Consider the following 144,179-nt stretch of genomic DNA (forward strand, 5'->3'; position numbering starts at 1 on the left):
CAGATACCATACAATACTGGTAAATAAGAACTGGTGAGATAGGTGGCTCATAAATTTAGAGAAATTTTTAGAAGTTGAAAAGTAGGAGGAAATTGATTAACAAAATTATGCACTACACTGTGTATTGAAAAAATCCTAAGAAAATAAGAACAGAAAAAAATACCAAAATAAAATTTAAAATAAGATAATGGAAAAGATTCTCCAGGGCATTTACCAGGGTAATTAATTAAAGACTTGCATTCTGGGTGGATTAAGAGTGAAACCTTCCTGTTCCATCTTATAGTACAGTTCAGTTGATATTCTGAACTTTGTTTCTCCTTAGAAATACTAAGATAGTTGTAAAAAGTACTGATGCCCGGCCCCTCTCCTAGAGACTCTGATTTAGTTGTTCTGGATTGAAGTCTGGGCATTGGGATTTTCTTACAGTTCCCTGGGTGATTCTTATGTGTGTCCAAAGTTGAGATCCACTGCAGTAAAGGGAGTAAATCACTTTTCTGGGTAAGACTCTTATTCATGTAGAATTTGAGAGAAAAAAATAGAGCAAAGCATGAATCAGAATCTCCAAAACATATGCAGAGGAGGAGTGAATGGAAAGTCAGGTCGTCTCGGGAGGTAAATGCACAGAACACTTCATGCGTCAGAGAGTAGGATGCTCCTTCTTTTAGCACATGAGTTCCTTACCAGTTTCCTACCAGAACCTTTGTCTGACGGTTGACACTTTCTGCCTTTGCACACAAGGCTTGAAGTTATCCCTGCAGGTGAGGAAGCAGACCTATGTAGCTGCAAAGAAACCTGTATTGTTGTCTTTTATCACCAACATCATCTTTAATTAATAAAAATTAATTGAAAATCAAGAATCACAGGATATGGAGCAAATCCAACAGCATTCAAAAGAAAGATCTTGAAAAAAAATTTTTGAAAAGACCTTAACTCTGAAACAGAGAATTTAGAATTAGAATTCTAAACTACTTATTAGTACTCTGAGAGTGATTTCGAGATATTAAAAATATACAGAAACAAAGTGCAGTAAAATGAACATAAATAAAAAAGATTCTCAAAAAAATATATATGAGTAGGTACATGATAATAAGATCGAAAATACAATCAATAGATTGGACACAGCTGAAAGAAGAGTTAGGCATATGAAGGTAAAAAGAAACAAACAAAAAAACCACTTGAACAAATAGGAAGAGGCATAAAAATAAGAAAAAAATCCCAAAAAGTAAATAGACAGAGTATCAGCCTTGGACTTTCAGAATACATCTAAAAGAAATTCCAGAAGGCAAAAACTGACAGAATGAGAAAGAACTCATAGCCAAATGAATGGAAGATACTGTAACATTAAAAAAATTAGTTCCTTCTATTACATCATTGAGGCATGCGAAAATTCAGAACAATCATTTTATTTTCTGAGAAAATATAAATCACTCAAATTAGGCTAAAATGATACAAAACCTGACTATATAAGCTACCAGGCAATAAATGGAAAAAAGTTGGTAAAATGTCTTCCCTATATAGACATTAAACACAGGCAGTGTTTAAAGATCAGTCATACTAATCCTTTAATGAAGTTAATATATAATTTTTTTTCAGAGCATAGGAAAAAAGTGATTGATATTTTTCACACTCATCCTTTGAGGCTTGCCCATAACTAAGACAACAATTTGATAAGGACAAATCACACACAACACACACATAAACACAAACACACACACACAATCAGACCTATTCATAAGTCAAACAATGACAATTAAGCAGAAAGTTGTAAATTAAATTCTAACACACTGAATCCTCTCTGAATTAAGATAAAAAAAGTTTTATTCTTAAAATACAAGATAGAGTCAATATTAAGAAATCCATTAATGTGCATTGTTAATGTTTTGAAACTAAAAGAGGGGAAAATAATTTTATAAAACACTTCCTTATGACTTTTTTTTTAAGTTAGGACAAGTTAGAAATAAAGGAAACTTCCTTAATTTTATTAATGAAATCAACCAAATTTGATCAGATAAAACTATTTTTTCAACATTAAACAATGCTTCCCCATAAAAATCAGGAACAGAACAAGGCTAGCTCCTATTGTTAAATATTACATGGGTAATCCATGGAAATAAAATAAAATAGAGAAAATAAAAAAGGAGCAGCATGTCAGAAAGGAAGAGAGGAAACTATCCTTTGCAAATTATATGATTTTCTATGTACAATATCCAAGAGAATTAAATGAAAAAAGGGATTACAGCTCTTATACAAATTATTAGTTGCTTATATGCCAGATAAATATACAGACCATCTTTTCCTTCATACTAACACCAATAATTATTTTAAAATGTAACATGGGATAAAATAATAAATATGATGTTCACAAGAATAAATTGACCAAAATCTGTGAAAGACTTTTGTAAATATACGGAGAAAACCCTATTGATGGATGTAAAGGAAGAACTTAAAAACAGAGAGAAAACATAGTTTCATATGGGAGACTTGCTGAAAGTAGGCTTATACCACTGTCGGAAACATGGCAGAATTCAAGCTCCTTGAGTTAAATGTGCTGCAAACATCATGATTTGTATTAAAATTGAATAGAAGTGAAATAATTGAATCAATGTAAAATTAAATGCAATTGTAATAAAAGAATATTGTATACAACTTGATGAGATTATCAAATTATCTTGAAGAACGATTATATAAAGCTAACCCTATGTATATATTTAAATTTAAAAAAGGAAACAATTTTCTACTATATATAGAGATTATAAATAAACATTAAAAGTTTGATAGTACTAAATATATTAAAAAATAGAGTAATGAAATGGAGTAAAAAAATCCAGACAAAACCCATATATATACACACATATGTATTTTATAGATGAATTTTAATAAATGGTTAAGGTGCTAGTTTTTATCAGTGAACAATGGAGGGGATATTCAATGGTGTAACAATTTGGCCATACACTTGGAAACAAATGTCATTTATCTACCTCATCCCATGTATGAGAATATATTTTAGGTAGATTCTAGGGTTAAATAATAATTATTATTAGATGAATATATGGGAGAATATTTTTACAATTCTTGAATTAGACTTCTTCAGTGACACTCAAAATCCCTAAGACATAAGAGAAACAAAGAGTTAAATTTGATTAAATTAAAAGAATCTATTTTTGATCAAAGCAAACAAAGTTAAAAATTATGTGTAAAAGGGAAGAAACTATTTGCAACATATCCAGCAAAGGATAAACATTCATAAAATTGTTGAGACATTACTGAATTACACTGACAAAACCAATACAATTCAACTTCATAAGGAAAACCAACAGACAACCGATTGACATATATGATCAGGAAGGGATCAATAGAAGTTTTCAGAGGGTCAGTTTATCTCTGGGAAGATGTTTAACAACACAGGTAGGACCGGGAATGCATATTCATGTTTGCCTGTCACCCAGCAAAGGGTTTTTAAAGATTGACAGTGCAGGCAAGAGGGCGAGTATATGCTGATTCTCATACACTGTTAAGTTGAGTATATCGTACAAACTGTGTGTGGGATATTGGCACAATTTCCTAAACTTTTAAATATGTGTGCATTGATCCAACCATTCCAGTTCTGGATACCTGCCCTACAAAATCACTAGCAGTGTGCTTGGTGATGCCTAGGTTGTTTTAATGATGTTCATCATAAAATTGTTACAGTAAACATTTTGACTGAAATACTGAGTTGTTACTGCAAAGAAAGTGTGATTTTGCATTTTTACTTCATCTTCATCTGTTCTGTTTGAACTATTTAAAAGCCTTTTGAAACAATTTGACATCTCAAAATACATCTGAAAGCCTCTTATTGTCTTGAGAATTTGTTCAAGCTGGGTAAGTGGAATACAGTAGATTTCATTGATTTTATTACTTTTCTGTAATTTGTTGCTGAAACGAGGGAAATAGAAGTAAGTGAAAATATTATCTAGAGTGCTAGATATTGACACTTATTAAAAGGATTATTTAAATGATACTGTTTATGGAGGAGTCTTGCAATTTTTGGAAATGCCTTCTGTGCCAGAGAGAGCTTCCTCCTTTGTCAAATTTGAGATCTTTTGCTTCTGTTAATGTCAGAGGCTGCACAACTAGACGTATTGCTGTGGTATCACACACAGAATGACTTTTAGGGTGGAAATTAGAATAGAACTGAAAATGGGAAATGGTATCTTTGACAAGTGAATATTTCCAATTTATGTACTGCATTCTGAAGCTAAAAGAAAAGTAATCAAAATTTCTTTCAAATTCAGATTGGTTTTCAACCAGGCTTATAAAATTACTACCATCTTATCAGTGTTGAGAGGCAGAGTAATTCTGTAGATAGAAAGCAGATTTAAACACTTATCTTGTTTTAGGACGTAATTACATTCTATTCTGACTTCTGCATTATTACTGTAAAGTATATGTGTCTACAACATTTAATGGTATTTTATGTTTTGTCCACATTATAAATAGGTGATCATAAATAAATATCACCTGATTATAATTATCAGGTGATTTTATTTTAAAAGTGAAATTAAACTCTGCTACTAACATTCACAATTAGTGTAAAATTAATAAAGGAGAGGGACCTCATCAAGAGAAGGTTGAAAGCACAAGACCAAAATACTATCTAATATTATCTTGAATAGCAAACAAGAAATGTATTTATAAATCATTCTGATTAATATCTATATCTTAGAATTACAAAACTTGTATTCACTGCCTTATAGGAACCTAATATTTATGACTCAGAAGGGAGAAGAAGATATTCCCTGAATTTGGGCTATAGATTTTTTAGAACAACCACGTTACATTCCAACCAATATGGAAGTTTCTCTGTTGCGTTTTCCTACCAACACTTGGTAATATCAGACATATTAAGTAGCTGTGGATCCAATGGATATACAATGACATCAGAATTTTCTTATAATTATTTTTTTTTGCTGGTTAGTGGGGAAGTAGCATATCTTTTATGTCATGAACCATTCAAGATTTTTCTTCTGTTAAACACACACACACACAGTGTAAGTATCTATTATCTATATCTACATCTTTATTTTGTATACTAATACTAAGTCCATTAGAACTAGGGTCACACCAAGCATCTTTCCTCATACTGTGGCTCATATTTTAACTTTATTTATGGCATCTTTTGGAGGAAGAGTATAATTTTGCCAAAGATAAATTTGTAATTTTTTCATTCTCAATTCTTTTCTGTTTTTTCCTCCCCTTTTACTACCCCATCATCATAACACATTTCCTATATTTTCTCTTAATATATTTATGTTTTAATTGTTCTCATCAGGTTTCAGTTCATTTTGATTTGTGTAGTATACACAGTGAAAAAATGTTTTCCCATATAAATGGCCAAATGAATCAGTGTCTTTTGTAGAATTGAATAGCACATTGTCTCCCACATGCATTCATAATATACTCTCTGTTATACCAGATTCTTGGTGTGTATACATATGTGTATATTCATGTTAACATATTTGTAGATGCTATTTTTGCCATTGTTATATTGATTTTTTCCTTTTTTCCTTGTTTTTGTTTTTATATATACATTTTTGTTGAAGTAGTCTACAATGTGTCAATTTCTGGTGTACAGCACAATGCTTCAGTCATACATGAATATACATATATTTGTTTTCATACTCTTTTTCACCATAAGTTACTACAAGGTATTGCATATAGTTCCCTGTGCTATGTAGTATGAACTTGTTGTTTGTCTATTTTATATGTATTAGTTGGGATCTACAAATCTTGAACTCCCAATTTATCCCTTCCCAGCCCCTTTCCCCCGAGTAACCATAAGTTTGTTTTCTATGTCTGTGAGTCTGTTTCTGTTTTATAAATAACTTTGTTTGTCTTTTTTTTTTAAGATTCCACATGTAAGTGATATCATGTGATATTTTTCTTTCTCTTTCTGGCTTACTTCACTTAGAATGACAATCTCCAGGTCCATCCATGTTGCTGCAAATGGCATTATTTTATTTTTATTTTATGGCTGAGTAGTATTCCATTGTATAAATATACCACAACTTCTTTATCCAGTTTTCTGTCAGTGGACGTTTAGGTTGCTTCCATGTCTTGGCTGTTGTAAACAGTGCTGCTGTGAACATTGGGGTGCATAGATTGGGTTGCTCTCGATTTTTGTATAGTAACTTTTTCCAGCAAGCTGCTAAGCTCTCATATTAATTATGTGAATTTAACTATAGTTACTTTTGGGTTTCTGTATAGACAAATATCTTCAGTAAATAATGACAATTTTGTGTATATCTTTCTAAGCATTCTATTTTTTATTTGTTTTTTTTCTTATACATGGTACTAGCCAGTTCCTTCATCACAGCATTAAACAGAAGTGGTGATAATAGGCATTCTTGTCTTATTCATTATCTTAAAAGGAGTGTTTCCTTCATTTCACCATTGAGTTTGATGTTTGCTTTTAAAGACGTTCCTTTATATACCAAATTGGTAGTTGATACTTTTTAAATTAAACATAATTTAAATGTTATTGAAAATTGTGATTTTTTCTTAATTCTGTCACTGAGGTGAATTAAATCCCTGACCAAACCCAATTTAACTATATTTTATGTTTTTCCACATTGCTTGATTCAATTTGTGTCTCAGTTCAGGAAACTGAAAGCAGACAGATGTTTGGTTGCAAGTGAATTACTGAGAGCGTTGTCTATAGGAGGGAGGGGGGCAGAACCAAGAGGATGTAGTCACAGGTAAAGTTTGGTCTTGGAGTACCACTCCACAGATTTCCTGCTTTGAGACAAATGAGCTTAACGTTTGTAATCAGTATCACTTCATCAATGGCTGCTCCCAGTAGGACAGCACATGTGCAGGGCATGCAGATGAAGTCATTTCTCCAAGGAACATACAGCAGCTGGAGGAGGTGTGTACTGACTGATAAAAGGGATCTGGCCAGGATACCAAAACAATTCCTACAATTTATTAATATTTTATTTAGAATTGTTTATATCTAGATCAGGGGTCTGAAAACTACGGTCCAAGGGCCAAATCCAGGCCACAGCTTGTTTCTGTAAATAAAGTTTTATTGAAACAGCCATGCTCATTCATTTATATATTGTCTATGGCTGCTTTTGTGCTGCAAGAGCATAGTTGAGTAGTTGCAATGGAGACTTTCTGGTCCACAAAGACTAAATTATTTTCCATCTGGCCTTTACAGAAATAGTTTGGAAATTTTTGCCCAGATTCATGTTGAGATTGGTAAATTTTTTAACACTGTCTTTTGTTTGTTTTATGGTATCAAGTTTATAATAGTTTTGATTATTATAATCAAGTGCACTGTTCTGCATTTTTCTAGACTTTGGAATATTTTGAGTCAAGTTTTTCTTAGAGTTCGCTAGTAAAACTTAGCATGGAATCTTATTTGTGGGAAAATTTTAAAGATCTGATACAATTCCTTGAACTATTTAGCTGTTTTAAAAGACTGTATTTCCCATTTCCTTTTGTGTCAATATTTTTTAATAATATGTTTATAAATGTATTTACGTGAACTAAGTTTTATGTTTATGGACATGTAGTTGTTTATTTCATCTTGACAACTTCTAATTTTCTGTAACATTTTTGATATCCTTTCTTTTTTAATGTTTAATTTTGTCTTTCTTTTGGTCACTTTTTATTAATCTTTTCAATTTATCAATATTGCTGATTTTTCTCTGTTTTATCATTGTTTTCTTATTTGTTTCTAGTGTAATAAGTTGTGTGTGTACCTGTATTGTGTCTTCATCTTATTTCCCTTAGAGTCTCTTTTTCAAACCATTTCAGTTATGTTTGGATCATAAATTTTAATCTTTCTGTTTTTCAACATGAGTGCATATTTTAAGTATTTTTCTTATGTATCTATTATCTATTTTTCCAGCCTGGTTAATTCATTTAACCATGGGTTATTTGAAGTGGGTTTTATAGTTTATAAATACACAAAGCCTTTCTAGTTATTTATTACTGATTTCAACCTAATTGCTTTGTGCCAGAGATCATATTGTGTATGCTTGAAATTTATTAAAATTTTTGTTTGCTTCATGATAAAATCTATACCCACTAAAAAAATTTTTTATGTATAATTGAATGACTTTGAAGTTTGGTGTATTTCCGCAATTTTGGATAATTCTCTGCTAATAGATCTCTAACTGGATTTCCAGAAGGAGAGGATAGAGAAAATGGAAGAGTGTTTTTCAAAAATATTAGACCTTCTTACTCTATCTTCCATTTCTCTCACTTTTTTTAACTTTTAACAAGTTTATTTGATTTTTTTCTTAATCTCTAATACATTTACTACCATTTTTTCTCTTATACATTCTGGTTATTTTCTTCTTATCTATCAGTTATTAATTTTTCTTCATCTTTATTGAATCTGTTGTTTAACTAATCTTGAATATTTAAGTTCAAATTTCATAGTGTTTTAAATTTCTAGATATTCCATTTAATTATTTTTGGTAATTTGCTTACTTTTATGGGTACTTGCTAATATTTTCAGTTTCTTCTTTTGTTTCTTCAGATATTTTAAACATTATTTTATATTGTGTGTCTGATGATTCCTACATGTGATATTTTTGTGTCACTGATTCTGTGTTTTTTCTGACTTGATCGTGGTGCCTCCTTTCCATATGTATTTTATGAATTTTTACTATGTCTGTATTCCTTGCAACATTGTATTTGTGTGAGTATTTCTTAGGCTTGGAGTGAAGGTCATTCTTCTAGAGAAGAGTTTTATGTTCTCTTGCAAGTAGTGGAAAATTGAGCTGCAAACTCACCTGCTTAGGATCAGTGTGCTTTTAGAAATTGCAAGGGAGATACTTTGCCTCCTCCAACAAGTGAAAGTTGAGAACAGGGCTTCTGTTTAAAAACTGCCTTCTGAGATTGCTCACTTCTCTTTACTATTTTTTCAATTTGTTATTGGTATTTGAAGATTCATTGCTTTTTTTCTCAGATCAACAATGATTTAAAAAAATTATCACATGTTTTTTTGGTTTTCCATGACAGGGTTGTTCAACATACTAATGGAAATGGAATGTTTGATTTGTTTAATAGACTGATAAATTCAGTTTCCTAATATGCCATTTAGGATTTAATATTACATCCCTAAATGAGATTGGTATATTATTTTGTTTTCCTTTATTATCTTTTAATGGTTGGAATATTAAAATTGCCCTAGCCTTAGAAAATATATTGGGGAAATTTTTAGAATAGTTGTTTTTCTAGGAAGGGCTTCTGGGTTTGTGGCAATGTCCTCTTTGTCTTCTGACAGGGACCCCAGGGATTTCATATCAGATGATGATTTTGACATTAATGTCTAACTGTGGGATTTTTCTGTCTTATGGGAGATAAGAATTTGTGTGGCAGAATCTAGGATTTTGATTTCTGAGAGAACTCTTAATTATTTCTCAGCCAGAAAACTGGGCAGATGACAATTGTCCTTGCTGCCTCTCTATCCCCGAAATTGTAGTTTTTACAGTCCCCTTTAATGACTTTATGCAAGTCAGTTCCATCTCCCCACATTGAACTTCACAGAGGCACAAATCCACATCTTCTGGGCATTAAAACTCCAGTTTCATACTATCAGGGCCTATTTTCAGGTTTGATAACATCCTGAAGTACCATGATATCAACCTGCAGAATTCACACTGTAGTTTAGACTTGCCTTTCTGCTTCTGGAAACTTGGGATATCTTTTTCTCTGTATTTGGCTAATTTGTGAATGAACACGTTTGTCCAGAATTTTCATGTCCCTGGAATTAGAAGGGTATCAGTGCCATTTATTACATTGTGCTACCAGAAGCAGCATACCTTACATTTTCTACCATTTGAAGTGAGGCTGTTGAAATGCTGTCCAAATCTCTTCATCAGTGATATGGGTGGAGGTGGGGGATAGATACTGTCATTTTATCTAATGGTATCATATAGAAGAATGACCTAAGTCATTATAAAATCACACTATTCTGTGAATAGTGTCCTAAAATAGATGCCAAAGGCACTGATACTTTAATTTTCTTTTCTATGTCTTTTTCCCCTATAATGTCTACTTTTTAAACCCTGGCTTAATGCCCATGAATATAATGTTTTTTCACCTATGTCATTTTCTTAATATTGCATTTCATGTACCTCAGTACAGAGAAAATTTTAACCCAAGATTTTACTACAGTAATATCCTCATAAACCTCTTTGAAAAGTAATGTGATTTCTGTTCTAATTGTTTTGTCATTGTAGATGACAGTCCCAAAGGCATTTTGTGTTTCTTATTTATAAATTGATTACATATAATACATATTTACATATAAATGTATAATACATACATACATACATACATATATAAAATACATATATAAAAACATAAATAGTTATCCATCTCTAAGTGATAAAAATGGACATCTTCCAATAGTGATAAAATTAAACTAATAGAACATTTTCTGCATTATGAAGAGTATTATCTCAGCCTGTGTTTACTGTTCTTCTAAGGACACTTTTGATCTCACTGTTGCTGCATCCAAGCCCTGACTTCTCCCAAAAGAAATTCACATGGTAGGGTTACTATATTAAGTGACTTTTAAAAGATTTTAATTAAAAAAACACTGTTTACCCAAAGTAAATTTATTGAGATTATTCCATAAGAACAAACACTGATACAAGTATTGTATACTTGAAATCTGCTAAGAGTAGATCTTAAATTTTCTCAACACACACACAGATGTTAAGTATGTGAGGTAATATATGTGTTAACTTGATTGTGGTAATCATTTCACAGTATATAAATATATCAAAGCATCACATTGTGTACCTTCAATATATGCAATTTTGTCTATTACACCTCAATAAAGCTGAAAAAATAAAGAAATGAAGAAACCTTAACTTGATTGATGAATTTCAGCCTATGTAACACATGAACTAATACTGAGTATCACCCTTTTTTTTAAAAAATAAAGATTCCATAATCTATTGTATATGTATGGTTAGTGGCAGGAAACGTATCCTCAAGAGAGGTACAGCTCATAGTTTTAGTTACTTTAGTAGTGGTTCATGACTAAATGACTCTCTGGTTATCTTACAAGGTGAATTAGAAGCATGTAGATATTTAGATATCATGTCAGCCTCAGCCCTTTACATATATATATATACATAAATATATATATAAGGCTATGTGGTACATTTTAAGTGTCAGTGATGAATACTTTTCCATATGAACTACATCTGTTGGGAGAACACAGTAGTGGTTAAATATTAAAAAATAAGTTATTCTTTGGAATGTATTTTGTTCTGTGTTGCATTTATAGAAAAATAATGTCCATATTAGGGAACTGATGATTCCAGAATACTCAGTATTTGTCAGGCCATATGTGGCAAGTTGGGTTCAGTTCTGGGTACCACATTTTACGAGGCTCTTTGAAAGACTGGAATATGTTCAAAGGAAGAAGCTGAATGAGAAGTTGAAATGATGACTTATGAGGAATTAGTGAAAATTTGGGAAATGTTTAGCTTGGAGATCAGAACACATAGAAAGCATGTAAGAGTTGTCTTTAAACATTGGAAGGGTTGCCTGTCATTCAGTTCACAGTCCTTGAGCATATATCCCACATCAGATATGGGGATGAGTATGGGGCCCTGAAAGGAGCAATTATAAATAAGAAGGGGGTACTCTTTTCAAGAAGTACACAGAATAATTATAATTCATGTTATAACTGTGTAAATTAAACCGATAGGACATCATATGAGAAAGGAATTATTGAAACATATTTTATGTTGCCTCAGAATGTGTAACTAGGGACAATGGGTTAAGGGAGTAAGACATGTATTTTCAAGAACAGTATAAGGGAGATCTTTCTGATGTTTGTATTAGTCCATTTTACACAGATTTTACACTGAGGTAAGCCTTATTAACTCATAGAATCATCACAACTGTCATTTCAATTGATACTAGTGTTTTCATTTTCACAGATGAGGAACCTGGGGCACAGAATGTTTAAGCATCTTGCCCAAAGGTCACACAGCTAGCAAGTAACAGAATTATAGTTTGATTCCAGACAGTCTAGTTCCAGAAACTATGCTCTTAACCACTAAGCTACACTTCCTCTCCAGTTAGATTTTTGGTCCCCATCTCAGGAAATTTTGTGCACCATCTCTGTGGATCTCTATCAAAAGTGATACTGCCTAGACTGAGAGGATATTCTAGTGATCTTTGAGAACTTTCTGTTTGTTATGAGTCTGTGATACTGCTGAAATAAATTTATGAGAAATCAGTAGTCATTAGTTTACAAGCTAAGAGTCATACACTGGACCTTTATTTTAAGCCAGATCAGGAAATCCTATTTTTGACTTGTAGTTAGAATAGATATCTGTATATCCTCTTCTTCTTAGCAATTAGTGTTTTTTATCTTCTAGGCAGTACAGCCTTTCCTTTGCTCAAGAAAAATACTGCATGTCTTAATATTCTGCACCCTGAGAATATATCCCTCGTGCCACACAGCGATGCTGCACTCCTCATTGCCACTATGCTTTCTTACAATTTTCCTTTCCTTCCATGCCTTAACCGAAGTCATCAAGAGCAGCTGTTTAGCTAGATTCCTGACATTCATCTCCTAAAGGAATATGTTTGAAATTCATTGAACCTGGTTGCAACAAACTTTTTCTTGTATATTGATGGACTAACACTCTTCTAAGGACAAATCGTTGAGTTTTTAGTCTTAAAAAAGTATTTTGTTTTAGCTGCTTGGTGAAGTTTATAAAAATATTCCATGCGACAACTCACAGTGGCAGATCCATGTCTCATTTGTAGAAAGGATGCCCTATCACCACACAGGAAATTCACCAGTTTGTCCTGGAGCTTGATGTGATTCTGGTGCCATGCTCAACTCCTCCACAGCTGAAGACTTTGTTCCCCATTTCGGTGAATGTGAAAGATCATTTTCATAAAATCCCACCACCACTACCAGCTTCTGTGCTCACATGCTCTGCTTGCTTGCATGCTTGCTTGCTTGCTTGCTTTTGGGTGTTTGTTTGAGTGGCGGGGGAAGCAGCCACCCAGAGGCCATCATTTGTTGTGAGGTCTGTCCTGGAACAGGACGAGGAAGGCGTGTGCTGCCGGGCGCCTCCTCCTGCCGCTCGAATCCTGAGCCTTGGGCGGGGTGGTGCAGCCCAGGGCGCCAGCCTGACCAGGACCCAGGAACCCTGGAGTGAGTGGAGGGGCACACTTGGAGCCATGGAGTAGGAGTGGTTTGGGTGGTTGACAGGCAGCAGGGTCAGGGTGAGGGTGGGAGCTGAGTCAGCTGGAGTGCAGGTGGTCTGTGCGGAAGAGCTGACCGTCCTCCAGCCGGGATAAGACAGGCCCCCCAGCCCCTGCGAGAGCAGTGGTGGGAGTGGCCAGTGCCAGCAGGACGGCTCCTCAGGCCCATGTCTCCATCTGGAAACACAGTGTCCGCTGGAGCTGGGCCAGGTAGGGGGCTGCCTCGGGCCAGAGAGCCCGACCTCTTCCTGGAAGATGGACGTCAGGGCGTGCGACACGTCAGCCGGCATGTACTTGGCGTTGCCTGCCAGGTAGAAGTGGGCCCCCTGGCGATCCAGTAGCTCCCACACCAGCAGCCCCAGCTCCCAGAGCCCGTGCTGCACATAAACCTTCTGCTCCTGCTCTCGGGAGAAGGTGGTGACGAGAGTCAGAGGGCCCTCTTCTCCAGCCCCTTCCACTCGGCCTCCCAGTAGAAGTCTTGGTCCCTCTGGTGGCAGCCGAAAAACAAAACGTTTCCAGTCTGACCCCATGCCACACGCTCCTGGATGGCAGCTCCGAATGGGGCCACGCCAGTGTCTGGCCCTACCATGATCACAGGTGTGTCTGGTGTCTGCGGGAATGTCAGGCTCCCAGGCCGCACCCACAGGGGCACCCAGACAGGTCCTTGCCCAGGGTCCAGGAATGCTAGCCAGGAGCAGAGGCCCCAGCGGGGCTCCTTGAGGCGTGTCTGGTACTGCACCACGGCCACGAGGATCTGCAACCTGGAGGGGTGAGCCAGCTGAGAGGAGGTGGTAGAGAAGGCCCACGGCCGGATGGAGAGGATGAGGTCCAACAGGTAGTCTGGGGCAGGGGGATGGTGGCGGCCACGTGTGGGAAGTCACACAGAGCTTGGAGGACGGTCCTCTAGGGCCAGGTGCAGTAGTTGTGCAGCTCCTCCTGGGCATGGGCAGAACTGAACTCTAGCAGCTTCTCCTGCTCCCACTCATCGAGGGAGAGACAGGCCAGGAGCTCAAAGGAGGAGCGGCGGGGCATGCTGGTGATGTCCAGGTACTGGGACAAGAGGCATCACATAGCGCAGGGCTGGGGCAGCCGCTTGAGGCAGGGAACATCTGGCTCCCGGGGCTGCAGCATGAAGTGCTGGTCGGGGTCCAGGCCCAGCACCTGGCAGAATGCTGGATGTGGCTGGCTGCGTTCTAAGGCTGGATCATGGGCTAGACTACGTCATGGGCCGCAAAGCTGAGCCCAGAGCCTGCGACGTTGAACTTGATCAGCAGAACATCCTTAAAGTGCAGGGGGCCGTGACCCTCTGGTTAGTGACCATGGGTGCCAGGAAGGGCTGTAGCTCTGAAAGGGGTCCCTGAGGGTCTGTCCTAGCCACACGCAGCTCCTCAGAGGAGGTCCTGGGGGCCTCCTGAAGGAACTGCAGGGTAAACTTGAAGGGCCAGGGGATTCCGGGCAGGTGGAGGGGCATAGGGTGTGGCCCCAGCACCTTCTCCCACAGGTTGTGCAGCCAGAGGTCGATGGTGGCATCCGGCCCCAGCTCATGCTGGTCATTGCCCAGGCAGACGGGCAGGAGGGGACTGCCCCCAAGCTGCAGCAGCCATCGGTGCAGTTTCTAGGCCACAAAGTTGAACTTGGTGTAAGAGGAGTCCCCAAGGCCCAGGACAGCAAAGTCCATCTGACAAAGGGAGGTTGACGGCAGGTTCTTCTGGAATATGAACCTCCAGAAGTTCTTCATGTCGTAAGAGGGGTCTCTTTGGCCTGTAGTTGCGCAAACAAATATTACCAGGGGCTCATTAATCAGATTGACCAGTGGGTAGGAGTCCAGGGCCTGCACTTGGTAGCCAAGCCGCTGGCGCCGAGACTCGCGGCCCGGCCTCTCCCGTATATCCTGGGCTGTGCCTGCCTGGCTGCCCAAAGAGCACCAGAAGTCGTGGGCTCGGCATCGGGGCTCACCCCGGAGACCCCTGCACTCAGGGCCTCTGCTTTCCTTTTGATCACTACAAACTGACTCTTCTCCCAGCAAAATTAACATTCAACGTGTGTGCTAGATCTGATTTCTTTCTGGTTATTCAAGGACTTTGATGCAGTAATCTCTCCCTTTTTCTGTAACTGCAATTTATCAAGACTGGAAAGTGTTAGGGAGGACAGGTATGGTAGAAGGTGAAATCAAGAGTTCTCTTTTGGAATGTCCGGTGAATTGCATGCCCAATCCAGTATCCAGCTGGTTATATCAAATTGGTAAATGCATACATAAGTCTGGTATACAAACCAGGCTGGTCGCAATCACAGGAAATAATTTTGGAAGTTGAAAGTACATAAATGGCATTAAAAGCCACAGGATGTGACTGGTAGATACAGAAAATCAGAAGATCACTGATTGAAGCTTTGAGACCTTATAGAGAAGCCAGCAAAGTAGAGTGAGTTGGAACAGCCCATGGGTCAGGAAGAAGTACAGTGTAATGAAGGATAGGGAAGAAAAGTGTTTTAAGAAGGAGGGAGTGGTCAACAATACTGACTACTGCTGAGAAATACAGAAAAAAGAACAGATATGAATGTTGCACTTAGCAACAAGGAAGTCATCTTCCTTTGACAAGTGAATTACTGAGGAGGAAGAGTGACACAAAGTCCAGAATTTTTCAAAGCATTTTCCATGAAGAGGAAAAGAGAAATCAGGTGGTACATAGAAGAGGATATCTGTTGTCAAGGGAATGCTAAGGAATGAGCTTGTTTGGGAAATACTTCAGAACTGAAAAAATAGTGAAGAAGTTATACAGGATATTCAGATGGCAAACTAGATAACATTGTTAAAGGTAATACTTTCAGGGCTAAAAAATAGTGAATAAAAATATCACACCTAGATTAAGACAGTTTAATAAATCAGTCTTTATAAAATTGACAGAATTTTTCAGAACTATGGACAGAGAAGAGGTCTGCGTAATATTCCCTGAGTTAGACACAGACAGATTTTCTACAAGGACACTCAGTGTTACTGATGTCTCTAAAATCTATCTTTAGCACACTTGTTACTAAGAAATATTGTGTCCTTTAATTTAACTTTGGGAAAGGATATATACTTTCTTAGATCAGACGTTTATTTCTAAAATTAAAAAAAAATGTACTGGGAATTTAACATGAAAAATTCATAGAATGAATTCTTCCACCACTATTTTCTTTAATGGAATTCCAAATACTGATAATGAAATGAATTCCCACTGGTTCATCTGTTGGACTACAAAATTTGCAGTGATCACCCCAGGTCACTGTTTTCTTTTTCACTATAGCCTGCAGTTATTTGCTGATGAAAATTTTGCCTACTTCTTAGCTACAAATTAAAGCCATATCAGACATCATGGGAAAAGTCAAGATTCAGCAGATCCCAAGGTTTGATGACAAAACTTAATTTTATCCTAGTTTAGCTAATTATGAACTTTGATGTAATAATCATGAATTTATACTGTTTATATTGTTAATTAACGTTATTGAAAGCCAACAATGATGGTAATTATTACTGTGTGAAGGACAGTTCTTTGTACTACATAATAGATGAGAATAATGAACTCTCATTTTATTTCAGAAGTACTTAGAGTTCATGGCACGACATTTGATGTTCACTTATTAGGAAACACTATCATTTGTTTCAAGTTAGGCCTCTCTAAATAGTGAGCTATTCAGGCTAATCTAAATATTAGAAAGCATTTGTCTTGAATGTCCAAGAGGTAGAGTGAAACCTATTTTCTACTCATACTTGGAGAGGTGGCTGGGTTAAAGTGAATAACGAAGGATAAAAGTTGATTAGTGAGGTAGTTATAGAAATGCAACTAAAAGACTCTGCATTGTCCTAATCCTGATCTTCCTCTTAGGAGCCTCTATTTCTATTATCATGTAGTCACTCTACCTGGAAAACAGGGCCAGTGTGAGAGCCTCCTCCTCCCTCACCCTAGTCTCCCTTTCCTCATCTTTGGAGTATTTCTGAGGGTAAGGAACTGTTTTAGCATACATAGATTACACCAGAATTTCCAGTAATATCAATTTAGAGCTTCTCCTGGGCATCTGTGGGCTTAAAAGATGAATATCTGGGTATGATTTCTTCTAAACACATTAATTTGCCTGTCCTTTAAGGTAGTATCAGCCATCACAGTGAGCACTATTTTATTTATACTTCTTTTTTAACAGTGATGTGAAAGCAAGTGAGTGTACTTGCAAGTACTTTCTAATATATAGATAAGAAGATATATGATTATAAAATTACCTTAAATTCTATTCTAATTTCCTCTGGAACAGAGTGATACGATTTTCATACTAGCACAAGTAATTCCATTCAAAGTTCTGTTAACCTGACATTGATCATTGGATCAGATGTCAAGGACTAGTGTTTTGGTTATTATTCCCATTATCCTTTTTTAATGTGTGTGCTTTGGCAAAGTTATGACATTTCTCTTAGCTTCAGTAGCCCCATCTATAAAATGGAGATAACACACCTGTTTTAACTAAGTCTCAGAGTTGTTGTAAGGCTCAAACAAGTTACATTATGCAAAGGTGATTTACAACTTATAAAGCATTACAAATAGACGGTCCTTTTTTTAAAAAACAGTAAATGGGTTTACATTTGTTTCTGTTCTAAATTGCTTTAAGATGTTAATCTTGTAAAAGATAAACCTAAACTAGTTAGCCTAGCTTTTATATCTGTTTATTTACTATGAGGCAGGTGATGTTCCATACAAGAGATCTAGGGTCATTGCATTTTATAAAGATGAGAAGACATTGTAGAAGCATCATAAATATTCAACAACCATGTGAGATATTTGGAAGTATCTATTGAAATACATTGCTATGTCTCTGAAACACCCCTTAGCATACTTTGAATAATTAATAGATTAAAAAAAATACTGACAGTAATGTGAGGCTCATTCATGTCTTTCAGAGCCTTCAGAGTTCCTAGGGATAAATGAATGCAATTCTAAAGAAGTATTAAAAGAAGTAATTCATACAGTTTTCAATAAGTCATTACTTTGTAAGTGAGAATATTTCATTTTTGTCCCAAGAAAAGGTTAATAGGAATATGATATGCAGAAAAAGAAAAAGCAACAATGACCAGCCACCTACTTACTCATGATACCACATGTGAATGCAAGTTCACTGGACGAGTTATCTTCTCAGGTTTTTCACTGCTGTGAATGAGGATGACATTGAAATGTAACAGAAAAGATCTATTTGACTTTCTCTGATCAAAAAGTTTTCCTTCCCATCCTCCACAAATAGATATCAATTATAAATTAATGCAAATATCATTATTTAGTTATTGCTAAACTGCAAGTAATAAGAATTTTGACCAATGTAGAAGGGCTTCCAAGAGAGGAGGTAGCCCTTCCTAAAGGGAAAAAAATGACCAGAGTAAATGCAGAAAAGCTTTAAACCTCAAGTAAGGGACAATTTAATTATGCACCTTGGCCATGCAGGAGATAAAGCGCTAAGGACTGTCAGTGGCTGTGCATTTTAAATCCCTGCCTTATGACTCTGAAGTATTACAGTATTATCCAAGTATTAGAGATAAGGCAACTTACTTAAACTAAGAAGTAGAGTCCCAAGGCCACAAATTAAGTGGTGGAATGTAAAGTGATAAAGAAATCAGCCCATAGATGTTTAGAAGTTGTAGATATGCAGTAAAGTGTCAACTAAAGCATTTAAGGATTTCCTCTCCTGGGCAAACAGTCCCTGCCTCCTAGATCCTATGTTCTGTTGGACACATAGCAGGAGCTCTACACATGTATGTTATTGGCTCCCTTCTAAATAATCTTTTGAAATTCGCTTACTTATAACTTATATAGCTCCAAACTCCCTTCTCCTGTTGAGTATTCAGAATCTCCTTTCTTGGTCTGAGTCTCAAGAGAAATCCCACTGCTGACCACAAAGTCCATCTCTGACCATCTTTCTGTGTGAAGTGAAATCTGTGATTTTGGGGTGTTAAGAATTGGCCTGTGGTGGGTCAAAGCCTCTGGCTGGAACAATTGACCTTTTTTCCCTTCCTACAATGCACTTTTTTAAAGATGACAATATAATTTATCATTTTAATAGCTTTATTGAGGTATGATTAATATAGAAGAGCTAAAGATATTTAATGTGTACAATTTGATGAGTTTGGACATATGCATACAACCGTGAGACCAGCACCACAAGGTATTAGCACCTCCCAAAGTTTCCTTGTGCTCCCACCCCCCTTTTTTGGTGATAAGGACTTTTAACATTGTGATCTATGTGTGCAATTAATTTTCTTAATAAACTTTATATATTTTGGAGGCTTATTATTATGGTAGCAGTAGGGCGTGTGGTAGGGAAACTTTCTCTCATCTTCTGATTAAATCTTAGTCTTTGGAGTGTGTTGTGGGCCTGTGCCTAGGCGATGTGGCTTTCACAAGAGTTTCTGTCTTTCTCTAGGGATAGAGCTTTTTCAACCCATGCCCTCTAATCCTTTCCCCCTGTAATGGTTGTCCTCCAATGTCTCCAGTATATATAATTGAGGTCCTCTCCCTGTACATTTATTCTTTTTTTTTTCTTTAAATGACACAGGGAGGCTGTGGCAGATCAGAGCTCCCTTCACTCACCTTGAATGATATTTCCCTGATGTCCAACATCAGTGTCATACCTCCTGGAGATTAAGCTTTTTGTTCCATAAAAGAGAAGGGTCTGGGTGGATTTCCAATGGCTACTCTTCCCCTCCACCAACTGGGACCATGTGGGGAGTGGAGGAACTTCCTCAGGATTCTTGATTTCTGTGAGAGCCTGGTAGGTTCCTGTAAGAAAAACCTGTAAAAGTGTACACCCTTCCCCATGACTTCTGCTGCCAGGAGCTTCTCAGTCTCATGATAGCCCATACTCAGCCTCTTGTGTTTCACCGAATTTTCTAGTTTAATGTACCCTCCAGCTTATATGATATCTGCCCAATGACTTCAGCTCCAGATAAGTAAATGCCAGAGTTGTCTCCCTGGAAGAGCTCATTTCTCTAGGTTTTGGGGTAGTAATTTGACCTGCAAGCTGAGTTCTCTGATGTGTCCAAAAAAAGTTGTTGATAATCAGTTTGTCCAGCTATTTCTTGTTATAAGGATGGGAGTATTGCTTCGGAGCTCTTTCTGTCTGAGCTGAAACCAAAGTCCCTGCAGTGCAGTTTTAATAAATGATGGCATCTTATTTTAAAATTATCAGTCAGTGGTTACTTATCTCCTAATTCAGATTCCACTGTCCTCTAAGAATCAACACGCGTTATTCCAAACATCCACATTTGTTTATCCACATTTGTATATACATCCACATTTGTATATAACATCCGTAAAATATTTATCTCAGGCATTCAGATTAGTTGTTTATTATTAAGTTGAAAATTGAAAGAGATTTAGAGATTATTTCTCCCATCCCTTTCACATTAGAGATTTTCAAATTGTTTTGGCTGTATGGCCCACTGAAGGTCATTCAGGGTTTGTGACATAGCTGAAAGTTTCTGGCTGACATCCTGGTCTACTAACTGTAGGAATGACTTAAAAACACATTACTTGCCATTTCTATTTATCTCCAGAAATTGTTATTTTAAACAAACTTATGTTTAACTCCTTTATCAGCCTTCTATTGTACATAGTAATTATTTTAATAATGATGTCTTACATTCAGATAAAACACTTTTATATATGCTGTATTTTTATCCTTTTATAACCTATTCATAAGGAATTATTATTTTCAATGAGTTTTGAATTCCTACTAGAATTCTAAGAAGCTGAAAAGCATGTGAGGCTGAAACAGAAGAAACATCAGGACTAAAACTCAGTTCTCATGGTTTTAAACTTCATACAGACTCTTCAACACTTGAGAAACCAGCTGCCTTTAGCATGATGCTGACAATTTGATGTATCTGCGTGCACTATTCTTAGTAAAAAGAATGCACACCTGCTTCTCAGCTTTATAAAATGTGCTTCCCAGGGCAGCCTCCTGCACAGAGTGAGTGTTCGAAAATGGTGCCTGTTGATCAGCTGTGCCCTTCACATGCAGTTACTTTTAAAGGCTGCGACTGTTAAACACAATAGGAACAAGCAAAAACATATTTTGTAATATTTAATATTATTGAGCTTTCTTGGAGTAGTGGGTGAATATTTTTTGGAATTAACTGTGTACTAAGTTTTGTGTTACCCAGTTTGGACATAATACATTTCCTTTTTTGCTCTCCTAACATATCATTTGTTCTTCTCCTACAAGTTTGTTATTTCTGTTTTGAATTGTGATTAATTGTAGACATAGACAGCTATTTCCCAGGACTAGAAACACTTTAAAGAAAGGTATCATATCATATTCATAGGGATTAATAAAATGACTTACTCAGCATGAATATTCACTAGTGCTGTGGCTTTGGGGAAAATGTGTTCATTTATATTATATTTAATGGATTCTATTAGGTTTTATTCTCAAAAAGATGTTTCCCACAGTGTAAGATGCTTTCAGCCTTAAATGCTCCAGTTAATTTCTGCCCAGGTAAATTCTGGTGCAGTAGGGAAAAAAAGTACAGAAATCTTAAAAATCTTGTTTCCTACATACTTAGCCCAAAGACTTAAGGGATTTGGGTAAAGTCACCAATACACATATTTGAAGAACTCTGTTTGGGTTTTCTTGATTTTGTTTCAGTTTTTTTTTCTCTCCAGCTCATACTATCCCTTCCCTTATCAGCTCTCATCTGATAAAACTCTGCAATTAAGTAGTCTTATTAATCTCATTCCCTCCTTTTTTTCCCCAGAAGATATGTGACCACTTTAACTTCACACTTTACGCATAGGCCTGGCATGGTGTGGGATATTCTAGAACAGAGGTTTTCATATTAATTCAGTGGGGAAGGGCACCTGGAAATCACGATGCTATTGCAGAACACCATGGAATATTCTTCTACTAAATTTCATTGTAAGAATTTAAATAATTTCACTTTCTTAATATATAACTTTACACACATAGAACATGAAAAATGTTATTGTGTATATTTCAAAGAAATTAGAGTTTTCCAAATTTTGCCGTTAATATGCGTTCATTACTTGTTTATTGAATTTTTTTTGCCCACTTTCATACTATGTTGCATATCTTGACCCAACTATATAAAGGAGCATAAGGACATGGATTGCCTCCTCTAACAGTCATCCAAATCTACTCATTTTAAGAATCCTTGTAGAACAAACAGTTTTTAAACTCAGTATTTATTTATTTTGCCATGGAGGGTGAGTTTTTATACACACACATATCTGTACAAGTTTATATGAATGGGAATGATATACATTCTTACATGGATTTTTAATGTGCTCTTTTTTTCTTTTGATTTTTGTTTGCTTCTCCTTTTCTCCTCTTATCTTTCTTACATCCACTCTATTCTCCCAGGAAAGTAACTCATGTTATCAACTCTGAGTCTTTTATTTTTCTCCACATTAACCTTAGTGTATATTAGGATATATAGACTGCTATAGGAGTTCTGTTTCATGGTTTTAGAAAATTAGGATCATGCTGTGTGCAAAGTTTTCTGCACCTTGCATTTCCCACTCATTATCATTTGCTTTGTAGAGAGCCTTCTATTACCAACTAGTCCAACTCTAATTCATTATTCAAAAATATTTTTAATCCCTGCATGTAGTGCGCGGTGTAGATATACCAACATTCCTCCATTCATGTCATTCAGTTTGTTTTCAACATTAAAATAAACATTAAACCATATATATATATATGTCTTTTATATCCTAAAAATAGGGCTTTTATTTTTGTGGGGGAGATTTCCAGAAGTAGGATTGCTGGACCAAGGTTTTTTTTTTTTAATTTATTTTTAACATTTTTTATTGATTTATAATCATTTTACAATGTTGTGTCAAATTCCAGTGTTCAGCACAATTTTTCAGTCATTCATGGACATATACACACTCATTGTCACATTTTTTTCTCTGTGAGTTATCATAACATTTTGTGTATATTTCCCTGTGCTATACAGTGTAATCTTGTTTATCTATTCTACAATTTTAAAATCCCAGTCTATCCCTTCCCACCCTCTACCCCCCTGGTAACCACAAGTCTGTATTCTCTGTCTGTGAGTCTATTTCTGTCCTGTATTTACGCTTTGTTTTTGTTTGTTTGTTTGTTTTTGTTTTTTAGATTCCACATATAAGCGATCTCATATGGTATTTTTCTTTCTCTTTCTGGCTTACTTCACTTAGAATGACATTCTCCAGGAGCATCCATGTTGCTGCAAATGGCGTTATGTTGTCGGTTTTTATGGCTGAGTAGTATTCCATTGTATAAATATACCACCTCTTCTTTATCCAGTCACCTGTTGATGGACATTTAGGCTGTTTCCATGTTTTGGCTATTGTAAATAGTGCTGCTGTGAACATTGGGGTGCAGGTGTCATCCTGGAGTAGATTTCCTTCTGGATACAAGCCCAGGAGTGGGATTCCTGGGTCATATGGTAAGTCTATTCCTAGTCTTTTGAGGAATCTCCACACTGTTTTCCATAGTGGCTGCACCAAACTGCATTCCCACCAGCAGTGTAGGAGGGTTCCCCTTTCTCCACAGCCTCTCCAGCATTTGTCATTTGTGGTTTTTTGAATGACGGCCATTCTGACTGGTGTGAGGTGATACCTTATTGTAGTTTTGATTTGCATTTCTCTGATAATTAGTGATATTGAGCGTTTTTTCATGTGCTTTTTGATCATTTGTATGTCTTCCTTGGAGAATTGCTTGTTTAGGTCTTCTGTCCATTTTTGGATTGGGTTGTTTATTTTTTTCTTATTGAGTCGTATGAGCTGCTTATATATTCTGGAGATCAAGCCTTTGTCGGTTTCACTTGCAAAAATTTTCTCCCATTCCGTAGGTTTTCTTCTTGTTTTACTTCTGGTTTCCTTTGCTGTGCAGAAGCTTGTAAGTTTCATTAGGTCCCATTTGTTTATTCTTGCTTTTATTTCTTCTAGGAGAAAATTTTTGAAATGTATGTCAGATAATGTTTTGCCTATGTTTTCCTCTAGGAGGTTTATTGTATCTTGTCTTATGTTTAAGTCTTTAATCCATTTTGAGTTGATTTTTGTATATGGTGTAAGGGAGTGTTCTAGCTTCATTTGTTTTACATGCTGCTGTCCAGTTTTCCCAACACCATTTGCTGAAGAGACTGTCTTTATTCCATTGTATATTCTTGCCTCCTTTGTCGAAGATGCGTTGACCAAAAGTTTGTGGGTTCATTTCTGGGCTCTCTGTTCTATTCCATTGGTCTATATGTCTGTTTTGGTACCAATACCATGCTGTCTTGACGACTGTAGCTCTATAGTATTGTCTGAAGTCTGGGAGAGTTATTCCTCAAGCCTCTTTCTTTCTCTTCAGTAATGCTTTGGCAATTCTAGGTCTTTGATGGTTCCATATAAATTTTATTATGATCTGTTCTAGTTCTGTGAAATATGTCCTGGGTAATTGGATAGGGATTGCATTAAATCTGTAGATTGCCTTGGGCAGTGTGACCATTTTAACAATATTGATTCTTCCAATCCAGGAGCATGGAATATTTTTCCATTTTTTAAAGTCTTCTTTAATTTCCTTCATCAATGGTTTATAGTTTTCTGTGTATAATTCTTTCACCTCCTTGGTTAGATTTATTCCCAGATATTTTATTACTTTGGGTGCTATTTTAAAGGGGATTGTTCCTTTATTTTCTTTTTCTGTTGATTTATCGTTAGTGTAAAGAAATGCAACTGATTTTTGAACGTTAATTTTGTAACCTGCTACCTTGCTGAATTCTTCAATCAGCTCTAGTAGCTTTTGTGTGGACCTTTTAGGGTTTTCTATATATAGTAACATGTCATCAGCATATAATGACACTTTTACCTCTTCTTTTCCAATTTGGATCCCTTTTATTTCTTTCTCTTGCCTGACTGCTGCGGCTAGGACTTCCAGGACTATGTTGAATAGGAGGGGTGATAGTGGGCATCCTTGTCTTGTCCCAGATTTTAGTGGGAAGCTTTTGAGTTTTTCACCGTTGAGTACTATGCTGGCTGTAGGTTTGTCATATATAACTCTTATTATGTTGAGATATGTTCCCTCTATACCCACTTTGGCGAGAGTTTTTATCATAAATGGATGTTGAATTTTTTCAAATGCTTTTTCTGCATCAATTGAGATGATCATGTGGTTTTTGTTCTTTCTCTTGTTGATGTGATGTATTACATTGATTGATCTGCGTATGTTGAACCAGCCTTGTGTCCCTGGGATGAACCCCACTTGGTCATGACGTATAATCTTTTTTATGTGTTGTTGGATTCTATTTGCTAAAATTTTGGTGAGGATTTTGGCGTCTATGTTCATCAGTGATATTGGCCTATAATTCTCTTTTTTTGTAGTGTCTTTGCCTGGTTTTGGTATCAGGGTGATGGTGGCTTCATAGAATGAGTTTGGGAGTATTCCCTCCTTTTCAATCGTCTGGAAGAGTTTGAGAAGGACTGGTATGAGTTCTTCTTTGTATGTTTGGTAGAATTCCCTGGTGAAGCCATCTGGTCCTGGACTTTTATTTGTAGGGAGGTTTTAAATTGCTATTTCTATTTCCTTTCTAGTGATCGGATTGTTCAAGTGTTCAGTTTCTTCTTGATTCAGTTTTGGTGGACAGTATGTTTCCAGAAACTTGTCCATCTCCTCTAGGTTATCCAGTTTGGTTCCATATAGTTTTTCATAATATTCTCATATGATATTCTGTATTTCTATTTTGTTTGTTGTAATTTCTCCATTTTCCTTTCTTATTTTGCTAATTTGTGCTCTTTTTTCTTCTTTGTGAGTTTGGCCAGAGGTTTGTCGATTTTATTTACTTTTTAAAAAAACCAGCTTTTGGTTCGGTTGATTTTTTCTATGGTCTTGTTAATCTCTATTGTATTTAATTCCTCTCTGATCTGTATTATTTCCTTCCTTCTGCTGCTTTTTGGGGCTTTTTGTTTTTCTTTTTCTAATTCATTCAGGTGGTGGGTTAACTTGTTTATTTGAGATTGTTCTTCTTTTTTGAGGAAGGCCTGTATCGCTATAAACTTCCCTCTTAGCACTGCCTTTGCTGTGTGCCATAGGTTTTGAGTGGTTGTGCTTTCATTATGATTTGTCTCAAGGTATTTTTTAATTTCAGCTTTGATTTCCTCATTGATCCATTGTTTTTTCAATAACATATTGTTTAATCTCCATGCTTTCCTTTTTTTCTCCTTTGTTTCTCTGTTGTTGATTTCCAGTTTCATGGCATTGTGGTCAGTAAAGATGCTTGAGATAATTTCTATCTTCTTAAATTTGTTGAGGTTTCTTTTGTGCCCAAGTACATGATCGATCCTGGAAAATGTTCCATGTGCACTTGAAAAGAATGTATATCCTATTTTTGGGGGGTGTAATGCTCTGAAAATATCCACCAAATCTAGTTTTTCTATTGTAGTATTTAATTTCTCTGTTGCCTTGTTTATTTTCTGTCTGGAAGATCTGTCTAGTGATGTTAATGCAGTGTTAAAATCTCCAACTATGATTGTATTCCCATCAATATCCCCCTTTACCTCTGTTAGTAATTCTTGTATGTACTTAGGTGCTCCTATATTGGGTGCATATATATTAACGAGTGTAATATCTTCATCTTGTGTCACTCCTTTAATCATTATAAAATGTCCTTCTTTATCTTTCTTTATGGCCTTTGTTTTAAAGTCTATTTTGTCTGAAATCAGTACTGCAGCACCTGCTTTTTTGGCTTTTCCATTTGCATGGAATATCCTTTTCCATCCTTTCACTCTCAATCATATGTGCCCTTCTCCCTGAAGTGGGTCTCTTGTATGCAGCATATTGAAGGTTTTTGCTTTATTATCCAGTCTGCCACTCTATGTCTTTGACTGGAGCATTTAGTCCATTAACATTTACAGTAATTAATGATAGATGTGTGTTTATTGCCATTTTGAACTTATCTTTGCAGTTGAATTGGTATATCCTCTTTGTTCCTTTCTTCTTCCTTTTGTGATTTGGTAATTTTCCTTTGTATTATCATGGATTTTATTTAATTTTTGTGACTCCCTTGTAAATTTTTGACTTGTGGTTACCCTTTTTTGTAAATCTATTAACCCATTACTATAACTGTTTTTATTAAACTGATAGTAACATAATCTCAAACCCATCCTACTGTTACAAAAAATTTAAAAAAGAAAGAAAAAAATATTCTATATTTCCTTGCCTCCCTCTCCCACTCTCAGTGATTTGTATGTCTTCTTTTATAATTTCATGTTTTCTTTATTTGTAATTCATGAGTTATCACCTTTCCAGTTGTGAGTTTCTCATTTCTGTAGCATCCTGCTGCTTTTCTATTTAGAATAGCCCTTTCAATATTTCTTTTAGTGTGGGTTTAGTGTTGCTAAACTCCTGCAGCTTTTTTTTGTCTGTGAAACTCTTTATTTCTCCTTCTGTCCTAAAGGATAGCCTTGCTGGATAAAGTATCCTAGGCTGCATCTTTTTTTCATTCAGGGCTTTGAATATATCTTGCCACTCCCTTCTGGCCTGTAGTGTTTGTGTAGAGAAATCAGCTGAGAGCCTTATGGGGGTTCCCTTGTAATTCACTCTTTGCTTTTCTCTTGCCGCCTTTAGAATCATTTCTTTATCCTTGACTCTGGCCATCTTGATTATGATATGTCTTGGTGTGGGTCTATTTGGATTCCTCCTGTTTGGGACCCTCTGAGCTTCCTGTACTTGGATATCTGATTCCTTTTTTAAGTTTGGGAAGTTTTCAGTCATGATTTCTTCAAAAACGTTTTCAATCCCCTTTGATCCTTCTTCCCCTTCTGGGACCCCTATTATGCGAAGATTGGGACGCTTTATATTATCCCATAGGTCCCTTATGCTATTTTCATTATTTTTTATTTGCTTATCTTGTAGTTCTTCTGAATGGGTGCTTTCTATTGCCCTGTCTTCTAGATCACTAATTCGTTCCTCTGCATTATCTAGTCGGCTTTGCACAGCTATTAGATCATTCCTCATCTCTGTCAATGAGTTTACCCATTCTACTTGGCTCTTCTTTATAGCTTCAATTTCATTTTTGACATATTTTATATCTCTAAACACTATCTCTTTCAATTCCTTCAGCAATTTGATCACTCCTTTTTTGAAATCTTGATCTAGTAGGCTATCGATGTCTATTTCATTGATCTTTCTTTCAGGGGATTTCTCTTGTTCTTTTAATTGGGGAAGTTTCTCTGCTTCTTCATCTTGCTCATACCTGTCTGGCCCTGTGGTTTATGGAGTATCAGTTGTCTATTTTGGATCTTAAGGATTTTATCTATCTAATGCCTATTTAGGAATAGAACTTAGGGAAAAAAAGAAAAAAATAAGAGAAAGAATTTTAAAAGAAGGGAGAAAGAGGGTTTGAAAACAGTGTATAATGAATAATAGAAGAGCGAGTTGAAGCAGAGTATTAATCGGGTTGAGACGTCCTTTTAAAACCTGTGAAAAAGAAGGGGGAGTAGATGAATAGATGTATTTGAAACCTGTGTCTAATCAATAACAGGACATCAAAACCCAAGAGAAATAGAAATGAATTAAGAAGTAAGAATTAAGAGAGTAATAGAAAATAGAACAGGTAAAAACATTTAAAAAAGAGAAAAAAAAGGGGGGGAGTTGTCGGTGTTCTCCTGGAATCTGTTAGCTTTTAATGTGAAGTCTTTCTGTCTTCGTCCTGTTTTGGAAGCTCAGCTTGTTGTTTTCAGAGGTCCTGCGTTGGCGCCCTCTTCTATGCTGCTCCCAGCACCTGTCAGCAAGCAGATCGCGCCTCCTCCTAACATGGGGTGAGGTGCAGCTCTCCTCTGCTGTGGGCGGGCGGGTCATTGCCCCTCCGGATGCCACAGTCAGATGTTGCAGACTGGCCAGGCAGGAGGGCAGGTCGTGCCCCCTCCCAGCACCTCGGTCAGGGGCTGTGTTCCGAAAGGCGGGGGGAGGGGGGCCGCCGGTAGCTCCGCTGCCTCCGCTGCTCTGTGCAGCTGCGTGCTCCGTCCTGGTCGCGCTCCGCCCTGGTCGCGCTCTGCCCTGATCGGTGCTCCGCCCTGGTCACGCTCCGCCCTGGTCACGCTCCGCCCTGGTCGCGCTCCGCCCTGGTCGCGCTCCGCCCTGGTCGCGCTCCGCCCTGGTTGGCGCTCCGCCCTGGTCGCGCTCCGCCCTGGTCGCGCTCCGCCCTGGTCGCGCTCCGCCCTGGTCGCGCTCCGCAGGTGGGCTGAGGGAAGACCGAGGGACAGACTTGTCCCTGCCCCGAGTCAAGACCCAGCTCCTTGTTTGTCTTTGTGGAGCAAGTTCTCTGAGGGACCAGGATGGAAGGGTCCTATCTGCCCAGGGCTGTAGGCCCGTCTCAGTCTGGCCCTTGAGGCTGCTAAGCCCTTCGGTGCGGACGCAGGTTTCGCCCCCGCCCCCGCCTGGGTGCTCAGCGCCGGAGAACATGGCGGCTGTGCCTGGGCCCCTCCTCTCTTCCCCTGAAAAGTTTCCGCGGGTTTTCAGAGATGGGGGTATGCACCCTTCCCCCCAGGGCACATCAACCTTGCTGTTTTATGGAGGGCCCAGGTTGTTTTGCCCTGTGCACCCACAGCCACGGCGCCCAGCCCCTTGCAGTCCCCCGGGGCTGCCTCCATGCAGCCGCCCCCGTCCTCCGCCCGGCTTGTGCAGCCTGGCCCTGCCCGCCGCTGCCGGCCCGCGTCTCAGGCTGGGTGTCGGGGGGACGCTCTGTGCCCGTTTAACTTAGTTCTGTCAGACAAGGGCTGCTCTGTACAGATCCGAGCCTCGGAGGCTCCCCCTCCGTCCCGCTGGCCTCTCAGTTGGAGAGGGGAGACCCAGCGAGCGAGCGCCAGCCCTCCTTTGCCGCTCCCTCCCCGCGGGACCCGTCCCGCGCTGCTTTGCCTTTTGTTCTTTCTTTTTTCCTTTTCTCCTACCAGATTTTTGGCGTCTTTTTATCTTTTGAAGAGGGCGATGTTCTGTCGGAGTTCCGCAGGTGCTCTGGTTGACTGAGTGGGTCTGTAGATGTGGGTCTTGGTGTATTTGTGGGAGAGGGTGACTTACGAGCGTCCTTCTACTCCGCCATCTTCCTGCCGGACCTGGACCAAGGTTAATGTGAATTTTAACTTTTAATATACTATTATGGGTTGAATTGTGTCCCCTAAAAATATATTGAAACTATAACCTGTCTTTGCAGATGTAATCAATGTCAGATGAGTCCATACATGGATTAGAGTGGGCCCTATTCCAATGACTGCTGTTCTTCTTTTAGGAAGAGGGATATTTGAACACAGACACAGAGAGGAAGCCTGTGAAGACAGAGGCAGAAATTGAAGACATCTATCTACCAGCCAAGGAACATGAAGGATTGCCAGCAACCACGAGAAGCAAGGATGTCTTGTGAGAGAGCACAGCCCTGCCAACACCTTGTTTCGGATTTCTCGCCTCCAGAACTGTGAGATAGTACGTTTCTGTTGTTTGAAGTCTGTTTATGTTTGTGGGACTTTGTTTTAGGGGACCTAGGAAATTAACACACAGATGTTGCAAGAATAGCATTCATAAAGACAGGTGTTCTTATTTGCTAATTTATAGTGGCAGTTGTTTCAGTGACTAGCATTTAGTATGCATTTGTTTTGGATTTTGGTAAGAAGTCTACCATAAGTAGTTTCCTTTAATTCCTGTTTTATGTGGTACTTTTATTAATAAGGCTCTGAGTTTTATCAAATGGTAATTTAGCATTTTTTGATATTATAATGACGCTTTCCTACTTTACATTTTGATAGAATGGATTTTGTTGATATATTTTATGATCATTAACCCATCCTTTCATTCCTAGAATAACCCTACCTGGATATAATGTGCTATTCTTCTAACTTTATTTCCTAGTATTTTATTTTGAATGCTTCATCTCTATCCATAAGTGATGTTAGGCTATACTTCTAATAATTGTTATCAAGTTTAACATTAAAGCCTTGTTGTCTTCATAAAATACGTTAGAGAGCTTTTCATCTTTTTCTATTCACCTAACATATTTTATATTACATTGAAATTAACTTCCCCCCTTAAAATCATATAGAACTCACCTGAAAACCACTCTAGTTCTTTTGACTTTAAAAAAAAGTTCACTTGAAAATATTTAAACTTTTACTAATGTAGAAAGTATGATATAATGAACTTCTTCATACCCACTACACAGCTTTAACTCAGGGTGGAGTTTCAGTTGGCAGGGAAATTGAAACACCAAGTGATGACTTGTGATTTTTAAAATAAGTTTTGTGATAGCAGCGGATTTCAATTCCTTTCAAAAGCTAGACATTTTGCCCACATTACAAAGTTGAAATAATCTATTGCTTCCCACTTGTTTTATTAAGTAAGTTCATCAGACAATAATTGAGGGTAGTAGAAAGCCACATCCTGCCTTCAGAGGGTGAGGACTAAAGGCTTCAATTGGTTTCATGTCCTGGCTCCTGAAGTTACTAATAACTGGGTCTCAGTTTCCTTATCTGTAAAATGAGGAAAGAATAGTGTCTGCTTTGTAAGATGGCTGTGAGGATTAGGTGAAATAGTACGTATCAGACATGTAAGGTGGGTGTTATGGGTCACCACACAGATACCGGCTTCAGGACTGAGACATTTATTCTTACAACTGCTGAGTTGGCTGCTGATGGCTCACAGATGAGTCCTTCCTTGGAACTTACCTAGAGGGAACTGCATCAAACAAGGTTATGCACCATCTTATGGGTCAGCACAAGGTCAAAAGTTGTTTAATTTTATCTGGTCCTCTTGCCTTAATTCAAGACAACTCTGAAGGGCCATCAAGCTTCCAAGCTCCCCATGGTAGTGGCTGAGGATTCTGTTGTAGCTGCGGTGCTCAAATTGTCTTGCTGCCCAGTCGTGTTTTCCTCACCTACTCACAGGAGTTGGTAACAAGAGACTCTCCAGTAGAACTACTGCATACAACTTCTCAGAGTCTGTTTCCGGGGGAGTGTAGCCTAAGACAGTGCTTAAAACAGAGCCTGGTAAACATTCAATGAATGCTAACTGTTACTTGAAACTACTATTACAATTATCAGCCATCTCAGACAGTGCTGAACCTTTCCTGCTAGCTTCAGAAAGCCTGTCCCCTAGTACAGTGGTGGAATTTACTCTCTATGCTGGAACTGTATTTGCTACAAAGGTGCTTTGTGGTTTGACTCTGAGCAGAATGATGATGTAAGAGGTTTTATAGCTCCTACACAGGATTTCTCCACCTGACCAGAGTAATGGCATTTATTATTTAACAGTATTAAATTACCACCAAGAAGCAGTAGAATTGGGCATTTGTGTTTTGAAATTTAGAGCTCAGTATGTTGTAAGGCTACGTTGGTACAAGCCAGCAGACAAATACATTTGATGCCAAAAGTTAAAGGGAAAAAATCACATGGAGTTAAAATATTGAGAAAATATTGATTACCATTTTTTTAATCATTCTGAATTTAGTCATGAACCTCCTCAGTCTAGCTGATAGGAGCATACATTGAAATCTCTATGTGTGGTTGTGTAACGTGGCTCTATGTGGATAAGTGCAGACTATGAGAAATCTATAAGCAGATATATTTCATTCAACATATGTACATCACAGAAGTGAATCAGTCAATTATGTGGCTGTTGTGGATGATTGAAGATGGGTGACAGTGCCTAAATTTGGTCTGAGAGGAGTTTAGTATTTTTAGGAATTTGATTGTTTTTTCCCTAATCTGCTTATCCATCCCTAAAAGCTCTCAACAGTAAATTACAGAAGTACTAGGAAAACCTTACAGGGTAACAAATTGACACCAACATGATTCTTAAACTTTATTATTATTATTTTATTTAACTTTGAAATTTAAACTCCTAACTCATCAACGTTAAGCTATGTGATCCAGTTTTTCTGTCGGCAGTGATCAGAGGGTCTTTTGTCTACAGCATTTATTTGTACTGAAATTTATTTGTACAATACACATGAGAGCATTTTTCTTACATCCTTTTGAAAAATCATTATTAAAGTTTGGCTGTCTATTCCTCACACTTGTGCTGTAATTTAATGGTTTAATTATGTCACTGATCAATTAAATCCATATTAATATTCCTTTCAAGAATCCTTAGAATCCTCAGCAGTGCTGAAGGGACAAGCGAGACTGATAGGACAAAGAGGTTATATACAGACCCCAGGAAATACAATATTTGCATTTTGTATCAAACATTGTAAGGGGAAAATAATAAAGCCAATAGTCTCAATTATCTAAACTAGATGTGTATAGATGATGAACCAAATGGAGAGCAGGATCTGTAAATCTCTATCAAAACACTGGGTGATGTAGAAAATGAGATTATCAGGTTAAGCATGTTGCCAGAAGAACACATGTTTATTATCTCTTTGCAGCCAATTTAATAAAAGCATTCTGATTTTTAAAAGAAACACAAAATTTACAGTAATAATTCAGTAGATGAATGCTGCTCCTAGAAGCTTCATAGGTCATACAAATTCTAATGTAAGACAAATTGAGAAACATTATGTCTGGCATTTGAGGCACGTTTAAATTTCTCAGAGAAAAAAAAAAGAGTTGGATAAATTATTTCAAAACACTCCAGTTGTCCCTAAAGCAGCAATTTTATTTCATGAGTAGCGTAGATGGACCCTGGAGACACAACAGAGCTATCCTCATTGATAGGTTTGCTTGAGATTTCATGTTTACAGTCATGCTCTAATTTGGGCCCCTTCAAATAAAAGAAAAAGGAGTCAAGAGGAGGGAATGAGAAGAAAGCTTGGGAGTGAAATACAGTGGATTTAGAGATTATGTAATTGGTAAGTACATTTAATCTCAAGGCTAGGAAGTTCTTTCAGAGTATACTATGTATGGTATGTACCGAACTAGAAATTGGAGAATCAGATGTAATATCCTCTGTGTGTGCTGTCTGTTTTTAAAACCAGCGCTATAAAACTATTGAACTGCTCCATCAGGAATAAAACAGAAGGATACAGCATGATTGAGAATCTTCCGAAGGGCAGTTCATAATTGGCCTTCAGATTTCTCTCCAGCTACATATCCTCCTGCAGGATGTGTTCATATCTTTGTGGGTTTATTTATTTATTTTTATTCAGCAGGATCTGAAATGGCTTTAATGATAATTCTGGTCCATGTTCTTCTAAAAAATCTGCATGGAACCTAGTAAGAGTGATGGGCATGCTATAATCGCAAGTCAGGAAATATTCAGTAATCACTTGTTATGAAGAGGAAGGAGGTAAAAATCTAATATTTATGGAGTGTCTAATTCATGCTGGGCCTATCATAAGAAATCCTACATATGCCATATCAATTATTCCTCACAGCAACTCACGGAGACCTGTATACAGGCCCTCATTTTGACAGTTGAGAAAAATGTTTAGAGAGAAGCTGAGAGGCAGGAACCACTTTTACTATGATATAGTATAAGCACCCCCTGACACTTCTCAAAGAATCTGCAGACTGATTGGAGAAAAGAGACACAGTATTTGAAATAAGGAATTATCTATGGGCATGAGAGAGGAGACAGTGTGGGTGATGTCAATAAATTTTTATAAACTGGATATTTTTGTTTTAGGTTTAAGATTGGGAGATTTTTTAAAAATGGTTTTAAGTTATATATCTAATTAAACCTATTCTATTTTACCTCCTATATTACTTTCATATTACCATGCTAGCAAATTACCATAAACCTGGTATTTTAAAACACAAACTTATAATCATACATTTCTGAAGGTTTGAAGTTCAAAGTGGTCCTCACCAGGTTAAATTCAGGCTGTTGACAGAGCTGTGTTCCTTCTGTGAGATCTAGGAGAGAATTCATTTCCGTGTGTTTTTCAGCTTCTAAAGTCTGCCCGCATTCCTTATCTCACGACCTCCTTCCAGCAGTCACATATCACCTCCACTTCTCTAATTACATTTTCTTTTCTAACTCGGACTCTCCTGTTCCCTTATTAGGACCCTTATGAGTACACTGGGCCCACCCAGATAACCCAGGATGATCTCCCCATCTCAAGACTCAATCACATCTGCAAGTCCCTTTTGCCATGTAAAGCAACATATTCACAGGTTCCTGAGATTAGGACATAGACAGCTTTGGGTGGCCTTTATTTTGCCTGCTGTGCCAACACATGGCAAAAACACTACTGCTTTAGGTGCACCATCTATCCATCCATCCATTCCTAAATGGAGAAATACAGCATGTGCATCAATGTGAATTCACTATTCAGTTGGCTGTCTTGACTATGTTACTTTGAGCATCCATTAAACCCTTTGAGATTCAACGCTATCATTTGAAAAACTGAGATATTTTACCAATTTCTAAGTTCCATTGTAGAAATAAATGAGATAATGTAGGTGGAAATATAGAGAGCAGTACCTATTAAAAGCTATTAACTAAAGTAGTAATAATAATAATAATACTATTAATAATGGCATTCTGTGGTGACAAAAATTTTAATATACATTAGTTATACTGAAGGTACGTAGTGTAGGCATAGAGCTAGATGGAACAATTATTGTTAACTCAAAGAGAATTTGAAATACAGTAAAACCATTGATGAGGATAATAGGGTTTCTTTATTCTTATCAGTTATGTCTCAGCCTCATAACACCGATGAAGGTTGTCAACTTTCTTTTTAGTATTTTCATGACAGAATAAGTTAGGTGGGCCCAAATATTTCCAGAGGTACATAAAATCATTAGAAATATCGGATTGGCCCTGGCATTTGTATACTCAATGCCAATCTTCTAAGGATACCTTTGGGTGAGTACAGTTTGCTGTTAGCTTGGTCAGATCCTCTTAAACTTACACCATATTAGTCGGGAAGATGTTTGGTAGCTTAGATATATCCCAAAGTTTACATTCAATGATAGCCATAAGACACAGTATGATTCATACTCATAAATCCTTTTTTTCTTTTTAATTAATTTTTATTGTGGTATAATTTATATATAACATTATATTAATTTCAGGTGTACAACATGATTCAACATTTGCATATATTATAAAATGATTACCATAATAAGTCTAATTCACATTCATCACCACACATAGTTACAATTTTAAAAAATAAATACTCGAATATCTTTAAAAATTCTAACATAATTCCCACCAAATAGTTCTAAGATTCTTCATACTTCCTTGATTTCAAGGCAGTTTGGTAATGAGAAATAAATGCAGTCTCCACATGTCCAGTTTATGTATACATACCTGTACTTCTGTGAATAAATAAGCACTCTCCCTTATATTCCTGAATATTCTTTTAAACTTAAAGCTCTAAGTTCATTGTGTTCCACTGTCTTTTCATATCAACAAGAAAGTAAAATCTTATAAACCACTAGAGGTTCAAGAGTTCTTAAATTCCCCCAAAGACTGATTTATGAAAGTACCTCAGTAAAGCTTTTCAACCTTGACATTTGACTGCATTAAAACAAGCAAAATATCCAAACTTCATCTCAACATCTTAAAATAATAAGTGGAAAATGGAGGACACCTCCAACATCATACCTGCAATGATCAAACCTGAAAATTATGCCACATAAAATTCTGTGACAAGTGATTTGATGGCAGCCAGGTACATCAACCTTTTCCTTTGACATGAACCTTTATTTAAAATATTTCTACCCTTCAGTATAGGCATTAAATCTGTGATCAGATGAACTTGTTTGTTCTTTGTTTAATCTAAACTCTAAAATTTCTTACCAACTTTGTCATGTGTGATGTAGCTAGTGAAGTAGTGTTTTCCCTAATACCCCAGATGGGCTGCATGTGACTTCAGGCCGTATGTTGGAGGGTCCAGACCCAGAAGACATAGAGTTGTATCAAATCTGGGTGTATTTGGTGATAGGTGAATGTGTCATTGGACTGTATGAGAATAATGAACAATTGAGCTAAAGATACAATATAGAAGAGAGTTGCCATTTATTAAATATTTTATATGTATGCTGAGTCCTCTTCTCACATACATGATTACATTATCTCTTCCTAACAAAACCTCTTAAATATGGTTATTATTATTCTCATTTTATTCATTTATTTTTTAAAGTCTGAATTAACATGTTGATCTCCATGTCACCCAAATCTGGCTGACAGTTGTGTTTCCTCAGGGGTACCCGATCCACAGTGGGTGATCAACATGTTAAGTGCCTTCTGTATGTCTGGCACTGTTTGAGTTTGTGGGGATACAGAATGTATATACTCTCAGCCTCATGGATGATGAAACTGAACTTCAGAACATTTAAGTAATTTTCCTAGATCTGTACAATTCATAGCAGAGGAGCTAAGATATTTAAACTCAGGATGTTGGAGCTTTTCGACTGCTGTTTTGCTTTTCTACTACAAAGCTCAGAAGCCAGTCTGAAGAATCATGAAACTGAAAATTCAGGGCCAGCAAAGCAATAACATTGTAGCCACTAAAGACAGTTAAATACCCCAGAGATAGAGAAGAAAACATTTTCCTAACATATCAACTGACAGTTTATCTAATGACCAACTATAGAGGGAAATTGGAAGTGATTCGATTATCTTTAGAATGTTAATTGGTGCTTTATTTATTTAACTAGCTGTCATGTGCTGGATTCTGGGGTGACAGTAATGACTAAGACAGGAGACTTGACTTCAGAATGTCACAGTCTAGAAAAGAGGAGACAGATATATATAAATTTATAATATATTATATGTTATAATATATAAATATATATTGATATATATATGCATACACATACATATACAAACAAGTGAATAAATTAGTTTCTTTGTTGTGATACAAATCTGTACAACTACAGTAGAGTGTATTAGAGGGAGAAGGAAATTCTAGCTAGGGAAGACAGAAGGAAAGCAATCAGAAAAACTTTATAAGATATAACACTTTACTAAAGATTGAAAAATGAGTATTCACTAGGTGAGGACAGGGGAAAGGGTAGAAGGAGCAATGAAAGCACCAGTTGAGAAATTGCACATGCTTGTTGATAAGTATTCAGGGACTGATGTGGCAAGATACTTATTTGGAAACATAGTTGAAGTAAGAAGGGGATGTTTATTCTGCAGAAGACGGAGGACCCATCAAATGTTTGACCAATGATTCTCATCTGTGGCTGTGCATTGAATCTTCCAGAACCACACCAGAACCCCATTTAAGACCTATTCAGTCAGAATACATGAGCTCCTTACGTGATTCTTATGTGCAGTCAAGATTGAGAATTTCTGGGTTACTAAACGAGTACTGTGACACTTGTGTACACACACACATACACACACACACACAAACTCACACACAATTTTTCTAGCTGCAAGTTTCAAGATAAGAAATTAAGTGAATGGAATTTAGCAGGGGAAATGAACAGGTGTGAAAAAAGGTCAAACTATTAGAAGTAGACATTATGCTAAGTGAAATAAGCCAGACACAGAAAGTCAGATACTGTATGATCTCACTTATATATGCAATCTAAAAAAGTCAACTCATAAGAGCAGAGAGTAGGATGATGTTGTCAAGGGCTTTGAGGGGTGGGAGAAATGGGGAGATGTTGCTCAAAGGATACTAAATTTCAGTTATGCACAAGATGTATGAATTCTGGAGATGTACGCATGGTGGCTATAGTTAACAATACTGTACTGTATATTCGAAGTTTGCTGAGTAGATTTTTCCAGCTTTATGGAGATATAATTGACATATAACATTGTATAAGTTTAAGGTATAAAATGTGTTGATATGATACACTTATACATTGTAAAATGATTACGACTGTAGGGTTAGCTAACACCTCCTTCATGTCACATAATTACCATTTCTTTTTTATAGCGAGAATATTTAAGATCTACTCACTTAGCAACTTTCCAGTATAGAATAAAGTATTGTCAGCTACAATCTCTGTGCTGTACATTAGATCCTAGAACTTATTTATCTTATAACTGTAAGTTTGTACCCTTTGACCAGTATCTCCCCATTCCCCACCACCAGCAACTGGTAATCACCACTCTATGAGAGTAGATCTTAAAAAATGTTTTTAACACACACATACTCTCACAGAGGTAGCTATGTGAGGTGATAGATATGTTAATTAGTTTGATTGTGGTGATCATTTCACAATGTGTATGTATATCAAAACATCATGCTGTACCTCTTAAATAGATACAGTTTTTATCTGTCAGTTATACCTCAATATAATGGTGGGAAAAATTTTAAATAAAGTATATTTTATGCCCAAAAAAAGATGTCAGAAGTGACAGGACACAGCCCTTGATGTGGGGAGCTGGTGAAGTGACTACAGGAATAAATGATGGCTTTCATTTTCACGACTGTAATACATTACCAGGTTGAGGAACATAAAAATAGGAAAAGGATTTTCTGAAAGACAGTGAAGCTCTCTTTGAGATAGTAGGTTTGAGGCTCCTCTGGGATACCTAGGTAGGAATGTTCATTAGGCAGCTTATGTACTAGGAAGGAGCTCAAGAGATAGCTCTGAGCTAATGATAGACATTTGAGAATTACCAACACATATGGTGGTGAAACCATGAGCATGGATGAGTTCAGATAGGAAACATGTGTCTAGTGACAAAAAGAGTGAAGAAAAGAACAATTTGGCAAATGACACTAGATGCATACTGAGTTAGTGAGAGCTGTAAAGGGAACTGGAAGGACATGATCACAGAAGTAGAAGGAAAATCAGGAGATACAATTTTTAGGAGGTTTCAAGTGGTGGGTTGACTTGAAGGTTATTATAGTTTCAGGTGTTGCAAGGTCCACTTAGAGGCTATCACAGACTGGTGACTGAGTACTCAGGAAATCAAGAAGCTTGGCAAATAAGAAATTGGAGAGGAGGTACATATGGTTATAGAAGCCCTCTAGGGTGATGCTGGAGCTTGGTATAGAGAACAGAACTATAACTCAGGTTCTGAAGTCCATACTAGATCAAAGAAAATGATAGAGGCCTATTTACATGTGTCAGAAGACATTTTTGTGCGTTAAAGTGTTGCAAACTTCCCTTGGAGTTGTTACAAATCTACTGTTATGTATTTCACATTGGAGATAATGAAAACTAATTTTCTCTTAGGGAGAGCTATAAACATGTGAGGAGCAAGATTGTTTAGCCACTGGACATCCTTGTAGTTTTCCTAACCTATCATACAGTTTCACACCTTTGTACCTCCAGACCTAATGTGCCTTCTCTATTCCTGCTATTCCTTGCCCAGGTTTATTTATTAACTAGTTTTTTCTTTGTTTATAGCTTTTTATTAAATTTTAAGATAAAATTTACATATAATGATGTTCAAAAATATTAAGTCCCATACACTTGAGTTTAGACAAATGTATACACCTATGTATACAGTGTAATCCAAATCCCTATCAAGATATAGAATATTACCATCACTGCAGAAAGTACCCTCATACCCCTTCCTAGTCAAATTCTACATGCACACTCTAGAGGGAACCAATGTCTTAATTTTCTTACCACCATAGATTAGTTTTGCGTGTTCTGAAAATTAATACCAGGAATAAATCCATTATTTTATGAATAGACACCAAGGAAGTTTCCAGTTTGAACTTATTACAAATAAAGCTGTTACAAATATTCATGTAAAAGTGTTTTGTGGATATTTGTTTTCATTTAACTCAGATAAATAGCTAGAAGTAGAACTGCTGGGTCAGAGACTAGGTGAATGTTTAGTTTCATAAGCAACTACCAGTGCTTTTACCGAAGTTGTTGTACCATTTTGCAGTGTCATCAGCAATGTATGAGAGTTATAGCTGCTCCACGTCCTTGCCAGTACTTGGTGTTGTCAGTCTTATTAATTTTAACCATTATGGTGGGTAACTCCTTGGGGTTTTAATTTGCATTTTTTAAAGACTAATGATATTGAGCATTTTTAATGTGTTTATTGGCCATTCATACATCTTCTTTTGTGAAGCATCTGGTTAAATCTTTGCTCAGTTTTTTCATTGGGTTGTCTTTTGTTAATTGAGTTGTAAGAGTTCTTTTTATACCTGGTTACCAGTTCTTACCTGATATATGTTTTGGGAATATTATCTCCTAGTCTTCAGTTTACTTATTTAAAATCTTAAAAAATACTTTTATTTAATGAAAATTTTTATTTTAAAATGTATAAATTATATTTATTTAAAATTGCATTGTAAGAACACTTAACATGAGCTATACCTTCTTAACAAGTGTTTAAGTGTACATTATTTATTGACACAGTGTGGTACAGCAGATCTCTAGAGCTTATGAATTTTGCTTGACTGAAACTTTATGCCCGTTGAGTAGCTAATTCTTGAAAATCAAATTGAAGTGTCAGCTCCATAGGGAAGACTTCATCCCTCATCCTTGTCCCACTTTGTTCAAGATGCCTGCTTTCTGCTTTCATTCCTCCTTTGTGGTAGTACTTATCACATGTTATTTTAATTGTTGATTCCTTGAGTATTTCCTCCGCTAGAAGGAAAAATCATTGAAAGCAGGGGCATGTCTTGTTGTAATCTGTGTTTCCTGTATCAGACATAGAGTTGGGCTCATAGTAGACAATTAAAACTTTGAATAATAGAATTTGCTTTCTCTAATTTCTTGTTTTGACCAGTGTACACAAATAAATCTAAAACATTATTACTAATGTAAAAATTAAGAGGCTTTTACTCAGATTGCCAAGTGGGCATCATCCTCTTCAAAACTCATTCTCTTAAGAGACCATTTCCTATTCCTCTCGGGGTTCTCTTTGCAGAACTGTCTTCAAATTAAGCAATTGTTTATTCTTTTTCTTATTGAGGTATAATTGATATATGGTTGTTTATTCTAAGCAATATATAATCTGATCTTTGTTTTTCATCTAGTCTGAGACTCTTTGCCTTTTGTTTGAAGAATATGGTGATGCTACAGCATCAGTTAAGCAGCGGGAGAATTTGTTTTAGGAATAGAATTCATTTTTACAAAGAACATGTCACTCCCCCCTTTCTCCAACCCCTTCTTCAAGTGGATCATCTCACCTTTGATCTGTGTTTTACATACCAGACTTCTGATGAACTTTCATTTGAAGAAAAGCTATCCCAAGAAAAGAAATTGTGTAACAGAATACATGTGTTTCTATCATCTCTTCTCTTCTTTGGACTCATTTTGCACCTGCGAAGATAAATTGAAGCTCTTAGGCATGAGGGTGCTGGGATGGAGAAGATAGAGGGACTTGACTCCTTTTGGTAAGGGAGATTGGTTTGTGTATCTCTGTGTCCTGTACCAGGATCATACATGGACATAATGCAGACTTGTTTCAGATCTTCTTTATAGCCACTTTTAATACTGTTGTTCTAGAAGTAGAAGTTTCAAGTCTCTGGATGCTCTTTCTCAATCCAGCCCACAGTTAGTGGGCATTCCTTTCAGCCTTAGACTTTCTTTTTCTCATGGTTCATTTCCATTGCTATTTCAAAAGTTAGTCTTTCATATTACTTCACTTTAATAAATGACATTTTTATATATATTTTATTGCAGAAAAAGAGAAAATCAACTAAAAGAAGAAAATAATAAAAAATCACATATCATCCTGCTACCACTCAGAGGAACATTTTGGGCTGTTATTTTTAATTTTTAATTATTTTAAATTTTTATGGGTATACATAAATCAACTCTGTATGAATATCCAATAGTTTCTGATGTGTAACATACTATCCCAAATGTTGTGACTTCAAACAACAACTGTTTATTTAGATCATGGATTAGTCAGCTCCAGCTGCTAAAACAAAATATCACAGACTCAGTGGCTTAAAGAGCCGAAATTTATTTTCTCAGTTTTGGAGCCTAGAAGTCCGAGATCAGTCTACCAGCATGAGTGGTTTCTGGTGAGGGCTCTCTTCTTTGCTTGTAGGTGGCTGCCTTCTACCTGTTTACTCTCATGGCTTTTTTTTTTTTTTTGATGCATGCACACACACAAAGAGAGAGAGGTTGAGAGGGATGGGAGGGAGAGAGATTTCATTGCCATCTCTTCTTGTTAAGCTCTCTGTTGTCTTTATATTGGAATGGAGCCATGGCCTTATGACCTTACTTAACCTTAATTACTTTGGTAAAGGCCCTATCTCCCAAGTACAGTCACACTAGTGGTTAGGACTTCAACATAAGAATTTGTGGTGGTGGTGGGGAGGATGACACAAACATTGGTTCATAACAGATAACGATTTTGCAGGTTGGCTATCCGAATTGGATTCAGCTGTGTGGTTCTTCTGGGCTGAGCCAGACTTTGCTGGTTTTGTGTGTTGTTGGTCAGCTAGTTGTGACTGGTGCTGGCTAGTGTATGATGGCCTCAGCTGGGAAGGTTAGGATGACATAAGCCTCTCCGTATGTCTCTCACTGTCCAGCATGTTCGGGCTGATTCACATGACTTTTGGAGGGCCCTAAGAGCGACCAGAGGGCAAGTCCTGAAACACAAGAACTTGTCAAGTTTCTGCTTGAGTCATATTTGTTTCTGTTCCACTGGCCAAAGTAAGGTCACAGTCAGTAAAGGAGGGCACTATCAAAGGTCTAGAATATAGGGACTGCACGTCATGCCACCACATATATGCAGTGTTTTTTCCAAAAACAGGGACAGACTTTACATGCTGTTTAATAACTTTTTTTACTTAATAAAACTTACATCTTTTTATGTCTTTAACATTCTTCTGTAGCCACATTTTGTTGCTTAATGAACAAAACATGGTCTTGAAGAGTATTATGAAAATAAATTTTAAAAATATCCTGCCTAAATCATTAGAGTGCACTGACTTCTAAAATGAGTATTTGGAAGAGAACAAAAGTCTTTGGATGCATATTTTATATAATATTTCTTAATAACCAATCTCAATCAGTTCCAATAATAACAAACTTGTACTATGAAAATGCTTGTGATTGAGTAAGGTACTGGGTACCTGGAAGCTCTTCTCACTTTAAGTGGTACTCGTTTTTATTAAACAGAATGGCAAACATGTTCATGCATCGCTGATGATAATATGCAGTGATTTGCGTGTACAGCTCAGCACCAGGAGGAATAGAATATGAGTTGAAGCACATGCCATAGAAGTCATTCTTGAGTGTCCTATATTTCTCACAACTACATTTGATCTGTCAGCAAATCCTGTTGGATATACCCTCAAAGTCTGACCACTTCTTCCACCTCCATTGCTACCATCCTGGTCCCAGTCATCATCATCTCTTGCCTGGATTGTTAGATTAGTCTATTAAATGATCTCCCTTCTTATATGCTTGTCTTCTTAGGGTCAGTCCTTAAAACAGCAGCCAGCATATTTCTTTTAAAACATAAGTCAGATCATGTTACTTTTCTGTTCAAAAAGCATCAGTGGCTTTCTGTTTGATTCAGTAAACATTTTGGCAGCATAGAAGAGATCGCAAATTCCAAGTATTTAACTGAAGACTAGAGTCTAAGGAAGAGGCTATTTTTCGAGTTTTATGGAGTTAAGGAAAACAATAAAAACCAGTGAAACAAGCAGGCACTAGCAACAGGTTTCCTGCTGCCCAGATCTGAATAGGTAAAAGGAAGTGACAGTTTCAGCAGGACACCTTGAGAGCCAGAGCCATGAAGGAAGGCTGCCTGAAGGGAGGTGCAGCCTCACATGACCAGAACAGGGGTGATTTTTCCACTCTCCTGCCAGTGCATCCTTCCAGTTGGCCAGACCCAAATAAAAGTCACAGGGCAAGAGATCCAGGGTGGTGCAGTCTGCAGATTCCACCTCGCCAGACAGCGGGGAGAAGGGTGGAAAGGGGTCTGCGGAGATAAACAGGGCATGCCATAGGGCGTGTCCTCCTACTCATGAGGGTAAAAGCCACAGCCCTTTGTATAATATGCAAAGTCTCATACAAACATCCTTGACTATCCACTCTCCCTTTAACTTCAATCTTTGCTTTATTTTCCTCTTAGACTCCCCACCAAGCCACACTTCCTGCAGTACCACACATCAGGTACACTCCTTCCTCACAGCATTTACGTAGGCTTTCCTCTGCACTCAGTGCTTTTGCCTCAGGTATGTCCCTGTGGCTTACTTGCTCAAATTTAGAGGTCTATTTAAATGTTTCCTTCCACCCCGCCCCCCAACCACTTTCTTTAAAATGGAATCACACCTCTTCCTGCCGTTTCTATCCCCCTTCCCTGCCTACTTATTCTCTGTGGCACTTACCTCTATAACATAGATATGTTTTTTATTTTGGGGGTCTTTTGTTTGTTTTCTACACAAAAATGTAAGTTCCAGGAAGTATGTCTGCTTCGTTCACAGCTCTCCCTAGCCCCTGGAACAATGACTGGCTGATGGTAAATGCTCTGTAAATATTTGTTGATTGAGTGAATGCATGAGTTGAATCCAAAGACACTCATTTTATAGTCAAGTAAATGGAGTTTCCAAGAGACAACCAGGGTAAATCAGAGCATCCTCTTGTACGTGCGTAGAAGAATCTCTGCTAAATAGCTCAGCTTAGGCATGTTGGGATATCCTTGTCACCCCTGCAACTCTGCCTGATACCAGTGCTTCTGTAACGCGACTGATCTTCTATGTTGACCATCCTTCAGTGTCTCACTGCCTGCCTGTCACCAAGCCATACCCACTGGTTCCAATTATACCCTTTCTGCCTGTGGCCCTTTAACAACAGATTCTTGTATCCAACCTGCACACCACTGGGAACACAGGAAAGTTCTCCTCAGTGACACCCATGTTGACAATGACCCCCATGAAAAACAAATGCCATTTCTCAGTTCTCATCTTATTTAGTAGAAGAATTTGCCACCGTTGGTCATGATCTCCTTCTTGCCACAGTTTCTTCTCTTGTATTTTGGTAACAATGTACTTTTATGAATTTCCTCCTACTTTTTTAAACTACTGCTATTTGGTTTGTTTTTTTTTAACTGATTCTTTTCTTGTTCCTAAGACATCTAAGTGTTAGAATGCCCCCAGGGCTTTGTCCTTGGATCTCTTTTCTTTTCTATGTTAATTTTTAGGTGATTGCATGAAATGTCATCACTGATGACTACTAAATTTATACTACTAGCTTGTATTTCTCCCATGAACTCCAAACTGGTATATCCATTTGCTGTCCAAACTTAACATGTCTCCAACTGAGATCCTGACATTTCTCCTAGTAAACAGCGACTGCTGTAGTCCCCTCAGCATGGTTAATAGCAATGCCTTTCTTCTAATTGCTCAGACAAAACCTTGCTGATTCCTCTCTTTTATTCATGTTCCATATCTAATCTGTCAGGAAATTCTGTCAGCTCTTCTAGTTTGGGGATGTTAGAAATGTTAAACGGAATGACCTTGTTCATGTAGTGCCTTTCTTAGAATAAATTCCTAAAAACAATAACATGAACAAAGGCTCTGAGTTTATTTTTATTATGTTAGCTTTTGACAGCTACCTAATTGCATTTCATACATTTATTCATTCATTCATTCATTCATTCAACAAATGTTTTTTGAGAGCATATGATGTCCAAGAAACTCTTCTAATTGTCAGCAATAGACTTGAGACCTGAGCCTTCATGATACTTACCTGCTTGTGTGGAAGACAGAAAGTCAGCTAAATAATGACAAACTCTGGTAAAGGTTATAAAATAAACCAACAGATTTATATAAAATATAACCAGAGGGACATTAATATTATAGAGTCATATTAAGACCTCATTATTCTGAAACTTGTCCACTCTAAGTATTAAAACTGTGTCTTTTGTCTTTATGATTTTTAATTGCCTGGTTTGAGAGATGAAAGCCAAAAAAAAATTCCCCTCAAATGTGGATACTTTGACATTCTTCACTCACAGTTTTGGTAACCTAAGATTGAGCCCTAAGCTCTAAAGTTTTTAAACTGATTAAATGCAAAACAATGCATATAATCTTATAAATATTGAGGCAACTATGAATGATCAAAGAATAAACAGTGCTGCTATTCTTGGGACCATAAAATAAACATTTTCAAAAGATATGAATAAATATGAGAGGGAGATAGTTGAACTATTGTGACACGTAAAAATAAGTACTGAAGTTGCTCACATTGTAGTGTACAGGCAGGATTCTCCAGCTACCACTGAACCCATGAGTCTCAGCAGCAACCTCAGATCTTCATTATCTACCACTGCTCTGTATCTGGTTTTGGCATGTAGAGAGAATTTATTACAATAGAGATAGGAAATGAAACTGTCTAAGGAGAAGACAGATCTAATTGTGTCTTCTCATGGGACATATGATTTCACTGAGTTAACAACTACATCCCAAGGAATGAAAGCTAGCTGTGTTTTTTCTTTCTTCTAACAGTGCAGGACTGAATTAGACTATCAACCTACCAATTATACTCTGAATAAATCAATTTCTGAACAAAGTCTTTTCCAGTTCTTAAAATTACTTAAACAACTTTGCCTTTGCTATGAGATGGATATCAGTTGCCTGAAAACGTCCTTTCTGTCAAATGTGAAACCTGTTCTTGGCAGTGACTCAGGGAACCCCTGGCTGTCCTTGTGACTCCTTCTCTCTTAGCTCAGTTTCAAGGATGAATTCACAAGCAGGGCTGGATTTGGTGCAGTCTAAAGTCACTTGGGCCAGATGGTTTCATACAACCCAAGTGTCCTGTGCCTGTTCAGCTCTTCATTTGGGTCTGGAATAGAAAGCTTGCTGGCTCAGTGCAAATAAAACTTTTTTAATGAAACGGAGGTCAAACCCTTGGCCATGCCACCTGGTACCATTAAAAGTATCAGCTTGAGCTGACCATGTTCAAATGAATACTTTGAGTGTAAAATTGACAGAACTAAAGGAGAAAGAGAAAGACGAAAAAAAAAATCCTTGTCATAAAAGAGAGTTAAAATAACCTCGGTAGAGGTTGACATCGTTGTCCACCTGGGATTATAAATACCAAAGAATGACTGCTTCTCTTTATATTCCTTTGTAGCAGGCCAAGACAGGGCAGAGGTAGATTGTTCTTAATAAATAAATAAGAAAACCCAAGGGTGAATGAGGAAAACTAGTATCCTGGGGGTGTGGAAATCCTTCAGGGCCTGGTGTGGCAGCCACTGTTCTGGATTCAAGTTGGAGTTTTAGCTGGTAGGGAAAATGCAACATCAAATGATCAGAACTTTCTTTTTAAAACTTTCAGAATGTCAGTAGATCTCCATTCCTTTCCAAAGGCTATGTAGTTGCCCAAATATCAAGTGAAATTATCTGTGACTCCCCACTTGTTTTCTTAAGTAAGTTCATCAAACATCAAGTGGACCACTTCCTTCTAGAGCAGAAAGAAGTATGCTTTGTGTCTAATTATAGGTAAACAAAACTAGCATTTGTATTATTTTAAACATTTTTTGTGATTCAAGTTTTGAGAGTGGGGAGAGGAATCCAGGAAGCTAGATTCACCGGAATGCTTTGGGGCTGAATAAATGGGATCAACTCAGAGAATGTGGATTAATACAAAAGGATGCCCTCACTGATAACCTGAAGGCCAGATTGGAGACAGAGTTTTCCAGTGGTTAAGGACATGATTAGGACATGAAAATTTCTAGTTAAGAGTTGGGGGAAGGCTTTGTCTAATTTGTCTGTAGAGTCATCTTCCTTTTCAGACTCATCCGAGACCCAGTGCATAATATTCTTCCCTTAAATGATGGGTATCTCAGGTACAACTATTTTCTATGTAATTTTAATTCCATATATTACATTTTTATGTGATTATTTCTATTCAGGGCTTTTGTTTGATGCCTAGAAAATGAAAGGCTTTATCTTTGCTAGAAAATAATTAGATTTCTATGGTTCATTAAAGAAAGTTCGTTTTGAAACTCAGAGCAACTCACAGAATGGAATGGATTGAAAGAGAGAGTAAATGGCTTGGGTGGCTTGAAGATGGTGAGACAGCACTAGATGGAATAACTGGGAACCCACCAAATATCTCAAATTCTGCATCCTTGTTTCTCTAAATCCCATTTTCTCATTCTGTTTTCCCTAGCAATAGACCATATTTAGCACAGAAAGTAGGTGTCATATGCATCTAATCTTTTTTGGTGAGAAATTGAGGAGGTGAAAGATTATTTTCATATAGATAAATAGTGCATGGAGAAAGGAAAATTAAAATAAAGAAAATGAAGCAACCAAAATTTAAAGCAGGGAGGAATTAAAGAGGGAAGATTTGCAGAACCTTCCGAAATACTTGATTGCAAATTTGGAATCATAGTTGTTATGCAGTAGTTACCTTTACCTGTCAGAGTAGGAGATGAAATACATGGAAGAAAGTTTGTCTTTTCAAGGAGAAGAATGAGTGCTATCATTTTCATGTTTATTATGAAAGCTATTTCTGGTAATGCTAAAGCTATTAAATGCTATGAAACATAAACTAGTTCTAATACACTCAAGGAGCAGCCAATTTACACAACAGCTGGGAAAGCAAATCAGAGCCACTCCATTGGACCAGCTGAATCGTGAGAAAGGCATTTCATACCCCTCCAGCTGACGCAGCACGTAGATCAAACTGGCAGCTGTATTTTAGGGAAAATATGTCACAACAGACAAATGTAAGAAAAGGACAAATCCACAAAAAGGATTTTCTGCATATGAATCAACTGGTAGGAAAACTTCAGAATGAGTAAGTAAAAAGTTAAGCATCATCCTCCTTTCTTACAGGAACAAAAGTCATGAGCCAGAATCTCCTTAATATATTCACCTCTGGTCTCTTTGTGCTATCTTTAGATGTAAAATTCTCACAGAACTGTCAATAATGGACTCTACATAAAAGCCAAGAAGATAAAAGATAAGGGAAAAAATGCATCAGGTACATATTTTTTACATATAGCTAGTCAGGGCATACTACAACTTCACACTTTAGAAATGTGCTCAATATAAATTGTTGTCAAAATGATCTTGGCATGTTTGCCAAGTGATGCATTGCATTGAGCTTATCATGTGGCAAACACTGTTATCTGTGAACCAGGTACCTTTATTTGTTCCATTCATATTGAGCCAGGATGGTCACAGAGTGCTTGGTTAGCTTTCCAGGATTCACACAGTAAGTGGTAAAGCTGAGATTCAAACCCAGATATAACTGAGATTTAGAAGGTTGGATTCTTTGCTTCATTTTACTCTGCCTAGTGGTTGACTACTTTTATTTGAAATTTCCTGTGATGGGGAGATTGCTGGAGAGTTAGTTCCATGTTCTCTAAGGCAGAGTGTTCAATATTGAGCAATTCAAAATATCATCCTGTCCCCTCCACTCATTGTTCATGGCAAGACATTTTGGAGCCCTAGGGATCTAATCTAATCCCTCCTTTGGATGATAACCACTCATACAACCTGATTCCATTTTGCAACTTCCCTTCTCCTTACTGAATCCTCCAACTCTTTCTTATATGACGTTTATTGGGTCTATTCAGCTTTCTGGCTATTGGGAATGTTACATATTATCAGTCTCTACAACTCTAAAATGGGGACCATAATATGTCTTACCACTCAGCTGTGTTGAGAAAATTTGGTACTGGGTTAATATATGTAAAACTCTTATACTTGGCACATAGAAAACCCTCAAAAATGTTTGTTATTAATATTATTATTGCTGGTGTTATCATTGCCCTTAGGGCTATTGTGGTGACCAAAATGTGATCACATAGGTAAAACCTCTAGTACAGAGCATGGGGCAGTTTAATCACTCAGTGTATATGAAGTTTCTCCCTCTTTCCCTAAGCATCTAATGTATGGATAGCCTTCATGACTCCTTTCATCCCTGAGAGTTTATTTTCTAGTTTCTCAAATTTGATGGTTTATTGCTACAAAAGACCAGTCAGAATCCCATCTCTCTATTAGCAATAGATTTTTGTTATGTATATTCCTTTCTTAGACAACTGTGACCTCTGACTTAAAATGAATGTCATTTCATCCTATTGTATGTCAGTTGCAAAAAAAAAATCAACAATCTGCTACCATGCTTTGATAAATGTGTCTTTCCATGAGGCCAGTCAGTGATTCTAGAATGTCTGAAGAATGTTCTTGAAGACAGTGGTAGACATTCTCCACGCCCACTAGTGGGCTGGCACCAGGGCCTTGGCTATGAATGTCTGTACAGATGCTCTAGATTTTCATTTGGTTCCACAGCTGCAACATATTAAGGGATGCTTTCTTAGGATAAACATTATGATGTGAACCTCCATGCTGCATTTCACTGCGAAGTTTCATAATGCAATTTTCTAGGCTGCTTTTTCTTTTGCTTTCTTCATTGTCTTGATGAACTGGATAATGCCTGAAACTGCATCATACATAGGCACAGGTCCAATTACTGTGGGAAAAACAACAGTGAAAGAGCACAGGGCATCTGCCTTGTCTATTCAATAACATCCATGATGAATGTGCATGGTAGGAAGGTAGGAAGGTAGGAAGGGGCAAGTGTTGAGCAAGTGATCTGGTAGTACCAGGTGTAAGAAGGCCAGCATCATGGCTACTGTTAAGTGTATAACTGCGTTATAAATGGTCCTCATGCAAATGGATCTTGGAAACGATGGGTGTGTTTCTGTTTTAAGGAGAAGGGAGAATTGTATCATTTGTTCTGAAAATAAAAATCTTCTTTCTTTTACTACTGCTCTTTCTGTTTAAAAAAATAGGCATATTTAATTCAATCACTATTTCATAACCATAAATCTATTTCTAAAGAGTAGGCAAAATGTATTTTAAAATATTGAGCATGCTGAGAGCACTTTAACAATGTTAATTAATATTGATTTTTGGTTCCTAAAGTATATATGACTGCAACACTTTAATTCCTTAACATGGTCCATTATTTTTGTAACTGTATAAAAATTAGTCAGTCCTGGGTTCCATCTAATCTTTCAAAGCACAAGTCCTCTCAGCTACCACCGTCTGTATTTTGTGAACACAGATGTTTTCATCCATGCTGTGAAAAACCTTGCTACGTAACTTCTGAAGAATGAGTTAAATGAAAATTATAAATACAGGTCTGACCTCTGTGGACACACTGTCTCATTCCTTGAAATTTATTTGGATGTTGGCACTTAGCTTTATCTTTAATAAGTGCTTTTAAGTTATTGCGTTTCATACCCTGAACATAACATAGGATCTAGTTCTTCTGAATTTATTTCATGGCCTTTTCTTTCCTTTACTTATAAAGAATTTGCAACTCATTTAGCTGTCTATTGTATATGATCACTGTCTTGGTCATGCACACTCATGCCCTGCCAGACTGCACATTATCTCAGAGCCCTTACTTAAAATCAAAGAAGTTACGTTCTAAGAGTAGCCAGGATTCGTTTTAGTCAGGAATGGTAAGACATTCCCACGCAGACTTGATTGTTATGAAGGAATAAGTTTGTTCTCACAGATCCCTAGAAACGCAAGGCACAGGATGCCATGCCAGGCCGCGTTGGCGCACCAGGGTCAGTCAGGAGGTAGACGAAGCAAGAGGGAAACAAGGTCACAAGCCTATATCATGGTTTCCATGGGAAGAAACTGGTAGGGCAGGGTAAGCAGGTTTAGGATTGGATAGTTTGAATAATTTTAGTGAGCTGGGGCTTAGCAGCTATCCCTAGTTGTCTGGTTCTTGGTCCTGGGGTGATTAGGGCAGGGGAATAGTGGCCAGAGTACAAGAGCCCAACAAGAGGTGGTTGTGGGTGTGGGCACTGGATTTGCATATGAGAGGTGCATTTCCCAGGTGAGTTGTTTGCTCTCCGTAGGGATTAGTTTACCCCAGGAGGGTCAGTCCCTCCAGGGTTAGCAAGGCCACAAGATGTCAAAGCATGAGAATATAGAAAAAGAAAGTCATGGTTAATACAGGTTAGTGCCCGTTGGAGAAAGAGACGTCTCATGCATATGACTGATTTGTGAGTTCATCCAGGAAGGAATTGTCTTATTTATCATTATATGCCCAGCCAGAACTCAGAGCCTAGCCCACTGAAGGTGATTATAGATATCTACTATATTCTTGGGCCTTGGCTGTGCTAGTAAGTTTTGCTTGCCTCTTGAAATTTACAAAAATATATGGAAGGAAAACAAAAGATCAAGATAAAACCCTATTTTATTTATCTAATAATGACAATAATCTGCAACACTTTTTTTGAATGTAGCTCAGAATCAGTAATTCTGTACATACATTTCCAGTAATTGATGGACGTGAATTTCAAATGGCACACAGAACGCAATGGCTCAGCAATTTGATGAGCCCTAACCTCCTCTCCTGCCCTGCCTCACTTTCTAAATCCATAAGCAGCTCCCTTTCAGCATCTGTGTATCTGTTTGTGCTCACTGCTGAAGTGCTGAGGAGATCAAACACATCTGTCAGTCAGTCCAAAAGCAACCATTTATCAAGCACCCAGGGAGTACATAACCCATAAAATGTATCCAAGTAAATAACGAAAACTAAGCTAAATTACTATTGTTGAAATGAGTGGAAGCAACAGGCTCCTTTTTAAGGAGGAGCAAATTCAACTTGTCCTCATTTTTTAAAGGATATTTTGGGAATCATGAAATGAAATGATTTTGTCAAGCATTTTTCCTTAACTTTTAAAAAATTTGTCCATTCAATTTAACTTTATTTCATAGTATACCATTAAGTTAAGGGTTGCTGTTTCATGTTCTGTAAAACCCTTTGAAATTTTTTTAGTAAAACGTATTCTTTTTTAAAAGAGTAAAAAAATAGTGGAAATTAATGCCAACATTTGAACCTTAATAATTATTGAGCACACCTCTTTTATATGTTAAAGTCCAGGCAACCCTTGTCTTTTTCAAGAAGGGCACTAAAGTTTGAGGTTTGCTTTGAGAAGGGTTTTTTTGTTTTGTTTTCTGATTATAGTTCTTAAACTCAGCTGGCTGACATAAAAGTATATTTTTTACATCAGATTTACTGGTACAGTAACTATCGTAACAAGTCCTGTGTCCCACATTTTTAATATCCATTGTTTGAGGATGGTCTGCGAACTTACATTTTAGGACTGGGAAAAGCTGTAGGGCATGATCAACAACCTTGAAACTAAATCAGGAAACCAGCATGTCGAGCCCTGCTTGCTCTGTCCTAACCCACAGTGTGGTCTGGGGCTGATCATTGACGCCCTTGGCATCTCTGAAAGGAAGTAGTCTTAATTCTCTCTGTATCCCCTTCTTGTTTTAAAATAATAGTTCTAAGTAGGAACATTTACATAAGTATAGATGAGATATTGAGGGTATAAAATGGACTGAAAGAGCTCACTGAGGATAAATATATCACAATTTAGGTAAGACTGGTTTCCAAACTGCATAAAATAATCAATAAACTACGAAAAAAGATACTTCTTACATGTAATGTATTGATTTCCTGGAATCAGTGGATTCCAGGAATTGTCACCCAAGAGTCAATATCAACTTGGAGTACAATGATCCATCAGAGTATTCCTTAGCTCACTGCATTATTATTAATTGCTACACAAACATCTGGGAAGCATGTTACCTTATAAATGTACACTAAGGAGGGAATGAAGCTAGTTTTACATATAGTACCTTTAAACAGTTAAGCAACTTTAGTCAGTTGCAAAAATGGTTTTGAAAATGGATGCTCTGTACATGGTAGTGCACTGGGAAGAAAATATTTAACTCATTTGAAGATGATTAACTAAGTGAAATGAAAGCAGTTAATGCTGCTCTTCTCTATTAAACCTTTCAATGGGTCATCAAGAGCTTTAAATGCTGCTTGGGCTTCTGGCCTCTGCTCTTCACCTAATTTCTTGCCAATCTCTCCCTTTGCTTCTTCTTCCCCCACCAATATGTTAAGCATGTCATCATGGGGGCCTTCCTTAGATCCCAGATTAGGTTATGTCTCCCCATTATACTCTTTCTCAGCAGTATTCTGTATTTCATAACAATCATCATGGTTTCAATGACATGTTTAATGTCTATCTTCCCTCCAAGATTATAAACTCAAGAAGTCATGATTAATGCCTGGCTTTTGAAGGGATATATCCCAGTGGCTTAGCACAGCTTCTGCTATGTGATATGTGCTCAGCAAATGTGCTACAATATATTAGTAGCTGTTTTAAAATTTCATCTAGGTATTTAGAGCAAGAGAACAGATTTGTAAGTTAAAGCTAAAGAAGAGAAAAATTTAAGTCCTTATTATCATTCCCTAGTCCCCTGAACTGGGAGGATGTAAACATAGAGAAAAATAGGATTGATGAGTGAGTGAGTGTGTGTGTGTGTGTGTGTGTGTGTTTTGGAGGACGGGCAGGGAGGAGATTTAGGTGGAAAACACCTCCGATACCTGTGACATTGACAAATGACTGACACAGAGAAAATATAATCATATGCTATTTTTGAGAGCATAGAAGCTAAATTCAGTGAGTTATAGACACAAATAAAAGGCCAATTTACTAATGGGTGAAGAAAATAGAATGTAAATATGAAGGAAGGAAAAATAATTATATTTTTATTTATGTGCTATTTACTCTTATATGCTGTTTTTTGAGATACTGATTTTCTTTAGTTAACAAAGTTTCTACTGTGATATCAAAATAATGAGTTTTTTTAAACTTTGTGTGAAAAATGGTTTATCTCTGGGATGTTTCTCCCACCAGAAGTCTGATTGGTCACACTTACTTAACGGCAGCTGTTGGCTTCAGGAAATGTCAAGGAGACTAGAAAATGGGGGCTGGTGATGTTGGATAAAAGGAAGCAGGAGAGTGTGAGAAGGAAGGAAGGAACTGACTCTTTCCAATTTACTCAGACCCCTAGCAGGTGTTCTCAGAACAGGCTGAATTGAAGATGCAGTCATAGCCAGTTGTGTATGAATACACACTGCACACCAGCCCATCCATGCCTAATTATTTTGAGTCGCCTATTTGTATCATCCAAACTCAATACTCAGACTCAGAGTATCTGCATGGTGCCAAAGCACTGTGCACAGAGAGAAAAATCGATTTCATCAAAACTCCCTTTTTGTATCTCAGTGATTCCCCAATATCTCTCCAGAACTGGGTGCATCAGAATCATGTTAGATAGTTTTTAAAAATACAGAATTTGAGCCTTGTCAGAAACTTCCTGAGTCAGAATCACCAGGTATGTGGCCTAGGAATATGCATTTTATTAATCTGATAAGCAATAGGGGTAACAACTCTCGTCAATATATTATTAAATGAATGATATAATTGATTTCCTAATAATTTTTGGAGCATTTATTGTTTTCAAGACACATATAAAAAGTCAGAAACCCTATTTTCTAGAAGTTCATTAACCAAGAGATTGACATCCTAAAAATACATTGTAGTGAAGTAGAAAGAGAACGGGATCTGGTTTAGTAGATCTCGGTTCTAGTGGGGTCTTTGCTTTGTTACTAACACCATGATTTTGGCAAAAATAAATTGAATATGAGATTAGTGATATTTCCATTTTTTTGCCCATAAAAATGGTGATTTTATATGTTTCAGCCCAATGATTTAACTCTGAACACTGGGTCCTGTGTTTTGACTGGGATCATATTCTTATCTAAAGGCTATTTTTAGGGTTAAATGAGCTTTTATAAGTGATCCTACTCTGAAGCTATAATGTGAACTTTCTTTTGTCTCCTTTGGAGACCACACTACCAGTAAATGCTAGTCTTTATGTTTGGGTATTACACTCCATTGGATTATGGTCTGCAATAATTTTTGTTGTTAGACACATAAAACCTGCTCCACACATTGGGAAGTATAATGATGACTGTAAGTCCATGCCATGAGAGTTCTCACAAAGAACTGCGGCTTCTTGTCTAGAATGGATTCTTGTGGCCATTGCCTTTCTATACGTCCTTAGGTCATTCCTTCAGCTCTGGCTCCCTCCATTTTCTTGACTCAGCAGGCCACAGAGCAGCCACTTCATTATGTTACTGTCCCTTATTATCACCTGCATCCAAGAAAGAGATGTTCAATTATAGAAAGAGCTTTTCAATCTTGGCAGCCTGGCCAAACACCAGGACGTCAGGATGGTGATTCCAACCAGCTACTTAAACTAAATGGGGGATTCATTGCCATAAATTACTAAATTGCTCCCAGTAATCATTGAGCAATCATTGATAAGAAAGTGATGTTATTTGAAAGAAGAGAGATGTTTTGATCTTCAAAAATGTGGAGATTATAATTGGTCCAAGATAAGATTGGTAGACAAGTTTTCAAAACCCAGGAAAACCCTAGGAAATGATCCAGGCAGAGATGAATTGTGGGTACTATGACAGAGAATTAGTGCTTTTGAGAGAGGGGAGCCAAAATTAGTTCACCAAGAACAAGTTGAAAGACTGTTCCACTGAACTTTCTTTTTCTGTATAAGTTTGTCTTATAATTTAAGACATTTAATAATGTCTCTCATAATGTCCTTCTGAAAAAGTTGGGGAAAAAAGTGTTTGTGATTGAACAGGTGGAATCATAGCCAACTGAGAATTGTGCTAGATGAGAGTGTTGTTCAGAAGGGATCCTAAGTGCTCTCTGTGCAGTGATGTGCTGGAGCCATGCTAGCTCTTGAGAGCTCAGTGTACACATCTCTTCCTAACGCCTCATTTGGTAATATCACATTGGCAGCTTGAAATTGGCCGTGGTGGGACTATTCATACCAAGGAAATCGGCCAACAGTATAGTCTGGGCTTTATCTTCCTCTAGAGAATCAGTTGTTAAACATTACCAGAACACCATCGGGCCTGTTTTTTTTCCCCTCAGTTTTGGATTAACTAAAAAAAGAAAAAAAAACATATTTTTGAGTTAATGTGCTAGATTTAGGAGAGAAAAGGATGTCACATGCCCCATGTTGAGGTAGTTTCTTGTTTATTATAAGAGAAAGACATATGGCTTACAAAGTTCTACATATTCTACTCCTTTGATTTTTTCTTTGCTTTATTCTGTGCTCTCTTCTTGTACCAGTTTCTCTACTCATATGCTATGTTCTTAGCCACACAAATATTTTTGCTATTCCTTTAAACACTTCAAGTTCATTTTTGCCTGAAGCTTTTGTACCTGCTATTCTGTCTCAGGAATGCCCTTGCTCCAGAACTTTGCATCCCTGCTCTATCTCGGTTCAAATACCACTTTAGAAAAGCCTTCCCCAACTACCTCCAGACTGAAGTAACCAACTTGCTCTGCCTCTCAGTCACTCTATTTTCACAAAACCCAGTTGAAAAAAATTTAAATAAATTGTTAAATTAAGAATAGTTTTAGCTTTACAGAATATTTCCAAAGACAGTTCAAGGAGTTTGTTATATCCCCTATCCATTTTGCCCTATTAACGTCTTAACGTTACTGTGATACCTTTCTTAACAACAGAAAAGCCAACATCAATATGTTGTTATTAACTAAATTCCACATTATATTTGGATTTCACTAGTTTTTACCTAATGTCTTTTTCTGTTCCATGATCACAGCCAGGATGTAACATTATGGTTAGGCATCATGTTTCCTTAGCTTCCTCTAGTCTTTGATAGTTTCTCAGATTTTCCTTATTGTCCATGACCTTGACGGTTTTGAGAAGTACTGGTGAGGCATTTTGTAAATTGTCTTGCAGCTGAAGTTTTTCTTATGGTTAGACCGAGGTTGTGGGTTTGAGGGAGGAAGACCACAGGAGTGAAGTGCCATTCTCATATATCAAGGGTATGGGCTATCAACATAAATTATCACCAGTGATACTAACCTTGGTCAGTTGGCTGAGCTGACATGTTTATCAGGTTCTTCCACTGTTAAGTTACTCTTCCTTCCCCTACCCCTTTCCCTCACAGTTCTCTTTGGAAGAAAGGTGTGAAACACAGTCCACACTAAAGGGGTAGGGAGTTAAGCTCTGCTTCCATGAGGGGGAAGTATGTACATACATTATTTGTCCTCTCTCCCCCATTTTTTAATTTATTCAATTATTTATTTATATTAAGCATTTACGAGCACACCATTTTGTATGAATTCATGGATATTTATTTAATATTTTGGGTTATAATCCATTACTATTTTTGTTGTTGTTGTTGCTCAAATTGTTACAGCTTTGGCCAATGAGAAATCTTTTAGATTGGCTCCTAAGTCCCTTTGGTATGCCTTCATCATTTTTGTTTTTTGAATACTTCCTTACTTTGTCGTACTATAGGATGCTCCAAGCTCATCTTGCATATTCTTTCCCCCAACTTTTCTCCAAGAAGCCCCAGTTCCTTTAACTGGAGGATGGAATTAGAAATCATGATCTGGTCACTGAATGTGCCTGTTGCTGTAGAGGTTAGAAAATATATATATATATATATATGTGTGTGTGTGTGTGTATATATATATATATGCATATTAAGCCATGTACACACACTTACCTAATTTTTTAATCTATCCATCTGCATAATTTTAAGCTAAAGATGAGTTTATACCAATGTATCCAACTCTAATCTATTATCAAAGGGTTATTCTACCTCCTTGTTTATCTAGAACCTCCTGCTCCAACAGTGAGAAACCTGACTCCTACCATCTGCTCTCCATTTACTTCTTTGTTTAGTCCCAGTGTACATGTGTAGCAACTTCAGAATTGTTAACCTATACTCCCATGAGAAACTTTACCAAAACTAGATTACAGCATTCATATTCAGTTTCTCTTGTCTTTAGTCTTACAGGTTCCAGTCAAAAGGCCATTTCCCAAAGTCAAAACCCAGTTTTAAAGCATCATAATGTTCATCATCATCTGGAATTGTCATGTTTATTTATATATTATTTGTTTTCCCCAGTATACTATAAACTCCAGAAAAGCAGAAGAACTTGGTCTGTCCATCTTGCAAAACATTCTTAACCTTAGCCAGCACATCAAGAATAAGGCCAAATATAGTTAATATTTATTATATTCAGGGATGAAGTCATTCACAGTACAACATATTTTTATCACTTGATTCTATTCACTTTGGCAAAGTGTAATTAGGTACTAGGCAAACAGTACATTCCTTGAAAACAATGAAAAATGTTTGATAAATAAAATGCCAATGAATTAATTTGTATTGAGAAAGAAGACTGCCAACAGACATGAATACTCATACCAGATGATCTTATTTCTTCATTCTCTGTAGGAAAATACTATCTGAACCATACTTATTGAGCAAAATCAAATGAAGGTAATGCTAATCACCAAGGGACTGGAGCCAAGGGGCAGAACCCTCAGTCACCCAATACTGTATAAATTACAGTCAAATCAAACAGGCGATTGAAGGGAGCCTGCCCCCTTCAAGTCAGTATGTCCTAGCCTCATTCAACTCTCTTAGAGAGACTGAGTATCCCTTTATTCCAAATGAATCCATAGTACAGTTACACAAAATAATGTTAAATCTATACCCTTACATTGTTACTGATAAGACCTGTGACCCCGGACTAATGTTGAACACTTAATAGCTACATTCGAGACAATATTATCCTCACCACCATTCATTATTTGTTACTAGTTCAGCTGATAAAAAAAAATCCATTTGTGATGTTGTTTGAAGGACATGTGGTACCTATAGTTTTCAAGATATTTTTTAATGAATTATTTGTCATAACAGAAATCTGATACCTTTATCACATTTTATTGCCTCCCTCCCTGCTACTCACACATACAGAAATGTTTTACCACCAGCCTTACTGAAGGACTGTCTAAGGAATAACCTTGCTAATCTGCATGGTGCTGTTGCAGGAATAAACAAATCCATGGAATTAAATAGAGCCCAAAATTTCTTGTTTGGTGAAATTTACATTTCAAATTGGATGGCAAGGATAGGGGTAAAAATAAAGGAGTATTTTTCATCTTTTAAAGTATATATCTTCCTATTGTTTTCTTATTTTTAGTAAAATATTATTTACTTAATTTAAACTGTAAGACAGTAAGAGAAGAACGGAAAGAAGAAGAAATCTTCCAGAACTTGCCTACGTAGTAATTGTAAAGATGTTCATTTACAATACATAATAACTTCTTTTTATGACCCTGTCCTGAAAGAAACATAATTCTATTTCATTTTTTATGCTAGAAATAGTACTTCTGGGCAATTATTTTGTTTAATGTTACAAACCCTGTGAATTATGTAATTGTCTAAATTTCACATTTTATTTTGGATCTTAAAATAATTACAGCCAAATTTGTGTCATGTTTTAAATGTGTGTTGCCTTTTCCAAAGAATATATCCTTTTAAGCTTCCTCAAGTATTTCCTGAAACAATATGAGGTATAAGTATATAGCTTAAATGAAAGTGATTACGTAGTTAGTTCCATCAGGTTAGTGTACACAGATATCCCCTATCTCCGCACAAGAATATACCTGGCAAGTTGTCTGGAATACGCATTGCAGATGGTTGGTCAAGTCACACTTTCTCTTACACAGTGCTGGGCACAAACAGAACAATTCTTAACTATTTAACTCCACATTTCATGGATTCTATACAAATCACTTCACTTCATTAAAGAAAGAATTACACGAAGCATGTCAGTGTTACTTGCAATTACATGTTGTCTTAAATGAATTGCATTTCAGTGTCTCTGGTGGAGATACGAGAATTGCCTAAATCCCTGGAGAATATGAGGGTAGTATGCTAAACCTCAACAAAAATGTCTTAACAAACCACTTCTTAGGATCGTTATCCTTGCAAATATCCCATTGTTTAAGTTGTCTACTGCTGCTTAAAAACACTTCCACACTTAATGAAGTAAAACAACACTACGCATTTATTACTTTCATGTTTTCTCTGTGTTGACCATACTCAGCTCAGCAGTTCTTTCTTCTAGTCTCTCATACAGTTGGACAGTGACAGAAATTGGAATCATATCTGAGAATTTTACTCACACATGGCTGACAGGTGACTGGCTGCATGCTGGGACTTCAGCAAAGGTATTGATTGGACCTGAGTTCCAAAAGTAAACATCTTGAGAGAGAGCCAGAAGGAAACTATATTGCTTCTTCAACCCTAGCCTTTAGAAGTTATGCAGCATCATTCTAGCCACATTCTATTAACTGAACGCTAGTCCTTAAGTCCAGCCTATATTCAAGAGGAAGGGAATTAGACTTCATTTTTTATTAGGAGAAGTGTCTAAGAGTTTTTTGGAGACTTTCAAGCATTCCACATGTCTTGCTTCTTCATGTTGATTCTTTGAGATGACTATCTTTCCCTCTATAGGTCCCCCATACTCTAGTTAGGTGCCGTCCACTGAGCCTTTAGCTAACGACACATTGACATCACCACACAGCATGCAACATAATGGTGTGGAACTCCATGTCCACTTGTCACTGTCTTCTGTCTCCAAAGTTATGCATCATTGCTGAATTCTGTCTTTATTTCTTTATACTTAAGGGAACAATGTTTTATGCTCAGATTAATTAATAACAGCTTGCACTGATTGTTGCTAGTGATAGTCTAAAATTTTAAGGTTTCTCTGTGAAACAGGTACCTTGATTAGGGCTTATGGACATTTGTAATTATTCTACTTCCCTTAGTTAATGCAGCAAAGTGGAATATAGTGTCCAGTGTGTCTTAGTGCCTTTATGCATCAGTCAATAGCAGCACCTCATAGACTATTTCTTGTTCTATCCAGTGAGTGATCTCTCTGGTTGAGTAGGGTTAAATCAAAAGACCAATTTATCCATGACATGGTTCCAAGTATTGAAAGGTTTGTTTTTTCTGTAGGCACACGAGCTCACTGGAGAGAATCAAAGGACTGGCTTTTATGACTCCTGCCCCTATATATCATGCTTCCTAGAAATTACTGCCTGGAACAGTATTCCCTGACCTTTGAAATGTAAAACCTTGAAAACATTCCATAGTACAACCTTGCCATTAGTCAAGGCAAGACTCAAAATATTTCTCCAGTTAGAGAAGTCACAGGATTTGTGGAAACTATAATACTTATAGTATTTTTATTAAGTAGGTATCTACCATAGAATATGGTGAATATTTTGCAGGTTCTTTTGTGCATCTACATGTAAATAGATTTAGTGAAAATGGAGCACATTTGTGAAATCAGTGCTACTCTGTGGCATGTATGTATAAATCAGTCATTTCCAAATGCATGTAACTTGATCTCTCAGCTGATATTAAGATGATTATCCTATTTGTTAGTCTGCAATTTAATGTTTTATTTGAAACAAGAGTGATTTTTAACCTTTGAACTACAAATTTTTAAATCAAGTTGGTGTCCTATAGTATGGAATTTGATTCACTTTAGTTAAATTAATATGCCCAATTTGAAAGACAACTCAATGTCTTTTGCTCAGCACAGCTGTATGAAATTTCCAACAGAGAAGAAACTTCCCACTGTGTTTAAACTTTGAATGTATTTAGAGAGGATTAAAAATACCAACACTTTACAGTCACATGCTGGTGAAAATTGCCTTTGAAATAATTCATGAAGTAGGAAAAATGGAATTTTAGTAACATAGAATATAAACCAGTTTTGGTTAAGATTTAGTATTTGTACAACATTGGGGGATATTTAGTGTGTAAATATGTTTAGTAGTATATCTTGTGTTATGTTACCATTTTTATTACAGATCCCAGAGCATTTTAAATAGACTTATTAAAATCTTCACTTCTCTGCTCTGATTAGGGAAGAAGTACTTACATCTTATGCCTGGCCTTTTCCTCAAAGTTCTAGAATAGTCATAATAGAGAATTATAGAGCAAGTGAATCAGATTGTAGATTGGAAAAATAGAATTATGAATTGAGATGACAATAGGCATTTTTTAAAAAATAAATCCAAAATACACGTATAAAACATGTATTACCACCATTGGTTGTGCTCATTGACATTAAAAGAGAGAATAAATCTCCTGGAATGTAAAACTTTTGTGTAGTGCTGTGTCTCTCAGAGTTATCCATCAAATCCATCTATGTCCCTTCAGCAACAGAATAAATCAGAGAACCCCACCTTTACTCCAAACACTCAGACCTGTGTAACGTGTCAAGATACACAATGTCATAAACCCTGGTGCTCTTCGTGGTTGCTGTTTTGCTATCACAAATGGACACCATTATCACAATTTCTTTTTCAATCAGTTCTCCTGAACTAACAGGTTAGTTTATTTTTTACTTCCTCTGTAAACTACAACTGACTTAGTTTTCCCTAAGCACTCATCTTCCTGAGTGGTAACTGTGACTGGTTATAGAAGCCCTAGGTAATAGTTAATACTATTCTAAATTGGATTATGACACCAGGTGGCAGCCTTGCAAGTCCAGTATTGTCTTTAGCAAGTATTTTTTCTTTTTTTTCCATCTTTTTTTTTGAAGTATAGTTGATTTACAATGTTTCAGGTAGAGCAAAGTGATTCAGTTATATATACATATTCTTTTCAGATTCTTTTTCATTATAGGTTGTCACAAGATATGGACTACAGTTTCCCGTGCTACACAGAAGGTCCTTGTTGTTTATCCATCTTATATATAGTAGTGTGTATTTGCTAATCCCAAATTCCAAATTTATCCATCCCTCACCTGAACTCATTCTATGAGGCCACCATCACCTGATACCAAAACTAGTCAAAGATATCACAAAAAAGAAAATTACAGGCCAATATCACTGATGAACATAGATGCAAAAATCCTCAGCAAACTGACTCCAATGATACATTAGAAGGTTCATACACCATGATCAAGTTGGATTTATCCCAGGTATTCAAGGATTTTTCAATATCAGCAAATCAATCAATGTGATACACCACATTAACAAATTGAAGAACAAAAACCATATGATCATCTCAATAGATGCAGAAAAAGCTTTTTTGATAAAGTTCAACATCCATTTATAATAAAAACTCTGCAGGAAATGCACATAGATGGAACATACCTCAACATAATAAAGGCCGTATATGACAAACCCACAGCTAACATCATCCTCAGTGGTGAAAAGCTGAAAGCATTCCCTCTAAGATCAGGAACAAGAACAAGGATGCCCACTCTCACCACTTTTATTCAACATAGCTTTGGTAGTCCTAGCCACAATAATTACCAAAGAAGGAAAGGAAATAAAAGGACTACAGCCATACTGTTAGCAAGGTTAACCACACTCATGTTTATAAGGATCTCATTGCAAGAGACTAGAGAAAAAGAGAGCATCACACCTGAGGACCTTGACTTTCTTTCATGTCAGGGAGATCCTTTTAAAACCCTTCTGTCCACATACCTTGACATCACCTTAGGGAGAGGAGCAGGGAAGTCTTCTTAGGGAGGCTCTTCAAAAAGTTAAACATTTTATTCCAAATCTGATAATATGCATTTTTAAAAGATGCTCTTCAATATTGTTTCATCAGAATAAGTTTAAACTAGATTGAGTATTTAATGACATTTATTCTTCATTAACAAGTTGGTGGTTGGTAGTATCTGGATGACAAAATAAATGAATTTCACTTTATTTTACCTTGCAAGACTCGGGGAGAAGTGATTTTTTCAACTTCCATCTTTGGCCAGGGAGTCCCCCTTTTCTTCCCTACCATGTCATTGGAGAAAGAGAGGAAACACTACAGCATCCTTGTGTTTCTAACATGCTCTGTGAATGTGAATTGGTGTGCAAAGGTCTATTCATGTTGAAATCAAAAGACTCACATGAAGCTCTCCATCTTTAAAATAAGCATTAGTCTTTAATCAGGGTAGAGTCTACTGACTGCAAGAAACTATGCTTAGAGCTATTCATAGTAAGTGCTCAGTACAAATTATCATCATCATAGTGAATCTGCCCTCTCCTTATGTCCCCCGTCCACAGTGTCTCACAGTCTAAACTAATTCTTCAGCATTGTTGTGAGTTCCATCCACATCTTTTAATCCATCAGCTCCTTTATGGTTTCACATGTGCCCTGTCAGCTTATGTTTATGATTAGTTGTACTAATGATGAAGATGCCAACCTTCGTGCCCTACATTAATATCGTCCAACAAGAATGCCTATAGTCAACAAAGTTAACTTTATTTTTGCAACAAGGGAGACTAAACCATGAGGAACAGTGGGACATTCCAATAAGAAGGAGTTTGAGGATTATTCTAGGATTTGAGTTTATGCTAGTCAATTTTAGGGAGGCTCTAAAGAAGTGAATGTCTGTTTTGGAGTGCAGTTGCAGAGAGTGGGAGCATTTTCTTTCAGGTGGCAGAAGAAATGGAGCAGGGCTAGAATTGTCACTGGGCAGTAGGTAATGATCACTCATGTTAACAGGGAGGGGAGAATGACTGGTAATTTTCATGGCTGCCCAGGGGCCTTGTTGTTGCTGTTTAAATTTCTCTTGCAGCGCGATCAGAGTAGTATTGTTTTTGTCTTGTTTTTGTCACCATCACAGAGAGACTCCTTGTCCAGTGTTGACATTCAGTGAAATTATGTTAAGCAAGAATTTACTGTAGTCTATCTGGTAGCAACAAGGCCAACTAGCAGTTGTCAACACTCAGTCCTCCTGTTTTCTTTTTCACAAAGAAACCTAACTCTGAACCACCAGATCGGCCTTGCCACTTACCAAGCTTTTGCTGTTAAGAGTTGATCTGAAGAAAATTATGATCCTTTGCTTTGAAAATCCACTACAAATTAATGTTTTCTAACACCAAGTGCTCCTTCACTGCTCCTCAACAACAACAAAAATACTTCTTGTTAAATTTCTATTATAATGACTATAGAAGCCATTTCAAACTCTTCAAGCACTCATCAAGGGAATAATTTAATCACAGCATCCCTTACTCTTAATAAATGACTGTATCTACAAAATAGTTGAAAGATTGAGTCCATATAATTAGAAAATCCACTTTCTAATTACCTCCCCTCCTCATTACCTCTAGTGCCTTTGTAAATTTCAGCCCTCCCCTTCATTCCAGAAGAGGAAGATTCCCACTTTCCTGTCAGAGCTACTAGTGTTCCTGATTCCCTGAAATGTCACCATCTTTATGATATTGTCCAATCAATCCTTTCCTCTCTGTCTGCCATCTTTCATCTTTTTATCTTCATGTACTCAAAGGAACTTCCCCTTATTTTCATATATTCTAATATTTTTCCAAATTAGGAATAAGCTAACTTATTCCTCTTTGAGCTGTCATTTCTTAACACACTCATTTACACTTATTGCCTTCATTTATTTTTTTATCTTGAAAGATAAAAAAAATCATAAAATTACAGAGAGAAAATATAACATCTGTGTTTTAAATACTTAAAATTAGCAAGTAGTCATGTTCTTTATGTTAAAAATTGTTTAAAAAATTACTACTGGAATTGCCACTTTGTTGTCTTGTAGACAGAACTGCCCTGAGTAAAAGTCAATATGTCTCATATAAAAGCAACCAAGTTATTTTCTGTAATTTCTTTTTCTCTTTTAAGAATACTTTGATCTCCAAGTCACTACTATCTGAAATTCTGTTGTTCTGACTTTTGGTTTTTCCTTCCCAAGACCAGTTCATTAAGTCCTAGTGAATTTTTCCTTCTCATGATCTTTCACAGGGATATTGTTTTTTTCTTTGCTGTTGTCACTATCAAAGCCCAAACCTTATCATTTCATGCAGAAGATATTTCAGTATTTTTCTCATTTGCCTCCAGAGTCTCCTATTCCCAATTCATTTTTTTATACTTTCAGGTTTATCTTCCTGAAGTACCTCGATGAAAATGTCCATTGTTTTTTTTTAATCAAATATACACAAAATGTGGCCGTATTCTTTCACTTGACCATCAGAATTCTCCAAAAGAGAATTTCCTCATGCTGCTGTGATTCAGGAGTCCTGTGATCCATCTATACTCAAATATTCACCATCCTATGATGAAGCATTGTTTTCACTGCATTCATTTCTGTTCCTATGTTATTTACTTCACATAGACTTCAATCTTCATCATTTCTCTATTAAAATCTACCCATCCTTAAGGCTAGGAGGCCTCCTTCACCTTGTTGATGTTCCCAATCACTCCAGATCTTGTTGATATAAGACTTAGTTTGTGCCGTTTTATGGATCCTGTCATATACTATATCACATATAGCTAATATTTTTTATTTCTTTCTGATCTAAATATTGTAGGTGGCTGATTTTGGTGTTAAAAATTACCTCAAAGTCTTCATTCTCCCAGGTTTCCCTTTCATTTTCCATTTTCCTATCTAAACTTGCCATTGATGTCACACTTACTCAAGTGACTCAATATTTTGGATATTTGGTTCTCTAATTATGTTAAAAATGAGGTGTATATGAGTTTCTCCTTACAAGACTAAAAGAAATAATTGTTTCAACCATTTAAAATGTTTGTCTCAAAACATTTTTGATATTGGGAGATAATACAATAGAGTCAGGTAATCATCAGTTGTAGAGTGGATCCATTCTCTCTCAATGTTTGGTTGGTGCTAAGGACCAAGAAATTAAAAATGTCTTCTTGATGGTCAGTCATCATAAGTTAGCAATCAACCTTGGAAACTTAGAAGAACTATCTCTCTAACATAGCCTAGAGCTTATGTAGCTATAATAAAAATTAAAGCAGTGGGTGTTTAAATAACTAAGTTATACATTCATCAATAAAGATTAGTAAGTTCCTTCTAAGAAAAGTGCTACTTAAGCACAAATCTCTCGTAAGTGGTGACCTTCTCTGATGTTGATATTTCATTCTGTGTTTGAAAGTACAGAATATGAATTCTCATGCAGCATTAGATCCTCAACACAAAGAATTGTTTCTATTTCAGCTGGCTGTATCCCAGCTCCTTTAGTAAATTTTCTCCACAGAACCATAATGAATAATAAACTGTGTTCTCTGTGCTACTCAGCTCCTACATATCTCCACCCACCTATCTTCTGTTCCAAAACCAAAATAAATAAATAAATAAACCTACATACACTTTAAAATATCTTATGATGGATTTTATTTAGAATTCTATACCAGGATGTTAACATTTTATTACTTCTCATAAATATGATTCATTGCCAAAATTGACCTTTTTCTTAAACTAGTCAGAAAATCACTTTCCCTCTGTAAATTAATTTGACATCACCGTAAATATTGTTTATCACTTGAGGTAAAATTATTCAAACATTGTGGATTTGTATTGTTGCAGTTACTCTTATTTGAAATACCTTAGTATTCAAAAGGAAACAGTGTACTCTCTCCAATGAGTCAGTATATAAAATGGGAAGCTATTTACCATGAGTCAGGGAGTCTGAGTCACCTATGTATGCAGAAAATAGATAATCCTCAGTAGTTCAAAGATTTGAGCCACCCATTAAGGTCAGCATTGTGGGAGAAGCATTAGGAGCACTTAGTTGTCACACAATGGAGTGAAGTGCGAGGACAGAAATTAACACTGTTTCTGTAAATAACATTTAGAAACAGTAGAGGGCTTACAGGGCCAGAAACTATGAAGAACATCCTGGGGCAATCCCTGCACGGGTAGAAAGCTTCCAGTTCATAGAATAATAATATTAGGACAAGTTTCAAAAGAAATACAGATTCCTAAGTCAGCATTGCTCATTTACCATCTGCAATATAGTGCCCTACCCAATTATTTATCTTTTGTTGCCTTTCCAATACCAGTTTTAACTCTGTTGTATTAAATTGAATGATGAGAGGATGAAACTCATGACAAACATTTATAATACATTGTCTTGCTAAAGTTAAGCTAATCTCTGAGTCCCAAGGACAAATTAGGACCAAAATTAGCCCAATTAGTCAGCTTTCCTTTATACTCCTAGCTGTTTGACAGAGAACAGATTGAGATGTATCTACTTGTGAGAATGAACTCATCTTCACATTGTGGATGGTGTAGGCCTTGTCTTCTTGGAATCTGACACTACTGCATTTGTTGGCCTGGGAAGAACGCACACCAGAATAAGGAAAATTTCTTGTGGATGCCTTCATTTTCAACTATAATACCATGACAATTCAATTCAATCACTAGTCTTAGAGATTGGCAGGAAACCACTTTCCTTTGCATAGATTCATTTATAGTTTCTCTCTGATTGTGTAAGCATCAAAAGGCAGTGTTACTCACATAAGTGATCTGGGAGGTAGAATAATGGAAATCACTCAAAACAACAAAGAGAAAAATTTTAAAAAATGAAAATATCTTAAGGGATCTCTGAGGCAACATCAAGCATACTAACATATGCATTATAGGGTTCTCAGAAGGAGAAGAGAGAGGAAAAGGAATAGAAAATGTATTTGATAAAATTATGGCTGAAAACATACCAATCTTAAAGAAAGAAACAGATATCTAGGTACAGGAAGCACAGAGTCCCAAACAAGATGAGCTCAAACAGACCCATACCAAGTCATAATTAAAATGGCAAAAGTTGAAGATAAAGAGATAATTCTAAAGGCACCAAGAGAAAAACGAAGATTCACATACAAGGGAACCCCCATGAGGCTATCTGCTGATTTTTCAGTAGAAACTTTGAAGCCCAGAAAGGAATGGCATGATATATTTAAAGTGCTGAAAGAAAACCTCTAAAACTTAGGATACTCAAATGAGCAAAGTTATTTTTCAGAATTGCAGGAGAAGTAAAGAGCTTCTCCAAAAAGAAAAAACTAAAAGAGTTCCTCAGTACTAAACAGATCTTGCAAAAATTGTTAAAGGGTCTTCTTTAAGTGAAAAAGGAAAGGCTACGACAAGAAGTAAGAAATTATAGGAAGGGAAAAATCCCGCTGTTAAAGGCAAATATAGAGTAAAGGCTATGGATCAGTCTCTTAAATAAGCTGGTATGAAGGTTAAAAGACAAAAATTGTAGAATCAGCTATAACTACAGTGAAGAGTTAAGGGATAAAAAGAATATGAAAATGAATACATTTATACATGTGCATGACTGGGACATTATGCTGTGTGCCAGAAATTGACACATTGTAACTGACTATACTTTAATAATTTAAAAAAAAGAAATAAGAAAGAGTTAAGAGATAGACATGAAGATGTAAAATATGACATCAAAAACACAGAATGTAGAGGGGGAGTAAAAAATGTAGAGCTTTTAGAATGTAGTGGAACCTAAATGATTATCAGTTTGAAACAAGTAAATATAGTTATACATCAACATAAGTGAACTACATGGTAACCATAAATCAAAAACTCAGAAGCTTTTGCACAGCAAAGGAAACCATCAACAAAATGAAAATACAACCTACTGAATGGGAGAAGGTATTTGCAAATATCTTCTGATGTAGCTGTTAAGAGCTTAATATCCAAAATATATAAAGAGCTCATACAAGTCAATATCGAAAAAGAATCAAACAACCTGATTGAAAAATGGGCAGAAGACCTGAGTAGACATTTTTCAAAGAAGACCTTCAGATGACCAGCAGGCACATGAAAAGATGCTCAATATCCCTAAGCATCAAGGTAATGGAAATCAAAACCACAGTGAGAAATCACCTCACACCTGTCAGAATGACTGTTGTCAAAAACACAAGAAATAATAAATATTGTCAAGGATGTGGTGAAAAGGGAACCCTACTTCACTGTTGGTAGGAATGTAAATTGGTACAGCCACTATGGAAAACCATATGGAAGTTCCTCAAAAAATTAAAAATAAGACTACAGTAGTTTCATTCCTGGGTATATATACAAAGAAAATGAAAACACTAATTCATAGTGTTATCTACAATAGCCAAGATATGGACGCAACCCATCAACATATGAATAGATAAAGATGATGTGGTGTGTGTATACACACACACACACACACACACACACACACAAAGGAATATTACTCAGCTGTTAAAAAAGAACTAAATTTTGCCATTTACAAGAACGTGGATGGACCTGGAAGGTATTCTGCTTAGTGAAGTAAGTCAGACAGAAAAAGACAAATACTGTATGTTTTCACTTATATGTGAAATCTAAAAAATAAAACAAACAAATGACCATGACAAAACAGAAACAGACTCACAGGTACAGAGGACAGACCAGTGGTTACCAATGAGGAGAAGGGTGGTAAGAGGAGCAAGAATAGGGTAAGAGGATTAAGAGGTACAAACTACTAGGTATAAAATAAATAAGATATGAGGATTTAATATATAACACAGTGAATATACCCAATATGTTATAATAACTTTAAATGGAATGTAATCTATAAAAATACTGAATCACTATTGTGTATACCTGGAACTAATATTGTAAATCAACTATACTTCATTTTAAAAAGTCAGTATTACTTTAATACATTTTTACAAACCCAAGTTTTTATTGGTAATTATCCAATTTAACTTTGCAAATGTTCTCAATCCTTAAGCTAGATACAGAATATTAACACAGTAGGACCAAACTTCAAATTTCTAAGGCAGTCTCCTTAATTCTACATCAGAAACATTAAAGAATTAATACCTACATAGGAACTAGGAATCTGACACTCTTCTCCTTCAGAAGTATGAATAGCCCAAGGCTTATATACCCATAGATGAATAAATATTCAATTGAACTAGCACTAAGCACCACTGTTCTTATAACCCAGGATCATTATGTGGATGTACACTGTGAACGTATTTATTGTCTTGGTTTCACTGACTTGCCACAAACATCTATCCCAAAAGGGTCCCTTCCAAGATTGTCCTTAGATCAATATAATTAAAATTCTTGAAAATACTGAAAATTACAAAATCAATAATCATTTCTTTAGTTAATCAATAAGTGTGGGCATTTTGTGACAAGAATGGGTCATCAGGGGAAGTGTAGATAGGTAGAGGGAGAAAAAAGCCTATAATCAGCAAATGAAAAAAATACAATTTCAAGGTTTTAGCTACTTTAATGGATATCGTCATATTGTATTTTCTCCTCTTAAACATTTTGTGTTTCATTATAAAGAAAGTTAAAACCATTATGTAAGAGAATGCGAATTTCATCCTTCCTACCTAGGGTCGTCAGATGTGTAAGTTCTTAATCCTTTACATGGAAATGCTCTGAAGTTTTCTTCAGGTTTAAAAAATCCAGAAGCTGGTAGAGAAAGTGAAAATGATTTAGATTAAATGAATCTTTTATTGCCCATGTGGGAGGGAAACACAAATGACTCAACTATTTTAATAAGATTTAAGATTCATTTAAAGAATCTTCATGATTCATCTGCATTTATTTTTTCTATCACAAAACCACTTATAATACTGTTCCCAAAAGAAGAGACAGAAATGATAATGAGGATAGCAGCATATAAATATAATGACTGGGAAAATTATTTTTAAAAAAGTTAACCAAGACATAGATTTCAGACAGTAAATGCTAGTCTTGGATTGCTATATATATATATATATATATATTTGTAAAGATTTTCATTTTATGGCAATCACATATGTTGCTTAGCTGGAATTAAATTCATTTCTCAACATTTAAGATGTAAGTTACCTCTGAAATAACCCACAGCTTCTTATAAATAGAACCATTGTGAAATATTTTTAAAGTTGAGAAGTGAAAGTATTTTTTTCCCTCTAGTTCAGTAAATAGACTAAAAATATACCGGGTTTTTTTAATTTGTTTTCTTTTTCTTTTCTTTTTTTTTGTATGTCTTTGGACCAGAAACACTGATTCGTTAGCCACTGATGATTGTGGTGCCTGCAGAGTGCCTCACTTAAACAGTATGTCTCAATACATTTATTTACAAGTGAGGAATATGGCATGTAAGTGAGATATTCTGACTGTCACTGTTGCTTGTGAGAGATCTTGGCAGACATGGTCATTTCCTCCTGAACACAAAAATCAGGCAGTGGAAATTCCTGCTCATGGATACTTCTTGTTTACCCAGCATCATCTTTGCTCTTTGAAAAGACACTGGTGAAAATGACTGACCCTCCCCCACACCCTCCTCAAATTTTTTTGTATTAACAACACAAACAGAAAAAAAAAAGTGAGTAGTTTTTGGCAGGGAAAACACTGGAAATTATTCTACTTCCAGCAGACTTACAGGATAACTAAATATATTTTTGTGTGGGCTGGACTTTTTTATAGTTCTGTTTTTCCAACTTATGCAATACTTTTACTATCAATTTGGACACTCCTCAAAAGAAAATTTCCCAAATGTGGTGTAGCAGCAGTGGGTATGTAAATAAACAGGAAAGAATAGAATTGGTATGTTGTGCCCAGGCTGGACCTGTTTCTTTCCAATTTGGAAATGTGTCTGCCCAATGAAACATGGGCCAGAAATGCCAGGTTGTATTGGTTTTCTCTGTATTCTTCCTCCCATAATTTTCTCTTGCTCTTCTGACCCATTCTTCTCTCACCCCTACTGTGTCTCACATCTCCAGCCAGGCTCCTTAGAAACCCTCTGGTCCCATCTCCAGCACCACTTTCCCTTTTAACCAGAGCTCACAGTCTGCCCAACACTTAGCCCAGGATCTTGTCTGGACAAGACAAAGATGAGTGATTGCACTCTGGTTGTTGTTCTGTTTTTCTGTTTTCAGTTTTCCAGCTCAGAGAATTCACAATTCTGATCCAAATTCTGAGACAGGGAGGCTGGCTGGATTCTTGCTTTGCCAAGTGTGGTCTGAGGACCAGCAATGTTGGCATCTCTTGGGAGATTGTTAGGGATGCAGAATCTCAGTCCTCACTGCAGACCTGCTGAATCAGACTCTGTTAATCTGCATTTTAAGAAGATCCCAAGGTTGTTCTGTATGTACATTAAAGCATGAGAAGCATTGGGCTGGGTCATTGGTCCTCAAACTTATTTTTAACAGCAAATGCTTCTCAGTAAAATAAGCATGAAGTGCATTTACCCACAAATACCATAGTCCCCACTTATTCACGGTTTTGCTCTCTGCAGTTTGTTACCAGTGGCCAACCACAGTCTGAAAATATTAAATGGAAAATTCCATAGATAAACAATTTCTAAAATTTAGGTTGTGTGCCATTCTGAGTAGCTTGTTGATATCTCTCACCATCCTGCTCCATCCAGCCCAGGATGTGAATCATCCCTTTGTCCAGTGGATCCTGCCTGTTAGTCACTTTCACTAGCCTTCTCAGTTATCAGATTGACTGTCCCGGTATCACAGTGCTTGTGTTCAAGTCACCCTTGTTTTACTTAATAACAGCCTCAAAAGAGAAGTGATGCTGGCAGTTCGATTGTGCCAAAGAGAAGCCATAAAGTGCTTCCTGTAAGTGAAAAAGTAAAAGTTCTCGACATAATAAGGAAAGGAAAAAATATTATGTGCTGAACTTGCTGAGATCTACAGTAAGAATGAAGCTTCTATCCTTGAAATTGTGGGGAAGGGAAAAGAAATTTGTGCTTGTTTTGCTGCCTCACCTTAAACTGCAAATGTTAAGACTACAGTGCATGATTAAGTGCTTAGTTTAGATGGGAAAGGCATTAAATTTGTTCAATAAGATACTTAGAGAGAGAGACCACATTCACATAACTTTTACTATACTGTATTGTTACAATTGTTCTATTTTATTTTTAGTTTTTGTTGTTATCACTTACTGTGCCTAATTTATATATTAAACTTTGTCACATAAGTAGGTATATGAAAAACATTTATATATATATATTATATAAAAACATTTATATAATATATATAATAGGTATAGGAAAAACATTTATATATATATTATATAAAAACATTTGTATTTTTATATATATATAATACATGTAGTTCAGTACTATCCATAGTTTCAGGCATCCACTAGAAGTCTTGGAATGTGTCCCCCAAGGATAAGGAGGAACTACTGTGTGACTATAGCTGAATGTCACAATGAGAGTTTTGACTGAGGCACCAGAATACAATAGATAATATTCCAAAGTGTGGTTGCCAAACTAAATAAAAATTTTCAAAAAAAAATTTGCCAATTTTTCAAGTCTTAAAACCTTGTAGGAATATTAAAGAGTTCAGCAGATTTTGAAGAATGGATTTGTGAGATTTCTTTGGAGGAAACTGTTATCGTGCTGTGGTATCATCCATTACGCCTCACCAATCCCAAGGTAGGGATGGCTGAATTCCACCTCAAGCTTAAAGAGAAGGGTTTTAAGGGAGCCAAGACTCTCCTATATATTCCCTTGAGGTTGCCAAGTGACAGTGGACTGGAATATCACTACTTACTAGGAAGCCGTGAAGGCAGGTCAGATAGGAAGGTGAGCTCTTTCGGGGCAAAGCAAAGAAAATGTGAGGATACTGGAATCAGCCTACACTCCAAGAGTTTGACAAGGGGAAAGAACGTATGAGTATGTTCCATGTTTTACAAGTAAGAGCGAGCTGGTGCCATTTTGACTCTTGCCCAGGAAAACCCAACTGGGAGAGTAAGGGAACTACCAATTGTGGCTTCCAAGAGTCCAAAAAAAGAAAAGGATTCCACCAGAAACATCTGTTGATTATTCAAAGCTCAGTCTATCAGACTCACTGCAGTAAGGAGAACACCTGCAGATTAGGCAAAGCTAAGTTTATTAGACTTGTTATAGAATTTGATGGAGTTTAAGTCATGTCACAGATCAGGAGAATCAGGAGAGACTATTTATAGGAATTTAGAGTCTGGCATGGTGATTTTAAGGCTGATCTTGTGAAGTGGGAAACTGTTAAGATTGGGCATATTTAATGTATAAAAGTTTTGTATTAACTTAGTTGATTTAGTCTTATATTCTAGGAGAAACCATTTCCTGGAGCAAGTAGGTAGGTTATTTTTACTTAATCTCAGTTTGTGGCCCTTTATGACCACAGTGCCAAGGGCTGGGGGTGGGAGTAGGAAGTTATTGATAATAGGTATGACATTCCTTCTGGGGTGATGTGAATGTTTTGAAATTAGACTGTGGTGATGGTTGGGCAACTAAGTGAATATAGTGAAAACCACCAAATTATACACTTTAACAGGGTGAAATTTTATGATATGTGAATTCTATTTCAATAAAGCTGTTGCTACATGTATTTTGGACAGCTTAAATAAGAGGAATGTGTCTATGTCTTTAAATATCTGTAAGGTAGTGACTATTATGTCACTGGTCATCTCTGAAAATGCTGGTGCATTAACATCTGTCATTGTTTTAAAAAAGCATAGTCGCTCTAACTTCAGCTATGCTTTTTTGTACTTTATCAGGAGTTAACCAGTGAACCTCTGTGGGGGAACAAAAGATTTTTGTGAAAGACATTGAAATTCTACTGAAACTCTTCCTTTGGGAGATTTTTAAATAATTTAGAAAATTGAACTGTAGTTTTCAAGGTAACTAGATCTTAGAGTTTTTATACGTGATACATCTTTTTCAGCAACAAAACTACCCAGATATGGGCAAAATTTCCCTCAAATTTTTTGTTTAGTACTCTCTACAAAGCACTAGTTATTTGCAACATTGTCTCATTCTTTATAAAAACCCACTTAATATTAAACGTGGTTGTATCTTAAATGCCTGTGAGGTAGCAACTACTGACAGTCACTGGTAATCCCTGAAGAGGTCAACAAATTAACTCTAATCATTTTATAAAAGAAGAAGTTGGTATCTCTGATTTCAACCATTTTGGTGCTTTGTCAGGAGTTGACCAGTGAATCTCGATGGAGAACAAAAGATACTATGCTCATACCCTATTCCAATAAACAACGTTATGAAGATTCTATGATTTAAGATGGTAACATCACATATCTGAGTACCTGTAAGCCACCATGTGTTGCAACATGTCGAAAGGAAAGGAACTAGTAAAGTCACAGCTGTGGAAAGACCCCAGGTTTTCCTCAGGACACGGTGTGACACTTGCACATCTGGCAGACAAACCAAGTGTGAAAGTCATATATCAATCATTAGCAGACCTCCTTGCTTTCCATTTTTAGATAGAACACTGTTACTAGAAGGTGTAATAATTTCCTCCAGCACGCCATAGGGTCACCTGGAACACCTCTAAAACATGCGTTCTGAACTTTGGTGACAAGTGACCTAGAGCAAGCCTAGGTAGGAGGCAGAGAAATTAAGGAAGCTGACACCATCAGCCTGCCAGATCCCTGGCGACAGGCCTCTGCCTTTCCCAGCTGTCATGTTCCTAGGAGCCACCTCTGTCCATGTCTATTGTGCACCTCCCTGTAAAGCCCTGGATCTGACAATTAACAGACCCTGTGTCTATACAAGGAATCTCATAAATGTCCGAGGCTGGCTGCTACATTCTTACTGCAACATTAGTTTTCCTCAGCAGAACTTCAGCAACTCCTAACTGACTAAACATGATGACATGAAATGACAAAAAAGAGCACGACCAAGACACCTTCTCTGAAGGTTTCACAATTGTGCATTTTACAAATTGTAAATTAATCCCAGATAACTCTTGGTTGTGGGAGTCTATCCTGTGTATTGTAGGATGTATCCCTGGTGGCAGTATATCTGGCCTCTATCCTCTAAATGCCACTTACACACACCCTCCCCAATTGTGACAACCAAATGTCCCTGGGGAAGTAAAATTCCCCTCGGTTCAGAACCACTGATGTAGAGCTGTAGGTCTATAGAGCATGCCCACACAGCTAATCACTAAAAGAGAGGACAATGAATCTGCGTAAATTAGCAATAATAATTATTACTTATGTTTGCTACATAAATACTTCCTTGACAGGATTTGAAATTTATCCTAGTTGTGAGTATATTTTGGAATTGACTTGTAAGGCTATATTAAGCATTTTGTCAATTATTCACTGTTGATTGGCTGCTTCTCCCTCTTTCCCCTCTACACTTCCAAGGTCTTTATAATGAGGCACTGTGTACTTAGCACAGGACGATTGCCAAGGGAACAGCCTCCTCTTGAGCAGTGAGTCTCAAACTTTGACGTGCATAAATGTTACCTGGAAAATCTTGTTAAAAGGCAGATTTTGATTCTCAGTGTTTGGGCTGAGGTCTGAGATTCTTCATTTCTGACAACTCCTAAGTGATGGTCCCAGGACCACACTGACAGTTGCAGGGTCCAGGCAGTAGAACTGAGCATGCATAGAATCAGATATTGTTCCTGCCCTTATAATCATCAATATGCCACCATGAAAGCAGTTTTCTTTGTTGTTTTTGAAAGAGAAATCCCTAACTTGCTACCATTCTATGCGTCAAAGAAAATGCACTGATATAGAGTACTGAAAGGGACAATGATTCCCACCCTTGGCTGCACATTAGAATCTTCTGGGAACTTCTAAAATTCCCAGTGTCCTAACTATTTCCCATACCAATTAAATCAAAATCTCAGGGGTTGGGACCCAGACATCTAGTCATGTTCAAGCTCTGCAGGTGATTCTAATAAGCACTCAATTTTGAGAATCACTGAGCAGTTTCTTGCTACGTAATTCATGGTTCATGGACCAGTTGCAGAGGCATCACATGTTTGTCAGACATGAAAAATATCAAGCCCCAGTGCAGACCTACTGAACCAAAATCTTCATTTTAATTAAGATCCTGAATGATTCCTATGTAAACTTAAGCAGAAAAAAGCATTGTTAGACTCTTGAAATGAATTTTTAAGCCTCTAATCCATATGACTTTCATGTTAGAAAGCTCATGCAGAAGCAGTGGTAGAACTACCTTAGCCATGTTTAAGATGTCATGGGAATAAGAGAGATGCCAGAACATCAGATCCTAAAGGGAAAGGGTAGAATTTAGTCTCTAAAGATAAGTAACTTTGGTCTCTATGTGTAAATCATCGCCAGAATAGATTGTCAGGACCATGGTTTGTGAACATAAGGAAAAGAGACATCATCAGTGGTGACCAGGAGCATTTGGGCTTTATTAAGAACAAGTCACACCACCAAACTGACCTTATTCTTTTTATTCACAAGAGTCCAAAAAAGTAGGTTAGGAAAATGCTGCCACAGATTTCTATGATTTTTCAGTGCAGCTAAGTCTTTTCCAAAGCCAACTCAGAAAATTTAGAAAAATGTAGCATGAGAGAAAATACATTTTTTTCCATTGAATCACTATTTCCAAGAAGGACTACATGTAAATAGGCAGCCACTGTGTGTGTGTGTGTGTGAGAGAGAGAGAGAGAGACAGATAGACAGACAGACAGACAGACAGACAGGTGTTTGGAGAAGGAAGGGAGAGAGAGAATTGGTTAAAGATAAAGGGCACGAATGAGTTTTTTATATGCACACTACTAGAGTTTTGGCATAACTAACAGTTTGAATGATAACATTTAGCATTTACATTCAAAATATCTATTGTATAATAAGGAAGAATTACCTTAAAATTCATGTGCAAAAACCCAAACCAAACCAACCAACCGACAAAACAAATAACCCCCCCTAAATTTTACTTACCTAAGAGCTCAATATAAATCAAGTATAATTTGGCAACTGAGAAAACTCTTAGACTGCTGTAATACTAGAGAATATAAATTAGATAAGGTTTGTTGAATGTGTCCTGGCATTAGAATTAGGATAGTGATTTGCTAAGAAACAGTTGAAGGAAGTTTTATTTCTATTGCCAAGAGTATGTTTCTTTTGTTTCTTAGTGTACAGGAGTTCATAGCTCATGTGTTTCTGCCATCATTGAGTCAAAAGACATCCTTATGTATAATTTGACATCTCTAAAAATATTAAAATGTTATGCAGGTATTTTTCAGAAAAGGCACAATACAGATCTTCAGTTGTGACTCAGTGTATATTAGCTTACCCATGTTGAATTCAATAGCTTATTCACACTTAAAAATATAATTTAAAAATATTCATCTCCTTATTTTCTGATGAGTCAAAGAAAACTAGTACCTCTCATTAGAAAAAAAAATTTCCATTTATGGAAGAAAATAACCATTAAACCAAGGAAATCAATTGCATTTTAGTAGTGAGAAGAAGTTGGAGGAAATCATTTGGCCAGTGATAACACAATGAAACCCTGAACATCCTAGTATGGGAATGAGCAAGCAGCTATGGCTGCAATTCTTAGCTATGTAAATTTGTGAGCAGTTGTTTCACATATATTTCAATGGTAGATAAATGCGTTTTTATTATTTTGTTGAGCTGGTTTCCTAATTTTCTAACCAGAGGGTGATGATCACCAATGAGTAGTGGATGATATGTACAAAAATGGAAACAACAGAAATCAGATATGAAAGGGATGGAGGATAGAAAAACTGGAGGGTGAGAGTCCTAAACTAGTAATAATAATATTATTAAAGATAATAGCTTTATTTGTTTTGAGCAACTATTATTTCCAAACACAAAGCCAAGAGCTACTTCCCTTTGTATTTTGATAAGCATGATTTTAAATGTTGCCTATATTATCGCCCAAAGCAAGTATTCTGTGTCTGCATGAGTATAAATTATCCTGATTCTATTTCATTTCTAGTGATTGGTCTGTTCAAGTGATCTGTTTCTTCTTGATTCAGTTTTGGTGGACTGTGTGTTTCTAGAAACTTGTCCATTCTAAGTTGTCCAGTTTATTGCCATATAGTTTTCCCTTATGATTTTTTATATTTCTGTGGTGTTGGTTGTAATTTCTCCATTTGCATTTCTCATTTTGTTTATTTCTGTCCTCTCTCTTTCCTTCTTGGTGAGCCTGGCCAGAGGTTTGTCAATTTTGTTTATTCTTTTGAAAAACCAGCTCTTAGTTTGATTGATTTTTTCTATTTTTTTAATCTCTATTTTTTAAAGTTCTTTCCTGATCTTTATTATTTCTTTCCTTCTGCTGACTTTAAGTTTTGTTTGTTCTATTTTTTTCTAATTCTTTTAGGTGGTAGGTTAGATTGTTTATTTGATACTCTGGATGCTTTTTCAGACAAAAATAAGTCATAAGCCTTCTTTTAAAACTCTTGTATTACAGACAGATCTTCCTAATGTGGATAAAATTAAGAGAAAATAACCAATCACCCAGTGATATGTCTAAAAATTAAATTTACAAGTCATTTTAGTAAGTGATTATAAAAACTAATTATAAAATCTATAAATGATTAAAATTAACTGTGGGTTACAAGAATCTTCCTAAATCACAGGGCTTGGGAGAAATTATCTAAATATACCTAATGAAGAACAGAAAAAGATGTTTTCCATCCATTCTGCTTTGGTGAGTTCACTGATATGCAGCATGAGATTGGAAATGGAGAAGTGAGTGACCCAATAGCAAGCAAGGCAGTCTAGTGAGGTGCAGGGATCCCTGAACTAAAAGTCAAGATTCCTTGCTCCTTGCTGGATGTTTGACTTTGGGGGTTATATCCCCTCTTTGAGCCTTAGTTTTGTTATTCATAAAATAAAAGAGTTCAAATAAGTGATACTTGAGGTCTCTTTTAGCTCCAAAGAACTATTGACTTGATAACTATGTATAATTTTATTCAATGCACTGCATTCCAATGTTACACATTTATTTTGAAATGCTAATTTCTTTATTACAGAATTTTGGCCTACCCCAAGATGAGGGAAATTTAATTAATTGATAATTTAAATTATTAATTTAATAATTAATAAATGGAATGGATTAAATGCTTTTAGATTTACTTTTCATGCTTGAAACTGGCAGCAGTATGTGCTCCTGAAACAGATGAGAAGAGCCTACCTCTCTCTCGATTGCCCTCTCTTTCTCCTTCTCTAACGCGCGCACACACACACACACACATATGTCTAACTTTATTCTCCTTCTCATCCTGTTTATTTTCAGCCACCAGAAGCCAGTCTCAGCACATACACCAGTTATGACCTCCTATCCTTTCTATTTGTATGCCGTTATGCTGCCCCAGAGTCAAAAAACAGTGAAACAGGTCAACAAGAATGTACTAAATGCCTGCTGTGAGCCCAGCCTGTGCCAGATGACATGAAAGATAAATATGTCAACAGTACTTTTTCTTCAGGAGCTTATATATAACCTATGAGTTACACAAACCTAAGCCCAAGGCTCTCCTTTATCTGTGTCCCCACTGCAACTCTTTTTATGAATCCAGTGAACACAAGGGTGTCAATGTCTCTGAAGACTGGGGTAGACCTTGTGCACAAGGAGAGGTAATGTTCTTATCTCCATAAGCCTCCTGCAGAGGCATCTAGTCACCCTCAGTACCTTGCAGCCACATTATGTTTGATTATTGGCTTGAGTAGGGGGGCAGATCAATATCTTGTCTCTCAAAGCTGCAAACTGGACAGCTCTAAATTTCACCAGAAGAAACAGTTGTCCATGACTCAGAGTCCTAAATCAAAGTCTTGCCACTCCTTGGAACATGTTCATACATAACAAAATCACCAGTTATTGCTAGACTTTCACTGATAAATGGAATAATACTCCTGCCTGACCTAGCAAGAGTATAGGTAGAAACGACTGCTCCAGTTCATTGACGAGAATTTTGGTGGTGGAGTGAGAGTAATACATGATTCGATATATATGGAACAAACCTAAAGGCATGTTTTTTCCAGTTTCCCTGGTAGATGCTTTTTGAAATAAGCCATTGAGAACATTAGTGGAACACTTGCATAACCTGTCCATCTAGTCTTAAATAAAATAGATTTCTTCCAACAGCATAGTAGAAAATGACAATTGTGGTTAATGAATTGTGCATCCAGTTTGGAAATGTTAATTTCACTCACCTTCCAGCCTCTAATTTAAATGTTTATCAATTAGTTATTATATGCCTTTAATTTTAGTCAGTGAGAATCACTCCACTTACTCCAAATCAAAAGAACCAATGAAGAATTGTTTGAGAATTAAGCAACATTTTAGGGAAAGTAATGGTTATTTTAGACATGATATATGGCTTACAATTTTGTTTTTTCAATTTATAATTGCATCTGGACAGGCACATAAAAATCTGACAGTAAAGGTAAAACTTGTTAATGCAGTGTCGTCAGTAATTTTTATGAAAATAGCATTAAAGAGCAACAAAACTAGAAAGTAAGGTATTTGCACTGTCACTTAATCCACTAAAACAATTTTGTTTCTATAACCTTGAGGAAATCTAAAAACTTAAGCATTCATCAAATACTACCTCTACTGCAGCCTGATTGAAGACTTGTATATCAAAATATAAGACAATCAACATTGTGAATACCATTTTTGGTCATGTTTTCAGGGTTTTCCTAATTGCACTTACTACATGCAAATGTTCAAAGGTATTATTCAACCCCAAATATTTTACCAACATAACTAGCTCTATTTTTATTTCCTTAATAAGTTCCTTTTTCAAAAGAACTTTCATTTATGTCCCTGAAATTACAAGCCACAGCTCACAAACAATCCAAACCTCAAGAAATGAAGATGTGGAAAAATGAATTTACAGCAAATCATCCAAAACCTACAGTATTGGATCGATGTACGGGGGATAACACTTGACCTCCTTCCAATTCCCTTTTCATCATGACAGGAGCTTGGTAATTCTCTGCTAAAGTGTGCTGAGCTATGTTGGCAAATATTATCATTGATGTTTCCATCTGGTTTATTGTGTAACATAAAGTTTTTTTCAAACTAAAAGCAAGACCCTCTTGGCTGCAGCTCTGGAGCTACTGTTTTCTCATCACAGAAATGTGTAATTTGGCCTACTCTTCACTCATTTACCAAAACTCTGCTACTCCTCAGGCGTGTGTAGGGCAAGGGTCATTATTTGGTTCATAGAATCTGAGAGTTGGAAAGACCAAAAGTTCATTTGATTCAGTATTTCATCTCAAGCAGAAATCTATTATACAGTAAGAGCAGGAGGAAGATATATCGAGGGAAGACATTCATTGCTGCTTTTGTTGCTGCTGCATGAATTGGGTCCCTGTAAGATGTGTTGTACTGGGTGCTAGGGCCATGAGACAGACTCAGTTTCTAATCCCAGGTCTATAATTTACTATATCCATGATTTTTGTTAAATTCTTAACTTTTCTAAGAAAAGACCCAGTATAAATGTAGTAATTCCTTCCTCTCAGGGTTGTAAAGGATTAGCAGAGACAATGAGTGTATAGCACTTAGCACAATTGTTGGTCATGGTTATTGTTCAGTAAATATTATGTGTGATGATATGATGATGGTGGTGCTGAAGACTGATGTTGATTGTGTACTGAGGGAGCTCTGGGAATTTGCTTCATTCCTGTTGTAGTAGGGCAGGCTGCAGTTAGCAGATAAGAAAAGGATGTTGCCAAGAAAAAGTATAAAGAGCCTCTATCCAGTACAAATTACTGAGGTTTGGATAGTTTTTGTTATGGTTAGAGAAGTTCTTTAGGGAAAAGACACTGTATTCTAGTTTATTTAAAAAAATTTTTTTTGATAGAAGTACAATTACAATGTGTCAATTTCTGGTGTACAGTACAGTGTCCCAGTCATGCATATATGTACATATATTCATTTTCATATTCTTTTTCATTAAGGATTATTACAAGATATTGAATATAGATCCCTGTGCTATACAGAAGGAACATTTTTTTAAAATCTATTTTTATATATAGTGGCTAATATTTGCAAATCTTAAACACCCAAATTTATCCCTTCCCACCACCCTTCCCCAGTAACCATAAGATTGTTTACTATGTCTGCAAGTCTGTTTCTGTTTCGTAGATGAGTTCATAATGTCCTTTTTTTTTTTTTTAAGATAACACATATGACTGACATCATATTGTATTTTTCTTTTCTGGCTTACTTCACTTAGAACGACGATCTCTAGGTCCATCCGTGTTGCTGCAAATGGCATTATTTTATTCTTTTTATGGTTGAGTAGTATTCCATTGTATAAATATAGTACAACTTCTTTATCCAGTCATCTGTTGATGGACATTTAGGTTGTTACCACGTCTTGGCTATTGTAAATAGTGCTGCTATGAACATTGGGGTGTGTGTATCTTTTTAAATTAAGGTCCCCTCTGGATATATGCGCAGAAGTAGGATTGCTGGATCATCTGGTAAGTCTATTTTTAGTTTTTTGAGGAATCTCCATACTGTTTTCCATAATGGCTACACCAAACTACATTCCCACCAATAGTGTAGGAGGGTTCCCTTTTCTCCACACCCTCTCCAGCATTTATCATTTGTGGACTTGGAATGATGGTCATTCTGACTGGTGTGAAGTGATACCTCATTATAGTTTTGATTTGCATTTCTCTGATAATTAGTGATATTGAGCATTTTTCCATATGCCTATTGGCCATTTGTATATCTTCACTGGAGAATTGCTTGTTTAGGTCTTCTGCCCCTTTTTGAATTGGGTTGTTTGGGGTTTTTTTGTTATTAAGTTGTATGAGCTGTTTGTATATTCTGGAAATTAAGCCTTTGTCAGTCGCATCATTTGCAACAATTTTCTCCTATTCCAAAGGTTGTCATTTTGTTTTGCTTATGGTTTCCTCTGCTGTGTAAAAGCTTATAAGTTTACTTAGGTCTCATTTTTTTTTTTTTGCTCTTATTTCCATTGCCTGGATGGACTGCCCTAGTAGAATGTTGCTAAGATTTATGTCAGAGAATGCTTTGCCTATGTTTTCTTCTAGGAGATTTATCATGTCTTGTCTTATATTCAAGTCTTTAAGCCATTTTGAGTTTATTTTTGTGTATGGAGTGAGGGAGTGTTATAACTTCATTGATTTACATGCTGCTACCCAGTTTTCCCAACACCACTTGCTGAAGAGACTGTCTTTTCTCCATTGTATATTCTTGCCTCCTTTATTGAAGATTAATTGACCATAGTTCTGTGGGTTTATTTCTGGGTCTTCTGTTCTGTTCCATTGATCCATATGTCTGTTTTTATGCCAATATCATGCTGTTTTAATTACTATAGCTCTGTAGTATTGTCTGAAGTCTAGGTTATTTCTCCAGCTTTATTCTTTTTCTTCACTATTGCTTTGTTAATTCTGGGTCTTTTGTGATTCTATATAAATTTTAAGATTGTTCTAGTTCTGTGAAAAATGTCCTGGGTAATTTAATAGGGATTGCATTAAATCTGTAGGTTGCCTTGGGCAGTATGGCCATTGTAATATTGATTCTTTCAGTCCAAGCGCATGGGATATCTGTCCACTTGTTTAAGTCATCTTTAATTTCCTTAATCAGTGTTTTTATAGTTCTCCATGGTCACCTCCTTGGTCAGATTTATTAAGTATTTTATTTACACTAACAATGAATTAGCAGGAAAAGAAAATAAAGAAACAATCCCTTTTAAAATCACATCCAAAACAATAAAATACTTAGGAATAAATCTGTATGCTAATTTAAATTGAGACCCAGTGAATCTGTGCTCTGATGACTTTGTCCTGATGACTCATGGGGCATGTTTGTCTCCAAGACTAGGTTGATCAAAATTGATGTGTTGGAATCACAGCTAGAAGAGAAGGGGATGGCACTCAAGAAGCTCCCTGCCATTAGATTATTGGGGACATTGGGAGTTTTCTGTTCAGCAGCGTGATAAAGGAGAAGGGGATCTAGGTGATTCTTCAAAAGACTGGGCTGGAGTCAAATCATCACAATGTACCCTTTAAATATCTTGTAATTTTACTTGTCAGTTATACTTCAGTAAAGCTGAAAAATACATACTAGAAATGCTGTAAAAAAAAAAAAAAAAGGACTGGGCTGGAGCTCAGCCTTCATGATAAACCAACTGTGACAGCTTGATCAGTATTCTTAACATCCCTGAGCCTTAGTGTCTTCATCTGCCAGGAGTATTCCCAACCTCCCTGTCTATTTAAATAAAATGACATATAAAGATGTGCTTATAATCCACAAAACTCTAAGCAAACACAAAGTGGGGCTAACATTTGTGCTTATGTTACTATATAATGAGAGAGGTTAAGTCAGGAGACAATAAAAGAAGAAAAGATTTTAAGAATATGAAAGGAATCAGAGTACACTTGTGATGCAAGAAAGGCTATGCCTCAGAGAAGAAAAAAAAAAGGTTCATTTCCTGGGAGTTGTGTGGTATTTAATGTAAACTGATTCCCTACTCTCTGATTCTCCTGAGTGGACTTGGTTACCTTATACCTACAGACTTGGAGCATAACCCAGGTCTTGAAGATAGATTTGTTCTAGTTGTTGGCAATTTGAGATGTACCAGGAAGTGGCTAAGCAGCCCCATGTGAAGTTATATAATCACAGCTCTATAAAATAACTGATGTTCAATGTAAACATGAAACAAGATGAATGAAGTGACAACCGATTAGTGCATAATCAGCCACTAGATGGAACCAGAGGGAAAGTTAGGAACAACAACACTCCCCTAAAGGCTGCCAAATCCATAGGACCTACTTGCCTGGGTATCTGGCCCAGGTTAACTCTGATTAGTTAACTAATACTCTTTGGGCATGGAAGTTCAACCAGCTGTGAATCTACCTAATTAGTTTTAGTCCATATTTCTCCATTTTCTCTATGATGATTCCGAAAGTTATATTTAATGGCTCTTGTTGAAATCAAGAAACACTACCAACAACATTCACTTAGAATACTAACATACTAATGCTCACTAAGAAAGGCATAAAATTATTTTAGTCTTACTCGTTTTCAGTGAACCCACAATGTCTCCTTGTGGTCACTACATTCATCCCATACAAGATTTGGCCAATTTCTAAATCTCTTATTTTGAATTGTTTCCAGGGATTTTCCCATTTTTTGAAAATTATAACGGATTTTTTTCATTAGAATTCTTGAGATTATCACTTTTGTTATGAGTATATTTGAAGCTTCTTTTGAATTTTTTCTGTAATATTAATTAATTTGGGCAGGAAATGTACAAGAAATTACTATAATAGATATTTATGTAATCCCCTTTCTTTCCTACTCTCATATAGTACAATTAAAATATTCTATTATTGAATTTAAGCTTGGAATATAGAAGTGTTTGCTGGCCCTAGAAATTCTGAATGAGCATAGCTTTATGAAATTCATAATGAGTTTTATGAATGATCATGACTATTGTACTTCATGTAGACTCAGCCACCAGTTCCTTTGAGTCTAACGGTAAGAAGATACTCTGGGGTTGTCCTAGTAGTAGGTAGAGGTGAATGAGTAGAAAATGTGTGGTATGCTTGCAGAAAATAATGTCCAAAGTATCATAGTATTCCCCAGCAGTATTTAGTCTGATTCATTTCTTGGATGTAACAAGAGTCTATGAGAAGAGGCCATATTTGTGCTCAGATAAGTGCATGTGGCCCAAGAAACCTTTTTGTTTGAACTCGGAACAGCAGCTGAGGACACAAAAATGGAGGTCCAGACTCTGAAGTAGAGGACGACAGGAGCTGGGAAGTTTCCTAGGAGTCAAGGCTGGAGTAAGGGTTTCTTATACTGCAGAAAATGGAATGTTGTTCACTGTATACTGAGGCAGAAGACCTTTAGGAGAATGGGTGTAAACATAAGGGATTAGGTGATAGTTTATGGTGTGATGGTCATAAAGGTGCTAAAGCATACTGATATTCAGTGTTTAGACTTTCAAGTGACCCCCTTCCTCCTCCTATAGCTCCATTTTGGGATACCTCCATCCCACATCCCTGAACCCATCTCCTTGGACACAGTGGCCGACAGACACGTGTTGACCTATGCCAGGTATACACATGTGTGCTGATAGGCTAGACCCACACCAACTAGCCACAAATCTACAGTTATCTCTCACCAGATGCCTACAGATCAACTGGCCATATATAGGCCATTATACAAACTGTATGCACATAAATATGTATACCTACAGTCATGTCACACAGGCACATTCATGCAAATACATACACATTTACAGTCACCATATACATCTACAACATACGTTAATCATTTTGGCTTACAGCAGAAAAACCTGTGAGTGCTAATGTTCATGGGGTTCCTGTGTTCTGTCAGCCTTGTTTAGCTTTGGCTCAGCCATGAGCAACATGTCTCCTAAAGAGAAACAGTTTGCTCTACCTATAGTTGGGTGAACCCTTGTGAGACATGATGATTTGAGGTAAATGCTGCCATTCCCTATATGTGAATAATTCCTATACTCTTGAAAGAGCTTTGGTTTATATTCTCTTATTATCTATTCTGTTTTCTAGAAACACACTAGTTAAATAATTATTTAGTAAATTCAGGCAAAATGAAAACTATTTTTTTCATCCTAGAAATAGATTAATTTTGTGATATTTTTAGGAAAATAGCTTGTTCCATTGGGAATAGTAATGCCATCAGTGAAAATATGGTAGTTGGGGATCTCCATTTTCAGTTATGGCAGTGTAACTTACATCAGAACAGGCCTTTCACTGAGAATAGCTACAAAAGCCGGATAAAATACAAAGAACAGTTTTTTAAAGGCATTAGAAGGCAATAAAAGAAGTCAGGACTTCTGAGCCAAGGTCCTGAGAGTAATAAAATACATTGAGATGGATCTGACCTTTTCTGTTTCTCCCTCTTAGAATCAAATTTTTATGAATATATAAACAAACCTTGCAGAGATTCTTACTGGGATTGAATAGCATCATTAATGAACTTGACCTAATTGGCATATGCAGAATACTGAATCCCTAAACTACGAAATACACTCTTCTCAAATGTACTTGGAAAGTTACTAGTATTAACCATATTTTAGACCATGAAACAAGTTTCAGTAAATTTCAAAGGAGATTATATTCTCTGAAGAAAGTAGGATCAAACTACAAATCAATAACTAAAAGGTAAACAGAAAAAGAACTCCCTTAGTATTTGTTATTAATCTATATAGTTATAAACTACTGATCAAAAAAGTAATCACAATGAAAATTAGAAAGTGCTTGGAAATGAATGATAACATATTTGATATGTCAATATATGCAGGATGCAACTAAAGCTACACATAGATAAAAAACTTAGACTCACATGTATATATTAAGAAGGCTAAAAAGCAACATTATATATCTATCTCAAGCAGCCATAAGAACAGCAAATTAAATCCAAAGAAAATGGAATAAAAAGTAATAATGATACATGCAGAAGTCTAATAAATAGAAAACAAACATACAATTAATCAACAAAACCAAAAGTTGATTCTTTGAAAATATAAAATTGGTAAACCCTGGATCAAGGAAAAAAGATAGAAGGCAAAGATAATATCAGAAATTTTAAAAGAGATGTTACTATCAAAACTACACATGTTGAAAAATTATGGGAAGATATTATAAACAATGATGTGTCAGTAATTTCAAATTTTAAATGAAATAACAAATACCTTGAAAGTATCATTTAACAAAACTGAATTAGAGTAAATGGAAAATCAGAATTATTCTATATCTAATAAAGGATTTGAATCTGTAATTCAAAACGTACTCTCATAGCAAACCTCAAGTCTACTGAATTCTTCCAAATACTTAAAGAACAAATAAAATGATACCAATATTATAAACTCTTCCGTAAAATAAAGAAGATTTCCAGAGTTCTTCTACGAAGCTAACATAATCTATTATCAGAATCTGACAAGGACAAAATGATAATTACTGCCCAAATTCATTCATTAACATAGATGTATAAAAACAATATATTAACAAATCAAATTCAATGATATATGAAAGGTCAGAAGCAATTGTGCCAGGAATACAAATGTGAATTAACATTCAAAATTCAATTAATGTAATTCACCAAAGTAGCAGATTAAAGAAGAAGCTTATGATCAAACTAAAAGATGAAAAAGTATCATTTAATATGTTTAAGTGTTAGTTAAATATGCTTGAAAAAAGAAAAGAAAATGAGAAATTCTTAGAAAACAAAAAATCAAAGGGGATAGATGGAAATACCTTAATCTGATGAAGAAAAAAACAAAATATAGAAAATCATACTTAGTTATAATCCTTTTAAAGCTTTCCTTCCATCTTCAGAAAAAAAGGCTACTTGTAATTACCACTTTTATTTAACATTATATTGGAAATCCTAGGCAGTGCAATAAGGTGAGATATATTAAAAATGCATGAACTGGGAAGGAACAAATAAAATTATATTTACTCCCAGTTGGAGCAAGTAGATATACACAGAAAATCTAAGAAATCTATTAATAAACTATTTGAAAAAAAATCACTGTATGCAGTTCAGTACACAATAATCAATTGATTTTTATTTAGTAGCAACAAATAGTAAATTAAAATTTTAAAGTATTGATAACAGTTTTGAAATACATCAACTACTTCATAATATTCTAACAAGAGGTGTAAAATGTCTACTTTAAAAATTGCACAGTATTCCTAAAGAAATTCAGACAGACTCAAATAGTCTTAAAATATACTCATAGTTTGAATGACTCAAGAATAAGCAAATTGAATCAAAATCCCAGCAAGCAGTGGTGGAGGGGGGCAATATCTTTGTCCATTTGGGCTGCTATAACAGAATACCATAGACTGGTGGCTTATCAACAACACACATTTATTTCTCACAGTTCTGGAGGCTGAGAAATTAAGGCACCAGCAAATTCTATGTCTGGTGAGAGCTTACTTCCTGGTTCATATACTGCTTTCTTCTCGCTCTGTCCTCACAAGACAGAAGAAACAAAGGAGCTCTTGGAAGTCTATTTCATAAGGACACTACTCCTTCATTACCTGTTTGTTTCCTAAATTTCCTACTTCCAAATACCATCACATTATGTGTTGGCTTCAACATATAAATTTTAGGGGTGGAGGGAGGACAGAAACATTCATTCCACAGCAAAGGGCAGTGTCAGAAGCTAATTGTGAAATTTATATGGAAATAGAAAGGATTAAGAGTAACTAGGATAATCTTGACAAAGAATAACAGAGTTGTGAGATTTAAACCACTTTTTTTAAAGTAGAGTAATTAGCATAATGGGATAGAAAAATAGATGAATGGAACAGAATATAGTTCAGAAATCGCCTCATACATGTGCAGTCACTTGATTTGTGATAGAGATGACACTGCATTGGACTGTGTTGTTAATAAATTGTGCTAGGATAGTTGGATATTGATGTGAATGAAGTGGACCAAAGGGAATCTTGACCTCTGCCACATACCATTTGAACAATCTATTGTAGACAGATTGTTTATAGCCCTAAATATAAAAGGTACAATAATAAAACTTCCTGAGATAACATCATATACTAAATTCATAAATTTGGGAATAGGCAAAGATTTCTTAAACAGTATACAGCAAGTACTGAACATACGGTAAAGATTGATAAAATAGACTTAATTAAAAATTAAAGCTTCTATCCATCAAAAGACATGTTTAAGAGAGTGAAAAGTCAAGTAATAACTAGGAGAAAATATTTTCCATATGCTGGTGGGAGTGTAAATTGGTACCACAACCGCCTTGGAAATTATTTGGCATTATCTATTAAAGTTGGACTGATGCAACCCTATGTTATATGTTTTACCTCTAAATACTTACCCAGAAGAAATATGTATGTTTTCCAAACTGCATGTACAACAACATCCATAGCAGTGTTAATATTAAAAGCATCAGATGAAGAAACCCAAATGCTCATTAAACAGAAGATTATGCATTGGGTACATTCATATAAATGGAATACTATCCAACTACAAAGATGCACTGCTTCATGCAACGACATGAATGAGTGAATGAAGCCAGACTCAAAAGAGTACATGCTGCGCAGATACATTTATATACATTTCAAAAACATGAGAAACTAATTCATGATGGGAGAAGTCCAAACAGTGTTGTCTAAGGATGAATTAAGACTGTGAAGAAGTTAATGGGAGGCTTCTGAGGTGCTTGGTAAAGCTGTGTATCTCTTGCTGGGTGGTGGTTTTCAGGTGTGCTTACCTGAAAAAAATTCTTTGAGCTATATATTTACAGTATTTATGTTATTATAATTCAAAATAAAATTTACTTAAACAACCACCAACAACACAAAAACAAAACAACCCCCAAAGATAGCACTGTCAGTTTAAAATATATTAGAAAAGTAAGTTTCCTGGTAACATTGCTCCCTTATATTAACTGTGAAAATTAAATGCTTTTCATTGGTTAGAACAGAGAGAGACCCCCACCTCTATGAAATACTATAATGGAAATGATTATTTCAACATAATTACACTTGAATAATATTATTCTCATATTTGCTTTGTGGAGAAAATTATTTTCTTTCCTTCTATTGTAGGAAAATCAGGTCTAGGGCCCCAAAACTATTATGGCTACTCCCCATCAAAACCTTGCCATGTAAGTCAATGTACTCTGAAAAAGACATAAGCCTTATTGTGCCTTGGATCTGACCTGATAAAGATCTTGCCCATCCATCTTCATCACTTGCCTGTTGCAAATACAACCTGGATGTCAAATCTAATGACCTTTTCTTTTTTCACCTTTTTTTCCTAAGTAGAATGTAATGTGAATTTGTATAAAATCTAAACATTATTAAAATGTAAAGCATAGGTAGTGAAATTCCCTGGTGACCTCATCTCCTAGATGATTAAGAGTGGTTTGGTAAAAAAAAAAAACCCAAACTCTATACAGAGGTATTATACATACAGCAGTCACATCAGAATGTTCTGCTATTTTTTTTCATATAACATATCTCTGTCATTTTTCTTTCAGGACATACAGATCAACCTTATTCATTTTAAAGTCTTTATGTTTCCCAATATATGGATTTGAAAATTATTTATCTATTCTTCTATTGATGGATATTTTGTGCCTGTAGTTTTCCACTGTTAAAAACAATGCTATAAAGAACATTCTTGTAGATTTCATTTTGTGAGTGTGAGAGAACATATATCTTCAGATTTAGTTCCTTGATGTAGAAATACTGGGTAAACTAGAATTAATCTTAAATTATTATTTGAGTATCTCTTCCTTAGGTTTTATGACTTCCGCCTCTAATCTTTAACATTCTTTCTGTCCGTGGCTTTGTCAAACTGTCTACAAGACATTTTAACATCTTGCTAACATTTCCCAATTATATCCTTAATTATAACCTTCACATAAGTCAAGTTCACAAACTTGTCAGATCTCAAGCTGTGTTCTCACAGAGTTGCTGGTGAAAATACTTTAAACATCAGTCATGGAATTATTTTCAAAGTCAGGAAGACTTTTTTTTCCCCAGTACTTATATACATGCTGAATTTGGGAATCAGTTTCACTGGATATGACTTAAAATATGAATCATTCTGTTCTAGATTGCTGGTTAGAATTTTTAATGTTAAATCATTAACTTCTAATTCATTTGTTAAAGAATTCCTTTAGTGCACTTTTTTTTTGTCATGAGAGCGTTATTTCTAGTAATGCTCTAAGCTACAATTTCAGGAGTCTCAATCAGAAGAAGGAGACAATAAAATCTGAAAGAAATAAATTTAAGTAATTTAATATGGGAATTTTATATTCAGTTAGAATTATAATCACATTATTTAAGTACTAAATTTATTTAAATAAAAATCTTTGATTACAATAACAAAATGATGGTATCCTGGGCAATGTGCTTTTCTCTCGGTTCTTACCCTCAGTTTAGCAGGAGAGTCTTGATATTCTCCAGGGGGTTACTGGGGCTAAGATTCTGCAATCAGATTGTTGTGCATGATTTGACAGATAATGTATAATATTGACCTTATATTTGTATCCATAGTGTCCCAATCTACCTCTCAGTGACTTTCCACTCTAAAAATACACTGTCATTTTGGTTATTTGTACACAGACTTTCACTCATGTTTGTGTCCATGCTTGGTTCTTTTATATTTCTTATCCAAGATGTTCAGCCTCCCACCTGAGAGTACCCTTTCTTCCCTAACTCAGTCCTGAAAATACTCCTGCTCTTTCCCTCCTCAGAGCTGCCAGGAGTTTAACCTTTCCATTCTAATCTCTGCTCCTCTCCATACAACAATACTGGTCTGGAGAGGGATCTTCATTAGCTGGACCAGTGAAAACAGGGGTGATAAAGTGGACAGAAGTGAGAATGGTCCTGTAAAGAAGGTCCTTCTTCCAGTCTCCACCATGTTCTTTATTTTATCTTATTCTATTTTTAATTGAAATATATTTGACATATAACAGTGTGTAAATTTAAGGTGTACAAGATGTTAATATTCTATGTTTACATATTGTAATATGATTGCTTTTGTAGCAATAATGAGCACCTCTATCATGTTACATAATTATCATTTCTTTTTGGTAGTTGGAATAATCAAGTTGTAGCCTCTTAGCAAGTTTGATGATTATAATACAACCTTGTTGTCTATATTCACTATATTGCCCAATGGATCTCCAGGGCTTATTCAGTACTCACTGCGAGTTTACCTTTAAACAACATCTATCCTATTCCCCCAACCCTATCCCCTGGTAACCACCATTCCACTTTCTGTTTTTACAAGCTTGACTTTTTTAGATTCCATATAATAAGTGATGTCATATAGTACTTGTCTTTCTCTGTCTGACTTATCTCACTTAGCATAACGTGTTCAAAGTCCACCCATGTTGTCACAAATGGCAGGATATCCTTCTTTCTCATGGCTCAATAATATTCCATTGTATGTATGTACCATATCTTCCTTATCTGTTCTACCACTTTTGCTAAGCCCCATTTCCCATATGCCAAGCACAGCTGTTTTTGCCCTGCCCATTCTTCTAAATTGTGTATAAATCTCAATTCAGTATTCTCTACATCCATTTATTTTACATCTTTTTCCCTACTTAAATAGTTTCTTTGAAAAAAAATTAGAGGGAAATATAAAAGGATATGTCTTTCTTCTGAAAGACAGAAAGATGCTGACTCTAGATTTTCTGCACATATTTAACTGTGCCTCATTTTTTATGATGCTAATAGTAAAACCCCTCAAAACTCTTGTGTGCTGGTTCCAACATTGGCAAAAAGATAGTTTGAAGGTCTTAGGTTTTTAGAGAACCAGGGAAACAGAAACCCAAAGACAAAAGAACAAACCTTTATCTTGGTGATTTATAATTCCTTTGCCTGTCACATGTGGGAAAATATTTTCTCACTTTATTATTTAACCTTAATCTTTGTGTTTTTATTTAGTTTTTTACTTTTCAGAAGCTTTAAATTTATATACAGCAAAATTAGCCTATTTTTATCATGAAATACATCACATACATACAGAAAAGTGCAGAGAATACAAATGAATAACTCAATAATTTTTCACAAACTGATCACCAGTGTATATTGATGACACCAAGAAGCTCTCTCTTGCCTCATCCCAGTTACTTCTCTTTCCTTCCGTTCCCTGCAAAGGAAAAGGACATCCTGATTTTGACAGTAATAGTTCCTTATTTTTGTTTATGGTGTTGGTGATTAAACATGCATTGCCACCATTAATTATGCCTGCTTTTAAAACTTTGTGTTTGATTGCATCAGCCAGTGTTTTGTGTCTGACACATTCTACTTAACTATAATTCATCCATATTGATTAATAGAGTTCATTCATGTTCATTGCTATATACTGTTCAGTTGTATGACAAAACCAAATTTGATTTATCCATTAGGTTTCCATTGATTTGCCATTAAATCAGTAGTGCCATAAACATTCATGTATGTGTCCACTGTACATGTGCAATGTCTTAACTCTTGGCCTGGTTGCATTTCCATATAAATCTTAGAGCATATTGTCAAGTTCTATTACAAAATGTGTATATTTTGATTGGATCACACTATATCAGGAGATCAATTTGGTGAAAATTAACATCTTTAGAATGTTGAGTCTTCCAATCCGTGAATGTGGTTTATCCCTCCACTTATATAGATCTTAAATTATCTCTATAATATTGTATAGTTTCCTCCATAAAGATTTTGAAAATCTTTTGTTAAAATTATTCTTGAGCATTTTATATTTGTGATAGTATTACAAATGGTGTTTTTATTTTAAATTTCGTCTCCTAGTTGTGTTGCTTATTTATAGAAATGTGATTAATTCTTATGTAGTGTCATTATTATAAGTATTAATATACTATGAATATTAATTCTTACAAAGAAATCTTGATAAATTCATAATGTTTTTAATAATTTATCTGTAGGTATTTTGGACTTTCATATAATAATCATATTGTTGACAGTGATATTTTATTTCTTCCTTTGAAATCCTTACAACATTTACCTATTTTTTCCTGCCTTACTGTTAAGACCTCATGTACAATGTTGAATGAAAATGGTAAGAGTGAATATCCTTTACTTCTGATCTCAAAGGGAAAGCTTTCAATGGTTCACCATTAAGTATGATGTTTGAATAGATTTTTGGTAGTACTGTTTTTCTGATAATCAAAGTTTTCATCTATTTTTAGCTGGTGAAGCTTTTTAAAAATCATGGTTAGATACTGAAATTTATCACAAGATTTTTCTGTATTTATTGAGACGATCATATACCTGTTATCCTTTTTTATCTGTTAATGTAGGAATTCCATTGATTTTTTTTTTTTTTTTAGGAAAGCAATATTAAGCCAATGTTCCATTTTCTTTAGTGGTGCTCAGAAAGTATACCCCAACTCTAAGATGACTCTTGTAGAAAATCATCAATATTTTTAAGCATTTGAATTGTCTCTTTCTTCTTCTGCTATTTTTTTTTGTATAGTTTGAGTCTTCTGGAATGTGTTAGGTGTAAGGAAAGGTAAGGAAAGAGGGAGGAATTTGGCCTTTTGTCTCAGCCCATCTATTTATTAATGTGTCTTTTCTCTACTGACTTGATATGAAACTTTTATTATACAGTAAGTTCTTATATACACACAGCTCTATTATTAGATGAGCTTCTATATAGCTTTTTACTTTAATATGTGATTGGGCTAGTCTACCTTCATCATTTCTTTTTCCCATTTTCCTGGACATTCTCACCAATTTACTTTTCCACATCAACATTATAGATAAACATTATGCTTTGCCTGTGGCCTATTTTCTTAGCTTAATAAGTCATTCTTTGTCATTCATGTCCACAATGTAGCAAATATTTTGTACCACGTGAGATAATTTTGTCTATAAACAATAGTAAATGGATCTATATTGTATCATAAAACAAAATCTTGCATAGTACGTGGTTTCAGGTTAAGCCAGTGACTCCTTGATGTTAATAAAGACCCATATTTCTTCTCTACCACTGTCAGCATATTGCTGCATCATGACAATATCAGTTCCAGGTATGATATTCAGGTTAAATGTCTCTAAGAGGGAAGCTTCCCTGCTTTGATTTCCTTGGTGAGGTAGATTAAAAATTTCCCATAAATCCCTATGCATATATTCTTCATGTCTCATCTGCCAGAATTGCATTACACTGCTGAACAATTACCAAGCCAAAGAAAACTGTCTTAGACTTAGAGACCAATCAGGAAACACCTCTTGGATCTGAGGAGGAGTCCAGTCTGCATGGACATTTAAAATTGCACAGAGAAAATCAAAAGTCTCTCAGCAAAGAAGTGGGGAAAATACGTACTGAATGGGCAGTCTCCACCTATACATTTTCATTTTAGAGAAACTTACAGAACTGAATTTAAGTCGAGTGGTCCTTCAGTGCAAAGATCATCAATAGCCATTAATAAGCACTTAATAAAGTGCTCCTTGTGGTGACTGGTGAAGTAATTTATTTACATTCAGAAATTCTAAATTCCTAAATATTTATTTTATTGATGGTGAGATTCTACCTTTTGTGGGAGGTCAAAACAAAACAAAATGTGAATTACCATTCAAAATTACTATTATGGAGTAGGAGTATCTTCAACACACAGAGCCAGCTGTTAACAGCATTTTAAAGTTTCCTGCATTATTCATCCCTATTTTTGCCTACAGCAATGCTACTCCATCTTTTTCTCAAATAGGAAATCAAAATATTTAGACCTCTAGTTTTTAAGATTTTCAAAATTAAATCATCATTTTCTACACAAAATCATCTAGCACCACGACATATAAAACATATGAAGCTGTTCTGGTCTTTGAAAAGGTAGTGAGCCTTATTGCTCTTTCTTGTTTCCCTCTTTCTCCTCTTCCAACCCTCTGAACACTTAGTCTCATTCCTCTGTGGTGGACTCTAAGACACCTCTACAGAACTTGTGAAAAAACTTGATATGAGCCATAGAATAAAGGAAGTATTTGCAGGTAATAAACTTTGGTAGGTAGCCTCCTACCATTTACCTTCTAGAAATCTAGACTCATCACTGGGTGTGACTCCTTTTCATGGTTTATTAAACAAATTCAGTTTGATTTCTTAAATACCATATCCTGGTCTGTTGCCAATTTTAGTGTATTGAAGAAAGGGGAAAAAAACTACAAGATTATCCCTTAAATGTTTTAGTTACCTTACTAAGCTTATGAGATTTTATTTAGGAAATGAATTTTTCAGCAGAGTGATGATATCATAGGGAACCTTTCCTCTTTGGGGCTGATTTTTAAAATCGAACTCAGTGTGCTTATTGATTAAACACTGTTATCACTAAAATGTTGCTTAAGAATCCATGTGAAATCAACAGTGTTAATCTAGCTGTTAACATAGAAAGCATGTGTTATCAAAGCTAACATTATTAGCTTTGTATCTTTTTATCCAGAGTGCTAAGATTAATTTAACTGACTTGACAGATGGTGCTCTGGCTGATACTGGTGAGTGAGTCATTTCACTAGGCCAGGGTTCCCTTACCAGGAAAACCAAATGAAGGAAAAAAAAAATAAAGGTCTTTGTGGATCTTTGTATAGTATTAACTTGAAATTAGATTTTATTATGCAATTTTAATTGACATATTTCCTAAAAGCCGATCATTTTAAGTCCCTCAGTATTGTGATTTTCAATTTAATGACCAAGATGAAAGCCCTAAAAATATTAGTATCTCTTCTGGTTAGTTGTATCATATGACTTTTTTTTTTCTATGTAACATAATCTAAGCACATATGGATAAATCTTTGAATTTTTACAGTGGTTTTAAGAAATGCTGTAATCTTGGAAATACCAACAGCAACAACATAATAATAAATGTATATTTCTTCCATAGAAATAAAAAATTTTATATAAATTATATTGAGTTGGTCACCTTAACTCAGAGAGAGGAGTGTCAGGAGTAGGTTCTTTTCTATAACCAACTGAAGGGAATAATTATTCCTTGGCACCTCCAGCCTTTAAACCTGAAAGATCTCCTTTATTTTGCTCCTTCAAAATCAGAAAAATCTTTCCACTTATGTTTAGGAATTGAATTTGTTCCACTGAGGTACGAGAATTGACTCTTGTGCAGTCAGTATTTTTTCCTTTAGTATTCCCTTCTTTGAAAACTTCAAGGTAATCTGAACATATTAATATGTGAAAAGAATTTTAAAAGCACAAACACTTGTAAAATTTAAAGTGAAGTCTTAACCTAAGTATCCATGGACAGGTGACTGGACAAAGAAAATGTGGTATATGTATACAGTAGGATATTATTCAACCATAAAAAGAAGGAAATCCTTATTCTTGCAACAACTTGGATGATCTTGAGGGCCTTATGCTAAGTGAAAGAAGTCAGGCAAGGAAAGACGAACACTGTTATCATCAGACTTACCCATGAAATCTAAAAACAGCCAAACTTATAGAAGCAGAGTAAAATGGTGGTTGCCAGGAGCTGGGAGTATTGGGGAAATGGGGACTTCAACTCTCATAATGTAAACAAGCATCCTTTTTGCAGTATATTTAGTGCCTCATTTTTCACATCTTTGTGCTTTTTAATGATTTTATTATTTAAAATGGCCTCTAAAAAGTAGTGTTGAAGTGCTGTCTAGTGTTCCTAAGTACAAAAGGGCCATGACGTGTCTGGAGAAAATACATGTTAGATAAGCTTTGTTCAGGCATGAGTTATAGTGTTGTTGTTAACTATGAGTGCAATGTTAATGAATCAACGATATATGTTAAATAAATACGGTGTCCTTAAATAAACACACATAAAACAAGTGTGTTGATTGGTTAACGAAATGTGACCTGAGGCTCACAGAAACCTCAAGCTCTGTTTCCCCTCAGAGCAGTGGTTTAGTATTCACTAATTTAGTGTTTGTGGCAACCTTATAGAAACTAACTACCAAGGATAATGAGAATTGACTGTGTGTATAATTCCAGAAAAGAATCTGAAAAACTTTTCCAATTTATTTTATAAGGCTAGCATACCTGGAAAAAGGCAACACGAAACTGACAAAGATAAAACTAAAATGAGGCTTACTAAACAATCTTACTGAGGATTATTTTGGTAGATTAGATTGAATATTTACTTACATCCCTCTTCCCTGTAAGGAGATCATATGTCCTTGTCCGTTGTCATGTGATGTGCAGTATCTCCCTCTGGGAGAAATATGATTCCTCTACTCATTCATATCAGACTTGGCCATGTAACACACATCAATGAAATGTGAGTTTAGAACTATTGCTAAATTTAACCAGATCTTTTGCACTTTTCCCTTTAATAATATAACCTATAAGGGCTCCTCTCTCAGCTTGGATCCCAGGATGGTGGGGACATTGGAGTGGAGTTACAGAAGTGCAGTCAACTTGTAATTTAGGGGTGGGGGAGTGAGAAAAAAACATTCTTGTGTATGCCACAGACATACTGGGTAGTTTTTTTTATCTCGGCTTTGTCTAGCAAAAGCAGGCTCCTAAAAAGATGTATGCGAAGATCCTCTAAAAATACCAATAACTTGAATAAAACATTTGTTTAAAATATTTATTTAATAAACCCATGATTTTATTAAGCCATAAAAAATGACTTATGTAAGTTTTGCTCCATATAAAAATTATTAATATAGTATAGCAATAGATACAATAAAAAAACCCAAAAAATCTTGTGATCATATAAATTGGCCATAAAGATCCATTTGATTAAATCCCAAAATATTTCAAAATAAAAATGCTTAACAAACCTAGATTGAAATGTACATTGTTAACATGATAAAATTGTTTCAATAGTGAATTTTTAGAGCTTAAATGTTATGGAAGAATTTAAGAATGACTATTGTCATTGTGATTTTCAAAATTGTTCTGGAAATTCTAGCCAATACCTTAAGGCAAAAAAGTATAATAACAGTGTTAACTTTTGAAAAGTAGGAGGCGACATTATATAACACATTTAGGAAACTGGCTGGAATATAATTGGAATGAGCAATAATAAAAATGTGATTACTATGGCCACAAGATAGAAGATGAATCTACAGTTATCAGGTCCATTCATATGTAACAACAATAACATACTAGTTCATGTAATGAAACAAAAGATACCATTTACAATAATAGCAAAAATATAAATTGTGCAGGTCTGAATATATAGATGGACACTTTAAAAATTATATATATGCATTTCCAAAAATTGTGACTAGAATATTCTAGAATCTAAAGTGACATTATAATCCAGTTTAAAAATTAACCACTATGGACATACGGGTGTGGTATTTTCACAAATAAACCTCATCTTCTTTCTAAAGAATAAATTATTTTTATATTGAGCTATGGCTCTGCTTAATTCATCCTTCTTCCCCAAATCAATATCTCCGTTTTTAGAACTGCAATTGCTCTTATTCCTCCTACAGTTACTTAATCATTGGCATAGTTGCATCCTTAAAAATGAGGCTTTTTGTTGGGCTAAGGAAGTAAGCTAACCAAATACAACCATCCTGTGCCAGGGGATTTACTTAGTCTCATATAATCGTCACCATATCCTAGTAAAGTAAGCAATACTATACCCACTTAACTTTTGAAGATGTGTAAAGCTCTCTTCCCTTGAAAATTTTTATGTTCCTAAAATGTACTGTTCCTTCCCCAGAATAAGTTAGCAAGAGTATAGTGTTTATGCATACTGCAACGTTGTGCAAGATTAAGAGAAATTTAGTTATGTTACTTAATTCAACCAGCAGGTAAATTTTTTTTATTTTTATATGACTAAATGTCCATTATTTAGTCAGTATTACTCAAGTTAATTCACTTTAAAACTATGTACTTATAATTCAAAAAACATATGTTTAATTTTATTTCTGAATATTGACATTTCTTTCCTGTAAGGGATTTCAGTTCATTTGGGGGGAGGCTTGGAGAACCTTAGCAATTTGTGGTAAACTGATATCTCTAACTGTATACGTATCTGTATCTATCTATACATATATATAAGTGCTTGTATATCCATTTTTATATATCTACATATTTATCTATCTCTAGATTACTTGAGTTAGAGTAATTTCCTTCAATGAAACTTTATGTCTACATAGATTACTTACTACATAATACTATTAAGCATACTCATTCACACAATATATGTCTATGCTGTGTTTCTGATTGTGGTCTATTTATACTCCCTCTAAATTGGTAATTAGTAAAATACTAGCCAGCAATGTCTGGTTTCTACCCTGGTCTTCATCTACCATCATTGCCCTAATATTTTTATCTTCTGTGGTCCTCTTCTTGGTCTCATTTAAAAAAAAAGAGAACATGGTTATATTATTCAAATCAATTAACTACTTATATCAGGAATAAAATACAATTGGCAGAAATTTGTAGCCTCTTGCGTAGGCTCCAATTTAGAATTTTAATGTACATAATATTAAATACTGGACTCATGCAGTTCTTCCTGTATATCACCATTTATTATCACATGGATACTTAAACATCGAACGTGAGAAAGTTCTGTTTCCTTTGATGTGTTAGCACTCTGAAAATTGTCTGCTGCAGTTGCCTGTTAATAGATTAGATTTTTTTCCCCCTCTGCTTTGGATTTTGACTAATGACAAAACCTTCCAGGCTGTGACCTACTTCAAAAAGTTGTCCTCAACTACCTCACTTCAATATTCTGTTGTTAATTTCTGTGTCAGTGTTACATGTCTCATTAAGAGCGCTCCACTAGGGGGCTGCAATGTTTACTTGTGGTAAGTCCCCCTCTACCTGTGCTTTATGTTTATATATCTGTCTATCACATTAGACCATGAGCTTCTCAAGGGTAAGGGTTATATCCTGTTTATTTCTGTGTCCTCAAGAGTTAATATGATATACAGAGCAGATGCCAGATTGGTTGAGAGAATTAATGTAAAGGAAAATGCCAATAACTAGGAGGAAAGAGCCCAACTTCCCAAGTCTGCTACCACATTCTATAATTTAGAGGCCATAGGCTCTGTGCTCCATTCCCTCAACTATGGAAAGGAGGTTGAGCTATTAGATGGTATCAATATCCTTTACTTATCCTTTTTTGTTTAATATCTCCTATAATACTGGGCTTTGCAGATATTCAGTGAACTCTCCTTGACAGATACATTATTACTTTGGCCTTCAAATTTCTCCTGGTTAGGCAAAACTATTGTGTAGAAATTATCCTTGGTTGACACTATATTTACAGTGTCACCCATTAGAAGAATGTCATCCATGAGCAGAATGGGATACTATTTTCTGACTTTTTTTTTTTTTGTGGGAGTGGATATGTAGTGTTAGAACTTTTTTTTTTAAATGTCCTCATATACTTAGGCATTTTGCTTTGAGAAACATTTCTGTCCCAAAAATATTTTCCTTTGGAAGAAATGAATTATTCCAAGGCCTTAACCTTTAATTTATAAGATACCTAAAAAGCAGAAATAATATATTTAGCTTTTGTGTGGTATAAGGGCAATGAGTGAGCTATGTGAAAGCTTGCTTTACACATACAAATCAAGGAATGTGCATTAAATTTAGAGTGTGAAATGTTATATGACACAGAAGTAATTTCAGCCATAAGCAGTAGACTGGAGCAGGCTATCTACCAGAGTTTCTTTTATTTTTTAATACTTTTTATTCAATTTACTTAAACTAGAAAAACCCAGTTCACTCATTTTTCCCACTCCCCAACCCCCAACCTGTTGCAACTAGCCTGTTCTCCGTATCTGTCAGCTTGTGTTTGGGAGATTCTATTTGTTTGTTTTTTGATTTTTAATTTAGAATACACATATAACAAAGATCACAATATAATATTTGTCTTTCTGTATCTGACTTATTCCACTTAGCATAATGCCCTTAAGATCCATCCATAGGCTTTCCTTCTTTTTTATGGCTGAATAATATTCCATCATATACACCACAATTTCTTCATCCATTCATCCATCAATGGACACTTAGGTTGTTTTATTTTCTGACTTCTTAAAATGACAACTGCTGTTTAAATTTTTTTAGTAGACAGAGACGAGGAGAGTATGACAATCCTGCTTTTGTAATGTATATTTGTAGCCATGGCAGATGTAAAATTGAGTTCAGAAATCCTAAGAGGAAAGAGCTTACACGGAATTGCATGTGATGCACTAGTATTAAAAGGGAGCTTCACATAAAATATCTAGTTAAGAAGAATAATGGCTCCCATTTCTTATTTTGCCCGGATGGTGTTCACATAACATTCTTATCATCAATTGACAAACTCACTAGAGGTAACAAAATTGCCCAATTAGCCGAAAGTATTTGCATCAAACAATAGATATTCCAAATAAGCTATCCTAAGAAGGTCATTTTCCCTGTCTAATTCTTTGAACATTATGCTTGAAATATTGAAATGTAACACATTTCTGTCTCACAATTATGCATACTTTTGCAAAAAGAGGCTAACAACTCTTCTCAATTGTACCCATGCCTATTTTGACAGAATTTCATGGAGAAAACATCGTGATTGATGAAGTAGACACTCCTCTCTAGAGATATTCCTACATCATTTGTAGTTTAATAGTTTAATTATACTTTCCTTCTAAACCTTACTATATTAAACTTAGTGTCAGATGTTTTTTAATAACTAACTCCATATTTTAGGATTTATAGAATTCAGCTTGGGAAATCAATAGGGAATTTTCAACTCAGTATAGCTCAGTATGTTTATCTTAACATATAGATGCTTTTTTTACATGTTAAAAATAACAAAGGATGCAGTAAAAGAATAATTTATAAATCCTTGTGAGCAAGCAGTGGGCATAATTTGTTTTTGTGGATAATAGGTAGATGATATGAAATCTTAGAATTGTTTTAATATTCACCATGCTTGTCAGAGTATACAATTCCGTGTTAGGTATTCGTGTCATTTTCTATACCCTATGCTTAATCTTACCACAGTACATGGCATAGTGTATTGGTATCAGTCAGCTAATGCTGCAATAATTCTACATAACAAATCACTCCAAATTCAGTGGCTTAAAACAATAGGTTTATTGATCTCACTCATTTGTCTTTGTACCAACTATGGTTTGACTGCTATCTACTGGACTTGCTGGACTCTGCTTCAAGCTGCAGGTGGGCTGAGCTTAACTGCAAGTAGTGGGTTAGATTGAGGTTGCTCTACTTGACTTTTAACCTCTGTCAATAACTATGAAGAGTCTGAGATTTTATCCTACTTATATATTAACAAGTTACTTGCCATGGTTCCATAGATGCTGACAGAAGACTCGAGACCCCTTGGTCAGGGACAGGATTTTGGTATTCATTTATACTGCTATTATTGTTTTATCATATTTTTATTGTTTATACCATAGCAGATAGAATGAGATTCATAGTTTTCCTTAGTATCCCTTGCTCCCCAAAACCCATGGGGGTGATGTGGAGGCAGGGCCAGCTGAATGCTATATGCTTTGTGGGTCTGTGTCGCAGCTGAGGAACTCTGAGTTTAGGAAACCCAGTATTTTAAAAGGAAGCTCCTAGCAAACCTGGCTAACCATTGCCCTCGAAAGAGACTGTATAGTTTTGGTCAGGAATTTTCCCTCTGCATCAGAGGGAGATACAATCTCTAACTTCCAAAGTGCATTTGCTCTACAAACATCCAAGCAAAGATATTCTGGAAAAAAAATCGTTAATGCCTTTTGCTTAGAAGAGATGCAGATATTCAGGAGATCCCTGAAGAATTGTTTCCCAATATTCTCCTTGAACCAGGGGCTAAGCATGGTGCTTTCTTCTCTTGTTGAATGGCATGAGCGTATCTGCTAACATTCCTTTGGATAAAGTAAGTTATACCACTGAGTCTAAAGTCAGTGTGGCAGGGAACCATATACCACCCCAAGTGAGAAAGAGAAGAAAGAATGTTTGCTGAACAATAATCCAGTTTGTTACTCATAGACTATTGAAATGACTTAGTTTTTCCTTCAAGCTAATGCTCATTGTGGGTAAAGACTATGTTATACTCACCACTGCATTTTCCATGTACTACCAGATTATTTCAATAGGTGATAAATGGGTTTTGTTTTTGCTTAGTGAATGAATGTCCCAATCAGAATATTTGATATAATTAATGTAGGTTTAGAGATTATCTACTTTTAAAGGTTAATCTGCATTTTATTAGGGCCATTTATGTCCGTATCTTTCACCAGTTAATTAGTTAGTACCTAAGATGGTAAACCTCTGTCCCATCAAGTAAGAAGTTCACATTCTTTTTTTTTTCTCCCCTCTTGAGTCAGATCATAGAGGTGATTGTTTAGTTGCCTGTGCATACTTGACTCTAGCAGAGTATGTGCTTTGGCTGAGCCAGGGGGATAAGGAAAGACTTTCAATAATGTGCTGCCATCTGGCATATAAAACCCAATACCTCGGTGCTGGAATGAAGTCACATTTCCTACTTCATCTCCTCAGAACATGCCCATGTATATATGACCTTGTAGTTTTTTGGCCGACTAAGCTGAGGTTGCCGTCTGGGCAGATGTGCAGGAAAATTGGCATAGCTATGCAAGTGATTTTAAAATACCTGTGCTTTTTATTTTTAAAGTTATTCATATATATGATGAGATTTATATACATATTCTGAATGTATATATAATATATTGGTGAGATCACTTATAATGTCAATCCAGAAATAACCACGGTTAACAGTTTAGAACTTATTCTTGATTTTTGTTTATGTGTTTATATACAAATAGGCATGCATATATCGATATAAATACATATAGGTGGATGTAGATTGGTATAGATTCTCATACTTGCATTTTATATGTAGTGCTATATCATAGGATTCTTTCTGTCGTTGTCTTTGGAAATGGCTTCTGAGTGTTCTCTTGTATGCATATAGTGTAATTTATTTAACCAATTTACTTATAAATCTCTCTGCTATGAAAACCAAACCTACAAATTTCAATGATTTAACTCAATAAAACTTTATTTATTCTTTATGTTTTGGTTAGTGGAATGCTTTTTACTTGATGACCCAGGCCACTACTATCTTGTGACTCTGCTCTTCTTTAGGGTCTTTCCGTCAGCTGGAGGTTGGGAAAGGAGCAAGAGAGACCTCCCATGGGAGATTTTTAACAGATCAGGCCTAGAAATAGCATCCCTCGCTGCTTTTTATAGCTATAACCTTTCCACGGTGGAAGAGAGAGATCAAATCTGTGACAGACAGCTTGCCATCTCTATCATAAAACTATTTATATTTTTTTCACTAAAATAAGTGCCACCATAAAAAAAGTGTCTTCTGTATTATTTTAAATTGTCCTTTTATTTATAACATATTTTTCTTAATATATTCCTATCTCATAAATTTTGACCATTTTATCTCCATTGTATTATACTTCTTATCAATAAGAATAATCTCATTGGATATTTTTACTTAACTAACTTTTTCTGATACTCATTTTAGTGTATTTCCTTGTATTTTTTGCCATTCAATTTACTTTAAAATTTTCAATATAATACATAATAATTATAATAACTGTGTTAATGGTAATTCAAACAACAAAGTTGTATATACTGCAAATTGGTTTATCTCTTTCTTTGTCATTTATGTATTAAAGATAGTATTCATAATTTACTCTATTTTCTAGTAGAATTTTCCTATGAAAATATATACATTTTTAATTTTTTAATTAAAATTATGATATATCCTTTTAGTAGTAATTTACAGATTCTTTTCTTTGCTTAATACTAAAATGAGTAACATCTCTACCCAAAATTTGTAGGTCTAATTCATTCTTTTAAATTGTGACCACCAAAAGTTTATGAAATGTTCTGCTACCTGAAATCATCAAGAACATTTTGGAGGAAATCCCCACTAATTAGTGTGAAATAATCTCTCTTTGTTTTTGCTTCCTTGCTCATTTGGGATATTAAGTCATAGGGGGCATGATTTAATTTCCCTCTCCTGTTGATGTCCTTTGACCACTTTTTTGTTGCTGATTTATATTTATTCCCTATATATTCTGGATTATATTTTGTGCTTTATATACTTTGCACATACCTCTTCCCATCTGTCACATGTCTTTAACACTGTAGGTTTTTAGTCAGATATATGTTGTACATTTTGATGCGGTTGAATTCACAAAAGCTACCTTTATGGCTTTTGCATCTTCATTCTTCTGAAAGATTTTGATGTTAATATAGTTACATTTATCAATATTTATGAGTTGTGATTATTTCATGTTTAATAAAGAAATCCATTTCCAACCCTAAATTCATGAAGTTATTTCACTTTTTTACAAGAGTTTTGATTTTTTTTTCACATTTAGTTTATTAATCTCTGAATTTTATGGAAAGCCAGTTGCCCTACTGGATTGATTGATTAGTTCATTCATCCTCCTTTATGTATTCTCTGAAACTTATCAAGTTTCTGGACATACCTGGGACTCTTTCTGAACATCTTCTTGTGTTTCATTCATTTATTTGTTCCTCTTTGCCAGCAATACCTGTTTTGATTACTGTTTGATATTTAGTAAGGTCATGTCTGTCTCCTTGTTCTCCTTTAGAATTGTTGTCTCTCTTTTAGAGTCCTCTACTTTCCATATTAATTTTTGAGCCAATTCTATTGTTCCACAAAAATAACCTGTTGGTATTTTTACTGGAATCATATTGAATTTATAGATTCAGTAGATTATAGATTAAGGAGAATTGACAGTTGAAAATATTGTGTCCTTTCTGTATTCATTTTCTAATCCTACTAAATACTTCTGTTTGATGTAGCTTTGCTTTTACTCTGAAATTTATGGAAAGATGGAGTAGAGAGAAGTTTTTCTCTTGAAACCAGACTTCTAAAAATATAGAACCCACTGTCTTTTAGTCACATAGTTTTTTTGTCGCAGGATAACATATTCCATAAAAACACTGTGCCATTGTTTGAGGGTGTAATGAAAAACTATGTTCCAGTTATGTTCTATGCTGCCCACTCCAAAAACAGTTGGCCTCAGTGAAGTCTGTTGTCACACAGGCAGTTTGAAAGTTCTAAAGATGTACCTACAACTCATATCCTTCCAGACCATATCCTAGAATCCTGCCATTTAAACAGAGAGATCTAGTACCTGAGATTTCACAACTCTTCATTTTGGGGCAAACCACTGTGGCTCCAGGATCTCCTTTTTATATGGCAGATACATCTCCAGGGTAATTAATCATTGATGCTTTTTCAAAATCACTATTTACAACAATCCTAGTATACCAGGCAAATGAAGAAAAGAGACAAAATAGGAGAAGCCTTATGTGAGAAAAAGGAAGAGAGATTATGACGTTTCTACTTAGAAAAGATTGTCTTGGATGGAGTAAACATGGGCTGGGGGAAGAGGGGTGCACAATATGGAGGAACAGCAGGACACAGGGCTCATCGTCCTGGGGAAGGGTGAGGCTGTGACTAATGATCAGAGAGTAATTCTGAAAAAAAAGCTGAAATGGTAGCAAAAGCCAACTTGACCCCTTTTCCTGGTTGTATGTTAACCATTTCCTTGTCTGTTGCAGGAGATCAAGCTCCAGGCAGCCAGGGGGCAGCTACACATCTGTGGCTTTGGCGGGCACAGTGATGTGAGGGATGTGGGAGAAGTTGCTTGCAAGCTTGGGAGGAAATAAGGTGGAAAACCTGTTCTAAGTACACTCTTTTCACCCAGAATTTGAAAAGGACACCTTTCTGCACCTATTAAAAGCTTACATGCCGTGTACTTAGTATGGAAACTGAGGAAGTATCTAAAATTACGAATGGGGCCTTAAGGTAGATGGAACACCAGTGCAACAGCATGAATTTGAATGTGACGCTGGCCTTAGCACTTCTACTCTTGGAAACATGTGCTGGGAATTTTAATCTCCACGTATCATCAGAATTGATTTCTAATGTTGGCACAAAATCCATTTCTGACTTAGGTGAGCATGAAGAAATAGAGCCATTATTTTGTCCTCTCAATAAGTGACTGAACTTGACCCCCTAATGTTGAGCTCACCACGAAGCTGGCTGGATTTCCCCGACGCAGAATCAATGCCGGGGATAGAGGGACTCCAGTGTGCAGTGGGTCCTCACTTCCAGTCAGCAGCATCCACGGCATCGCTTGACATGCTGCCCTTTCAGTCCCTGTGTTCCCGCTGGGGGACGGAGGGGGAGGGTTACCTTTCATAAATACTTAGTGATATCACAAAAATGTGTTTGTGTAAACTGTAGTAGAGTTATTGTAAAAGATACATCAAGTTTAAAGCTTTTTTGTTTGTTTTTCATTTTTCAGTTTTATTCGGTAGAATTGTTACAATTTGACTACACATGTACAACATATTGCATATAAATACATATATACAATATCCTGCATATATTTTTTAAATTTTCATATATGTATTGTTTATCGTTTCTAAGAACATTTAGAGCTTTAGCTTTTTAAACTTACATAGTTATCAAAGGAATAAAGCCAATCACAAAATAAGAATTAACTCAAAAAGATACATACACCCTATTAATAGCAACATCATTTATAATTGCCAAGATATGGAAGTATCCTAATTGCACATCAATAGATGAATGGGTGGTAAAGAGGAGCAACATATATATGTAATAGAATACAACTCACCCATAAAAAGAAGGATATTTTGCCATTTCTGGTCCTTCATTCACTTTTTTTTTCCACTTCAAAAACCAGAATTTTATAACTGGCATAAACATTTCCACTGCATCAAAAATGACAAAATACCTAGAAATAAACTTAACCAAGGTGGTTACCTATACTCTGAAAACTAAAACATTGATGAAGGAAATTGAAGATGATACAAAGAAACGGAAAGATATCTTGTGCTATTGGACTGGAAGAATCCACATTATTAAAATGTCTGTACTAGCCAAAGCAACCTACAGATCCAGTGCAACCCCTGTCAAATACTTATGATATTTTTCACAGAGCTAGAAAAAACAATTCCAAAATTTACATGGAACCATAAAAGACCCTGAACTGCCAAAGCAATCTTTTGTAGGTCTTTTTTTCCTCTTTCTTCTTTTTGTTCTTTTTTCTTATGTTTTGCTGACTAGAGAAGTTCTTTTAACATCTGTTGTAAAGCTGGTTTGGTGGTGCTGAATTCTTACAGCTTTTGTTTATCTGTGAAGCTTTTGATTCCTCCATCAGATCTGAATGAGAGCCTTCCTGGATAGAGTATTCTTGGTTGTTATGTTTCCCCCTTTCATCACTTTAAATATATCGTGCCACTCCCTTCTGGCCTGTAGAGTTTCTGCTGAAAAATCAGCTGATAACCTTATGGGAGCTTCCTTGTATTATTTGTTGCTTTTCTCTTGTTAATTTTAATATTTTCTTCTTATCCTTAATTTTTGTCAATTTGATGACTGTGTGCCTTGGTATGTTCCTCTTTGGGTTGATCCTGTGCGGAACTCTTTGTGCTTCCTGGGCTTGGGTGAGTGTTTCCTTTCCCAAGTTGGGGACATTTTCAGTTATTATCTCTTCAAAAATTTTCTCAGGTCCTTTTTCTCTCTCTTCTCTTTCTGGGACCCCTATAAAGTGAATGTTAGTGTGCTTCAAGTTGTCCCAGAGTTCTCTTAAACTATCCCCATTTCTTTTCATTCTTTTTTGTTTTTTCTGTTCTGCTGTAGTGATTGCCACTAATCTGTCTTCTAGCTCACTGATCTGTTCTTCTGCCTCATTTAGTCTATTCTTGGTTCCTTCTAGTGTGTTTTTCATTTTAGAGATTTTATTCTTCAACTCTGTTTGGATATTCTTTGTATTTTCCAACTCTGCTAAAAACTTTGCTCTGTGCATCAATACTCCTCTTGAGTTCTCTGAACATCTTGGCCATCATTACTTTAAACCCTTTCTCAGATAAATTGCCCATCTCCTCATCACTTACTTCTTCTTCAGGGATTTTATCTTGTGCCTTGGCCAGGGGAATATTCCTCTGCCATCTCGTATTGTCTGTCTTTCTATTTGTATTTTTAGGTAGGTTAGTTACTTTCTGGACCTTGGAGAAGTGGCCCTCTGTGGGAGATGTCCTATGCGTTCCAGCAGTACACTCCTCTCTTGTTACCCAAAGGCCAAGGTCCAGCTGGTCCCAGTGTAGAGTCTGGCCTGTGTTTGTGGATTCCTTCCACAGGCTTTGGGATTGTTATTTTCTTATTTCTGGTGGGTGAGGCTGGACTGGAGGCTTATGCAGGTTTCCTGGCTGGAGGAGCTGATGCCTGCCCACTGCTGGGTGAAGCTTGGTCCTGGACCTCTGGTGGGTAGGGCCCACCAGTGTCTAGAGGCAGTTGTGACTTGGGAAGCCTGCTAATGGGTGTGGCTGTGTTCCCACCTAGTATGTTGTTTGGCCTGAGGCTTCCTTACAGGCTGTTGGATGGGGCTAGGTCTTGGTGCTAACGATCCAGTTAAGATGTCAGCCTCCAGGAAAATTCATGTAGGTGAACACTCCTGGAATGTCCGCCACCAGCTTTTATGTCCCCTGGGTGAGCTGCAGCCATCCCCTACCTCCCCAGGAGACCCTCCAAAACGAAGAGGCAGGTCTGGCCCAGGTTCCTATTAAATCACTGCCTCTGCCCTTGGACCTGGTGTGCATGAGATTCTGTGTATGCTTCCCAAGAGAATGAAGTCTGTTTCCCCCAGTCCCATGGGGCTCCCGGAGCCAAGCCCCACTGGTCTTCAAAACCAGACGCCCTGGGGTCTCCTCCTCCTCCCAGTGCCGGAACCCCAGGCTGGGAAGCCTGACATGGGGCTTAGAACTCTCACTCCTGTAGGAGGGCCTCTGTGAATTAATTATTCTTCAGCTTGTGGGTCATCCCCCCAGGGGGCAATGGGGCCCAATTATATCGCGAGCACGCCCCTCCTACCATGCTGCTGTGGTTCTTCCCTCTTTATGTTTTCAGTTGAAGATCTTTTTTTGCTAGGTTCCAGTCTTTTTTTTTTTTTTTTTTTGATGGTTGTTTAGCAGTCAGTTGTGGTTTTGTTGTAGTCGCGAGGAGAGGGGAGCTTGTGGTCCTACCACTCCACCATCTTGACTGGAAATCCTCTGAAGCTTGCTTTAAAGCTATTATTTCCAAAAGAGACAAGTGGAAGACACAGCTCCACTAGAAAGATTTCGTTTATTTTCCTCTTATGGGCAACAGTTGAGAAACTGTCTTTCCCTGGTTCACGGACACATGCTTTCCTCTCAGTTTTCACTGACAGCTCAGGTCTGGGAGAGAGAAAAGTCTGTGGGGAATGTTGATAAACTGAAGACACCTGTAGCACTGCCATATGGGTCCCCCTCTGAGCTCCGGTGTGTTTCTGCTCATCTCCAGGCAGCGCCCGATCACCCTTCTCTGCTTCCTTTTAGCCCCGCATCGGTTCTGAACTCTTCTGTCATCCACGCCCTGAGGAAAAGGGAGCAGCTGCTGCCAGGTGTGGCCATAAGCCTTGCGCTGGGAAAGGACTGCAGAAGATGAGGAAGAGGCAGCTGTCACGGGGCCAACAGCACTGCGAACCACGTTTCCCGAGGTTCTTGGTTGTTACAGTGGATGAGCTTGTCAGGTACTGTGCCTCAGCTGCTTTGCTCTGTCCTAGACACCACACCATCTCAGATTTCCGTCTTCCACGGTAAACTCACATGATTTTAGAGACTTCAGGTATTCAGATGAGCTGAATATTATGAGAAGTGTCACAAACAAGGATGGTTGTTTTCATGCCCAGACGTGAGCACAGATCATGCCTTAGTAAGACGGTTTCACCTCACACAGTCCTGCGAGGAGATTTATGGCGACCACTCCTGAAGGACAGATGTACAAACCGAAGGTCATAGACATCGTGAAACTTACCCAAGGTCACACAGCTGGAGAGTCTTGGGCCAGAATTTGAATCCGAGGGGCCTGACTCCAGACACTGCTCCTAACCTCCCCTGTGCAATGACCACATGTGTCCATCTTGCAAACTATCACAGAACCTGTCACAGGTTTCTAATACAGGGTGAACTGAAGTGTTTAGGAAGTGAATTCATTTCTTCTCTCCACAGATGTTTATTTTCCTTACTCTGCGCCAGGTACTGCTCTGGGCACAGAAGTTACAGCCACAAACAAGACAGGGGTCTTGGAAATCGTATTCTTCTGAAAGGATGAAAAAATGGTAAGTCCCTCAATTCTCTTGGTGCATTCACTGGCACATTAGTGAATTGTTTTCATAAATCAGTGAGTGAGGTGAATACTGCAAATTCAGGCTGCAAGGATCAGTGCTCTAATCATTCATTTTCATTGTCATTGTGACAAGAACTGTGTCTTATTCATGTGGGCGTCTCCCTAACTGAGCATAGGGTCTTGATTCCTGCCTCTGGTGGCTCCTCAAAAACTGTTTGCTGAGTGACAAATTGTTATGGACATAAAAATTATCTTTGTTACTTTCCATTTCTTAAAGAAAAGATGACAGTTTGTTCTTGTGAGTAATATAAACTAAGCCTTATTCTTAGTAATGGATCATGTTTCTGAATAGTTTTTCAGGCAGGCTTGATCAGAAAGGTAGAATTTCAAGGCAGTGCAATATATAAACAAATGCTGGATTAAGAGAGGCATCCAAATACCTTTCTTTAACTGAAATACTCTAGTTTCAGTTTTTCAGTGAAAGAACAGCAAGCCTTCATACACTTCCTTGGTATTTTTGGTTTTACTGTTTGTAGAGGTAAACAGAGGCTTCACTGTCTAGAATCTCTGCACCTGAAACACTTATTCATTGATAGTTTTCACTCTTTTTACTGAGCATAAAACACTCCCTTCCACATGTGGGAAATGATTTTCCCATTGTTTTCTTCCATTTTATATTGTAGATGTTTTGAAAGGTGATCTTGTACTGTTATCTGTTGTCATTGAATAAAAAAAAGACTGCAGTCAAACACTTGACAAATTGCATGCCAGCCAGTGTCAGTGGGGGACGCGATGTCAGAACGAGGTTGTCAGGAAAGGCCGGGAGGGGGACATGTGCCCAGGGGAAGCAGGCCTGCCCACACTTCGTCACGGCAGGTGTCAGCAGTGGGCAGCACGGTGGACACGAGATCACAGCCTCCATTTTTAGGGATACGGACGTTTAAAGCTGGAAGAAGCCCGGAGAGGGCGATCCCCCTTATTCCAAGAGTGATTATCAGGATGACCAGCCACTTGACAAGGACTCGGTTTTCCTTGCCTTCTTGTAAATGTGGAGACTGCAGTGAAGGCAGGACAAGACTCCAGACAACCTGCAGTGTGTCGGTTTTTCTTTCAGTTAATGCATTCATGCTCCACTTTATGCGCTGAGCTGAGCTGGGTGTAAGCGGGTGAGCAGTGATAGCCCTTGTCCCAGAGGAGCAGACTGTCCGGGTCAGATGGCCCGTTTACTCTGGGAGAGGAAGTCCCGGCAAATACTGCAGGGAACTGTGAGGTGAGGAGGAGGGAGCAGCTAACTACCTGGGAAGGGGAGGAGGGAGGTCTGGCGAGGAGACCGCCCTGGGGCACAACAGAAAGGGTCCCAACGACTGGACCTAGCACGCCCTGTACTGTGGTTCAGATTTATCACCAAACCAAACAAAAAAAAAATAACTTATTTTACTCAGACCTAAATGGATATTACATTAATCACCAGGAATCAACGTGATCAGGACTATGCACAGGAAAAAAATCAAACACCAAAACAAAACAAAAAACAAGCAATAGCCTGCAGGCACAGAATTATAGCTGCAGAGTTTCTTGGAACCCTTAGAACATAATGCCCAGAAAGATAAAATATCTTTTATTATAGAACTCAGGGAAATTTAAGAAAAACCTTTTTTACTTTCAGGAAATCCTGCATTTCTCTCAAAGCACAGAACCTAAAATGATAAGAGCATGAGGCTCAGAAACAAGGGCTTAAAACCCACAAAAGCAAATCAGAAGCCATTCCTGGCTTCTCCCAGGACTTCCTGTAATCTCCAAGGCTGCATCTACATTGAGTTTATTCCTCCAACATTCGATGCAATTCCAGTAGAAATAAAAAGATGAGCTTGGGTCATCTCAGGCTACTAGAGTCTCAAAGACGATGTGTTAACTGTGGATAACCTTTCAGCTTAACTAGATCCCCCCTCCTCCTTTAGACTTACAGTATTAGAAGTTATTTCAAATACCACTGATTTACTATTTAAAAGCATATAATCTTTTCCAGACCATCTTATGGGCAAAGAAAATTTTAAGTCTTTTTTTTCCATTCGACAATATTAAGTACTCGCTGAGTAAGAGGTACTATACTAATTTGGGGACATAAAAAGGTGAATTAAACAAAGGTTCTGCCCTCAGTGACTTACAGTCTAGTAGGAAAGACAGACAAAGCAGTGATTACAGCACAATATAGTAAATCTCTGGTAGACATGTTCACCTATCTAGCTGAGTAAATTTTGGTTTCAACCTTATTTTCTTTCTTTTTTTTTTGTATATGTATTTTTTATTGAAGTAGAGTAAGTTTACAATGTTGTGTCAATTTCTGGTGTACAGCATAATGCTTCAGTGACACATATACATACATATATTTGTTTTCATATCCTTTTTCATCATAGGTTACTACAAGGTATTGAATATAGTTCCCTGTGCTATGCAGTATGAACTTGTTGTTTATCTGTTTTACATATAGTAGTGTGTATCTGCAAATCTTGAACTCCCATTTTGTCTCTTCCCACTCCCTTTCCCCCACCCAATAACCATAAGTTTGTTTTGTATGTCTGTGAGTTTGTTTCTGTTTTGTAAATAAGTTGTCTTTTTTTTAGATTCCACATATAAGTGATATCATATGATATTTTTCTTTCTCTTTCTGGCTTACTTCACTGGGAATGACAATCTCCAGGTCCATCCATGTTGCTGCAAATGGGATTATTTTATTCTTTTTTTAAGGCTGAGTAGTATTCCATTGTATAAATACACCACGGCTTCTATATCCAGCCATCTGTCAATGGACATTTAGGTTGTTTCCATGTCTTGGCTATTGTAAATAGTGCTGATATGAACATTGGGGTGCAGGTGTCTTTTCAAATTAGAGTCCTCTTTGTATATATGCCCAGGAGTGGGATTGCTGGGTCATATGGTAAATCTATGTTTAGTCTTTTGAGGAATCTCGATACTGTTTTCCATAAGGGCTGCACCAAACTACATTCCCACCAATAGTGAAGGGGGGTTCCCTTTTCTCCGTAGCCTCTCCAGCATTTATCATTTGTGGACTTTTGAATGATGGCTATTCTGACTAGTGTGAGGTGATACGTCACTGTAGTTTTGATTTGCATTTCTCTGATAATTAGTGATATTGAGCATTTTTTCATGTGCCTGTTTGTATGTCTTCATTGAAAAATTGCTTGTTTAAGTCTCCTGCACATTTTTGGATTGGTTTTTTGTTTTTTTATTATTAAGTTGTATGAACTGTTTATATATTCTGGAAATTAAGCCCTTGTCAGTCTCATCTTTTGCATATATTTTCTCCCATTCTGTAGATTGTTGTTTTGTTTTGCTTATAGTTTCCTCTACTGTGCAAAAGCTTTTAAGTTTAATTAGGTCCCATTTGTTTATTTTTGTTTTTATTTTTATTGCCTGGGTAGACTGCCCTAGGAGAACATTGCTAAGATTTATGTCAGATAATGTTATGCCTGTGTTTTCTTCTAAGAGGTTTATAGTGTCTTGTCTTATATTTAAGTCTTTAAGCCATTTTGAGTTTATTTTTGTGTATAATATGAGGTAGTGTTCTAATTTAATTGATTTACATGCAGCTGTCCAGTTATCTCAACACCATTTGCTGAAGAGGTAAGTCTTTTCTAAAATTTAATATAATTAGAGAATTTATAAAACTGGTCCAAGGTCCCTAAATGAATACATATTTAAACTATTATTTACACCTGGCTTCTTAGTAAACCACTGTAATCTTAACTTTATATTAGTTAAATGGCATTTAAAATTATCTTTGCTTAATAAAGTAGGCCTTACTGTAATTTAAACTAGAGACCTTTCTTTCCTCATGTTGAAACCATTAGTAGAAAAAGAAACTCTTACAGAGGAATACACCAGAATGCAGTGAAGCTGGGAGTCACTCAGGCCCTAAATTTCAGCTTTTCTGGAATGGTCGACATCAGCACTGCCGAGGAGGCGTCTGTGACAGGCCTGGGGAAGGCTCTGGGGTGAGCACTGAGGAATTGCTCCCCTCTTCCGAGCCCATGTTCTCACGTCCATCCCTACGATCTCCTTTATACCAAACTCCTCCTAAAAATCAGTGTCTCTTTTTATATGATGATGCCAGATTGGAGGATCTATCATTCTTCAGCAGAACCCGTGGTACAAATGAACTCTTATTGTTTTAAGCCACTCAGATTTTGAGATGGTTTCTTTCCGGAGCGCAGACAAGCCTCTCCTGACTAATCCAGTTATTTCTCACATGAGAAAGATGTATTAATGAAACTACCATTCAAGATAAGGAAGGCTGTACGGGAAATCTAATTGAGGCTATGACTTCTTGAGTTGATTCCCCCCTATTTTGTGGCTTTTCCTTTCCCTGTCTTAAAGTGTAACAGGTTTAATTATCACACACATTGACTTGGCTGATCTGTGATAGAACATGGAAAGATTCTGATCGTCCCTCTCCAGGTCACCGCCTTGGATACAAGCAGACTGCAAGTCTCTGCGATGACCCCTATAGTGTCATTTCTCCAGCAGGTTCTCAATAGTCTATGAGAACCTAATCACTGGACTCAGTCCAGGCATTCGTGTCACAGAATTTCCTGACAAAACTGACACTGACTGGCAGACTTGTCTGCAACTGGAAATAGAGGCCAGACCTAGAAGCACAGTTTAATGATTCTGCTCGACACTGGCCTTTGCGAGCAGAAAGATGTGACAGACGACCTCACCTACTCTCAAAGGAAAGGACTCCTGCCCCACTGCCTCTCCCATCTGAAATTCTTCCTCCAACTGAAAGTAGACTCATCAGGAGTGGAAAGTTGTTTTCTTTAAGAACGCATCAGAGCCCCTTGTTCCTTGTTCTGGAAATCCAGCACAACAAGGTGAATGGGTTTGTAGGTAGGACCACCTTAGCCCAAACTCCTAAAGCGGATTCTTGCTCAGCAGTCACATTGATATTTGTTTGTCAATATCTAGTCTAAATTGGCTTTTGGTCCTGTGTAATTAGTGTTAGTTTTGGACAACATCTTCTCAATGGTTATTTTATCATATTTTCTCTACCCAGATTTATACTGATGTCCCCAAATAGAGCACCTGCCTGCCCAGTAGTTTAACTTTAGTGATTGCTTATGCTGTACAATTCCTTATGTTGTATCATGGGATAATTGTAGTAAGTGTATTAGAAGATTCATGAGACAGTGTGTGTTCCAAAAACGTGTGCTGTTATTTCTGACTGAGGTCCCAAAGGAACATTTGTCTCAATATGATTAAGTCATTATATTTCCCTTAAATCCGTCCCTCCTTTTTCATTCCCTGACTTGGTTAGTGAAGCTTTATTCCCTTCCAGGTAAATGCTAGACTCTAACTATAGCCAAGTTTGAATTATTTTGCTCCCGTGCATACACAGCACAAAGCCCCCTTCATTGAGACTCTAGTCTCTTTCAGGATCATTCTTTCTTCTCCATTCCCAATGTCACTTCCTTCAAATCCAAGTCTTCATTTATGGCATTTAATGGATCCCTTTTCTATGCTTATGTCATCCTTGTAGCAAATTTCACAAGAATCCTGACCATACAGTATGGTAGTTGATATTTTAAAGGTCAGTCTCCCCTGCTGGACTATGAGATTTTAAAGACAGAACCACCATTTGTGTGCCTCAGTGTCTCCATATCCCAGGACAGGGACTGTGAACTAATAAGTTTTCCATAAATAGCTGTTGAATGAAGAGTTTTAGTTCATTTGCTGCTGCTAGTCTCTCACCCTAGGCATCTTCACAAACCATGTGTTAAATTCTTGTAGTAGACCTCCATTCATGAAACACTGTTGGTCAGAAACGCTCGTTGGCACTAGATATCTTAAAAAATAAGATGCAGACTCCTTAGGCTTCCAAAGCCTTCTCAATCTGCATGAGTTCCCAAATCTTTCCCAAGTCACTGCTCCAGAAGACCTACAACAAAGTTTAGCTGCACTACTTGCTTTTGTTATATCAGTGTCTCACCTGTGCTTTGCTCATGTTATTTCCTCCACTTCAAATAGTTTCCCCCTTTTTCTTCATCTTCATGTTCCATCTTTATGTATTCTATAACATATTGTTTTCCTCCAATCCTCACTCACTCAGCAAGCCTTTAGGTCATTCCTAGCATGTCCTAGACATCGTGTGTAGCAAAGGACATACAGCAATGGAAGATGCCACTGTGCCCTAAAGGAACTCAGTTCTGGTGGATGGACAGATGTGAAAATTCCCAGGTGAGGGAGAGCTGTGTTGGGAAATGCACTTTGCAGAGGCTGTAATATCTGGGTTGAGTTTCAAAACTTAGGTAGAAGTTAGCTACAAAAATGAATGTAATAAGAATATTATAAATGGAAAGAGCAGGCAGCAGCAAGCTTTGAGGATTCAAGTGTGGATGGCAGAAGTGAAGCAGTGCATGTAAGTCCCACAGTTTGCCTGCCTTGGATCCCATAGAATCATGTCCACCTCTCATGTCCATGTTGCCCTGTGTTATAGTCATTAACATGATTACCTGATCTTCATTATTGGAGAAGAAAATGAGAACTATGCCTGATTAATCTTTTTATCCATAACATATCTTAAAAAATAAGTTCCATTACATAATACATGATTGATACATGTTTGTTGAATGTGTGAATAATTTTAGTTTGCATTGTCCTGAATTTTCCATTCAGGAATACTGAGCACTTGGATGCAGATTATTTGGTTCATTACTTTGAATAAGGGCTTCCCCAAGTGCTATCTTACTTTTACTGGATCTACAAGAGCTATTTAAATTTAAGGGAAAATCATTAAGGCTTTGATAACCATCATGACATATTCTTCTGACATTATGATAGTATTTTCAGAATATTATTGATGTATGCTAGCAAAGCAAGTGTAAATTCCCTATATGATAATGCAGCCCTTGCTCTGGCCACTTAAAACTTTTGTGAGGCTTGTAACAAGAGAACAAATAAAGGCCCACATATCATAAATATATGAATTTAAAATTTATAAATAACACTAAGAAACTGTTAGATAAAATGTGCTCTATGCTCCTGCCTGGGCAAGGTACCTTCCTAATCATCAGGAAGGGTATGTTCACATTCTCAACTCTCAGACCCTGAGGAGTTCAGCATTTGAAGATATCAGCATAGAAAAAAAATCACATCCCTAAGCAGGAGCTAGTGGTCCTCTCTCCTACTTTTCTCTACCCCTTGTGTCCTCCCACACTAGGAGGGCCTTGTATTCATATGGACACCCCCATATGCAGATTAAAACTTTATTTTGAGGGAACACAAAATAGATGAAGGGGATTGAGAGCTGTAAACTTCCAGTTATAAAGTAAGTAAGTCATGGAGATGTAATGTACAGCATAGGGAATGTAGTCAATAATATTGTAATAGCTTTGTGTGATGACAGACGGTAACTAGACTTATTGTGGTAACCATTACAAAATGTATGTGAATACTGAATCACTTTGATGTACATGTGAAACATACCATATGTCAGTTATACTTCAATAATGAAAAACTTTATTCATACCTTTCCATTAAGAGCTGCCACTTGGTTACCACTTGAGCCCAGGGGTGTACACACCTGAGGCAGGTCTGTACTTGGCATGATGGGCCCAGGAAGAAGCCTATCATAGATGTGGACTCAGAGCCATTTGAAAAGGGAATCCTTGGGGTACGAGTACCCTGGGTGTGGGCTGAGTGGATTGCTAGTGGTCCCACCGGGAGTCTGGTCAGAGGCTAAGAAGGGGCCTGTGTTGCCTAGAAGGCAGTATTTCTACCTCATAATCCTCCCTCCTCAACACACTCTCACTCCCATGAAGATATAGTCACCATCATATACATTTAATAGCTTCATATACATTTTAAGGAAATTAACATTTCCACCTCTGAGAAAGCTGCAGTTCATGAAGTACATATAGTGAACATGTGTAAAAGATCTCAGGTACTTAAAATATACAGCAGAATATTTTGTGAGTAGCTCAGGGGAACAAATAGTCAAAATAGTGACTGTAATCATCTGTGAAACTGACTTTGTCTTAATGGACCAATCAGGAAATAATGAAACAAAGGACTCTGGATAAATTATTTAAAAAAGAAAAACAAAGAATATCTATGAAAAATTGAAACCAAAAAAATCTGGCTGCAGAAAACTCATCACCAGGATAGCTGACAACTAGAGTCAGTCTGTCAAGAACATCTGTGGTTTCCTGATGCTCGTGAGAGCAATGAGGTCTCCATCTGATAAGATAGAATCCTTTGACAGAAAGACTTATTCAAACTTCTTTTCATTTAGTTCAAAAGTAACTATAAAATTAAATTTGGGAGACTTCCACTAAAACTACTAGTAGAGCTGTAAGTTTGATACAACCTGCTACTAATTTCTGATGGCAGAAAAATTGGTCACCTTTCTCAATGATAGCTGAGAAAACTATCTATAATCTAGGTTTAAAAATACAAATGAATTTAGTGAGAATTAATTTTTAGGAACAAGATAGCTTTGAAAAAGTTAAGATTTGATGTCTGTGGAGAGCAACTGGCAACGGTGGAAAAACCACTGGATTCAGAACTTGGCTCCAGGTGGAGTGGTAGCAGTCAGATATATGACTTTGAGTAACATATTCAAGACAATTATATTGAAAAACAGTTTCTCAACATAACATAGGGACAATGGCATCTAATATGATTGTTGTGAAGATTAAATTGGGCCACATGTGAATGTGCTTTGCAAATGGCACAATTGTGTTGCACAGTTGTCATATACTAATATTAATATTATATGTCCTAACACTCTTACTATGATTTCTGACATAGTCACATATAAAGTGTATATACCTTACTAGCTGATTTACTTCTTTTCAGCTCAGTAGTACTTAATTTCTCAAATTTGAGTCACTGCAGTGCTCTGACTCAGTCATTAAGATGACTGATCTGAATCAAGATGTCACCTTGCTAGTTGTTGCTTTTATCTTAACTAGCAATTAGGATTGATTATGTAGTCATCTGTTTGATTGTTTGACAACTGAGACTTTCTGTAGCTAAAATAATTGCCTCAGCTATGTTTTTGTTCAATCCTGCGTAATCTCCAACATCATTTTAATTTTTTTTCTTCTGAAGAAAGTTAAAGTGTACATGATTGAAATAACAATACAAAAGGTAAGGAAAAGTCTTACACTATATTTGATAATATGTCTATCTCAAGGGAATAAAAGAGACATTTTATGTCAACAGGTATATTCTAGAAGCATCAGTAAATCTTCAGATGGAGTAGAAGTCATTCAAAGGCAGGGGAAAGTATGCTATTTGGATAGTCAACAATCAAGATTAAGCAAACCCACAAACAAACTTATGAGTCAATTATGACTATGACTTAGGACAAGGATCTGAAGGGGTTAACAAGAGTCAGAATTCAAAGTGAAATCTGTGAAGTTGACATTAAATACAACTAAACGTGTATCTTGGCGTGACGTTCATGATGATTACTATGTTTGTAAGAGCCAGGCCCCAGTGAAACCAGTGGCCCAAATAAATATTTTTGGCTTTCTCTGCTTCTCTTTCACAAACAGTTATGTTGTACCACTCTTCACATCCCCTGTGTGATATGGACTCCTGGTTTGTCAGGGGAGCTTGATGCCTTAGGTTATGATCTATAACATTCTGTCTCTTCCTCCCCTTTGGGGGAACTACTTAATATTTATTTTAATAGTTTTTATGAAGAATTTTGAACATACACTAATGTAGATGGACTAATGTAATGTGCACTCAAATAACCAATCCCTCAGCTCTAAACACCATCACCCGTGGCCAATCCTGTCTCATCAACAGCCCATCTACTTCCACTTCCCATCTGTAAATTCTTGTTTGCAAAACTAAAAGATAACTTTGTAAAAAAAAAAATCACAATTTTATTTTTGCACTTAAAATAGCTTATGTCATCAAGTATCCAATTACTGTTGAAAATTACAACTGAATCGTACATCATACTTTTGAAATATTGTATTTAATAAAGTTGTTACTTATAATGTAACTTTATTAAATATAACTGTATATTATAATGGTTATAATGATTGATATGCATTTCATCATTTCATCCTTATTTAATGTATATATTTCTCCTTCATCTTTTCCCCTCATTTCCCCTACCATTCAGTAATAAAATAGTTGAGTACTTACTAAGTGCCAAGTCCTGTGGAAAACAGATCCTAATGTGGCTTCATGGCTTCTAATAATCCTTACAAAGTCACTGCCATTTCCCTCATTTTCTCTTGCCCATTACTATGTTTCAAACAAAGGGATGTCTGACTACAAATTTGGTATTCTTTCCATGATACCATGAACCTTTTTATTTCACATCACAGGCACACAAATGAACCAACACCTTCATCTTTACTGCTCAGTGCCCTCGCCATGCAATTTTCTCTCACAGTCATACTTTTCATCATACAAAGGAAAAAGCTAATGTGTTTCTTAAGATAAACTAATTTCTGTCAAGAACTTTAATGAGAACTTAGGTATGGAGTGGTACCTACCAACCACCATTATGGATTAATTAATAACAAGTCAAGTCAAGCTCACCTTATTTTATAATTTTGACAGAGTTCATTCTTCACTAGAATAGTGGATGAGAAGAGCACAGAGAGACAGGGTATGAACCTCATTAAGAGATTGTATTAAGCCTTTCACAATATCCTGTGGTAGTGATAGAGAATCGGGGTTGTATGTTAGTAAAATTATTTAAATTCAAAAAGCCAAGACCAATTAAAACCAAAATATTTGAGACCAATACCTAATGTAAATACAGTGCCAAATATGCAGCCAGATTTCAGAAACTGAGAAAGCAAAAGCATCTTTTCACATGTTTATTTGTCATCTATAAAAACCTCTTCATTGCAATCTCTGTTAATGTCTTTTGGCCATTTTTAGTTGAATATTTTAAAATGTTGACTTTTGAGAGTTCTTTATGAATTCTAGATATGAGTCCTTTTGTTAGGTATATCATTTGCAGATATTTTCTCCAAGTCTCTAGCTTTCCTTTTCATGCTCTTATTGGGGTTCTTTACGTAGCGAAAGTTTTTAATTTTGATTAAGTCCAGTTTATTGATTTTTTTTTCTGTTATGGATGATGATTTTGATAGCATGTCTAAAAATTCTTTATCAAGGCCTAGGTACTGGAGATTTTCTTCTATATTATTTCCAAGTGTTTTATAGTTTCACATTGTATATTTAGTCTGTGATAAATTTTTTATGTTTAAAAAAATTTTTAACTGAGGTATAGTTGATTTACAATGTTTCAGATGTACAACAAAGTGATTCAGTTATATACATATATTCTTTTTTAGAGTCTTTTCCATTATAGGTTATTACAAGATATTGAATATAGTTCTCTGTGCTATACAGATGGTCCTTATTGTTTATCTATTATATATATAGTAGTATCTGTTAATCTCAAACTCCTAATTTATCCCTCTCTCCCTCCTTTCCCCTTTGGTAACCATTAGATTGTTTTTTAGTTGTCTGCTTGTTCGGATCTGTTTCTGTGTTTTCTACTGTATTCCATTGATCTATGTATCTATCTTTACATTAGTACCACATAGTCTTAATTATTGTAGCTATGTAATAAATCTTGAAATTCGATAGGTGGCTTCCTCCCGTTTTATAATTTTTTTTCCAAAATTGTTTGGCTATTCTAGATTCTTTTCCTTTCCATATAAATTCTAGAATTAACTCATCTATACTTATAGAATATCGTGCTGGTATTTTGATAGGAATTGCATTAAACTTCCATATCAATTTAGAGAGAATTGTCATTGTTACTATGTCAAGGCTTCCAATCCATGAATACACTATGTCCCTACATTTATTTAGATCATCCTTGATTTCTTTCACCAAGATTTTAGAGCTTTTAAGATATGTCTTATAACATGTTCTGATACATTTACATCTGAATATTTAATTTTTGAATGATTGTAATAATATTGTATTTTTAAAATTTTCCCACCTGTTCATTGCTAGTATATACAAATACAATTAATTTTTGTATGTTAATCTTTTATCCTGTGGTCTTGCCAACCCATTTACTAGTTTCTTGAGATGGAATCCACTCCTGGTGAAGATGAGGTGAAGACTGTTGAAATGGCAACAAAGGATTAATAATTACATAAATTTAGTTGATAAAACAGAAGCGTGATTTAAGAGGATTAACTCCAGCTTTGAAAGAAGTTCTACTGTGGGTAAAATCCTATCAAATAGCATTGCATACCACAGAGAAATCTTTCGTCAAAGGAAGAGTCAGTTAATGTACCCATTTCGTTGTTGTCTTACCCTAGCCTTCAGCAACCACCACCTTGGTTAGTCAGTGTCATCAACACTGAGGCAAGATCCTCCACCAGCAAAAGGATTCCCACTTGCTTGAAGGCTCAGATGATAATTTGCATATTTTAGCAATAATGTATTTTTTACTTAAAATATGCACATTGTTTTTTAGACGTACTGCTATTGCACACTTAAAAGACTACAGTAGAGTGTAAACAGAATTTTTACATGCACTAGGAAACCAAAAGAATTCATGTGGCTCACTTTATCACAATAGTCGCTTTATTGCAGTGGTCTGGAACTGAACTTGCAATATCTCTAAAGTATGTCTGTGTATATTGTGAAACGATTACCACGGTAAGTTTAGTTTACATCTTGCTGACTCACTCCCCTCATTTTAACACTGAAATCAATAGATCAAGTAAATCAGATTCTCTTCCCTAATATAGGTGGATCTCATCCAATCAGTTGAAGGCCCACATAGAACAAATGCTGACCCTCTCCTGAATAAGAGGAAATTCCTCTTGCCTGGCTGCCTTTAAGTTGGAATATCTGTTGTTTTTTTTTTTTCCTGCCTTTGAATTTGAACTCAAACATCAGCTTTTTCTGGGTCTTGAACTTGCTGGCTTTCTGATGGAAACTGTACCATTAGCTCTCCTGGTTCTCAGGCCTTTGAAGTTGGCCTGGAACTATACCACTGGCTCTCCTGGCTTTTCAGCTTACTGACTGCAGATCTTGGGACTTGTCAGCCTATGTAATCACCTGAGATAATTCTTTATAAATTTCTTTGTGTATATTTCAGTATATATCTATGGTTCTTTTCTAAAGCTCTATGTATATCCTTTAAGCCCATCATTTAATTTCAGCAATGAATATAGATTATATTTTTGAGACACGACTGAAATATTATTTTCCAAATTAATTTGGGCTCTTTGAAAAAGTTGTTTCTAAAATTATAACTATGTGAGGTGAGGGATCTTAGGGAAAGTTAGAATAAGGACAAAGGTTCTGGAGCAAAACCAGTGATGGAAAACATGGCATATGGTGGGGAGGGTCAGACTATTCCTTGTCTCAATATTGGTCCATGTGTAAAATTTGGGCTTTTACTGTAATATAAATTGACAACTACTGAATGGATTGAGGTAATAGAATAACATGTCTCAATGTAAGCTTCAGAATTCTCACCCTGGAGAAATTACTGGAAGAGGGGCTGAATGGAAGAAAAGTGCTAGGGGAGATTAATAATATGCACTCAATATTTTAATAAGTAGTTTAATTTCAGAGAAAACATAAATGATTAAATTATTTTCCTGCCAATGCTTCTTGTCACACATATCTAGGGAAATCTTAGTTTATTGATTCATTCATCTCTAACCTGAGGCATAATTTTCCACTCAGCTCCTTGAAGTGCACACACAGTGTCTGGAAGCAAATAAACCATTTCTAAAGTACTATCCTCACAAACTCAGACCTACTCAGCGATGGCAAATATCGCACAGAGTGTTAATAAAGGTACAAAAGATCCAAATCAAATAGCACTCAGAGAAGATGGAGAGATGCATGCTTTATCCTATTATGTTTACAGACGGCATAGGGAAGGAAGTTCTCTCCACAATTCCCTTTAGTTTATTTTCTGGGAGATCTTACATTAAGGAAGCAAACAAAACAAGAAAAAAATTATAGCATTAAGAACTGCCAGACTAAATAGCTCTTTCTGAAAGGACTAGTGGTTTCTTTTGGATACAGTTAAGTGTCAAAGCTGTAATTTTCTATTTACTTTCCTTTGTCATTGTATATGTAGGGTATTTACCCCAATTTGATGCCATTTGCTCTTTCTTAGAGAAAGTTGTGCTGCAGATCCATATCAACCACATTTCTTCTCCTAAAGCATGTTATAAAAACTATCTCTGTCACTCTTCTTTTGACATCGGCCATTTCCTCATACAGAACTCAGTCATCAAATGATTGAAGGCCCGTGTAATTCAGCTCTAATGGATTGTGTTTTAAACTGCTCTAGTTTATAATACCATAGGCCACATATTTTAAAGTGCACACACTTCAAATAGGAAAGATCAAGTTCTGCTGTCATTGTTACTGGAATGTGACAGCTTTTGATTTGTAGGGGGTTTTGGTGGGGGAGGGTACTTAATTTGAGCTAAGACACATAAATCATAGGTGAGCTTGAGGGCCTGGATGCGAGTTACTGAAAGTTGGGTAGTTTGAACAGCAGTGTAACTTACACATCTTTTTTCTTAGATCAGCTCACTTTTCACCTACTTTACACCAATTTCCTTTAATACAGTTTTAAAAAAATAAACCTATTGCTTAAATAGTGCACCTTTTCACAGAGCAATATGACTATACCTTGGCTATAACACTAGTTGGAAGTAGATGTAGTTTAATGCATAATATATTATGCCTTTTTCCCCCAAAGGGCCTGATTATCTTATTGCAGTAATACATACCACTTGAATTAACAATTAAAACACTCTCTACCGGCATTTTATTCTTTTTTCAAAATGCTGAATATGTACATTCTATACATTCAGCAATTTTGGCATGCTTTGTTCCCAGTGTCTTGAACAGTAACTGGCACATGGTAATAATTCACTACATATATGCAAGAGTAAGTAAACGGGCTAGTGAAGTATCTGAATACACACTCTGGATTCTACCACTAGATCTGATTCATATTGGCTTAAATACGGGTGTGGGCATGTGTTTCTCTCTCTTTCCCTGTCTTCCTCATTCTCTCTCTGTTAACTGCTCCTTCCTTCCCTGTCTCCCATGCCATCTCCCCTTTCACTCTTTCTTGTCATTCTCTCGGTGATTTGAATGTGCACTCTCAGTTGAGAACCAGTGACACCTTCAGGCAGAGAAAGAAACTGATCCATAACGGAAAATATAGTCCAATGGTGAGAAGCTTTAAGAAGACTGATTTGACCTCAAGAAAAACTTTCTAACCATTTATGGCAATTACAAAGTGGAGTTGCGTTCTTCTGCAAACAGTGACTTTCTTATCACTAGAGCTGTTTGAGAAGAAATGCAAGCATCAGCACAGGTGAATCCAGGCTAGACAGAAAAATGCAAGAAGGGATTACACTGGGAACACTTAAAAACAGTTAAGTATGACTGAAAAATGCAGAGAAAAAAACAGACAAAAGGTTTCCTCGTGATGTTTTATTTAAGTGCACTCATCATACACATCTTCATCCCAAATCAATTTCTAGTTCTTTTTTTAACATATTAACTAGTGACTCTTTAAAATCAGCACAATCAAGAAATACATATGCTAGTGTCAGTTTTGTGTGTGTGTGTGTGTGTGTATTTATATACTTATATATGTACACTTATATATGTATTGGTAATAATTTGAAAATTTAAGCAATAGGAATTTTCCAATTAGTTAAGTGCCTAACGTATGGTTTAATAATATAATGGCCCTGTATAGCCAATTCCATGAATACTAACAAGAGCAGTTAATTCATGTGTTCACATTAAGAAGTTATAGAGCTATTTCAATGAAGATTTACTGACTTTTCATTCATTTTGTTTTTCTATTTTTCCTCTGTTGGGATTGCCTTAGAGTCAGTCTTAATCAATTTATGGCCATGCACTTTTGGACAAAACTGAAAATAATAAAAGCAACAGCAAACAGTATAATTTGGAGGAACTCAGTTACTTTTTCACTAGATGTAACTCAAAATATTATGTTTTGATTTCTAATGTGAAACTCCCTCTCCCCCAAAATGTTGACAGTATTTCATCATTCAGAAAACTAATGAGGGAATACAAGCATAAGTTCAAAAGATTTCTTAAATGTTTTGAATACTGTAAAATGTTTGTCATCACACAATGATTCCATTGGTGGAAAACACTCATTTCCATGTGAAATGTTATATATGCCTATAGAAAGTAGGTAGTCATTCATATATTTTAGAATCATATATTGTGCATGTAGAGGAGAGGTTAATTATTGTAGTTTTTTTTAATCCTCCAAATTTTAACAGTGGGAATATGTTCTTTTTTTATTGAGTTACAGTCAGTTTACAATATTGTGTCAATTTCTGGTGTGCAGCACAATTTTTCAGTCATACATGAATATACGTATATTGATTTTCATATTCTTTTTCACTGTGAGCTACTACAAGATCTTGAATATATTTCCCTGTGCTATACAGTATAAACTTGTTTATCTATTCCATATATACCTGTTAGTATCTACAAATCTCAAACTCCCAGTTTGTCCCTTCCCACCCACCTCTCCCCTGGCAACCATGAGTTTGTAGTCTATGTCTGTGAGTCCGTTTCCATTTTATATTTAAGTTCATTTGTCTTCTTTTTTTTTTTTTTTTTTTTAGATTCCACAAATGAGTGATGTCATATGGTATTTTTCTTTCTTTTTCTGGCTTACTTCACTTAGAATGACATTCTCCAGGGCCATCCATGTTGCTGCAAATGGCATTATGTTGTCATTTTTATGGCTGAATAGCATTCCATTGTATAAATATACCACAACTTCTTTATCCAGTCATCTGTCAATGGGCATTTAAGTTGTTTCCATGCCCTAGCTATTGTAAATAGTGCTGCTATGAACATTGGGGTGCTGATGTCTTTTTGAAGTAGAGTTCCTTCTGGATATATGCCCAGGAGTGGGGTTGCTGGGTCATATGGTAAGTCTATGTTTAGTCTTTTGAGGAATCTCGGTACTGTTTTCCACAGTGGCTGCACCAAAATGCATTCCCACCAACAGTGTAGGAGGGTTCCCTTTTCTCCACAGCCTCTCCAGCAATTATCATTTGTGGACTTTCGAATGATGGCCAGGGGATATGTTCTTAATTTCTTCTTACAGAAAACAATTTGTAAACAGACATTTTGGTCAGTGTGGTAGGCAGAATAATGCGTAATCCAAAGATAGTCATGTCCTAATCCCAGAAACTTGTGAATATCTTAGCCGACATGCCAAAAAGGAATTAAGGTTAGATTAAGATGGAACTAAGATTGTTGATCAACAGATCTTGAGATGGGGAAGATTCTCCTGGATTATCCAGGTCGGCCCAGTATAATCACATAGGTCCTTATTAGTGGAAGATCAGGGTAGGAGAGAGAGAACCAAAGAGGTGGCAGCATGAGAAGGACTTGACCACATTTTGCTGGCTTTGAAGATGAAGGAGGGGAACCATGAGTCAAGGAATGAAGGCAGCCTCTAGAACCAGGAAAATGTAATGAAAAGAATTCTCCCCTGGAGTGTCCAGAAGGAATGCAGCCCTGCTAACTCCTTGACTTTAACACAATGAGATCCATTATAGACTTCTGACTTCCATAACACTGAGATAATAAATCTGTGTTATTTTAAGGCATTACATTTTTGATAATCAGTTAGAGCAGCAATAGGAAATTAAAACAGTCAGTTAGCAGGCATTTTTTATAGTCATAATCCCATTGAAATGGTTTGATAAATGATTATGATTTTTTTCTAGTATCTTCACTGGTGTTATGTACACTCAATTATAGTTTATTAAAATACTTTAAATGTCTTGAAAGAGACCTATGTATCAGCCTATAAGTGGTTAAATTTTTTCTCAAAAAATCTCTTTTTTAACTATGAAAAAAAGTATCCAGTGGACACACGTCGCCCAGGTTTTTATGTTCATTGTTTAGTTGCTTACCAAATCTGAAACTTCTAAAACAAAATAGCATTTATAATAGTTCTGAATAGGATGAGGAATGATGTGCAGTGTCCCTCAATACAATGAACATTTCTAATTAAGATAAATGCTACCCAGAGCTGTAATTATGAAAAGTGCACACTGTGGTGGAACCGTCCTTTTATTTTAGTAATTAGTTAATAATGGGTATATCTTGCTTAATAGCTGGATCTAACCTCCAAAAGTTCAATTTATGTTTTTCTCTAATTACTATATCAAATAGTAGTTTGTATAACCACTAGAGATTTCTCACAAAATTAATATTGAGCTCTATTTTCTCTTTTTTAAATTTAGTCCTTAGTATTTATAATGATGATAATACTAAATTTAAAAAAGAATTTGTTCATGAGGACTTTAAAGTTTTTGCCTTTGCAACTCCAATTGCATGAATTCATCCCTGCCTCACCACTGAAGCCACCTCAGCCAGCAACACTGCAGATGCCCACACCCTAGGACCCAGTGCAGCAACCATGCACACACCCAGAGCTAGTCCTGGCCCCTAAGGCCATGCACATGCACATCACCATCCTAGCACCTGTAGCTGCACACGTGTACACAACTGGCCCCCACTGCCATGCATGCACCTACATATAGCTCCAGTAGCCATGAGAATGAACACTGGAAGCTCCAGACCCCAAAGCTGCATGTGCACTCGCAATCGGCCTTGGTCCCTGCTGCTGGCCTTGGCTTTTGCCAACACGCATGTACTCATAGCCAGCCTCTGAAGCCAGATGCATGCATGCCATTTGCCCTGGCCGCCAACACTACCTGCCCTGGTTTTCCACTGCTGGACCTGGAGGTGCCACTGAGGACTCCAACATCCCTTGCAACCCTTGCACTGAGGACTCCATGGACCCTGTAAAGTTCTTGCCTCCAAGGACTACAGAATTACCAATATCATGGACCCTAGATAACTGAGCTGATGATACACCACACCCCACTGAACCCAGAGACATCACATGCCCCCACACACGGCACCCTGGCCACTATACCAGGTAGCACAGTGTGCTCCAGTGTACCCTCCAACCAAGTGAAGGTCTTTCCTTATAGCCCATAAAGCCTAGAAGACTGCTTCTTCAAATGCAAAGGCACTTACACAAGCTACAAAAATAGTGAAGAATCAGGGAAACATGATATGACCAAAAGAACACAATAAACTTCCACTAACCAATGCCCAAGAAATGGAGATCTGTAAGCTTCTGACAATGAATTAAAAATAATTGTTCTAAATAAACTCAGCAAGCTATAAAAGAAAACAGATTTTAAAAATTAACAAAATCAAGAGAACAATACAAGTACAAAATGAGAAGTTTAACAAAGAGATAGACAACATAAAAATGAACCAAGGAAAATTTTGGAGCTGAAGAATAATACACTGACTGTAATAAAAATACAATAGATCTTCAACAGCAAACTTGATAAGGCATAAGAAAGAAGGAGTGAACTTGAAGATGTCATTTGAAATTACCCAGTCAGAGGAGAAAGAAGAATGGAAAGGAATGAAGGAAGCCTGTAGGAGTCATGAGACATCATTAGTAGAGCTATTATTTGCCTTATGAGAGTTCTAGAAGGAGAAGAAAGAGAGAAAGGGGAAGAAAGCTTATTTAAACATATAATGGCTGAAAATTTCCCACAGCTGAGAAGAGATTTGTATATCCAGGTACGTGACTTGAAGGTTCCCAGTCAGGTTCAATCTAAAGAAGATTTCACTGAGATAAGCTATAATCAGACTGTCAAAAATTAAAGACAAAGAGAGAATTTTGAAAGCAGCAAGAGAAAGAAGCTCATCATATACAAGGAATTCCAATAAGGCTATAAGCAGATTTCTCAGCAGAAACTTTGCAAGCCAGGAAAGAGTGTGATGATATATTCAAAGTACTGAAATAAAGACTGCCAACCAAGAATACTTTATCTGGTAAAGTTGTCCTTCAGAAATGAAGGCAAGATATACACTTTCCCTGATGAACAAAAGCTAAGGAACTTTATTGCCACTAGACTGCCTTCTAAGAAATGCTGAAAGGAGTTCTTCAAGCTTGAATGAAAGAATGCTAATTAGTAACATGAAAATATATGAAAGTATAAAACACACTGGTAAAGTTAAATATATATTCAAATTCAAAATACTCTAATATTGTAATGGTTGTTTATAAATCATTTGTAATTCTAGTATAGAGGTTAAAAAACAGGAGTATTAGGGATAACTATAGCTACAATAATTTGCAAATGGATACACAATATAAAAAGATGTAAATTGTGACATCAAAACATAAAATGTGTGGGGAGGAGTAAAAATGTAGAGCTTTTCTGTATGTAATCAAAGTTAGATGTTACCAGCTTAAAATAGGCTCAACTGTAAGAGGTTTTATGTAAACCTCATGGGAACCACAAAAGAAAGCCTATAAAAGATACATAAAAGATAAAGAGAAAATAATTAAAGCTTAGTAAGGAAATTCATCAAATCACAAAGGAAGATAGCAAGAGAAAAAGAAAAGAACAAAGGATCCACAAAACGGACAGAAAACAGTGAACACAATGGCAATAATACATCCTCACCTATCAATAATTCCTTTAAATGGAAATGGATTAAATTCCCCAACGAAATGAGTTAGAGTGGCTGAATAGATGCAAGACTCAACTATACGTTGCTTACAACATTCTCAACAAAGGATAGATTATCCAGACAGAAAACTATTAAGAAAATATTGGACTTGCACTACACTTTAGACCAATGGACCTAATAGACCTAGTAGACATGTGCAGAACATCATCTAAAAGCAGCAGAATACACATTCTCCTCAAGCACAGACAGAACATTATCCAGGATAGATCATATGTTAGAGTACAATACAACTCTTAACAAATGAGGAAGTTTTTTTTAACATTTTTTTATTGATTTATAATCATTTTACAATGTTGTGTCAAATTCCAGTGTTCAGCACAATTTTTCAGTCATTCATGGACATATACACACTCATTGTCACATTTTTTCTCTGTGATTTATCATAACATTTTGTGTATATTTCCCTGTGCTATACAGTGTAATCTTGTTTATCTATTCTACAATTTTGAAATCCCAGTCTATCCCTTCCCACCCTCTACCCCCCTGGTAACCACAAGTCTGTATTCTCTGTCTGTGAGTCTATTTCTGTCCTGTATTTACGCTTTGTTTTTGTTTGTTTGTTTGTTTTTGTTTTTTAGATTCCACATATGAGCGATCTCATATGGTATTTTTCTTTCTCTTTCTGGCTTACTTCACTTAGAATGACATTCTCCAGGAGCATCCATGTTGCTGCAAATGGCGTTATGTTGTCGGTTTTTATGGCTGAGTAGTATTCCATTGTATAAATAAGCCACCTCTTCTTTATCCAGTCACCTGTTGATGGACATTTAGGCTGTTTCCATGTTTTGGCTATTGTAAATAGTGCTGCTGTGAACATTGGGGTGCAGGTGTCATCCTGGAGTAGATTTCCTTCTGGATACAAGCCCAGGAGTGGGATTCCTGGGTCATATGGTAAGTCTATTCCTAGTCTTTTGAGGAATCTCCACACTGTTTTCCATAGTGGCTGCACCAAACTGCATTCCCACCAGCAGTGTAGGAGGGTTCCCCTTTCTCCAAAGCCTCTCCAGCATTTGTCATTTGTGGATTTTTGAATGACGGCCATTCTGACTGGTGTGAGGTGATACCTCATTGTAGTTTTGATTTGCCTTTCTCTGATAATTAGTGATATTGAGCATTTTCTCATGTGCTTTTTGATCATTTGTATGTCTTCCTTGGAGAGTTGCTTGTTTAGGTCTTCTGCCCATTTTTGGATTGGGTTGTTTATTTTTTTCTTATTGAGTCGTATGAGCTGCTTATATATTCTGGAGATCAAGCCTTTGTCGGTTTCACTTGCAAAAATTTTCTCCCATTCCATAGGTTTTCTTCTTGTTTTACTTCTGGTTTCCTTTGCTGTGCAGAAGCTTGTAAGTTTCATTAGGTCCCAACAAATGAGGAAGCTTTAAATCATATCAAACATCTTTTCTGGTAACAATGGTATGAAACCAGAAATCATTAATAGGAGGAATATGGGAAAATTCACAAATATGCGGAGATTAAACAATATGCTCCTAAAAAAACCAATGAGTCAAAGAAGAAATCAATAGAGAAATCAAATGGAAACACAACATACCAAAACTTATGGAATGCAGCAAAGCAATTCTAAGAGAGTTTATAGCAATAAATGTGTAAAGTAAGAAATTAGAAAGAACTCAAATAAAAACCTAATGTTACACCTCAAGGAACTAGAAAAAGAACAAATTAAGCCCAAGCTTTGCACAAGGAGGATACTCAAGTTCAGAGCTGAAGTAAATGAAAATTAGAGCAGAAGTAAGTGAAAAGAAATCAGAAAGATAATAGAGAAGATCAATGAAACCAAGAGTTGTTTTTTTAAAAAAAAAACTAAACAAAATTGACAAACTTTTAGTTAGACTAACTAAAGGACCCAGGTAGACTTCTTTTTAAAAGAAGACATACAAATGACCAAGAAGTACATGAAAAGGGGCTCCACATTACTAATCATGGAACTGCAAGTCAAAACCACAGTGAGGGATGTTGAGGGAGGGGAGTATGTATGTGTGGATGGGGAGGGCTATGTGCAAACTCTGTATTTTCTGCTCAATTCTGTTGTGAACCTGAAACTGCTATAAAAGAATAAAGTCTATTAGAAAGAAATAAAATTTAAAAATAAATTAAAAAAAAAACGACCTCACACCTGTACAAGTGCTGTTGAGGATGTGGAGAAAAGGGAACCCTTGTTCATTGCTGGTAGGAATATAAATTGGTATAGCCACAGAGAAAAACAGTATGGAGGTTCCTCAAAAAATTAAATATGGGACTACCATATGATCATATACTCTGGGTATGTATCCGAAGGAAATGAAATAACTCTCTAGAAGAGGTATCTGCACTCCCATGTTCATTGCAGCATTATTCACAACAACCAAGATATGGAAACAACCTAAGTGTTCATAAATGGATGAATGGATAATAATGTACACGTACTATTAGCACAGGCCTCTTATATTCCTGCAAGAATATCTGAAAATTTTTGCTTTACTTTGCTAGAGTGAGAAACCTCCTGACCAGTTGTTTAAATATCTTTTTCAAGTGGGGATTTAACAAAAAGCAAAGTACCTTTGCCAAAAATGTCAACAAACAAGTATTGGATTAGGCAGGGTGTTTGTAAAGTCTGCATTATATGTTTGCATCTTCCCCTGCCCTAATATAGTTTCCGTTTCACATATCCCATAGCTCCCTATCTTCTGGAGTCAACCAAAATTGATAGTAATAGATTAGGAATATGTATAGTTTTAAAGATTTTATAATAATTACACATATTATGCAGACAATAGAGCAATGTAAATTTTGCAAAAAGTTAGGTCAGGGTTTCAAATTTTTATGCTCTCATTTCTTAAAACTCTTCCTGAAAGATGACAGTTTGCCTATAGAGTCAACTATTGGTTGTTCACAACTCATTAGCCAAGAAAGAGTGTGTTTCACTCACAGCTGTAGGACATCCTTACCTTCTTCAGTGACAACTGAAACGAAGCACTCTATTGTCTTGTCATTTAGGTATCTGTTTACAAAGTTCCTTAAGCTTATTCTGGTCAATTGCTAGGGAAAAAATGTGTTACTGAGACATTTTGGCCAGGAACTGGAGACATAACCGCAGGCAGAAACATGTTTGAAATATTGTTTACTTTGTTCAGAAAGAAATTTAAATGCCAGTTCCAGAAACAAACAAACAAAACTAAGCTAAACCAGAAGAAAATTATACAATGCTGCTCAGAAAACAACTTGCAATGTGTTGTGTCAGTGATCATTTGATTTGGCATTGTTTTGTGGTTCTAACAGGGTCAGTCCTGTTGTGCTGCAGCTATCAGACCACAGAAAACCTTTTATTTCCTTGTTTTATAATGTAACCTACTGACAGCTATGACATTGGAGCAGGGATATTTAAGCCATAATTTTGCACAGAGGTTGGGTTCCCTGCTTAGTTTCTTCCTACCTTCATGTAGTGACTGATTTGCTACAGTTTGCTTTTAATTATTTTAAAAATCTCATGCTTTGTTTTGTTTATTAGCAATCAATCACACATTGTATTGTGGACTCCGCAGGCCAACAGCGCCATGCAAACCAGTACAAAGGCCTGTAATTCATTTCACCTGTTCTGGTGCGCGTATCCTGCTTGTCCACGTCCAGAGTCCTTTACCACCAAAGCAACTCATCTACACTGTCTACTAACACAACTCCACCAGCCTCTTTTCCCTGCTACCTTGTCAGCCCCAAGGGCAGGTAAACTCTGTATTTTAATTAAGTTGAAGACCCCCTTCCTAACATGAGCCTCTAAATCCTCAAGCAAAGAAGTTGGAGCATCAATAGATATTGTTGACCAAAAATCTGACCTGGAAGACTAAGCAATTATATTGATCCTAAGAACTTGAGTAAGCAATTCTTATTGGTGTGCAGCTGTAAGACAGAATAAATGTTAATTGTCAATTGCTTTCTGAAGTTTTCTGTTGAAGCAATAACATTGGAATCGGGGGGTGTCAGCTTATTGTGCTATTCATTGATCTGTGTAATGAATAACTATCAAATAGAGGTAGTTTAAATGGCTTTTGGGTAATTAAATGGAATAGCTTGCCCAATCAGCTTTCTTGAAGGATAATACAGAGCTCTTATTTTGTCTTGAAATTTTTCTTCTGGCTGTTATGTTGATTAAATCAGACATTACATTTCCCTATTGCTATCTCTTGCCTAATCATCAATGATACTTGAACTATTTCTCATCCCCTTGGCCCAAAGTGACCCACTGTTACATTTCAAGTGCGAACACTTCTATGTGATTGGCATTTTGAATTGGACTTTGAATGGCTCTACTGTCTGCCCCTGTGAAGAGCTGCAAGGCAATGACAGACAATTAAATTGTCTCTGAATACAGAAATTCACAAGTCCTGAAAATACAACACAGTCATTGTGTGATGCGGAGTTAGAAAGCCCAAACTGCTTGACCTTAAAGCACATTCTGTGGCCTTGTGGCTCCAGCTAAATAGACAGTTCTCATTTCTAAAGCACAACCTAACAATACCACCTGGATCCACCTTTCCAGTCACTCAAGCATCAAACACTGCAGTGTGTTCAAATTCCCTCTTACTTTAGTAGATGTCAGCACCAAAGAGACATTTGGTACCCTTCCCTGGACCCCTGCAATCACAGCAGGGAATTTGGTTATTTCCATATTCAAGTAGAAAACCTATGGAGACCTGCAAATCAGGGGTAGAAAATGCAGAGGAGGAGCCTGCCTTCCTGCGTTTATACCTGAATCAGGACCGTGGAAGTGATTCAGGCAAAGAGCACACAGAGACAAAAATTTCAAGCAGGCTAACCCTTATTCAGAATGTTCCCTGAATTTCATATGTTCACTGTTTACTGTTACTCCAGAGGTATGGCTTAACTCAAACTCTATCAGATTTAAAAACATGAAGTTTTAACAATTAAGAATCAAAGTGAGAGTGATTAGCTTTAAATGATCCAAAGACATTGACAGGTAAACTATATAAAAATGGATTTATGGCCTCAAGTTCTCAAGGTTGTAGCTCTTTAGGGATTTCTCTTCAATTCAGTTAGTACCACTAAAGCCCTCTTTTGTGTACCAGCCAGACACATTGTCACTTACCCCCTAGTTGACAAGTTCCTTTTAACTATAATGTCTGTGCTTGTGACATTTCCCAATGATTTCCAATTAAAACCGCCTGATACCTATGTATTTGCTTTGAGATTTGACTATTGGGTATCTTAAAACTGTGCTGCATTTTCTCTCAGCCTGGATGGTGGTCCACTTATAATGCAAAGCAAGGTCCCTGGCTGTCTACAGACCATGAATAAAAAGAGGGAGGAAGTGACTTGAAGAAGCTGAAAGGAGAGAGATGAAGTAGGTTTCAGGAAAAGAAAAGCTGGGATCCTGCCCTCCCAGAAGTCCAGTGGCGGTAAATACTGGCCCTGATTTTCTGGAAGCCAGTCTACAGCATATAATCAAGTGTGATTTCTCCTAATTACCTCAGAACTAATTAGGGAGTACCCCGCACGCAAGACCTCTACCTAATTAGACACGTCTGGTAAGGAGGTATTTGCATATCTTCAAGTCACGTTATGTCACTCAGACATTTGAGCTGATGAAAACTGACATTTATCATAAAATTTAAACTCATCGCGTTGAAACCAGGAGTCATGAGAAGCTCACAGCTGCGAGTTTGGGAACCTCCTTTAATTGATGAGACGCAGCGTCTCTGCCTCCTGAAGCAAATCAGGGCAGAAGCAGGAGGAATGTCAATACGCTGAGGTCAAACCGTCACAGCGGGGGCAGAGCTGCAGACGCTGCGGTGATGCAGGTCCCCTGACTGCCATCTCCAGCTTTTCTCTTCTCTCTTCCCTTGGGATTCATGAAGCAGCATTTAGGGGGAAAGCTCGCCTCCCTCCCCTCTCACTCTTTGCTCTGTTTTACCTTTGCTCTGCCATTTCTACCTATTAGAGAATTACCAGCAAGTGCTTATAGTGATAATTTTTGGACAAGGAAGAGGCCCAGAGAAAGAAGCCATTTTGCAGTTGATTCTCAGGAACATACCATCATTTCATGTGACTGTATTTGCCTTCCAATAATTACAAAGAGTAGTCATTTAAATTACAGTGGTAACTGCTATATTACCATACACCAAGTCTTGTCCTATGTCCTTCACATGTATTAATTCATTTAATCCTTACAAAAATCCTGTGAAGTAGCTGTTCTTATTATCTCCATATTAATGGTTAGGAAATAGGGCCCAAGAGTGATAGAATAAGTTGCTCTAAATCAGCCAGTTTGTAAATTGAATTCAAGATTTAAACATGGCCAACCTGACTCTAGAGCCTGAGCTATAAAGCACCTCCAGTTTTGCTGTTCTTTCCTCAGAGTACGCGTGTTCATAGTAACATACACACAGACACACACACACACACACACACACACACACACACAAAGGAGGTTTCTAAAGGGGTCATGGAGGGCTTTCAGTGATTCCCAAATACATTTTTCAGTTATTCCCATCATATGTTGGAAAGAAATCCCACTTTCTATCAGTGACCTGGGTTTCCTGAATTCTTTTTTCACTGTTTGACAGAAAGAAAAAAAAAGGAAAATAGGATAGTTGCTACGTGTATTTGACATTTGTTACTTTTTTCGAGCTTTATTGAAATATGACTGATGTATAACATTGTGTAAGTTTAAGGCACACAATATGATGATTTGATACATGTATATACTGTGAAATGACTACCAGCAGATTAGTTAACACATTCATCAACTCACATAATTTGCATTTTTACTGTTGTTGTGAGAGCAATTAAGACCGAAACTCTTAGCAACCTTCAAGTATACAATACAGTATTATTAACTATAGTCACCATTGCTGTAGATTACATTCCCAGCATTTGTTCATTTTATAACTGTAAATTTGCACCCTTTGGCCAACATATTATTTCCCACACACACCAGCCACCAGCCAGTCTACTCTGTGTTACTGTGAATTTGGTTTTTTAAAATTCCACATGTAAGTGAGACACACTATTTGTCATCTTCTGTCTGATTTATTTAACTTAGAATAATTCCCTCAAGGTTCATCCATATTGTCACAAATGGCAGAATTTCCTTCTCTTTTATGGTGGAATAATGTTTCAGTTTACATTTATATACATATAGTTGACCCTTGAACAGCATAGGTTTGAACTGCACAGGTCCACTTATTCTCTAAGTTTTTCACTAAATATTTCCTGCAGGACTATACAGTCCATGGTTGGTTGAATCTGCAGATGTGGAATCGAGTATATGAAGGGCTAACCATGAAGTTATGCTTGGATTTTCCACTGTGTGGAGCGTCAGCACTCCTAACCCCACATTGTTCAAGAACCAACGGTATATATACATATATAGTTATCAACTATATATAATCATATTTTCTTTATCCATTTATCTGTCGGTGAACACTTGATAGTTTATATGTCTTGACTATTGTGAATAATGCAGTGAACACGGGGGTGCAGATATCTCTTTGAGATAGTGATCTTACTTCTTCTGGATATAGGCCCAGAAGT

The 144,179-nt window shown here is 36.4% G+C and overlaps 1 long non-coding RNA gene and 1 pseudogene across 1 annotated transcript; one reads left to right on the forward strand and one right to left on the reverse strand.

Moving 5' to 3' along the window:
- Positions 1-13,407: 13,407 nt before the first annotated feature.
- LOC102540940 (NADPH-dependent diflavin oxidoreductase 1 pseudogene) lies at positions 13,408-15,194 on the reverse strand (annotated as a pseudogene).
- Positions 15,195-29,863: 14,669 nt separating this feature from the next.
- Positions 29,864-115,961, forward strand: LOC140691837 (uncharacterized). The gene is made up of 4 exons (XR_012067484.1): positions 29,864-30,366; positions 30,530-30,720; positions 115,193-115,386; positions 115,865-115,961. It is a non-coding gene; the product is annotated as an uncharacterized lncRNA (long non-coding RNA).
- The last annotated feature ends 28,218 nt before the right edge of the window (positions 115,962-144,179 follow it).

This window comes from Vicugna pacos, chromosome X, assembly GCF_048564905.1.
Source record: "Vicugna pacos chromosome X, VicPac4, whole genome shotgun sequence".
Classification (NCBI taxonomy): Eukaryota; Metazoa; Chordata; class Mammalia; order Artiodactyla; family Camelidae; genus Vicugna; species Vicugna pacos.